The sequence below is a fragment of the Macaca fascicularis genome, chromosome 1 (genome assembly GCF_037993035.2).
Source record: "Macaca fascicularis isolate 582-1 chromosome 1, T2T-MFA8v1.1".
Lineage (NCBI taxonomy): Eukaryota > Metazoa > Chordata > Mammalia > Primates > Cercopithecidae > Macaca > Macaca fascicularis.
Window position 1 is genome coordinate 67,357,686 of NC_088375.1, and position 135,978 is coordinate 67,493,663.

Here is a 135,978-nt window from a genome sequence, read left to right on the forward strand (position 1 = left end):
CCTGACTCCTAGACAGTGTTTCTCCTACTGCGTCACATTGACTCTATAAAGAAGCAATGGTCCCTTAGGCCTGGGCCACAGGATCCCTCTGGAGATCAGGAGGAAACTGAGTGGCTCCCTTAGAGCCTTCGGCAAGTTTGATGATCCCTTACCTAGATTCCTCCCACATTCTCTTTACTGTATTCCTGCTCTCAGGCACTTCCAACTAGGTGAGCTTCCAGATCAGCTGCCTTTCTGTGACACCCTGCCCGGCTCTTTGCCAGTCCTCCTTTCCCTGGCCACTCTCCCAGCCTGGACCCACCTCATCAGTTCCTCTCTGATGTCCTTGTACCTTCTGACCACATTTCTTATCACCCCTCCATTACCCTGCACCTCAGTCTCAACTCCAAGTCCACTCCTGGGCCCAGCCTCCTGGGTCCAGTCACGGAGGAAAAGTGAACTGCTGTTCCCCTCAGGCCTCACATTCTCCCTTCCAAGGCCATGTTTACACTAGGTTCCTCCCATCCAGATCTGGTGAGCGCTCAGCCTGCCCCCAGGTGACAGCTCAGAATCTCTCTGCTTCAGCCCAAAGGCTCCTGACCCCCTTTGCTAGCCACAGGTAGCCCCCTGCCCCTCCCCCATCGTGGCAAGGCAGACCACAGCCAGCTCAATCTCCTCCCAAAGGAAGGGCCAGCACCATTGCCCCATGGGGCTCTAAGGTTCAGGGTCTGGGGGCTGGCTTGCTTGCTTGCTTGCTTTCCTCTTTTCCTTCCTTCCTTCCTTCCTTCTTTTGCTTCCTTCCTTCCTTCCTTTCCTTTCCTTCCTTTCCTTTCCCTTCCTTCCTTTCTCTTCCTTCTTTCCTTTCCCTTTCTTTCTTTCTCTTTATTTTCTTTCTTTTTCTCTTTTCATTCCTTCCTTCTTTCCTTCCTTTCCCTTCCTTCCTTCCCCTTCTTTTCTTTCTCTTTCTTTTCTTCTTTCTTTCCTTCCTTCCTCCTTTCTTTCTATTTCTTTCTCTCTCTCTTTCTCTTTCTTTCTTTTCTTTCTTTCCTTTCCCTCCCTTCCTCCTTCCCTCCCTCTCTCTCTGTTCCTTCCTTCCTTCCTTTCTTTCTTCCTTCCTTCCTTTCTCTTTCTTTCATCTTGCTCTGTCACCCAGGCTGGAAAACAGTGGTGCAACCTTGGCTCATGGCAGCCTCGACCTCCTGGGCTCAAGCAGTCCTCCCACCTCGGCCTCCTGAGTACCTGGAACTACAGGCACCCACCATCACACCTGGCTAATTGTGTGTGTGTGTGTGTGTGTGTGTGTGTGTGTGTGTGTGTGTGTGTGTGTGTTTGGTTTTGTTTTGTTTTTTGTAGAGACAAGGTTTCTCCCATGCTGGTCTCCAATTCCTGGGCTCAAGCAATCCACTCACCTCAGCCTCCCAAAGTGCTGGGATTAGAGGCGTGAGCCACTGTTCCCAGCCAAATGCTCACTTTTATCTGCCAGGAAATGAGCACTTAATTTCTCAGATGCTTACCAGGGCTCTTAGGAGATAATAAAGACTCTCTGTTGCCACTTACTCCAGCTCAATTTTAGCCTGTGGTGGCTACACCTGGGAGAAAAAAGGAGCAAAAAGTGGTCGAGAGAGAACTCAGGATCAGGACCAAAAGCAAAAGATAAGAGTTATATCAACAAGGACATTGGGTTTTCCAGCTAAGCGCCACAGAAACCAAGTTCCTTGGGGTCCTGGTGAGGTGGTGAGCGGGAGGCTGAGCTGGCAGGGCTGAAAGCCCTCCCCTCAGTTCACCTAAAGGAACTCCACACTTAGGTCACTTACATATTTTGAATACCTTCAGACTGTATTTGAAAAATGGACACCATTGTTAAAATCAAGGTTTAAAAAACACTAAACTAGGGTATCTCAAGGAAGATCCCATCTCAGGACTAAGACAGTCCAGTTTGCATGGTGGGAACATGTATTCATTCATCCACTAAACAAATACTGTGAGACACTACTACACCCCAGGCAGTGAGTCGAGGTCAGGCTAACCTGGCTCACTGCAGAGACAGAAATATCTGACACTTCAGGTTAGAACTGGTTCTGAGGACTGGGAGACTGCCTTGGCTTATGTTCCAGGTGTCTAACAAGCCATCCCAAATATAGGGCTGGAAATAACAAGCATTTATTTTGTTCACAAACGTGCAACATGGGCAGGGTTTGGTGGGGACAGCTCGTTTTGCTCCATGCGGAGAATCATCAGAAGGCTTGCTCATGTGTCTGGCAGTTGATGCTGGCTTCTGGCTGGGGCCTCAGCTGTCGCTGTCGCTGGAACATCTAACATGGCTGCCCATGTACTTGTCTGCCTCCCCACAGTGCAGTGGCTGGATTCCAACAGTGAGCATCCCAGAAGAAAGAAGTGGCAGCTGCCAGTTTCTTAAAGCCCAGGGCTGCACACTGGCACATGGCTACTTCCACTATATTCTAATAGTGAAGTAGTCACAGAGGGCAGATTCAAGGAAAGGGAGCAGAGACCCCACCTCTTGGTGAGAAAAGAGTCAAAAACCTTTGGGGTCCTGTCTTAAAATTACCACAGCCTCAGGTGTCTGTAATCCCAGCTACTTGGGAGGCCGAGGCAGAGAATAGCTTGAACCCGGGAGGCAGAGGTTGCAGCGAGCCAACATCACACCACTGCATTCCACCTGGGCAACAGAGCAAGGCTCCATCTGAAAAAAAATAAAATAAAATAAAATTGCCACAGCCTGCAAGTTGGGAAGAAATAGTCCAGCTATAGGGAGGGCTGTAAACCTGGCTAACCTGTATTCTTCATCCAGAGAGTACAATAATTAAAAGCATGGGTTATGGTAACACTCACCTCTGGACACTGGTACTGCCCTATGGAGCAACATGAAATTTGCTTATGCCCTCTGCTTATGGCAGCTTGTCATCAATTCCATGATGCCTACCTTACCCAGTTCCTGGTCCCAAGAAATACCTAAGCCCCAGACTCAGCACTCTCAATATCTTCCTCCATTCCTTAACTGATTTGATTTCCAGGTCCACTTGCCAAGCTGGTCAGCATCCCTGGGAAATGTCTGTGCTTGTATACATTTCTTGGAAAATGCCACCCTGAACTCAATGCTCGTGTCCCTGAATAGTGCCAGGTGCCAGTGGGCATCATCTCCCTTGTTGTGGCTACTCCATCAACTGATACAGGCTGATGTCTTCAGCAGTCTCTTGGTTCAGTTACGCATACTGAGCTTGCAGGAGCCTAAAGCTTTCTCCCCTGTGGTGCTATGAAACCCTAGCCCTTCATTCAAAACAAATTCACTTTCACCGTTATTAAGAGGATAGCCTGTGCTTAGGCAGTTGACAGTTTGGCACTGAAGAGTGGGACTCCAATTATCTACACAAGGGGATAGCTGCAGTGCATGTTCCAGTTTTCCTCTCTTAAGGGCCCTTTAGCTAAAGGATCTTGTTGCCAGAGGTGCAGCAGTGGCACAGGCAAGAAGTGAAATATTACCTGCACAGTAATTTCCATCGAGTGTAAAATACGCAACAGGACCATGAAATAATCTTGAGATATTCCAATATCAGATTTCACTTCTCCTCCCAAACCAGCCATCCTTCTCCCTCCTAAGAGAGGACACATCCAAGAAAAGATTTGGCTCCTAAACTGACAGGTGGTGGCACACGGCTAGATTTATTGAGAAACACCTAATTAAGCTCCAGAGTAAACTAGCCATCAAGGTGTTTAATTGGCAGCATGTGACTATTAGGGGCTGATTAAGTTGTTCCTTCGTACTTTAATTAATGTTTGTCATTTGGCCGCTGTAAAGCTGGTGCAAGGTTAAGGAAAACAGAAGAGACCTGCCAGCCAGCCCCTAGACCAAGTTACTAGCTGTCCCCGGCACCAAGGAGGGCTGAGCAGATGGGGCAGCATGTGGAACGTGCAGTTCATTCACTGTCCAAGCCTCAGAAGTTACTTTAAATGTACCTAATGAACAATTATTGAGCCTCAGCTCTGTGCCAGCCGGGCAGGGAGACAGAGAGGGTAGGAGAGAGAATCTGGTGAAGCCCTAGGTTCAAATCCCACCTCTGCCCCACCCTAGTTGTATAATCATGTGCCACCAGGCCTTTCTGAACTTCAATTTTCTTATCTGTAGGATGAAACCAAGCAACACCTACCTCATACAGCTATTGTTTTAAAATGGAAATCAGATATGCTCAATCCTGCATTCAAAACTCTTTCGTGATTTCCTACCTCAGGGTACAAGCTAAGCTCGTACAGTGATATGTGAGGCATATCACGTTTCATAAATTGTCTCCGTCCCTCCTCCCCTCCCTCCTTACCTCTCTACCTTCTTCTCCCATTGCCCTCCCTTCTCTCTCCTCACTCCAGCCACCCTGTACTTCTTGCTGTTCCTTGGACCCACAAAGTTCTGCCCCAGGGCCTTTGCACTTGCTCTTTCCCCTGCCTATAATGTCCTTCTCCCCAAATAGCTACATGGCTCACACCTTCAGTCTTTGCTCAAGTCACCTTGTCAGGGAGGTCTCTTCTGACCTCCCTATTTAAAATTCCAACACTGCCCTCCTCACCAACAAAAAAACCGGCAAATATTCTCTCACATCCTTGCTTTATTTTCTCCTTTGCATTTATTTAGTTCCATCTAATATACAATACTATTATAATTCTCCTTTGCATTTGTTTAATTCCATCTAATATAGAATACTATTACACTTAATATTAAAATATTTTAATATATTGTGCTTATTTATTGTTTTAGAATGCCTACTCCACCTCTAAATAGAAAGTAAACTCAATCATGGCAGAAAGATTTTTGTCTGTTTTGCTCACTGCTGCATTCCTAGTGCCTGGAACAGGGCCTGGTGCAGGGTAGGCACTTGATAAATATTTATTGAATACATGAATGCATAAATAATGAGGAAAAATATACAAAAGACACAGCACCGTGCCTGGTGCATATTGGTGCCTGTTAATATTCATTTCCTTCTCCTTTCCATCTCTTCTTAAGCACTGCAATAAGAACTGGTCTCTCTGCCTTTAAGGGTTTCAAATCCAACATGAACACAGCTCATCACAAACACCTGCCCTACAGACTTCCACCCACACCCTGAAACCAGGAGCAGAGGGAGCACAGACAAGAGACCCCTTGTCTGTCCTCTCTGGCAAGACTGAGTTGCTGTAATCAGCAAGGCATAAGCTTTATTGCTCCCCTGCAATATGCCTGCGCTTTCTGCCATGTGCTATGAAGGATTCAAGCAAGAATGGCACACATTGTCTGCTGGTGAGAAGCTTATGGTCTGGGGCTCAGCAAACTTACCTGCAAAGGACCAAACAGTAAATATTTTTTACTTGGAGTGTCATATGGTCTCTGTCCCAACTACTCAACTCTGCTGTTGTAGCACGCAAACGGCCACAGAGAACATGTAAATGAGTGGTTGTGGCTGCATTCCAATAAAACTTTATTTCTGCATACTGAAATTTGAATGTATGTAGTTTTCATGTGTCACAAAATATCCTTCTTTGGATTTTTTTTCTACCATTTAAAAAATGTAAAAACTATTCTTAGCCCGTAGGCTATATAAACGTAGTCAAGAGACCAGATTTTTGTCCGTGAGCTGTAGTTTGCTAACACTTGGTTTAGACAAGAGGAAGGAAAGGATAAAATACTGCTTGCAAGTGAGGTTTAAAACATGATGCTACAGATTAAATCTCATAAATGTTTATGGAAAATGGCAGGAACTAGATGGGACTGTGGCTGTCAAGGAAGGCTTTGGGGAAGAGGCGAGGCTTAGGCTAAGTGCTGAGACACAGGAAGCAGCAGGCTAAGTGGAGGATAGGAAAGCTTCCCAGGCATGGACAATAATAGTAGTAGTAATAATAACAACAGCCTACTAAGCGTATATGATATGGCAGGCTCGGTTCTTAGTGTTTTACAAGCATGGTTTAGCTTAATCCTCATAGCAACCCTACTAGGAAGTAAATTTTATCCCCCTCTTAAAAAAAAGACCAGGGCCAAGAGGGTTAATAATCTGCCCATATCTGCACAGTCAGCGGCAGAGTCAGAATCTCAGCCTAGGATGTCTGCCTCCAAAGCCCACCCTCCCTCCTGCTATTCTTCCTCCAGCAACCCCTTTGATCTTGGTCCCCTCCCATTTCCTATGATCAGACGCTGCCATGTCCCTGGTGTGCCTGTATTCATGTAAATAACCATTTCCTAAATACACTCAATGAAAAATCAATTACATAGCAAAGTGGCTGAGGTTTGGATAAACAACCTAATTGTTCCCTCTGGGGTTGCAGGCTGAGTAGTCCCTGCTGAGAGAAGAAAGACAGTTAACATTTATTAAGAGCTCCGCCTCAGGCACCGATGTGTTTCCTTCCTCCTTGACCACTAGGGGTCTGAGACCATTGGCCAAGCCCCCTACAGAATTCCAGGGAAGTTGCTGGTCTCATACCACGGGTGACAGGTGACAATTCTATGTTCAAAGTATACCTCTAACCCAAGTAAACTTGAGACTTTGACCCCCCAAGAGTGCCTTTCAGATGCCTTACTCAAAGATATACTCCTGGCTGCCTTCCTCTGATTGATTTGAGGACAGTCTCTCCAGGAAGCTCACCCTGTTTAAACCCTGATGTGCCCCTCACAGTTCTGTTCCCTTCTACATAAAATGTTGCAATTAGACGTCCCTTATTTTGAGTCAGGACACTGTCCCTGGTTGATAGGCAAAGATCCCAGGAAGATGTATTCCATAAAACCTTATCAATGATTAACACCTTGATGTGAATTAGTTTTCAGGACTTTTCAACCAGACAGGTAATTAAAATTGAGCAATTGGCTAGAGAAGATGGAAAATTCAAGTTTAGGTAGGGCACAGTAGGGAAAGGCTAAAGAATAGCAAAGTGACCTTTGGCAAGTGAAGTCCTAAAATGAAGGTATGGTACTTCAAAAGCCTGAGTCCGCATGGGGCTTATTTCCCCATCTTCCCTTCTAGCCACCCCTTCCCCACCTTAGTTACTAAAATCAGTCGTTGGTGGTGGGTCAGCTGGTGATGCTCAAAAAAATAAGATACAGTTCCAAACCTGTGAATCCCAAATAATTACAACAGCAGGCAATGTGGCCTGCAGGAAGACAAGAGCACATCTACCAGTTCTGGAGCAAAGTGTTCCAAGGTGTGACCATCCAACCATGGAAGTCACGGGATAACTGAAAGAACACCAAGCAAAGAGTCAAAAGACAGAGATTATAATGCTGGTTCTGTCACATGTGTATTTGCTGCATGACATTGCCTAAGTTCCTTCCCCTCTCTGGGCCTCGGTTTACTCATCCATTGACTCAGTTATTCATTCAACTTTGTGTCAGCCTTGTGCCACACCCTAGGGATGAATACAGTGATTAACAGATATCTTTCCTGTTCATATAAGGTTTTCAATCTAATATGGGAAATAAACATGCAAGCAATAATTTCACAGATAATTGCCCTATAAGATGATGAAGTTGGTCTAGATCAGGGGCTTTCAACCCTGGCTATAGATTAGGATCAACTAGGGGCTTTTAGAAAAAAAATTAAAAAAGATGACTATCTGGGCATTATCTCCAAACATGATTATTAAATTTGGTAGGGTTCAGGCATAGATATTTTTCTGATTTCCCCAGCGATTGTGGGGAACCAAGGCTGACAGCCACTGTGCAACCAGGGTTGAGAGCCACCAAGGTAGACAATATTTAACATTTCCTCCTGCTATAACTTTTTATTTGTCTTTTATATTCTATGAGTAACCTAAGATACATATGTGAACAGGTATGGGTATTTCTGTATATATGCATGTGAAAGAAAGACAAAAGTACACAGAAACACAGAAAGAGACCAACCAAGACCATTTAGCATGTGTGTAGAACAAAACACTGAAGACTAGTGGGAAAGTAACATATGAACATTTTCCAAACTTGGCCCTGAGGAATGTTCAGTGGATGGTTATGTAGAGACTATATGCCTACTCAACATTCTTTCTTCAATTCCTCTTTGCTCATAAAACTGATTTAATTCAGGGCAGCAATGTGCCCAGCTCTAGGTCTGTACTTCCCAGCCTCCACAGTAGCTAGAGGTGACCAATGAGAGATGCAAGTGGAAGTCATGGGATGGGGCTTCCAGGAAATCCCCTCAAGGAGATACTCTCCAAGGGGGAGTACACTAATACCCTGTACCACTTGCTCCAATTTTCTTCCTAGAACAAGGATGTGATGACCAGCACATCATTAGCCATCTGGGACAATGTAGTGACTTTGGAGATAGAAGTAATAAGGATATTAGAGCACAGATATAAAAGGACCCTGTGACTTAGATCATATCTGGGAGTCACAGTCATCTGGACTCCTTACTTCTGTAAGTAATACACATTTACAACTAACGTAAGTCTACTGTCAAATAACACTATTGGCTTCGCAGGGAGTATAGGTACCTCATAGGAAAGTATTCCCAATTTCCTCTCCCATCTCTTATATTATTGCTGCCATTCATTTCACTTATCCATACACTGAATTACCCAATACATGTTATTATTATTACTTTGAAAACTTATCTATTTGATCAATTAAGGATGAGAAAAATAAAAATTTTCATTTTACCGTCACTCATCCCTATTCTGGTACTTATTCTTTCTCACATAGACCTGAGTTTCTGAAGAACTTCCTCTAACATTTCTAAAGGAGCAAGTTCACTGTTCACTGGCAATGAAATCTCTCTCTCGCCCTCTTTTTTTTTTTTTTTTTTTTTTTTTTTTTTTTTTTTTGGTCTGAAGAAGTCTTGATCTGTCCTTCACTCCTCAAGAGAAATTTCACTGGATATAAACTTCAGGTTGGTGGGTTTTCTTAGATATTTTGCCCCTCTCTCTTTGCTTGCATAGTTTCTGACCAGTCCACTGTAAATGTTATCCTTGTTTCTCTATAAGCAAGGTATTTTCCTCTCTCTGACATCTTTCAAGATTTTTTTTCTTTGTTTTTGGTTCTCTGCGTTTGAATATGATACGCCTAGGTGTGAATTTTTTGGTATTTATCTTGCTTGTTGTTCTCTGAGCTTCCTGGATCTGTAGTTTGATATCTGTCACTAGTTTTAGAAAAATATTGGTCATTATTACTTCAAATATTTATTCTTTCTGTTTCTTTCTCTCTCTTCTCCTGCTGAACAATTAAGCATATGCTACACCTTTTGTCCCACCACATCAGTGGTTCTCAAAGTGTGGTCCCTGCACAGCAGCATCATCGCTCCAGAAGTTGTTAGACATGCAAATCATTAGGCCTCACTCTAGCCCAGACCTACTTACTCAAAAGTTTCTGGGTGGGACCCAGCAATGGGTGTTTAATGAAACCCTCTAGGTCAACAGTCCCCAACCTTTTTGTCACCAGGGACTGGTTTTGTGGAAGACAGTTTTTCCCATGGTGATTCTTTGGCATGTAAAGTTTGAGAACAACCATGCTAAAGCAAGAAAATGAGCACTAAGACATCTGAAAAGGGTGATACAGAGGAAAGGGAAGGACAGCTGCTGGAATGTGCATTTAATTTTTGTCTACATATCAGTGCTACTTCCTATTGGGAGTCTTTCATACCTTCAGTGAGAGCTAAAGGAAAACATGAGACTAACTCCAAATGAACCACCAGTCTCTTTGCCTCCTTTAACTTTGTTCCTAGCTAGTGGCCCCCGTAGTGGTATCGTGCAGCATGTCACCCTGAGAATTCATTGAAAATGACTCCAGACATACTGAACCAGAACCTCCAAATCTTGATGTCCATAAAACTGTGTTTTAAACATAATTCCCTGAGTATTCAGACTTAGCCCCAGTCTGCAACCTGGCAATTGGGTACCATGGCTAGAGGATTATAACTGGGCCTGTTGGTTGCTCTTCATGAAAGCATCACTGCTCCCATCCCCAAACCAATCCTGATATGTCTTGACCCATATGTAAATAGACTCTGCCTCACCCTTCCTCTTTTCATCTCTCCTTCCTTCAGACGGATCTGATGGATTTCATACCCTCAGAGATGGCCTCCACAGCCCCAGAGTTGAGTGCTTTGCCCCATGTGACTCCCCTACTCTTTTTTGATGCCATCAGACAAAAGACATAATGTTCCCGGTGACATTGGCTAAATGTCTACACTGATCCCCAGAACATAACTATATCTGTTCTTTCCACCTCATCTAGTCCACTGAGGCCTGCCCATGGAAACATGACTCCTCTCAGAAGTTCCAACTAATTACCCTGGTACCTCAGATCTCTGTAGGACCTGATCCTATCTCAGGCCCCAGTCAATAGCTAGGGGCCTCACTGATCTCTGTGCTTGTACTACTAGCTCTACATCCTAAGACTGTCCTCTGGCTTCATGTCCTGGCCCACAGGCTGGTAACTTGCTCCCTTAGAGAGACTGCATGTAAGGGCTACACTTCTGCCTGTCTCCAGAGTGTTCTAAATGTCAGTCATTCCCCAGGCCATCCCATCTGTGGGGCCACATCTCTGTGGCCACTTTCCTCATGCCAGTAGGCTCTGGATTCATGCTGGGACTTCTGGACCCCTTGGACATGGGTTGAGCTCACTTGTTCAGATAGCTCCATGTGTCAGAATGAGAGGAAGAACCAACAGCCTAGCCTGTCCCTATAGATGCCCTGTGGCAAGACTCATTTCAGATCCTAAGACTTCTCTCATCCCTCCCTCCCTCCTGCCAGGACTGGGATGAGGGGAAAACAAGAGGGGCACCTAGGAGGTGCCCACCCTCAGGGTCAGGAAAGCCTAGATCAGCACCAGAGAGGGGATGCCTTCTTATATTTTGCACCCTGGTCCCCTCACTCACCTCATCCTTGTTCCAGCACTGCCTCCTGCCCCAGGTTGCCATAAATATTCCAGGTCCCTATGAAAGACTAAAGTAGGACACTATAAACCCCAAGGGCTCCATGAAGTTATTCTGTCACTCAGCCAGTATTTATTGTGTATCTCTAGGTTATAAACACAAAGCAGACAGAGTTCCTGGCTGTCAGGAACTCACAGCATAATGGGGAAGGAAACCCTATAAGCAAGAAATAACACAAGACTGGCCAGACCAAGTGCTATAACAGAGTAGCACATGGAAGGCAGTGGAGGTTGGGATTCCTTACAAGGAGAGACGGTACAGAAGGCTTCAAGGAGAAGGTACAGGTTGAGTTTCCCTTATCCAAAATGCTCGGGACCAGAAGTATTTTGGATTTTGTATTTATTGAGATTTGGGAATATTTGCATATACATAATGAGATATCTTGGGGATAGGACCCAAGTCCAAACATGAAATTCATTTATATTTCACATATATCTTATACACATAGCCTGAAGGTAATTTTACACAGTATTCTTAAATAATTCTGTTCATGAAACAACGTTTTGATTGCGTTTTGACTGTGACCCATCACACCAGGTCAGGTGTGGAATTTTCCACGTGTGGGACCATATCGGTGCTCAAAACATTTCAGATTTTGAAATATTTTTTATTTTGAATTTTCAGATGAAGGATGCACAACCTGTAGTAGTTGTACCTGGGACTTGGAACTAGGGAGAGAAAACAGAAAGCTGATAGCAGGCAGAAAACAGTATGAGTCAAAGTGTGGTGTGTTCTGAGGCTAGCAGGCGGCTGGGCATCATTAGAGGGTTAGAGACTTCGAAAGAATGGTGGGACATGAGGTCACAGAGGAAGAAGACCAGATTTTAGAAAGCCATTATTACCCTGTGGAGGACTGCTGGGCTTTGGTCTATGGTACACGGGTACATCCTGGAAGATTTTGAGGCAGAGGAGGAAAGTAATCAGATTTAGCATCACAGATAAAGAATTAGATTTTGGGGGAAGTGGACAAGATCCGCAACGGGAAAAGCAATTGGGAGACAGTTTTAAGAACAGCTGGCAAGTAACGTCTGATTTTCTAAGTCAGGTGCATCAAATGCCGGAGGCTGTCACACTATGGGCTAGAAAAGCAGACAGCACCAGGAAGACAGCCCAGACAGGCACCCTACCATTCCGCAAGCATCTGCCAAAGCACTGGCTTCTGCAGAAAGAAAACCTAAAATCACTGGCTCAGATGTTCTCTGGGACGGCAGCCTGCAGAGACAATTGTTAGAAATGACATACAAAACAGGCTCCATGGACGTTGTGGCCCACATCCTGGGGTACCCTCAAGCTACTGCTGCTTTGACAAGCTTCTGTTGGGAAGAAAGTCTGTTCTCTTCATCCCAGGAAGAAAAGCACCTGCCTGTTAGGTAGTTCTTCAGGTTGGGGATTAAAGGGCCCTACTCTATCAGAGCCCCTAAAGAGGAATGTCCAAATCACTTTGAAAGCTCCCTTCCTGCCCTATTCATCTGTGGCTTGAGGATTCCAGGAGTATAATATGCAGACACTGGAAACTTTAACTCTTCTAGAGTTCCCTGCTGAAATAAATCCCAGGTGTCTGTAATGAATGTAGTCATTTTGATGGTTCACTTCTCTCGATCCACACTGAGAACACCAAGCCCTGGCCACGGTCACCTCTCACCAGGTCCCTGCCTGCTAGAGTCTCTGACTCGTCTTCCTTATTTTCAGATTTGCTCTCATTCCTCATCCCTTTTTCCATGAATAAAACCAGAATAGGATTTCTGAAGCACATCAGTCTGATCTGATCACATCCCTGCCTGAAATCCTTCCTGCTGCCTTCAGGATACAGTCAGGCTCCTTTGAAGGGCTCACTGGGGTGCTTCACGAGGCTGCCCCATGACCTCCCTAAACCCCAAGCTCAGCAATTAAAAATCCCTTCCAATTCCCCAAATCCATCGAACTCCCACCTGCCTCTAAGCTCTGTGCAGACCATTCTTGTTGCTTAGAGCAGTGCCAGCCAATAAAAATAGAATGGGAGCCACATAGGCAATCGTGAGTTTTCTAGTAGCCACAGTGAAAAAAAGTGAAAGAAAGGAGTGATGGTATCATGAATAACCATATTTTATCATTCAATCTATCCAGAATGTTATAACTTTAACATGGAATCAATATAAAAATGATTAATGAGATAGTTTACATTTTTTTCCATGCGAAGTGTTCCAAATCTGGTGTGTATTCCACACTTACAGCACATTTCAGTGTGGACTTGCCATGTTTTCAAGTGCTCGACAGTTGCATGTGGCTAGTGGCTACCATAGCGGAAGCACAGGCCTAGAGCCCCACTGCTTCTACCCCACCCAGCTCTCTACCCTGTGGTTTAGGTCTCAGCAGCAAGACCCGGCCTCTCGTCCTGTCTGTCCGGGTGCTCCTCCTCTGTGCTCCCGTAGCTTTCTGTCTGAGTCCATTCAAGCCACAATAACAACTCACCATAGGACTGGGCAGCCTGTAAGCAATAGAAATGTATTTCCCACTGTTCTGGAGGCAAGTTTGAGACTGGGGTGCCAGCATGTTCAGGTTCTGGTGAGGACCCTCTTTCAGCTGTGAACTGCAAACTTCTCAGTGTATCCTCACTTGGTGGAACCGGTGAGGGTCTCTCTTATGAGTGTCCTTCTAAGGCCCCACCCTTATGACCCGCTACTTTCCCAAAGGCCCTTTACCCTAATACCGTCACCTTGGGCTTCAGCATATGAATGTTGTGGGGACACAAACATTCAGACCATAGCACTCCCTACAGCTCCTCTTGCAACTCTCACACTGAATTGCAAAAGCCTGTGCTCTTATCTGAATCCAAGACTGTCCGCTCTATGAGGGCAAGGACTGTATTTGTCTTCTATATCATTTAACTTCAACACTGAGCCTAGCAGCAAACTATATATGTTGCATAGAACAAATCAGTATCTGTTGAAAGAAGAAAAGTAGTCTCCTGGGTCCTCACCTGTCACTGGGAGATATTAATATACTTTGGAAATTCCCTTAAAGATTCCCTTTTCTGCTTGACCCTCTCTTTCTCCACCATCTATGTGTATATGCACACCCATGCTCACACTCATTACACACTCTCACACTCACACACTTGCACAGTACCATCACGCACATATACCCTACACTCTCAAACCCTCTCACACTGCCTCACACTCACTGAAACATGCTCATGTGTACACATCTCTGCACACACATACTCACACGTATTTAAACGTATTTAGACACACACGCTCACACATCCATATATACACTCACACACATTGCAGAGGTTAGTGGGAGGCCAAGAGAGGTCTTTATTTGCTCCAGGCCACACAGCACAACTGGGGCAGGCCTGGCACTATATCCCAAGGTGACTGCTTAGGTGACCACACTGCCTCCCACTGGACTAACAGGACCACAAGGTGTACAAGTGTGTCTGGGCACATTAAGAATAATTTCTGTTTGCTACCAACCAGTGACTAATGCCATACCTGATCGTCAATGAAGTATATTTCTAGGTTTTTATGCTATCCAGACAAGTTGCCCTGGCTGGGGTGCCTCAGAGAAAAACCCTGCTGATGCCCAGGGCAGGCAGAGTTTTGCTGACACAGCGGAGGGCAGCCAGGGTTTCACACGGACCTGCCAGGACCTGGCACCTTCTCCTCCTTGACAAGGAAGGGGCTGAACCATCTCCATTTAAAAAAATCACATCTCTCGCAGTGTCCTAGAAAGAAAGCAAGACTTTTGGCCTAGGTGAGGGGAGCTCACATGATAAGCTAGAGCAGTAGTCTTAAAACTGGGGTACACAGTTGTGCTGTGTGACCTGGAGGAAATAAAAGACCTCTCTGAGCCTTCTACCAACTTCTGCAATGTGGGTAAGTGTAGGTGTGTGTGAGTGAAGAAAAGGTGAGTGTGCATACGTGTGCGTGGGTGTGTGTTTTGGTGTGTGAGTGTTGAAGGTGTGTATGAAAGAGTTTGTGAGTGTATATGGATGACGGTGTGTATGTAGGTGAGTCTATGAGCATACATCCGTGTGTACAACAGTGTTTGTAGGTATGAAGGTGTGTGTTTGGGAATGCTTGGTGAGTGCGAGCTTGTGAGTCTGAATGTGTGGACAGTGGAGAAAGAATTCCATCCATGAGGACCTTCTGAAGGGTATGCAGATATGGCTATTTTGATGCACTGCTGGGAGACACTAAGATACTCAAACCGCATTTACTATTTCCTAGTGTCCTATCGGTCCCCTTTGCTCTCCCCACCCCTACGCTTTATAATTGCCTTTCTCTCACTTTACAAAATAAAGGAGTTTCCCTCACCCATTTTCAACTTTACTGTGCTTTACTCTCCAGAATGTAAAAGTTTTCAGGGCACCAAACAAAAAGGACAATTAAAAACATTATTCAGGGGTGTGTTTCCTTATTGATAAATTAAGGCACAAAGCTCATCTTAGGGCCTTCTAGTCCTTCCTTGCTTTAATCAAGAGCAAGCCACAAGCTCAGTAACGGGCCCTTGTAGAAGTGGTCTTTAATCAGACATCCTATAGAGTAGGGGCAGTGGAATGTTGGCTGTTTGGGGTAAGGCCCTCTTCTCTGCATTCCTCAAGGCTTGTCCAAGAAAGCATTGCTTTTGACAGGGTCCCAGGAGAGCAAAGAAAAGACACCATAAAGAATAACGAAGGCTAAAAACTGTCCGTTTTTCCTCACATATTAAACATAAGCAATTCTTTTCAAATATTCTCAGTACCAACCCTGGGATGACCAAAAAGAAAAGAGGAAGGAAAGAAAGAAAGAAGGAAGGGAGGAAGGGAGGAAGGGAGGAAGGGAGGAAGGGAGGAAGGGAGGAAGGGAGGAAGGAAGGAAGGAAGGGAGGGAGGGAGGGAGGGAGGCAGGCAGGCAGGCAGGCAGGAAGGAAGGAAGGAAGAGGGAAGGAAAAGGGAAGGGAAGAAAGGCTCTTTGAACAGCCAAAGCAGCACAGGTTTGTAACGTTAATTCTTTTAAACACAAATAAAATATACTCAGGGCTACTAACACTTGCAAGTTAAGCCAGATAAAACCACAGAGAGATAGTTTATGTGCTTTCTTTTGAATGCAGTGTGCATTATTCAATAGGTAGTTAAAATCTATTTTATCAAATAACGTAATATGTATTCCAATTACAATCAAACCTGAGACTATTTCATCTTATAAAATGTTTAAAATTTATTTCTCCTACACCTTCTATTAATCAAAAAATAAAATTAAATGCTACCTGCTGGACCAATTCATCTTTAGTAACATACACCTTTCTCTTTTGTTAAAACAGTTGGAGAGTTTATCTCAATGTCTAATGAAATTAAAGGAGTTATTTCTGTTTTATATATAAGATTTTAATTTAATTATTCCCAAAAGCCAACTCTAAAGCTCAGCACACATATGCATGCATATTTGCCACATTTTTATTGTGTATTTTCTTTTGTTTCATGAATAACTTGCATTTTTGGCTGCACATAACATTTAATTGTGACTAAGTAATGAGAAACAACATATAGATTTATTCTTGCTTTTATAATTTACCATAAAATAGATTAATTATATTATATCCTTCATGATTTTAATCTTGACTGCTTTTTAGCAATCTTTTTACAAGTGAGTAATCCCTCTTATAGTGGTTTTTATAATATTCCTTCAAATATATGATGTTGATTTGAATTAAAAATTTAAGTCAGATGTTTTCTTACGGAAAGTGAGTCTGATTTGCAGACTGGTTTGACAAGAAAGACTGATTTTGCTAAACAGATTATGCACAAGGCAGTTTTCATAAATCGAATGAGCTAAATCTGAGTTATATAATTTTGACAAAAAGATACTTGAAGCATGCAATAAAACAAATACATCTGACTTTTTAAAATGCATTGAAAAAGATATATTGAAATTTACAACATTTTAATTTTTCAATCTTTTCTTTTTGTTTCTTTTTCTTTTTTTTTCTTTTTTCTTTTTTCTTTTTTTTTTTTTTTTTTTTTTTTTGAGACGGAGTCTTGCTCTGTTGCCAGGCTTGAGTGCAGTGAATCTCAGCTCACTGCAACTTCTGCCTTCTGGGTTCAAGTGATTCTCATGCCTCAGCCTCCTGAGTAACTGGGAGTACAGGCACGTGCCACCACACCCTACTAATTGTTTTGTATTTTTAGGTGAGACAGGGTTTCACCTAAAAATTTTGTATTTTTCACCTAAAAGTTTTGTATTTTTAGGTGAGACAGGGTTTCACCATGTTGGCCAGGATGGTTTCGGTCTCCTGACCTTGTGATCCGCCCACCTCGGCCTCCCAAAGTGCTGGGATTACAGGTGTGAGCCACCACGCCTGGCCTCAATCTTTTCTTAATAAGTTGAATGGGACAAGTTGCTGCTAAGTTAAAAAAAGAATAAAAGATGTACTTAATAGTTATTAAATAAATTTTGGAAAAGGCTTTTGGGATATTCCCAGAAATTGAGAAAGTGAATGGTTCTAATTATGGGCAACAAATACCTTAGGAAGTCTTCTTCTCTTTCAACAGAATTGAAAGTGAAAATAATTTTTGATGATATGTCACAGTGTGATTTGGAGCATTTGAACCCAAAATGATTTCAAATAATTGATGAAGTTACCATAATAAAACATCTGTTCCCATCAACTTACACATGTAAGCAAAATTAATCAATGTGCACATTTATAAAAGTGAAACAAGTTTTCAATAAAGAATAGAATTGATTTATATCCTTTCTCATTCTAGCAAAAAGGAATATTTATTATTTAATTGGAGGATCTCACTAATCTCATTAGGAGATGTAGTCCCAAAATTTATGTTATATATTTTTTTTGGTAATGTGTACACTGACTTATAATGATCACTCATTGAAGAAGTAATTTTAACATTTGGAAACAATATTAAAATTTCTGATTACAAACAATATGAATGAACTTAACATTACTGAAATGTACACTTAAAAAAGACTGTCAAGCATAGAAACGTATCACATTAGAATAAAATTCTGTGGGAGTTAGAACACAAAGGTGAATTTAAGAAGATTAGAGAATGAAATAAAATTTCTCAATGTTAAATAGCAGTTTGAGGCTGGGCATGGTAGCTCACAAATGTAATCCCAGCACTTTGGGAGGCCGAGGTGGGAGGATCTCTTGAAACCAGGAGTTCAAGACCAGCCTGAGCAACACTGGGAGACCCTGCCTGTACAAAACTTCAAAAAAAAAAAAAAAATTGAAATAATAAAGAACAGTTTGTTCACATAGTTTTTAAGGGATGATGATAGATAACTATAATATTCCAATTACATTGAATACATTGAACAAGTAGTAAAGGTTTCATTTTAAAGACTCAGTATTTATAATACCTTGACATTATACCTTTTGGAATGATTCCAAACTTATGGAGAAAATTGTAGATGTTAGCTTAAAGATGTTCAAGGAGCTACACAGACTTTCAGAGTACTTTCAGAGGCATGTGAGGAAAACTGAAAGGCACTGTCTTTGAGCGTGGGGAGAAGGGGGGGTCCTTGCAGCAGAGGCCAGCCCTGTGCTTCCGGTAGAGTTGTGATTTTTCTGTCCTTGTTCTTCCCACTTCATTCCTTATGGCCATTTCTTTTTTTTTCTTTTGCAGACGGAGTCTCACTCTGTCACCCAGGCTGGAGTGCAGTGGCGTGATCTTGGCTCACTGCAACCTGTGGCTCTCAGGTTCAGGCGGTTCTCCTGCCTCAGCCTCCTGAGGAGCTGGGACTACAGGCGCCCGCCACCACGCCCAGCTAATATTTGTATTTTTAGTAAAGATGGGGTTTCACCATGTTGGCCAGGATGGTCTCGGTCTCCTGACCTCGTGATCCACCCACCTCAGCCTCCCAAAGTGTTGGGATTACAGGTATGAGCCATGGCTCCCGGCCTCTTATGGCCATTTCTTTTCTCCTGGAGAAAGCAGTGACATTGTGGAGCAGTTTTTAAAGGTATGTGACCTTCTCAGGCTCTATCCATTCTATGCTGCAATAGCCTTTCTGTTCAAAAGAAAACTGAGTTGGGCCAGGTTTTTTAATTATACAGACTGGTTCATCTATTTAGGAAGGACAGAAGGTGGAGACCTTTATTTATTGAATATTTGCCATGTGCTAGATACTATGCAGGATGCTGTCTAGATAATCTCATTTATTAACAAGAAAAATTGAGATTATTGTCTGGGCTAGGTGACTCACGCCTGTAATCCAGCACTTCAGGAGGAAGAGGCAAGCAGATCATTGGAGCTCAAGAGTTCAAGACCCTCCTGGGCAATATGGGGAAACCCCATCTCTACAAAAAATACAAAAATTAGCTGGGTGTGGTGGCATGTGACTATAGTCCCAGCTACTCAGGAGGCTGAGGTGGGAAGATTGCTTGAACCCGGGAGGTTGAGGCTGCAGTGAGCTGTGATCCTGTCACTGCACTCCAGCCTGGGCAACAGAGCAAGACTCTGTCTCAATAAAGAAAAAAGAAAAAGAAAAGATTATTTTTATATGTGGTTATTGTTATACTAAGCATTTACTATGTACCAGACACAGAGCTGGAAACTTCACATAAATGATTTTAATCAATTTCAAGAATAATCCTATGGGGTGGGAATTATCTCATTTTTCAGATGAGAAAATAAATCTTGCAAGACTAAGCAGCTAGGAAGGGACAAAAACCTGATCATGATGCCAAAAGCCATACTTTGACCTCAAACATTGTCATTCCCACTTAAAAATGAGGGTCTGAGAGTTCCAACAAGTTGCCGGGATCACAATTGGTAAGACCCAAGTCAGTCTGAGTCATTCTTTCCTTATTTTATTCCAGATAGGAAGGAATTAAGGCACTGCCTGATAACAACATATAGTCATGTTTACCTAGAACTCTCCAAGCACATTATTCCCCTTGCTTCTCTGCCAATTTTATGAAGTGGGCAGAATTGATTTTACTATATTACTATCTCCCTCCTTAAAAAAAAAAAAAAAAAAATGAAGGAACTGAAATACCCAGAACCTTTTCTGAAACTTGCATGGCCATCTTAGCATCCTTTCAGCTCCTGATAGGAGCAGTCTGACAGCTGTGAAAACCAAGCCTAGGCAGCTGATGCCACGAACACTGGGGCCCCTGATCTCCCAGGGCTGGTACAGCTAAGCAAGGGAAAGGAGCCCCGACACACGGTCTTATGCTTTTGGCTATCACTGAAGGTGCGGGCTCCTAACTCACACTTCCCATCGTGTAGGGAAACTGTGTGTTCACAGCCTCACTCCTGGTTTTGAGCAGGAGCTTTTGAGCCCTGGCCCAGGAGTGTTTAGGAAAGGGGAAGGCCTTTAGGGGTCTTTGAGAAAATAATGTTAATGAGGAGGGGAGGTCGTGAGAAAAGAGAAGCCTGAGTCTCACTCCCCACTGCCACTCCCTGAGTTGAGGTGCTTGTTTTGTTGGTTCATAAAGTCAGAGTCTTCATTGCACTTTGCATAAGGGCCTGTTTTTACTAATTATGTCCCAGGCAATGGCAAGAGGCAGTCATTTAAACATAATGTAACATGTGCAAAAATCCTAAGAGTAATCTGATTGCAAGACAACCAGAGCTGTGGAGCAGCACGCTAACGTTGATAGAATGGGCAAGAGACAGACCAACTGGAGGCAGGCCCTCCCCAGGGAGGCTCTTTTGTGAACTGCCTGCAGGAGCTCCCCAAATTCACCTGCCTAACCTATCCCACTCTTCCTAGGAATGGTGCGTCCCAAGAAAAAATAAATGGTCTCTTATGTGTGTGTGTGTGTGTGTGTGTGTGTGGTTTTTTTTTTTTTTTGGATTGAAGAAGAAATAGTTTTTGTTTTGTTGTTGTTGTTATTTTTGTTTTTTTGTTTTTTCCTCCAGTTGGCTAAACATGACATCCAACCTACAGGCTTGGAAAACAACTTGACTAGCAGTCTGAGCGATTAGACAGGACAACAGCCTGGGGTATTCTCTCGTGGACTGGGGAAAACCCAGGCTGTCTTTTCTTGCGAAATTTGTGGCAATCATCAAAAAAGAGCAGCTGTCAAATTCGCCTCCTGCCCCAGTGGGGCCACCAGGCCGCTGCAGTCTTTCTTTAATTGGTTTATTAATCTTATAATACAATACCATCCTCTGTCTCATTGTTCCCCACTAGCTAACCAGGCCTGGACTTTGTAAACATGTTTAATTAAGCTCCCAAAGCCACAAGCCTTCTCTCTTCTTGGTTACACTCTCCCACCAGGCCAACACCAGCCAGAACTGATACAAACAACTGGCTCCATCCCCCTGTCCATCTGCTTCCACGTGGGGGTGGGGATGCAAGGGGAGGACATTCTGCAGGAAGAAAAGTCCCCCACCCCAGATGAGAGGTGCTGCCTTCCATGGCAGGAGGCCTGCTGTTCTGTGGGGAGACATCAACTAGGTGTTCTAGAGAGAGTGGAGAGACAAGGACACCATTCAAACTTGTGGGTATAAATCTCTCTTTCTTCCAGACACCCACGTGTGTTTGGGAAGGAAATCTCTCTGCTACAAAGGAGTAACCCTTCTCTAATATTTTTTGAGCTCCCACCCTGGAGACACAGCGGGTGCAGGGAAGTTGGTGGGAGCATAGGACATGAAGTCAGAGAAGGTGAAAATATCCAGAGATAGGCCTGGGGAAGAATTGCACTTGAACATGTTCTACAACTGCTGTGTGCACATCTGTCTTACCCAATAAACCCCGAGTCCTAGCAGACAAGGATCAGTATCTAGCACAGTGCAGGGTGTGTAGGGGACATGTGAGTTTGGAAGGAGGGAAGGAGGGAGAAAAGGAGCAAGGGAAAAAGGGAGGGAGGGAAGGAATAAAGCATGTGGGTAGGTGGGTGGATGGACAGATGGATGATGTGGTAGGGATTTGAACCAGGGACCACACTCACTGTTATACAGACCATGTGGCTTCAGAAACCAAACAATAGGGTTCTTTCATAGAAGAGTCTCTTCCTAGGAAGGTACTCAGAGCATTTGGTCAGAGATGGCTTATATGGAGTCTGCATTGCATACCACCAAACTAATGCCAGCAGGAAGGAAAAAAAACCCAATCTCTACAACTTGTTTTGAAGACAAGATGCTAAACAACTCACTGCTTGGGTTGTAGAGGTTTTTAAAATTTATTCATGTATTTGTTTTTACTGAATTGTGTCCACAGGGCACCCAGAATATACAAAACAGCAAACATTAAATCTACCATCTGGACATTTCTAAACATCTGGGCATTTGGCATCACACTCACCCCAACGTGTTATCATGTGACCATAGAGTTGGGGCCCCACGCAGACACAGGCAGAGGGGACAGCACATGGAGAGGGGTGTTAAGCTCACCCATTCCAGAATGCCTGTGGATGTCCACATTTCAAATACTCTGACATATTGTCAGGCTATGTCCCAATTTTTAATTTGGAAACTATAGTCACAACAGATACAGGGATAAAAGAAACAGTATGAGGGAGAAGGGAGAAGAAAGGAAGAAAAGACGGGAAAGGAAAGACAGCAAGTGAGAAAGGGAGCTGGCTGGGGCACTTCTCTGAGCAGTGAGGACGGAACAGTTAGAAAACGCACGTCACACCATATGGCATTCCCAAGGGGTGCTGTTTCCACAGCCACCGCCTAACACTGTCATGGGCTGTTCCCAAGACTCAGATGGAAATAGCCCGAGCACCAGGTTCCCCTGCAGCTTACCTTACACCAGGTTTAGTAATACTGTCATTTTCCTCACCTCAGTGGTGTGGGACAGAGAAGGAAGAGTGAGAATCTCCCCATTCTACAGACAGGGAAGCCAAGGCTTGGAAGGGAACCGAAGGTAGCCAGCGATGAGCTGAAAGGTGGAGGTAAATCTAAGCTCCTTGTTTCCAGGGTGACATCTGGATGTTTTTCCTTTTTTTTTTTTTTTTTTTTTTTGAGAGAGAGAGTCTCACTCTGTCACCGAGGCTGGAGTGCAGTAATGCAATCTCAGCTCACTGCAGCCCCCACCTCCCAGGTTCAAGCAATTCTCCTGCCTCAGCCTCCCAAGTAGCTGGGACTACAGGCATGCACCAGCATATCTGGCTAATTTTTATGTTTTTAGTAGAAATGGGGCTTCACCACGTTGGCCAGGCTGGTCTTGATCTCCTGGCCTTAAGTGATCCACCTGCCTCAGACTCCCAAAGTGCTGGGATTAGAGGTGTGAGCCACCGCACATGGCCATTTTTCCTTTTCTAGAGGTAAGAGCTCAGAGAAGCCTTAACTGAAATAATAGTTCCCTGCTACCCCCATATAGACCAAAAGAGAGGTAAGATGAGACGAGACTACTTGGAAGCCTGGAGAAGATTGGCACCACTTTAAACATGGCCCCCCACATACACACCTCCTCACACCAAAACGTACACATGCTCATGCCACATATCCTTAAGATTTATTTTGTTAAACCCATGAAGCCAAGAGCATCCTCTCTACAGAGTCCCCCTGCCTGCCTGCCTGCCTTGAATCTCCGTGTGTTTTTGTTTCCTGTACTGGGTGATTGATTACAGAAGAGCAAATTAGCTCCCACTGCTTTTAAGATGCATTTTCTTTCTTAAAGAGAAGATGATGTGAGCATTACTTCTCCCTTCCCCCTGCCTGCCTTGGCGGTGGGCCTGTAGTCACTGCAGCTTTGGAAGGGCCTTCCTGGAAGGCAGGAGTACAGCAGCATCTGCTAGACTGCAGCTAGGCCCACCCCGGGGGCCCAGTCGTGTACTCACTCTGCTTTCCCCAGACTTCTCCTCCTGTCCCAGGAGACTTTCTGGTTACTCCAGGCTATTTTCACCCTTCTCTATCTGTACCAATACATGCGAATTCAGCTGTCTAGCAGAGTAGATGCTGTTGAATGAATGATGAAGTAAATGATGAATGAATTATAAAGACTAAGATCTCAGCTTAATGAAATAAATGTGCTCTGGGCTCCAAAGCATGCTCCCTGGCCCCTATCTGTTTCTCTCTCCCCGTCTCTCTGATATGGGTCTTGCTATTCAAAGTAGTTCCTGGACCAGCAACATCAGCGGTCACCTGGGAGCAAGGTTCCAGCGTGACCTATATACATACACATTAAACCTCGAGAAGCACCACTGTGTGGTCCTGAGTGGAGGCAGGCTGGTAGACAAGATGATCTCTCAAGGCCCCTCATTGCCTTGAATGTCTCTCAATATGATCTCAGATAACGATGGTTATGAGAAGACATAGCCCAGGGTCACTGTACACCTACAGGGCCGGCCTGGAATGTGGAAGGTGGAATTTCAACTCTTTCCCTCCCAGTCTCGTCCTTCCTGCTGTAATGCTCCTTTGGAGGTCCCAGCTGACAGAGCCAGAGCACAGCATGGCTTTGCTCTAACTAATTGCCAACAGTTGGCTGAAGCTACATTTGTTATTCAAAAAGCCTCATTAATCTGCTAATGCCAGTGTAGCCATGGCTGCTAATGGTGCCTCTCATCTCCCCACACCCAGTTCCGGATGGGGCATCCTGGCTCCTGGCAGCAGAGCAGCAGGAAATGGCTTCCTTCTCAGAAGGGTAAGCTAGTATCTGGGGTCATGGAGCCAGGCTGATTTAGAACCTGGCTGAGTTCTGCCTCTGGATGGAGTGGTCCTAGGAGGCTGGACTCAAATCTGGGTCATCCTTGGGTCACAGAGTCTTGGAATGGTTCAGGTAGGTGGAAGAATGGATTATAGAATACCACAAGGAGGCTTATTTGAGACCTCTTGGATGAGCTGAGCTGAGCTTCCCCCACACAGCCACATCAAGAAATCCACCACTTGTCTCTTGGGTATAGGAATGGGCTTTATCTCAGGAAACCCTGCAGGGTGTTTGGACATGGAAGAGGTGCCTTCCAGAAAGTTCATGATGAGGAAGTCCTGAACAACTAGAGAGCCTTTGCCAAGGTTGAATCCGAGGTTGAAACTTGCTTGTATCCTATGGCCCAGAGAACATGGTTTCAGTGCTTTCCTACCTTCCTTCTCTAAGTTCTGCCTCTGTCAGTTTGTCTTCCCATAACTATAAACTCTGAAGGGACGGAATCTGCTGTCTTTCACACCTAACCCCTCATATCGCCAGTACTGGCCCTGCTGACTCATGAGCCATCCACCTGACTCACAGTTAGATATGGAGGTAGAGGAGAGAGCATGAGGGGGACGGGAAAAAGGAGAAATAGCAGAGGAGAAAAAGGAGCAAGCAAAGAAGAGAGCTGACAGAGGCATAACTCTGGGCAGGGAGAATACGAGGAATGTCAAGAATAAGACACTCCGTGAAGACCCATGCCACTGCCCCCAGTGGCTACGGGTCTGGACCCAGATGGGTGCACCACCCGCAGCAACAGGGCTGAGACAGGCACAACCTAGGGCTCCATCCTCTTTTTTCTTCCAAAAATTTATTACAACATTTTCCAGACGGAAACATTGAAAGAATTATGCAGAAAATCCCAGTATAGATAGTGGGTATATAGGTGCCCATCTTTTTCGCTGTTTTTGTTTTTCAAATGGACCAGACCCTCTGGCCTCGATCAATTCAATTACATGAGTATTGCCAAAGTTTAGGTGCGCGGGCAGCCTTCTCACTAGCCATTATTAAAGTATTTGTTAGAACAACACTGCCCCCTGCTGACTACAGGCTCTCACTTCTCTGGGACAGCTCTGCCTTGCAAAGGGCTCAGAGAGGGCTGGATCAGATTGTTCCTTCCCAGCCCTTTGTTTTGTCTCTCCCGCGTCTACCCTTAGCTTTGCCTCCACCCTCAACTTTAGTTCTGGGGGCACCCACCCAGGCACAGCAATGAGCACCCGACTGAGACTCAGCCAAGCTCAATTAAGCAATGTGTGAGGCCAGCAAATGTCTTTGTATCTTCATTTTTCTACAACCCTTCACGGAGTACTGCTTGTGTGAGGTGCAGCAGTAGGGCTGTATGCAGGGCAAAGCTATGTCTCCAGGCTGTGGGTAAATAACTTGACTGCGTGGGGGAGCCTCACTTTCCTCCTCTGTGAAACAGGGATCATCAGACTCTTTCTTCTCTGCTTCAGAGAGGGGATGTCAAGCAAAGAATGAGGAAGAACGCAATGAACCTGGTAGTTTCAGATATAACTGGGAATTCACCTTCTTAAAGCTACAGTTGAACCTATTTCCAGGTCATTTCTTAACTTCAGGTAATTAGCTTGGGCCATAGTATATGTATTAGTCTGTTTTCATGCTGCTGATAAAGACATGCTCGAGACTGGGGAATTTACAAAAGAAAGAGGTTTAATTGACTCACAGTTCAGCATGGCTGGGGAGGCCTCACAATCATGGTGGAAGATGAAGGAAGAGCAAAGGAACGTCTTACGTGGTGGCTGACAAAGAAAAAATGAGAGTCAAGCAAAAGGGGTTTCCCCTTATAAAACCATCAGATCTCGTGAGACTTATTCACTACCATGAGAACAGTATGGGGGACACTACCCGATGATTCCATTATCTCCCACCAGGTCCCTCCCACAACACATGGGAATCATGGGAGCTATAATTCAAAATGAGATTTGGGTGGGGACACAGCCAAACCACATCAGTATATTTGTAGTTAAATATGCTCAGGTGTTTAGTGCTTAACTATCTCTACCAAAGGAAAGAAGTAAAGTAGAATGGATCATCCCAAACACTGGTGGCCTCTGGGGCAAGCTCCCTGTGTAACTGGAAGCTGACAGAGTGGGATCTCACCTCAGGCTTCTGGCACCTGTTTCACTCAAAATCAGTTACAGCTGTGGTTCTCAAGCCTGAGCTAGATCAGAATTACCTGTGGGAGTTCTTAAAACCCAGACCCTGGCCCCATCCTCAGCCTCTGATTCAGCTTGCGTGGGGTGAAGCCTGAGGGTTTGCCTCTCTTAAACATCCCCTGATACTTACCTGGGACCAGACTGAGAACCACTGAGCTTGGCTCTGCTATGGTAACAACTCCTGAATCTCAGTGACTTTGCACCACGGAAGTTTATTTTTCACTTGTGCTACCCATGGATAAGAGTCACATAGGTCCCCCCACCCACCTTATAGCTGCAACTTCTGGAACATATGACCTTCTTGTTGCTGTGACACAGGAAAAAAACCTGAAGAATCATGTTTGGGCTTTTAACTGTCTCAGCCCAGAAGTGAAGACATAATGCACTCACATTTCATTGACCAGAGCTACTCACCTGGCCCTGCCCACATTCCAGGCAGGAGTCTTCCATGTCTCTAGAAGAAGTGGATTGGATGTTAGTGAACACTTGTACTTGTGGGGACAAGAATGACTTTATTTTAAATGGTAATTCATCATGTAGCTTCTGACTAACCCCGAGTTCAGGAATGCCTCCCAAATGTCTAGTTGATGTATTACTCTTTATGTAGGGACACCTATTCATTAAAAGTTTCCTCCAAAACAACTCTTGTAGTTACAGAAATCAAAGGCTATGACACCCATAGCCATCTACACATCTCTTCCAGAGCATGTATGCTTTTTCTTCAAGATATCAGCCCTGGGTCTGGGGGGTGTTGTGGTGCAGAGATCCACCTGTCTTGGGACCACCCAAGACCTTGCTTCTGCCTGTGAGTTCCACCTAATAAATCATTCAGAACTGACAAACTGGATTTGTCTGCCTCTTTCTTTGATTACTTGGCTCCTTCTGCATTGAGGGTCACTTTGTACATACAGCCCATTCATGGAACAGTACTGTCAACCATACCACCCAAGCATATCTCTTTTCACTCTCAAGAGCATGCATGATCACAGCAAAATGGGGTGGCGGTTAGCGGGGACAAATATTTGGCCTCATAAGTCTTGGTCATTTGATGATGATGATGATGATGATGATGATGATGATGATGATGATGACAGAAAATAAGTACTGAGGGCTCACTATGTTCCAGGAACTGTTTTAAGTAGTTTTTGTGTATCAACTCATTTAACCCTCACAATAACCTTACATGGTAAGTACCATTTATACCCATTTTATAAATGAGGAAACTGAGGCACAGTGTGATTACATAGCTCACCCAGGTCATAGAGCTATAAGAGACACAGCTGAGATTATAATCCAGCCAGTCTGACACCAGAATCCATGCCTTTAATCACTATTCTGCTCTATCACTATCCAGCTAACTTTATTTTTGAAGATAAAAGGAGACTATGGTAGAAGGCCTGGTTATTATTAATAGATAAGTGAGTAGTTCAAACCCAAATAACCCAAATACAAACAATTCTACAGAGAGGGAATCCCCACCCAAGCATCTCTACTGATATCCCAAATATGCCCTAAAATGTCAAAATGGGATCCAGTTCCAACAGAAGGGCTTTGAGGATCCACACGAGTGCCCCACAGTGTCTGGAAGGCCATTCAGGTAGTATATGTTCCCCCTAAAAAGCACACTCTTCCTAGTAAATTGATCGGGAAGATGGACAATTTTTTTTTTCATTTCTCAAAGAATTGCCTCCCAGGTCATACAGATGCCCCTTAAGAGGGGAGCCGGGAATATTCTTATGCCCGCTTTCCTCCCTCTTTCCCCCTACACTTCCCCTTGACCCTATTTCATCTGGAAAGACTACAAACTGTAGAGTCCCCACCCTGACCCAAGCATCTACTCTTTCTCTTCCCTGGTGGGCCAGTGGTAGGTTCTTATTTGACAATATCATCGTAAGCAGCTTTAAGTCTTAGCATCAGTAAGAAAAAGCAATTCTTCAGGTTGAAGCATCTACACAAAAAATAACCCTTTTCCCTACTGATTGTGATAGCCTCTTATAATTTCAATGAGTATGCTATTAAAAACTCTGTTTCTTTATTCTGTCTCACCAAATGCCCCTTCCCCACAATAAATTGGGAAATGAAATATATGTAAATACACGAGAGAGAAAAATCCCACCTGGACTCACTGGATTAGATGAATTTGTTTTTTCCTCATTGGTGGATGCATAGGATTTAGCTGCAAAGAGCCTCTGGCCAGCAGAGGGCGATAGTCTCATAGCTTCAAATGTAAGCTACAGGTCTGCCCTCAAAGGTATCTCGCGGGGAATGCTCCCTCATCAAGAAGAATCTGTTTAATCTGAAACACAGGTTGCTGGATGTTCTTGTTAGTGCCTCAAATGGAGTCAGTCAGTGGCCTTAAAATGTCAGATTTCCTCCCTGGGTTTTACGAGTCTCTCATTTCCTGTTTTTCTTAATAAAACTTCAAAATCTCCCTGGCAATGATTTTGAATCACTACAGTTTTCAAGAAATCTGAAAATCCTATTTCTTTTGGTTGGACAGCCATCAAAGATACATGTCAGTCATTCCAACTATCTCTCTCTCTCTCTCAATCTCACACACACACACACACACACACACACACACACACACACACACAGTCAACATTCACAATTCTTGCTGACAGCTCAAACCCGTGTCTGCAACCAGAGATAGCACAGAGAAGAAGGAATGGTTGGAAATTGACTAAGCGCTCCAACAAGTTATTTTGCATCCACGATCTGTATTATGAGAGGTCTCCAACCTGCTCAGAGGTGTGCTTAGCATTACTAAGGGCACATGGAGTAGTGGCTAAAGCAATTCTTTCTGGTCTGGTTTCTAGGTGGTTAAAGTGTCTGGAAGGCCATTCAGGTAGTATCTGTTCCCCCTAAAAAGCACACTCTTCCTAGTAAATTGATAGTAAAAGATATGAAACATACTTTTTACTGATAGTAAAAGATATGAAACATATCTTTCCTCTCTTGCAAGAGTACCTATCAGATGGACCAGCAGGGGGGATTGTGCTTTGGAAAAAGGCAACAGCAGCCCACTTCTTGGCTAATTCTGACATGGAAAGCATATTGCACCCACAGCTCCTGAAGGGCACCCCATGGGCTCTGACTCAGATTGAAAGAGAAAAAGTGGAGATCCAAGATTTCACGCTGTCAGCGAATCCGTGTCTGGAGAGGGCGGCAAAGGCAGACTTGGGATCCTTGGGAGCTCTCCCTCCAGCACTTGAGCTGGGAGGCACACTGAGCCCCATAATTCCTTACTGCAGCCCTGCCCAGCCGAGCAAGCTTCCTGCCCCAGAGTTCAGTCACCGAGGAGGTGCATTAGTTTGCTAGGACTGCCTAACAAAGGGTCACAAACTGGGTAGCTAAAATGATAGAAATTTGCTGTCTCACAATTCTGGAGGCAAGAAGTCTGAGATCAAGGAGTTGGCAGGGTTGGTTCCTTCTAAGGGCTGTGAGGGAGAATCTGTTCCATGTTTCTCTCCTAGATTTGGGTGATTTGCTTGAGATTTTTGGCATTCTTTGGCTCAGAGAAGCATCATCCCTATCTCTACCTTTATGTTCATGCGGCATTCTCCCTGTGTGTGTCTGTGTCCAAAGTTCCCCTTTTTATAAGGACATCAGTCTTACTGCATTAGGGGCCCACCCTCCTCCAGTATGACCTCATCTAAAATTAACTAATTAAATCTGCAATTACCCCACTTCCGAATGAGGTCACATTCTGGGGTACTGGGGGTTAGGACCTCAGCATATAAATTTTGGAGGGACACAATTTACCCCATAATGGGAGGGCATGCCTCCCCTAATGACCAACCCGTCTTCCAGGCTAGATGGGGATGCCAATGGCCAGGGAATAAAGCAAGCAAAAAAAGCCACATACATTAATTAGATGTTATTTATTTATTTATTTATTTTAAATTTATATTTTTAGACAGAATCTCACTCTGTCACCCAGGCTGGAGTGCAGTGGCACAATCTTGGCTCACTGCAGCATCTGCCTCTTGGGTTCAAGTGATTCTTCTGCCTCAGCCACTCAAGTGTCTGGGATTACAGGCATACACCACCACGCCCAGCTAATTTTTGTATGTTTAGTAGAGATGGGGTTTCACCGTGTTGGCCAGGCTGATCTCTGATTGGTAAAATTTTAAGAGTGATGTGTTCCATCAATACAGCAGGGCTAGGAGAGAATGGGAATGGGAGAAGGACAAAACGAGAGGAAATCAGACCAACTCAGAGGCTTCTACTAAAGTCCAGGCAAGAGATGATGAAGTCAACCCATGAAGAGATGGAGAAGAACATGCAAATATAAGAAATATTTAGGAGGCAAAATCAGCGAGGCTTGGAGGCTTGTTGGGTGTGGCAGAGTAAAGGAGGGTGGAGAGTGCAAGTGGCTCAGATTTCCAGGTTGGATGGTGGAGAAGACAACGGAGGACACAGGTGGAGGAACAGATGGGGAGGAAGATGTCAGGGTCATTGCATCGCTCCGCTTCACCCCAATCCTTCATGCTCCCGGCTTCACTTCAATATCTAATATCTAACGGTTTCTCACTCCCCATTTAGGTGCAGTTCTGGACATGCCGAACTTGAAGTGATTGTAGGACGGAGTGGTGTTCATCCCTGCCTTCAAAGAATTCATGTTCTAATAGAGAAGACAGACATGTATGATCCAAATATGCCTAGACTCAACTACTTACAATTCCACAGTCCATGCTCCACAATCCCCAAATTCAAAGTGCCCTGGAAATCTAAACAGAATTTTTTAAAATATAAATTTGAAGTAAGTTCATTTGGCAGCAAAACTGAACTGAATGGACTTGAGCTCACGACTTGACTCATCAACTGTGAACAGGGGTAGGTTCTACACAGAAGTCGTGCCGCCCATTAGAGTCACATAACGGGGAAATGAGCACTTTCCAGCAGAAAGGGGGTAGAAGTGTATGCGCAGAAAGGGGCAAAGGTGCTGTTTAGACCTTGCAAATGTTTTCCATGCTCATCAGATCTCACTGGCTGTCAATATTGCATTATTCTTCCTGTTCTATAGATAAAACTAAGGCTCAGATTCATCTGAAGTCACCTGACGGGGACTCAAATTTAGAATGAAAAGCTCTTCTATGAGATGAGAATTTGCAAAGAGGTGCTAGGACCTGAACTGTTTTTATTTGTTTGTTTGTTTTGTTTTGTTTTTTAGATGGAGTCTCACTCTGCCACACAGGCTGGAGTGAAGTGGTGCAATGTCAGCTCACAGCAACCTCTGCCTCCCACGTTCAAACAATTTTCGTGCCTCAGCCTCCTGAGTAGCTGGGACTACAGGTGCGTTCCACCAAGCCCAGCTAATTTTTTGTAGGCGCAGTGGCTCACACCTGTAATCCCAGGACTTTGGGAGGCCGAGGTGGGCAGATCACAAGGTCAGGAGATCGAGGTCATCCTGGCTAACATGGTGAAACCCCATCTCTACTAAAAAATACAAAAAACTTAGCCGGGCATGGTAGCGGGCACCTGTAGCGCCAGCTACTCGGAGGCTGAGGCAGGAGAATGCTGTGAACCCAGGAGTCGGAGCTTGCGATGAGCCCAGATCACATCACTGCACTCCAGCCTGGGTGACAGAGCAAGACTCTGTCTCAAAAACAAACAAACAAACAAAAAAACTAGAAGTAGGCTCTGTGAAACACAGAGGAAGCAGGTAGTACCTGCATGGATGGTTCATCAGTGTCTCTGCTGCAGGTTTCATATGCCAATTCTATGCACAAAATGTCTAATATTTAATGGTGGCAGGAGGCAGATTCCCTCGGGATTCCATCAGATGCTAATGTGCCTTGCTGTGTTTAGAAGGCTGGGATATCTGTGCCTGTGTTCCGTTTTTGGAGAAAAGAGGACAAAGCAATGGTCATGAGTTTGGCCTATTGACTTGTTGGCTCATTGTACCCTCAGCTCCTCAGCTGCAACTGAGAGCACTTCAAGGCTATGTCCCCAGCAGCAGACTCAGCATGGTCCCAAGCCTGGACACCAGGACCATCTTCCTTTAAGGAGCCTCAAAGCCCTTTTAGTTCAATATTCATAAGACTCAATCAGCATCCAGCCTTTCTCAGGCCCAATGCTCAATTGTGTATAAGCCTCTGCCTTGCTCCCACAACCAATTCTCCTCCCTGAACCCAAGATTCCCGTGTTGCCATCCCTGCATTGAAACTCTGCCAGGTATCCAATTCCACTAGGACAAAGACATGTCCTTGCCCTTTGTTTCCACCCTCACCTTGGGCTTGGAGTATTGCCTTGATGGCTCTTGCCCTGAATTCTCTCACCAAACCTCCTCATGCTACCTGCCAGCCTGCTTCCTGAGTTTTAATTTACAATTGTTGGATGAATTAGTAAATTACTAGCTGTTATACACTGGGTAGTTAAAGCCACAGAATCTACTCTAAGGGCTCAAAATTTAGTGAAATGGATTAATTTAATAATAGAAAATTTTGCATATAATGGAATTATGAATGAGGTATTGTCAAATGTTGTAGAGAGAGAGAATTATTTTGTTACGGGGGATTTCATAGAGGTGGCAAGATGTGAGCTGCTCTTGAAGCATCGTTAGGAATCCTCTAAACAAAAAAGGAGTGAACACTCCAGGCAAAGGAAATGGCCCATGCAATGGCACATGGTCTGAAAATCTCAGATACTGTCTTCTCTTAGACTCCCTATTCTATGGGAGCACTGCTCTATGCACATTTGTTGTGATGCCTCACCTAGCCTCCCATGGGAACTGTGGGATGTGATGATTTGTTGGACATAGCACCCATTCCCTATCACAACCCTCTCTAGATACAGAGCTCCTTCTAGTCTCTAAATCTTTCCATTTTCAACTGGGTTACAGGCTATGATAAGATCAACCTTACCTTACCAAGAAATGTCCAAAATGCCTAGCCTGGGCTTATTTCATCGGCTGACACTTCCAGAGCTCCCTAGCGCTACAAAAGGAACAGAGCCTGCCTTGATGCTGCCCTTTTCTTCTGCCTTTGAAATCTGCCTTCTCATGCCTGAGCCCAGGAAAGGACAGATGTCTCTCCTTCCCCTTTCCCTTCTCTCCCCTTCACACCATCTTGCTGCCAAACAAGGGGCTGATTTCAGTATCCCCATTTAGGGGCCTCTGGACCCCAAAATCAATCAATAATTTTCTGGCATCACCACATCATCTGGCCTTGCAACCTTCACAAGAATATAATTCTTTGTCTCTTTGCAATTCTTTAGGCTGGTTGTTTTTCCCAAGGTTTTGGAAAACCTGGGCAGACCGTTCTTTCTGCTTCCTCCACCTATTGTGGGAAGGTAGAAATGCTGAAAGCTGAGATCAAAACAATCCATAACAAGGACTGGCAATGCCAGCCTGCTTTCTGTCCTCATGCTGAGGACTCGTCTCCAACATGGAGTGGAAGGAAGCAGCCTTGGATCTGGAGTGGCTATTGTGCCTCGTTTCCAATTCGCTGCACAGAGAAGGAGCCAGACCATTGTTCTCAGCCTGCAGTCCTTGCTCTGGAAGCACTGTGCCTGCATTCCACCCCTATGCGAGGTTCTTTCAATCCATCTCTGAAGGTCAAATGTGGACCATGGCACTGAGAGCACTCAGACAAGAGATCTGGTGTTTAAATCAAGCAATTGTTTCCTTCCTCAGGAGTAGATTATTTCTGCTGATTTCTATTTATCATCAGTCCTATTATTTAAATATTCTATCTCAGGAACAACAGCAGAGGAGAACATGCAGCTGGTGATGCTGTTGCTCCTTCAGAAATTCTCCCCCTCTTGAAAACCTAGAAGAAGGGAAGAGAGAAGGAGGGTGGGAGTGAGAGGGGTTCACCTCCTTGCAGGGGATGCAAAGGGAGAGTACAACTGGAAGAAGGATTTTCTTGTTGCCACTCTCCCTAGGGCCAGCTGGGGCTGGATGTGTCTCCAGAAGGTTGTCTGGCTCCCAAGTCCTAGGCATTCTAGTTGTTCAAGAGTCCTGGATATCACCCTCCCAAAGCCATTATAAGGGGAAGGTTTTGTCCTTTGCCTCCCTCTTTCTGACTAAGTCCCCTAACTAGAGCATACATTGATTGGACTCCTTGGAGATGAGAGTGCTCGGGAGCTCAGGAGGGTTCCTCTAGACAGTTATCCCAAGAGGTAAAGGTGCCTGTAACCTCTAAATCACAAAATTTTTAGCTGAGATCTCACTATACATGGAAGTCCTCTGTCCCAAACCTCTGGCTTATGGGTGAGCATGTGTATGCACCTTCTCACCTTCTGTGCGAACACTGTCCCCTCCTTAACCCCATTTGCTCCCTTCACCCAGATCTCTGGAGCCACCTTACATACCACATTGGTCTCTGCCATGTCTCAGACTGATTCAAATCCCCAAAGCGTCCTCTTCCTGAGTGCTTGTCATTTTCTAAGCAATTCATATGCATTATCTTATTTAGCGCTTATGACCTTCTTACACCCAATTTATGCTTGAGAAACTGAGGCTCAGAAACGTTTTCAAAACTGTCTGACTCAGCCTCTGCACTAAAGTGAGTCTCAGAAAGGTGTGCACATATTACAGAATGTCAGGATCTATCCAAGGAAGGCATTCATAAAGGTCAACTATTCACTCAGTAGAACTTTCCAGAATGCCTGTGCCATGCCTGCTCTGTGATGGGCACTGTGGGGGACAGAGAAGACTCTCAGGCAACCCCTGTGATCCCACTGAGTCCTTTCCACAAGTGAGGAGGGGGCCCAGTAATTGTCCCTGGGAAGTCTCCAGAAGGCTGACTTGCTGAGGAAGGTTGCGCACAGCTCCCTCTTAAGGCAGAAGAGGGAGATGGGAGGTGGGGGAGCAGTGGCAGCTCACTGCCTGCGCATAGCCTTACCCACAAGAGACACCTGCAAATATGTGTTGGTTCTTAAAATATTAAAGAAAAGGAGCAGCAGTTACTGCCTGTATCAAAAATATGATCCTCCAGGTGTGCAATGGGTTACCGCGTGGAACTTATACAGAAGAAATGTGGAGAATTATGAGGCAAGGCAGAAGGAGGGGTTGGTCAGACACAGTGCTACCAAGAAAATGATCCGTTCTCCCCACCAGTCAGCCATTGGGAAGGACACAGGCACCTCTGGGTCTATTGCTAGACAGGACACTGTCACTAGAGGGCAGTGCAGCTCATTCTTGGGCGTGAGGGAGCCTGGCCATCCCATCTCCCAGAGAGCAATCCTGCTGGGAAATCACCGTGCCCCGGCGGGGCGGGGCAGCACCTGGAGGTAGGTAGACTCGAGATTCTAGGGGTAGAGGACAAAGGTGACATTACTTTTGATGTTTTTATACACATTCTTTCGTTTTATTTGACCCTGACAGTAGACTCCTGGGGTAGACTGAGATCTTTAGCCCAATTTGACAGATGAGAAGATAAATCATGAAGGTTAGACTCATCCCAGGTTACCCAGCTAATAAAGGTGCCATGGGACCGACGCCAGGTTCCCTAAACCCCAGTCACAAGTTGAATCTAGGGCTGTCTGTCAACATGGGCTAGATTCCTTAGCGAAATTCTCACCATTGTAATTTCTCCCTTTGTTATTTATGTATTCCCTAGAGGGTTGGGAGGAAACAGAAAAACAAGGTTAAAATGGAATCGCTCAATTAGATACTTTGTAAGCAGCTGTGATAAAAGTTTGGATGAAGCAAGGGATGCTTATGACTACCCACTTCCTTTGACTCCCCTCCTGCTGGCCTTTCCAGGCCACACCCTGGTGACCTTGGAGAGTCATTGCAAATGCCTCTAGCTCTGGATACAGAAATACATGTGGATAATAAAGGATGCAGAGGTGAAAGGTCCTCCAGTCTCTGCTGAGGACCAGAAGCAGGTTCCCACATAGGAAGTGACTAGGTCATAGCCAGAAATCAGAAGCGGTGGGTGATGAGATTTATCCTGCCCTCCGCCAACTCTTCCTGGAACATGACATAGACCCAGGCTGGGGTCATTTGGGAATATGATTTAAAGTAGTAGAGGTGATAGATTCTTTTAGCACATAGACACAAATCACACACATGAAGAAAGGGTCGGATGATCAGATGAAAATCTACACGCCTTGTAAATATTCCACGTGCAAGATCCCTTGCTACCCCCACATCACCCAAGGTACAGCTAGACATAACCACGTGCTTGATGAACCCTAGCAGAGGCTGAGGAGGAGGATTAAAGAATCCGGGAAAGAATACATAGGATGGAGAGGCCAAGGGAAATAGGAGAAAAGAAGAAAGTCCAGATGGGAAGAGCTGATACCTTCCTCTTAAGCAGAGTGGCCATGAGGACCCAGGCAGACATCCTGGATGAATGGCCCACCCCTGACACCCAACTCTCTGCAACATCTAAAGAAATTGGAAGATGCAACACAAACCAAACAATGGGCCATTTTGTACATTTTTCAGGATTCTGTGTGTCCTTGGGGGCAGCCCATGGTAAGCCTGATATGGTTTGGTTGTGTCCCCCACCTAAATCTCATTTTGAATTGCAGCTCCCATAATTCTCACATGTCGTGGGAGGGACCCAGTGGGAGGTAACTGAATCATGGGTCTGTGCCATGCTGTTCTCTTGACAGTGAATAAGTCTCACGAGATCTGAGGATTTTATAAAGAGGAGTTCCCCTGCCCAAGTTCTTTCTGTTTGCCTGCTGCCATCCATGTAAGACGTGACTTGTCCCCCACTTGCCTTCTGCCGTGATTGCAAGTCCTCCCCAGCCACATGGAACTGTCAGTCCATTAAACCTCTTTCCTTTATAAATTACCCAGTCTTCGGTACATCTTTATTAGCAGCGTGAGAACAGACTAATACAAAGCCCATGTATTTATCATCCATTGTACTCCTCCTCCCTTACACAGTGTCAAATGGCAAATGGTGTCAAACTCAGGACACACCAGAAAACTCTCATTTTTAGAATTTATTTAGCCCTTCAATTTTCATGACTTTGTGTAAGTGTAGAGGTCATTGACGCCCAGTTTCTACCCTCAGAGAGCTTATCACCTAAGGGGCAACGCTGACACGTATCATGCCAATTTTAACCCAAGCAGAGTAGGGCAGGTGCCATTGCAGAGATGCTTTGGATCTTGCCATTGCAAGAGCTTGGGAGAAAAGAGAAAGAGAGACATCATTTGCCTGTGGACCGAGGGAAGGATGCTCAGGAGAGGAGACTTTTTAAAGATCCAGCTCAAATAAAAGAGCATTTCGCAGGCCGCAGGAAAAATGTCGTCCAAGACACAGCAGTGTAAAATGTCTATTCCTGGAAATACTAGCAGTCTGGTGTCTTATTTTTAACATAAATAAATACTAAAGCAGCGAGTCTTGCATTGATTCACGCCTGTGAGCCAGCCCATCTATGGTCCTATAATTTCCATTCCCTCCCTCCAGCCCCCAATCCCTGATCAGGAGCACATTCTATTCTCTGTTATCCAACCTCCAACTGGAGATATGTTTTGAAATAAGTGATATTTGCTCTTTGGTGGCCCCTCTTCTCCCTCATTATCTGTCCTAGCATGCCTTCAAGGCCTTGCACAATCTGCTCCTTTTCCTACATCACCAGCTGCGTTTGGGTTACTCTCCCACTACTCTACCTGCCCAGTCACAATGCGCTACTCTGTCTTTCCCCGGCAGGTATGGCTCCTTTCCACCCCAGGGCCTTTACACATGCCATTTTTTGGTTTGTTTTTCTGACTTCTCATGTAGCAAATTCTTTCTCCTGATTCATTATCCCTTCCCTCTTCCACCCTGGCACATCGCCATGTCTTGTCATTTGGCTGTCCAGAAAGCTCAATCTGGAGATCTAATTAAATGTAAAAGACAATGCAGAAAGGAGGTGATGCAAGAATCTGCTCTTAAACAGAGGAAGGATTGCTCTGTCCTCATGAGCAAATCTCCCTTTTCTCCTCCTTATATGAAACCTTAAGAGGACCCCTTATTTTGTTTACTTGGAGGGGTAAGCGTGGTCCGATAGGAGGGATGGAGGTAATTATCAGGTTCCATATGGCCACTTTCCCCTTTGCCAATGTCACCTGTGACATTGCAAAGCTGTCTCATCATTTCCAGTATGGATTTTGTGTAGGTATTCAAACCCGTGTGTTTTCTTAATTCTACCACACCCACCACTGACGCCTCCCAAATCTGGTCCCACTTATCCTTAATATGCAGATTCTACTTTTTCTATAAAATCTTTCCTGATATCTTCATCCCGCAGAAATCTTTCCATGATCCTATCTCTGGGAACAACGTAAATTAATAGTACCTTATTTAGCTATTGAATGATCTCCAATTGTTATTCTGTAGCTTGTCTTGTCTCCTGTCCTGGGCACATAGTTGATGTTTAATAAATATTTGGTCAAATTGCCAATTGAGAAAAACATAGAGAAAAGGCCATTAAAAGAATATAAACTGGGCAAAACTGCAACCATGCATGTGCATGTGCGTGTCTTTGTGTAGTGCATGCTTGTACCTGTTCTGTAATGACAAAAGCTCTCTTCCACGTCCTTGGAGACATTACCAAATGCCCCCTCAGTTCTCTAGTCATCCGTTCTAATATTTGAGCAATGGGTGCTCTGCCTCCTCCCTACGCCTCCAATGATTGGCGTATGGCCTGGTCAGTGCTTGCAAGGAGAGCTGGCTTCTGACCTCATCGTTAAGAGGCAATGCTTTCTCCTCTGGCGCCAAACATCTGCTGAACCTATTTATGTTTCCACAGCAGAGAATTCATTCCTGGCCCTGTGGCTTTTCAAGACCAGCAGGGTGCAGGTGAATTGGAGAGAATGGGAAGAAAGAGAACTCTGGTGGTCTGATGACAACAGACAATTCCTTGCCCGATTCATCCTTTCATCAGAGTGACCTACAAGGTGCAGAGTTGACTGATGAATGTACTTGGACAGTGAAAATTGTATGAACATATGAACTAGGTCTGGTTTCAGATTCCCAATACTTAGTATACAGTCAGCACTTGATAAATATTTAAGGAATGAGTATATGTATGCGTGTGCTGGGAAAGTCTTCAGAGAAGCAGAATTCAGCTTCCTCTAGAGATGAACTTTGTCATGTGTGTCAATGCCCATGGGCATTACTGAGCTGTCTTAGGCTGTGATAAACTCCCCAGCTCCAGAGTGTGCAAACAGGAGGAGGACAGCAGCTTAGTCAGGGATGCTCTACCCAGAGAGTCTAGGCAATAAATGGGATGTTGTATCAATAACAATAATATGCTATTATTCCTACTTTCAATACCAATAATAGTTACCATTTATTAAGTACTTATATATCAATAGTTAGCAAATCATCTCTTACTTAATTATGATGACTATCAAAGGCCTTTCTACCCCTGAGGGTTGATAAATCTATCAGGTCCAATAAACATTTGCAGAGCCAGGCACAGGAGGAGGATGGAAGAAAGAAAAAAGAGGGGCAAGAAATACAGGCAGATTCACGGCCCTTAAATAACTCTCAATTCAAAAAAGGAGACAGGAAACAAACTAGAATTCAAGGCAGAAAAAGATTAAGAACTAGGAAGAGTTGTAGACAAAAGTTTTGGGAACAGTCCAAAGGGAGAGTGATCAGTTCTCAGTGGGGTGGGAAATCTTAGAAGGCTTCCTAGATGTGGAATTTTTGAATCTATAGCATTTTTATAGGCAGAGAATGAGGAAAGGGCATTTTCTTAACCAACAGATCAGGATAAATGAAGGTCAGGAGTTTTGGTGTGAGTGTTATCTTAGAAATAAGTGTTTCATATGGTGAGGCTGGAGTGTCACATGGGTAGAAAGAGAGATGCAGTGGAGGGAGAATAGCTCCGTGCCCGATCCTGGAATGCTTTCAATGATGGCCTGAAGTGTATGGATTTTATTCTGTAAACAATGAATGGTTTTGATGAGGAAGCAATATGTTTTATTGAGGTAATTCTAGAATGAAAGTTACATTGTATATTGTCTTAGTCTATTCAGGGTGCTGTAACAAAATACCATAAACTGGTGGCTTATAAACAGCAGAAACATATTTCTCACCATTCTGCAGGCTGCAAGTCCCAGCAAATACAATGCCTGATGAGGGCTCACTTCCTGATTCATAGAAGGCACCTTTTCTTTGTGTCCCCCTATAGTGGAAGGAGCAATGCAGCTCTTCGGGGTATCTTTTATAAGGGCACTGATTCCATTCACAAGGGCTCTACCCTCATGACGTAATCACCTCCCCCAAACCCCATGTTTTATTACCACCACACTAGTGATTAGGTGTCAGCATATAAATTTGGATGGGGACATAAATATTTAGACTATGACAGGTAAAGAATGATCACAGCTAAATTTTATTAAGTGCTCACCACGTACGAGCCACTGTTCTAAGCAGCTGCATTCTGTCTCGCTCCACCCTACTAGTGTGTGAAATAAGTTTAATAATTATGCCATTTTACAGATGGAAAAACTGAGGCACAGAGAGGTTAAGCTACTTTCCCAAAGCCACATATCTGTCATTGGAAGACCCAGGAATCCAACCTAGAAGTCTTCCCCAGAGCCACTTTTAAATATCCTACTGCACCACCTCATCCTATGCTATCACAATTCTACCTGGGTGGGAGGGTGAGGGCTTGAACTGAGATTGTAGAAGTGAGTATTTCCTTGCATTCACATAAAGAAATACCATAATAAAAGTGGTCACCTATAGAAGGCAATATCAGGGTCAAGGGACAGACAAGGAGTAGAAGGGGGTGACACATATCAATGTACACCTTTTAATATGGTCCTTTTCCTGCCCATATGAATGTGTTATTTGTTCAAAAAACAAGATGACACAAAAGAAAGGGTACAATTTAAAAGCTAATTTCAAGGAACAAATGAAAGTGCATAAGAGCTGGATGGGTTTGGAAGACAAATGAAACAGGCAACACAAACAAAACAAACCCTGGAGTTTCTCACTTGAGTGTTTGGAAGATGGTAGCCCACTAGCTTAGCTGGGGAAAACAGGAGAGTGGGTTTGAGGGTGGCCATAACGCATTCAGTCTTGTTCTTAGGTGACAGTGGACATCTGGATGTTGAGGTTGAGCATGGTAACCAAGGTGGGATGTTGACCGGGGAGGTTCTCATGAAGATGGTAATGGACCCCGTGAGTAGATGGTAACCTTAAGGAGAGAGTAGAGAAGGAGAAAACAAGAGAGCAGATGACAGAGGTTAAAGAAATCTGCACTAAAGGGACTGCCCCAGAGAAGCTAAGATGGAGACTGTGAAGCCTTGGTCAAGGGCCAGGATGGAGAGATGAGTACAGGAAACAGAGGGAGCAGAGAGTTTCCGGAGGAGGGGAATGATTTCCTGGGGTCTCATGGGTTAGGACTGAGACAGGTTCGGGGATCAGAATGCTGAGCTTCCGGAGGAAAGGAGACATATCAAAGATATTGAGTGCGACTGTCCAACTGAAGGGCCCCTTGTGGGACGTCTAAGGCCCTTTCTCCCAGTTCTGTAAGAGATAACAAGCAAGGTGGACACTGAGATGTCTTCAGTCCCTACATGTCAGCCAGTGTAGATGTTCTGTTTTTCAGGGAGAGGTTTTTAGGCAACATACGCCAGCACCTGAGTGGTTAAAAGGGAAACTGAGGCAGACAATCCTAGAAAGCTTATCTGATTTTTTCTGTCATCACCCATTCAGGATAATGGGAACCTATAATTCGATATGTTTGCTTTTCATTCTTCCTTTCTATCTTTTCATCACACACATCAATGCAAACACAATTGCACACACACACACACACCAGGCAAAAATGCACAAGCATTTTTCTGGATAAGACTCATTATTGCTCGGTGGGAGGGAGGGAGAGCAGAGCCGAGGAAAGGAAAGAGAGATGCAAGCCACCCTAGCTACTTTTACTCCCCTTTAAGGCTGCATGGTTACGGTCCTGGGAAAGAAAACTCCTGCATTCCTCCCCTTTAATTGGGTTTATTGTTAAAGCACTGGAGCAGCTAATCCTCACAGACCTGTAGGAGCTGGAGTGGGAGCCCAAGCAGGATTCTTGCCGAGTCCGTGGGTAAGATGACCCTGCTTCTTTTCTTGGCTTTAGGGGGTCTCCTTGCTTAGTGGGAAGCATGCAGCACCTAGCGAGTGGATTTGAAGAGCCACGTTGTAAGCAACTTGGGCATTTATTTCAGCCCCAGTTCCAGGCTTCCCTGACTCTTTTGGCATCAAGGGTAAGTTATAGGTGTCTTGGAAAATAAGTCTGAATGGGGGTCCGGGTGGAGCCATCTGTCCATCATTCCTGGGCTGGCTTGCATGGAAACCTTTTGCACTTCTGGGCAGGGAAAAGGGAGAAAAATATCTTTATGTGCCCCTCCTGCAATGTCTGCATTCTAGGGACAAGCCTCCAGGCTCTATGCCTGGAGGGACCCCATCCATCTGCTGGGGTGTCAGGACCTCCAGCTCTCTTGCACCCCTCCCTCCTATTCAACCTTCATCTCTTAACCTCTCTGACCCCATCCATCAAATAAGGTATGCCCTCTCTGCCTACCTCTTTGGGTTATTGGGAGGATTAGCAGAACCAATGACAAAATGATTTGTAAACAGCCTGTGGCTCTGCAAACCTAAGGAAGAAGAATCAGCCTCAGTCCCTCCTGGAGAGGTCTGTGGACAGGCTTCAGGCTCCCTATCCCCGGCCGCGTTAAGATGCAGAACACAGTCGAGCTATCGCTGTCAGTCACAAGACAGCTCCTTCACCTTCCCCAGGGGCGTGTCTACCTCCCTTCTGTTTTTGAACTTCCCTAGTTTACCTCTCAGGTGAAGATCTTGAAAGGAGGTCTGGATTCACCAACACCATCACCCCCATCCACACCGTGGCCCCTTCTCTCCACGTAACTTTGACGTACAAACATTAACCCTGAGGCTCCCGGAGGTGGCTGCCAGGGCTCACGCTGGTCTGGCTGCAGTGCTTGGCTGGCCAGCCTCTTGCTCTGGAGTGAGATAAATTGATCATGAGGAAAATCTCTGAGAAGGGTCAAGAGAGTCAAGCAGATTCCGCCTTAGGTAAGAAGATGATCTTTTCCAGATCATAAGCTGAAGACAGAACAAGGCCCCTGTCATTCCTGCTGACCCAAGCTTAACCAGAACCAAAGATGAGACCCACCTCTGAAACAGGCTGTAACACAGAGTGCTTAGTAATACCTGGTATGCGGACCACATTTTACAGTTTAGAATGTGTTTATAATTAATCTTCTTTAGGACGATCCCATCAGATGATGTGGCATGTATTATTTCCCCCTTAATATAGATGAGACCACAGAGGCTCAGAGGTTAAAGGGGTTGTAAAGCTGGTGATGGTGGTGGCATTTGAACCCAGATCTATTGATAAATTCAGTGACCTTTCCATGATGCTGCAGATTGCTCTGGTGTGTGCGTGTGCGTGTGTGTGTGGCTGCTTATTAAGAGTCCTCTTCAGAAAGTACTCTTTGGGAAAGAAGCTTGAGGTTAGAGTGAGAAATGGTTTGAGCTGGAGCCATGAGAGGCTTGGGGCAATAGATATGCTGCCCCCAGCCTCTGTGCTGAGAAATCTGAGTGCTTTAAGGATTCAGTCCTTTCCAGATTGTCCGAGCCATGTGTTCCCAGGGGAATCAGTCAGACGTTAGGATTGCATTACAGCATCATGAGGATGAAGGTGGAGATGAGTGACATCCCAGCAACCGCCACCAGGAAAGAGGCAACAGGTTATGTGGTACAGCGACGAGAAGACTAGCGTTGGAATCCAGTTCAGTTCTATCATTCACTATCAGTTTGATGTGGGGGATTTTTCTGAACATTTCTACTTATCAGTACCTGAGATGTAAAATGCGGTTACCTTGAAAGGGGGACATGAGTCATTAAACAAGATAATGCATGCAAAGTGCCTAGCGCGGTGCCCCACCCAGGTGCGTGGTCCAGGGCAGCGAATACTATAAAGCCTAGGAGAGATTCTACCTGGAAGTGAAAAAGCATCCCCCTCTAAGAGGAGAGCACCTCCCTCCCTCCCTCTCCCCGATACACACGCACACAGGGCCAGAAATAAATTGCCACACGAATGCGCGCGAGTGACGGCGCCTAGCCACAGCCTGCCAGCGCCAGCGAGTGAATGAGCTGCAGCATGAATGAGGGGAGCGGCTGAGTCTGCAAACAGGCTGCGTGCCTGGCGCTACAACTGCAGGCGCGCCGCCACGGTCAATGGCGAGGGGGTTGGGGCTGAGTGGGAGCGGCTGCCAGCAAGAAAGCAAGCTGAAGCAGGCAGGGGACTGCACGGACTATCCATGATTGTGGAGGAAAGGCTGGTAACTCAGAGCTTCCTGACACAGCCCTTCGTCCTGAATTCAGCCTGTCCTTTCTTTTGCACTCCATTCCTGGTGGGGGAAATATCCGTCCTCTCCCCTTCTGGAAGCCGCAGTAGAGTGCCTGGCTGTGACGGTTAATAGTAATGAGCGTTCAGCCTGTACAAAAGAGGCACCTCTTGCATGGGATTAGGCTTGAAGGCGGCGTGTGACACACAGTCAGTGTTAACCTTGAAAACTCCTTAGAAAAGTGCCCCAGTGGAGACCTGATATCGCCCATGAAAAAATCCCAACAAAAGTATTATTTCCTCTCTTGTTGCAACAGTTCCCTGCTTTCTTGGTTGGGTACCAGATGAAGTAGTTGGCTTGCATTCAGGGCTATGATGTATGAAAAATCATATATCTTTAAACACTTTAGAATCACAGTGAGATGAGATGCTCACACTGTGAAAGGCACGTGGGAGCTGGAACCAGCTGAAGGAACAGCAGATCCCTGTCTCCTGTCCTGTGCTCACCCCTGTTTAAGTCCTTATTGGTTTCCCTTTCTTTCTCCAGTGCTTAGTGTTTAATTCATGTGCCTATAATGTGGACCCACTGCATGGCACTTTAGAGGTTGCAAACTGCTTTTGTGCCCATTGAAGCATTAGCCCTCCAAAGAAATGCTGAGAAATAGAGCAGGGATCATTATTCACACTCAGCAGATGAGGAAACCGAGGCCCAATATGCTTAGCAGCACACTAAGAATAAGCAACATACCCTGCTCTTTGCAATGGTCCCTGCGTGTTGACCCCTCAGCTACCACATGAAGCCCTAGAGAATGGTCTTCACATCCTCTGTAAGAAGCACATAGTAAACCATAAGCAACACATAAATTATGGCTTGTCACTGCAGTCAGAGTGATTTTGTTAAACTTAGATGTAGGTTTGCGCCTTAAATAAACTGCAGGCAACAATGGAAAACCCTTCTCCCTGGGTCATTTTGTGAACAGAAATTGGCATGCAGAGTTGATCTTTGAAATGCAGAATGACAGTGGCAGAAGGGCTGGGAAATGGAGTGGGTGGTCCTTGGAGTTTCTCTCCAGTCAGAAGACTCCTGAAGCCTTTAGGTTCCAGAACCTGGGCTTTGGCAAGCTAATGAGCCACTTGGGTTGCAACCCATGAACTAGAAATAAGTTCTGACACAGGCCCAGCCGTTCACCTATGACACCACAAGGAGGGTAAAACTGTGACTGATGGCAGAGGGCTGCTAGAAATTTCATCTATCCTTTCAAAATATGAAGAATTACAAAGCATTAGAGATGGCCTATTCTACATTTTCCAAAGGATGCTCTGAGAAACCCTAGATCCCCTGCACACTAATATGAGTGTTACAGAAGGAAATAATTTCACTGTCTACTAAATTTGGGAAATGCCGGATTAAACAGCATTAAGCATGTGTCTTTAATGGTCCTCAGAGCCTTTAATAAGCTAATGTGGATTATGAATCTCCAAGAAGGGGGCCAGAGGAGGTAGCAAATCTACCCTGCTCACGGAGAGTCGCCCAGGACTAACATAATGAAAAGCAAACTTCGGGGAACTTTAATCTAGTCCAACCTCATCTGTTCACCAAAGAGGAGGATGGAAACTCAGGGATGTATAGTGATCTGCTTGGGGCTGCACAGCTACTGGATATCAAACCAAGACTGGAACAAGCCTCGGTTCTTTCCAGTATTCTTTTAACCCAGTGGATGATATAAAGTTCAATATGGGCCAGAGTGTAGAAAATTGTGGGACCCAGCAAGAAAACTTCCCAACTTTTGCCTTTTACCCTTTTGTCACGAAGTACTGACAGATTTCCATGATTCTGTGTGCCCCAGCCTGGAGGCAGAGAGCACATTCTTATTGAAGATGATCCAACTGATAACCTCCCTCCCAAGGCCCATAGGCTCTTCTGAGTCATGGTCCCAAAGAATGGAAAATCCTGGAAGCAGAGACTATAAAGCAGTCTTAGGGTAGACTGATTCCTCTAAAGTCAGTGAAAGAGCCAGGCATGATCCAGAAGGCCTGAGCCTGCTCACTATGCCCCAGAGTGATTCAAGCCTCCTTGCTCAGAAGCCCCTAGTGACAGCACTAGCAAAAGGAGGGTGGCTGTTTCCATGGGTAGAATTGAGAACCATTATCTGTGGGCTTAAGATTGCAGAGGTGCTACTCAAAGATGCTCTCCTTCCCTGTCCCCATCTACTCTGGTTAGTCCATGCCCAGTTTAGGAACACTATGATTGTTCCTACACTGTACCTATTGTAATGGTTTGGAGTGGATTGGATTGGAATGGAGTGGAGTAGGGTGGATTGGATTGGATTGGATGGAAAGCCTTTGAATTCTAACGTGATGCTCCTAAGACTCTGGATCACCTAATTAGGAGTGTAACACTTTTAAGCTATTAGCCCAGCTGATTAATTTAATAAGCACCTCAGGGCAGGTCCCTAAATGGCTGCAACTCAAATAGGAAACTTTGGATAGTGAGGCCATGTGGAGAGTGGGGCAGAAGTGAGAGTCCAGAGAAAGAATCTGGCCAGTGTGGGGTCATGAGGTGACCTGGCAGTTTTAGGGTACATGACCACAGTGAGGAGGCCACTGCAAACAAACCTCATCTGCCTGAGAGTTCTGTCTGGGGCTAGTGACGCTCCCTTTACTAAATGAAGCTGGAAAAGGAGGAAGGACAGAGAAGCTCCATGGAAGGAGCACCTGCCTGCTGGGCTCATGGCCCAAGCATCTCTCACCAGCATCTCATAAACAGGCATCACACAGCCTGCCACTAGGAGCATGGAAAGGGCTGCATCAGAGGCAGCGTCCACCCCAAGGCTGTACTGCCTGCCCTTTAGGAAGAACTTTCCCCTCTGTAACCTCCTCCACAGCTGCAGAATTTTCCCCCAAGAGGCCAGGAAGATCATCCAAAAAATACAGTTGAGCACTAACCAGGAGGCAGGTACTGCAGTAGCCCCAAGGGAGGCAGCGAGACAGCCAAGGTCTTTGTCTGTGTGGAGTTACTTTCTACAGAGGAGATCAACCTCTGACAAATAAACAGGGTGCTTTGAGATTGTCATATGTATTACAGAAGAAAGGACTGGCTCACCTAAGAGAGAGTAACTCTGGGTGTGGGTAGACAGACTCTAGGTAGAATGGTCAGAAAGAGCCTTGTCTAGTGTCCCAGGGAAGTTCTTCTGACCAAGAACTGGACACAGGTCCCATCCCAGGCACTACTGTCCCTGAAATGATGATGACAACAAAGAAGCCAAGCAGATTTGGCCTTCTATGGCCATTTCACCCTCTCCTGCTGCTGTGCCATGGGCAGAACCTCACAGTGAGGACTACAGAGAGGAAGGCCGTGCTGCAGTCCCTTCTCGGGGCTCAGGTCTTCTTGCTATAGGCTCCTCTCTAAAGCAATATAAAGAATACATCCACCCACCTTCCATACTCATCTTAAGTCTAACTCCTCCACAGTGTGCTCCACAATCAACCCACCCTCAAGCTTTTCTTTCTCATTCACTCATTTAGCAACCATGGGCTGGACCTTTAGCGAGTGCCAGGAACAGTAGTAGGTTCTAGGATTTCAAAGATGAGTAACACATGGTCCCAGTCCTTTAAACAGACTGGTCTGCATTCTTAGCTCCTTATTTATATATCTGCATTTGGTCTTCATAACCTGATTGTAAGCACTTTTAAGGCCAGACTCCTATCATAGAAATGTCTATTTATAGCCCAAAGGGTATACAGGAAGTACTTAATAAATGCATGTTGCGTGAAAGAGTATTACCTCCACAACTCAAAGATAGTTCCATGAATAAAGTCATTTCCTTTGCTAGGAGCCATTTTTGCAGAATATTCTTGAGAATCTTGCTGTGCTGAGGTGCAAGGCGCCTGAACCAGCCACGAAGCCAACATTCTCCAAGTCTCCTGAGCTATCGACGTGAAATCAGCCCTAAATCTCAGAGAAATCTGTGGCGGCTGCTCCTGAGCTTTGAAACCCAATGGAAATTGTTGCCAGAAATAGAGTGAGAGGCGGGGAGTACTTTGGAAACAAATGAGAGCAATACTGGAGCTTCAAGCTCCTTAGAATTTGTTTTCTTTTCCTCTGAAAAGGCCTAGATTACAGAAGTCAAGAGAGGAGGGGGAGGACTTCAGCAGAAAGAAGCAGGATGCAGCCATGGAAGAAACGTGGGCACCCCTTTCAAAGCCCGCTGTTCAGACCTCCACCACACAGGGCATGGGGGTCTTGAGGCGATCGCTCTGGTTACAGAGGGGCGGGAAGGAAAAGCCAAAGCTATGGGGGTTTCAGATCTGGGCCTTTGAGTTTTCCACATTGCACTGAAGACGGAACTAAATGGTTAGGATTCAGTGTATGGGAGGAGGAGTGGGCGGGAAAGATGTTTTCTTATAGCCTAGCTTCGGCTAAGAATACTATGTTTTTAAAGCTATTTAAGAGAGAAGAGAAAGAAGGAACAGTGAGTACAGATCTGCTAATGAGGTGGTACAGCCTCCTGGAGAACAGGCCGTCATTCCATGGGAGCTCCGGAAGGGGGAGTGATGGACGCCTGGCTCTTGGTCCCAGAGCTGGAAGGCAGCTCTTGATTGGCTGGAAAAGCAACATCCACAGCCCTGTTGTTCTGTGGAGAGGGGAGAGAGAGAGGGTGGGGGAGGCACACAGGCAGTTGATTTTGCTTTGTTAAATGTTCAAACCTTTGCCCTTATCCCCTACTTTTAAGACTTCCCAGCAGCAGTGTATCTACACAGCGAGAAGTGTTTGTGATGCCCCCTGGAGACTGGGTCAGCTAAATGAGATTCTTTAAACCTGATAAGATTAACATGCAATAATGGACAATCTCAAATTTAAAGTACCCCATTTTTCTTTTTGCAGCCTGGTAAAGCGAGTGAGAGTTCATGCATTCTAGATGCCAAGCACCCTGATAAGTGGAAGCTGCTAGATTTGGGGTTCAGGATCTACAGAAAGGCATCTGGCTAAAGACATTCCCCAACTCTTATATTCCATCTTCCTCAAAGAGATCTCCACCAGTCAGGGTCCATTTGTCTCCACCTTGCGTACTGTGCCCTCAAAGTCAAGTGTCAGCCCACCACTGCCAGTGAGACCTCCTCTGGCCAGTGCCTGCATCCTGAACTGCTGTGGTCCCTTTGGGCTGCCACCCTGCCAAGAGGAACAGATCATCTAATGGGCCAGAAGACCCAAACACAAGCTACCAGATGTATATACAACTAGGTCAATCATGAAGGAGTTTCTCACATGCATTTTTTAATAATAAATAGCCAGGTTGCAAGTTGACACACTATTAAAATGTACACCAAAAAATGCAGCTTCCTTATTTCTTATAAATCTTTCCCATGAACTCCCACCCCACCAGGCAACAAAAAAGGAAATGGGGAACTTTAAATTTCAATTTGTCCATTATAGCATATAAATCTCCCTTTGGGTTTCAAGAGTCTCCTTTAGCTGACCTTATGCCTTTCAGGAAAACACAGCCTTGAGATGGCCTTTCCTCTTCCTGCTCAACTTCAAGGTGGCATTTTATGTTGTAAGGTATTTACTTGACCTTGTTGTCGTATGGGAGAAGGGGGCCTCAGACTTCTCACACTTATCAGGGACCCTGGATTCCATAGTCCTCCGGATCCCATCAGAAACTGACTAGTGACCTCTGAAGTATGACTGGTCACACTGGTTCATGGGAATCATACTGACATACTCTACTAAAGGCCCTGATCCCAGCTGTTTGCTTACCTGAAAAGTCCTGGTCATCACCATCTCTTCTCACCAACCCCAGCCAGCTGGCCCTGACCTGCTCTACGTCCCCTCATAGGGCCATGAGCCATGATGACCTGGTAAATGTTTAATGACATGTCTTGGGGCAGGGGTCAGTGGAGTCAGGGAGAAGCCCTGATTATAGCTGTTGCCACTGTCCATGGTGTAAATACTCCTATTAGGCTGGGATTGGTGGCTCACACCTGTAATCCCAGCACTTTGGGAGGCCAAGATGGGAGGGTCACTTGAGCCCAGGAGTTCGAGGCCAGCCTGGGCAACAGAGTAAGACCCTGTCTGGAAAACAAATTAAAATTAGTCAGGCGTGGCGATGCATGTCAACTACTAGGGTGACTGAGGTCCCAACTACTAGGGTGGCTGAGATGAGATCACTTCAGCCCAGGAGATGGAGGCTACAGTGAGGAATGATCACACCACTGTACTCCAGCCTGGGCAATAGAGCAAGACTCTGTCTCAAAAAAAATACTCCAGTACTCCTACTGTGGTCACTTTCTAGCTGCCAACATTAACACCAGAGATGTGCACAGCTGGCTCTCATGAGCTGGCATGAGCTGGCCCTGGGGAGGTTTTGGAGTCTCTGCCCATCATGAGGCACTGTCTCAACTCACCTCCTCCCTCGAGGCCTCCCCATGATTCCTCACTGCCCTGTTAGATGCAGTTGCAGGTGGACCTCCTCCTAGGCTTAAAGCCTCCCACCAGCAGGGTCCTGGTAAGCCACCCCATCCATGTCACCAGTCTCCCCATTCCTGAACAGATGCTCTAAAGCAAAGATCTGTGCTTTGGAAAACTATACCATCTGTCTCCCGATCCCCTTTCCAGGGTCCACTTGAACCAAAAGTAGCCATCTTTCCACCTCCTCTTCCTCTCTGCCAAGAGCCTCGCTTGTATCATATTCTTCTTATCCCAGGGCTCTAAGTCTCATATCGTGTTTTAATGGTGGAAGAGGTTTCCCTCTATTCCATGAAACCTGTTTTACCATGAGTCCTCCAGATGTGGATTACCAGGAATGAAATACATCAATAACTGTCTCCAGAATATTATCTCCATTACAACTGTTTATCATTGTAGCAGAACAGAAAAAAATAAAAATAAAAATAAAAAAAGAAACCACTGTTTATCACGTGTATCAACGTCTCTATATGCACTATTTCATTTAACCTTTACCATATCATAAAGGTTTTTGCCCCCACTTTACAGATGAGGAAATAGATTCAAAGAGGTTAGTAACTTGCCTTAGGCAAGGCCATTTACCTGGTAACTAGCAAAGGTAGGATTTGAACTCAGGTTGGCCTCCAAAACTATGCTCTTCACTAAATGCTGAATTGTAGACAAACAAACTTTCTTTTTGTTCAAAGGCTATTATTAATAGGAGACCCCATAGAGTCTACAGGTGGTTTTTCTCAAGTGGGGAAGGAAGGTCATTGCCCAAGAGGGGCAGTCATTAGACATATTTTCCTATTTCTCCATCAGGTTCAAAGAGTGTGAGGGAGAGGGTGCTGGCAGAAATGGTGTCTCACTCATCACTCCTGGACACCCAGTACCCTGCCATCAGCTGTTGGAGGAGGTAGACAGAGTGGAATATCCAGAGGAACAGAAATTCCCTCCAACCATTTAACCCCATCCCAAAAATGTGTTTCTCTCTAGTATTCATGAGCTCAGTCAGGGCACCCCCAACCAATCCCAGATGCTCCTGCCAGAAACATGGGAGTCCTCCTGGACTCTGTCTGCCCCACCATATGACACATCGCCTAATACTGTAGATAACTGGACTCCCAGAATACATCCCAGGTTCATCATTCTCTCCTTCACTCCCATCTGGCCCGAGCCACCATCATCTCTCTCCTAGACTTCTGTCCCCTACCCGTTTTCCATGCAGCAACTCTTGCCCCTTCCACTCCCTTCACAGATCAGCCAGAGAGAACTCTTTAAAACATCAATGGTGTAATTAACTCCCCTGCTAAAAATACTTCATGTCTTCCCATCTCACTTAGAAGAAAATCCAAGGTCTTTAACAGAGTCTACAAGGCCCTTTATGGTCTGCCCCTGCCTGCCTCTCCCTGCCCATTCTCCACCCCCGACCATACGGCGCTTACTCTGCACCAGCCACGCCATCCCTTCAGGCTCTGGAGCACACCATGCTCTTTCCTCCCTTCGCGATTTGCTGTTATATTTCCTTTGCAGAGAAGCTCTTTCACATGCTTTTTGCTTGGTTGGCTCCTTCCCAAATTTTGCGTCTCAGCTTAAATATGGCCTGCTCAAGAGGCCTTCCCTAGCCTTTATCTAAAGAAGACTCTCCCTGTTTATCTCTATGACAAACCCAGGTTTTTGTCTTTCATGATTTTCCCCACACTTTGTAACTGTACACGTGTGACTTTACTTGCCCATTGCCCATCTCCTTCAGACTGGCAGCCTCATGAAGGCAGGGCCAGCATCTGTGTTGTTATCAGTACACATCGGCACCTTGTATATGGTAGGTGCTAAATAAATATTAGTTGACTGTTGAATACGTATGGTAACTCCAGAACTCTGATATAAATTTAGGAAATGATTCAATTTAGATTTTCATGAATAACTATTTGCCCAGCACTGTGCTAAATGTTGTAGGAGTTACAAAAACAGCACAATACTCATTCATTTAACCCATAACAGGTGGGAGAGAGGTACTAGTGAGAAAAATTGAGGGAGGTGGCAGAGTTGTGACATGAGAGAGGAAGCCTGGCTGACTCTGTAGTCTGAGTAAACATTATGACTATCATTTGGAAAACATAGGACATGCCTCAGCTCAGCTCAGATCCCCTCAAGGTGGATATTCCCAGGTTATCTACACACGTACTCACTACTGCCCTGATGTGAGCATGCAGCAAGCATAGTACCCATGTAGTAGGCATTCCATAACTTTGTCCTTGTACTTTTTATAAGCAAGTGTGGAGATAGTTTTATTTTTGCCAGTTATCCAGGTTTGCTCCTAATCCTTCCTTCTGATAATTACAGAAAGATGTGAGTATTGCAGCCTATTTTTAATCTTGTTTGACAAAGCAACTGACCAGACTTTTTTTCTCCTCTTTTTCCCCCCGTTCCAATAAAGCATCCTCAGAAGCTTCAACTCTGGAGGCGATGGGTCGAAAGGAAGAAGATGACTGCAGTTCCTGGAAGAAACAGACCACCAACATCCGGAAAACCTTCATTTTTATGGAAGTGCTGGGATCGTAAGTCCTGAGGCTATAAGGCCGGGTGGGCTGGGCTGCCTGCAGTGGGAGGTTGGAAGAGTTGTTCTCTGCTGGCTGCAATTGATGAACTGGACTGAGGCTGCTGTGACTTCATTTTGATTTCTTTAAGGGACTTAGGGAGAGTTTTGTGGCCTAGAGGATGGTGGGTGGAGTGGGTGGCAGGTGCTTTGGATAATACCAAAGATGATTTAATACATTGGATATAGTCCCAGCTACTCAGGAGGCTGAGGCAGGAGAATTGCTTGAACCTGGGAGGCGGAGATTGCAGTGAAAGGAGATTGTGCCACCACTCTCTAGCCTGATGACAGAGCAAGACTCTGTCTCAAAACAAAACAAAACAAAATTGGAGCCCTCAGGGAATACCAGTCCCTTTCCCCCAGGGCTTACCTCCTTCCGACCCACCTGCAGTGACCTATCCTCCTTCCAGATCTGTGACAGCTTGTGGGTTCTTGCCTCTGTCACAGGAGAGGGGAGTTGGAGAGCACTTCTGGAGGGCCAGTGACCCTAGAACTTTCCCAGCCTCCTCCCCCAGCATCTTCATTTCTCCATCAGTGAACAACCTCATCTTCTGCTCTCACTGGAACATAAGGGGCTTTTCAGGTCCAGGGAGCTCATGGGTCACACACACCTGAATCAGCCCCCTGCACCACCATCCTCCCTCCTCCATATCTAAGTGTTTCAGCTGTGCTGTAGTCCATACCTCTGCCAGCCTGCAGGGTGTCTGAGCCTGCCCCTTGAAGATGATTACACGACTGGCAGACCAGAGACAGTTTGTCTGGAGCTGACTCTCCACTTAGTCCTGCCTCTCCCCTGGGAGGCTGCAGACTCTGACGCAGGCTGGCAGCAGCTCCAGGCCACTGGCCCCCAATCCCCTCAGAACCCCAGCTGGTCAGCTAATTAGTCTAGGCTAATTGGGCCTGGGCAGTGAGGAGCAGCCAGCGGGCTGTCCATCCGGGTAAGCTTTCTCTGTAGCCGATGCCACTTCACTTTGCCCTGACTAGGAGGCAATGACCTCAGGCAATGACGGCTGCCCACACTCGTGCTGTAGACAGAGAAGTGACTTCTGAGCCCTCCTGGCACAGGCAGGTTGTCAGGCTGTGAAAGTGCAGGAGGATCCCAGCGGGATGCTGGTCATGAGAGCATGGGCCTTCCATCAAAGGCCTTTACCAAGACGGGAGTGATGAGAGAGGGGGTTTTGGCAGGAGAAAGAGACAAGGCTCACGAGTAAGTCAGAAATGATTTGCTAAGTGTTCCAAAAATCCAGAGGAGAGGAGAGAAGGGAGCCCAGGTTGACAAGAATTTACCATCTGCTAGACTTGTGCTGTAGGACTCCAAAGATGGACAGACCTTCCCTCTGAGAGCTCAGTGAAGTTTACCATAGCAGCACCTAAATCTGGGAGAACATCAGAGTCATCTGGAGAGTTTATGCCTCCAACTTTTAACTGTGAAAATGTTTAAACATATGGAAAAGGTGAAACAATGGTAAAATGAACATCAGTATACCCACCATCTAAATTCAACATTGTTAGCATTTCACTATACAGTATGTATTTTACATCATACACACACACACACACACACACATACATACATGTACTGAACACTGAACTATTTGTAAATAAGTTGCTAACATGATGACATGTCACCTCCGAATCTTCTGTTTGTATCTCCTAAAATAAAGGTATTTTCACATATATCTACAATATCATTGTCACACTCAAGAAAATGAATAACAATTCCTTTTAGCCTGGGTGACTTTTGAAAAATAAACCCCGGTCTCAGACCCACTAAATTGGAATTTTGGAAGATAGGATGCAGCAGCCAGGAATCTATATTTTAAGTGCTTCTGGTGTTCTAATGTATCTAGCTCAGCAGTGATTTGAAGGGAGCAGAAGGACAAGACAGGAGGCACGTCACAGCTGTTGCAGAAGTTAGAGCTGAGCGAAAGAGAAGACACGTCAGTGGTGCTCGGGATGAAGACCAGTGTCCCCAGGCTGCAGACCCCACAGACTTACCACAGTGGGGTGTGGTGGAGAGTGGACAAGTGTACAAATTATGAAAAAGGTGCTCTTTTATCTAGCCTGCTGTCTGCTGGGGCAGGAAATATAATAATTATCATATGAACATGTAGGATGGCTTCAAGGTGAATGGCACCTGCTGGAACTGTTGCACCGCACAACCTGCCCAACCATAGCAGGGGCCCTGTCTTAAGTGTCCATTTTCTGTGGCCTCTTAATATGTCATTCTTATGTGTTGTGTATGTATCTGTCTTTCACACTGAATCCCAAGCTGGACCAATACTAATCTCAGTACCTGACACAGAGAAGTTCCATCAGTTCAATAAGCATTCATTGAATACCTGAGAGCATTTTTCAAATCAAATGCTAATTGCTTATTTGTCCCTGTTCCTCACTATTCTACAGGCTCCCTAAGAATGGAAACACTCACCTTTTACTTTCCAGTGTCTAAGACTCAGTAGGTGCTCAATAAATCTTGGTTGAAGGGATGAGTAAGTGAATGGATTAACAGAGCAAGCTCAGGAGGCTTTGATTAACTCAGTTCCAAGTGCAGCTGGGAAAACAGGAAACTCAGACACAGGAAACACCAAGTAATTTCTAATGCAGATTTTTAAAGTCCTTGTAGAAGCTTGACTCCCATTGGGCTTTCATTCTAGCATATCCAGATGGCAGGGTCAAGGATGGCTCAGCTGTTTCCTTACTTAGATTCTCTCTCCTCTTGTACTACTGGGTGTTCTTCATAATGGTATTCAAATAGTAGTGATGATAATAATAGTATCTAACACATATAGTCTTAATAGATGTCAGAAACACTTTTAAGCAATTTACATATATCAAGTCATTTAATCTTCTAAACAACCTTGTGAATCAGATACTATTGATACTCCAACTTTTCAGATGAGGAAACTGGGAATATGGGAGTTAAGTGACTTTTTACTCCAAAAGCTGAGATTCTAACATGAACAATCAGGCTTCAGCATCCACACCAAGCTTAACTGCTGGTCTGATGGTCTGGTCTCCAGAGGACCCCTTCAAACCAAGAGGCCTGTAATTTGGACTCCTACCCTGTATTCCCATTGGTTCCACCTTCCCTGTCTTCAGAGCCTGCCTCAGAGACTGCTAGGTTCTGTCTTTTGTCTTTGAAGATCCTACTGAATGAATGAGAGGATGATCAGCACCCTGGCCTCTGATAAGGGTGATCATCACCATCTAAAATTGAGAGAGAAGTCTTTTTGTTCTCACTGTATTTCCACTGTGTCCCCTGTGCTACCTCCAGCTGCCACTCCAGTGTGCCACACTGAGTCACATTGAAAGTGACATGAATTGACTCTGTAGTGGCTTCTTTTTAGTGGGCTTGCCAAGTGGAGAAATCTTTCCACAGCTGCAGGGGACTCTCTGTCTCTAGGGATCATTCCCAAACTATAGAACCAGGAAATAACACATGCCTAGTCCCTGAATCTGTGGTGGGATCTTTTTCTTCCAATATGATCTTTAAATTAGAAAGCACATTAGCATGTCAGATACACCTGCCATCAACATAACTCAGCAGCGCCCAAATGACAGTGAAGAGTAATTATCAGCCTTTCCCTCATCTACTCTTTCACTTTGCCTCTAAGTTTAATTGTTTAACTTTTTAGTTGGAAATAATTTCAAACTTAGAAAAACATTTAAAAAATAAGAATAACACCAGGCGTGGTGGCTCATACCTGTAATCTCAACACTTTGGAATGCCAAAGCAGGAGAATTGCCTGAACCCAGGAGTTCAAGACCAGTTTGGGCAACTGTATTAGTCTATTTTTATACTGCTATAAAGAAGAGCTTGAGACTGGATAATTTATAAAGGAAAGAGACTTAATTGACTCACAGTTCAGCATGGCTGAGGTGGCCTCAGGAAACTGACAATCATGGCAGAAGGTGAAGGGGAAGTAAGGCTCCTTCTTCACAAGGCAGCAGGAAGGAGAAGTGCCAAGCAAAGGGGGAAGAGCCCCTTATAAAACCGTCAGATCCCATGAGAATTCACTCACTATCATGCGAATATCATAAGGGAAACTGCCCCCATGAGCCAATCACCTCTACCTGGTCTCTCCCTTGACACGTGGGGATTATGAGGATTATAGGGAGTACAATTCAAGATGAGATTTGAGTGGGGACACAAAGTCTAACCAGATCAGCAACATAGTGAAGCCCTGTCTCTAAAAAAATAATAAAATAAAATAAGAATAAGAATGGTAGAAAGAATTTCCAAATGCCCACTACCCAGATTCACCTCTTGTTCACAATTTCCCCCATCTGCCTTCTCATTGCAATGTTCTCTGTAGATTTGTAGAGATAGATGTAGAAAGATGATTCTTTCCTAATCTCCGAAGAGTTAGTTGTGGACACCATCACCCTTTACCCATCAAGGACATTCGTGTATATTTCTAGGGATGGAGTATTCCCTTACGTGACCATAGTACAGTTCTCAACTTCAGTCAATTGAATATTGACTCATTAAGTGTACCTAGTCTGTCATCCATACTCCGGTTTTATTGATTGACCCTATTATGTGTCTTATAGCATTTTCCCTCCAGTACAGGCTGCAGTCTAGGGTCTGGTATTGCACTTCGGTGTTATCTCTCTCTAGCTTTTTATGACATTGGCATTTTGGAAGAATAGAGGTTCCCCTCTGCCCTTTTTTAAATTTTGTATTTTCCTGATGTTTCTTCCAGATTTAAATTCAGGATATGCCTTTGTGGTCAGAGGACTACATAGACTCTGTTGCGTCCTTTCTCAGGTCTCACATCTGGAAGTGTAAGATGTCTGCCCCCTACTAAGTTTTATCTTTTGGTATCTTCTCCTCAGAGGAGCTTTCTCAGAAGTGTTCCTGGTGAAGCAAAGACTGACTGGGAAGCTCTTTGCCCTGAAGTGCATCAAGAAGTCACCTGCTTTCCGTGACAGCAGTCTGGAGAATGAGATTGCTGTGTTGAAAAAGTGAGTGGGTCTTAGGGTTGATTGGATGTCACTATGGGATCATAACATTTTCTTCATAAATTTCCTTCAAGAAGGACTAGGACTGGATTTCTGCACCCAAAGGCATTGCTCCCTTTGATTGAGTTGATGGGTCAGTTCAATTAGCTAAGTTTAGTTGGACAGCTGTCCTAGCTGATTTTTTTTTTTTTTTTTTTGGCAGCAAATTGATGCGCAAACCCACTGGTGGCAGAACTGGTTTGTGCACATAGGCTGGAGAGTAATTAGCTCAAAGGAACAAAAATCAATTGACGGCCAGCATCAGGAAGAATTAATAATTAAGGAAGCAGCATAAGATTTCAAAATTAGCTTCAATTTATACCAAAGAAAACAGAGGTTCAGCACCCCAACCATCATAATGAAGGCGACACTACAAATCATCAAATATTTACAGCAAGACTCTTACAACAGGCCCTTGTGAAACCCTTATGGTGTACCAAAAGTGTATTAGGCACATGAACACAGGATCAGGACCACAAGGATGAGGCAGACAAAATTCTGTACCCTCAGGAGCCTACGTTGGATACAGAGGTGCCCATAAGAAAATCCAACAAAATCAGATGTAAGTCACACTAGCAGAAGGCAGACTTTGGAGGAGATAAAGATTCATTTTGCCTATATGTGTGTTTTTATGAGTATGAGTTATTGGACCACTTTCAAAGAAGATGGACCTTGATGGATGAGTCAAACTTTGTGGGGGCAAGAAGGGCAGTGCAGAAAGGGAATTCAGGCCAAGAGTAGCATAAACTTTAATGTAGAATGATGTAAGTGCAAGGGATTTTAGGGAAGAGTGAGTATTTGAAATCCTTGAATTTAGAGTGCATAGTATTAAGAGACAAGTGATGAAACTAAAATCGTGAAATAAGACTTAATTACAAAGGATCTTAGATGGCATGATAAGGAATGTTGGCTTTATTCTGTGGGCAAAAAGAAGTCATCAAAGGATTTTAAGTGAGGAGTCACATTGTTTGATTAACATGTTGGAGCTATCTCTCTCAAGCATGGTGGAGGATGGATTGGAGGGTGCCAGCCTAGAGGACAGGAGGCCAATTATAAGACTTTCACAATAATTTAGGCATGGGTTGAGAATACAAGAGAAGGTGGTGGCAGAATCATGTGTGCCTAAAAGGACTAGATTACAAAAGATGTTTCAAAGGGAGAAGTGACTGGGTTTGGGGTTGACTGCTAAAAGTGTACAAGACAAAAGCATCAAAAGAGACCCTGAGATTGAGCAATTAAGTGGACAACTATGTCATTGCTTGGGATAGAGAACAAAGAGGATGTGTACGCATGGATGAAATAGAAAGAAATTGGTTGGAATATACTGAATGTAAGTATCCACCTATCTCAACATGAAGGCATTTTGTAACATGCTAGAGACATAGGTCTGGGATCCAGGGAGATTAGGGCAAAGAAAGATTGCCAACTAATTGAGAGCAAGGACCATGTCATCTTTCTTATTATTGCCTTGTATCAACAGTATTTATGCTCAATAAATGTTTGTTCAGTGAGTGAATAATTGATAAACTAATGTCAGCATTGCCAGCTTATGAGTATAGTTGAATTCATCAAGTGACAACTGCCACAGGTCTATATTTTCTAAAATATCGTAAAGAAGATAGCTACTATTGATTATGTGTTTACCCTTCCCCAGGCACTGTATTAAGCATTATGCATTATCTCCTTTTATCCTGATACAATTCTATAAGAGACACATACTTTTCAGACAAGGAAATTAAGGGTTTGAAAACTGGAATAAGCCAGCTGAAGTTACCTAATTGCCTGAACTAGATGTGAACGCAGGCCTGACTGAGTATGAGTCTGAGTTTAAGTCCTTAACCCCTGTGCTGCACAGCCAGGAGTAAAATTCCTAGAGAATTTTCTCCTTTACAGGCATGCATAGCATTGCTGCCTGGCAAGCCAAGCCCCTCTGCTAATACGATTATTCTGCATGATGCAGTCTTTGAGTAACCCCGAACAAGGGTAATAGAGGGCCAGACTTCTCCACCATGATGCTGTCGACATTTTGAACCAGATAATTCTTTGTGGTGTTGGAGGCTGTCCTGTGCATTGTTGGATGTTTAGCAGCATTTCTGCCTCTACCCACTAGATGCCAGTAGCACCTCCCCCTGCCCTAGTCGTGACAATCAAACATGTCTCAAGATATTGCCAAATGTTCCCTGAGAGGCAAAAGAGTCCTTGGTTGAGAATCACCTATCTAAGTCATCCCACAGAACTTACCCTAAAAATAAGCATCTACCTTGCTTCTCACGATATCCTGGAACACTAATTTTTTAACACTTCCTCTGTCGTTATCCAAGAGGAGGCTCAGCTCACCTGAATCCTTCCCATTGTATACAGGTTGAGCATTCCTACTCTAAAATCCAAAATTCTCCGAAGTCAGAAACATTTTTACCATTGACAGGATGCCACAAATAGAAAATTCCACACCTGACCTCATGTGACAGGTCACAGTCAAAATGCATTCAAAGTTTTGTTTCATGCACAAAATTATTTTTTAAATATTGTGTAAAATTACCTACCAGCTATGTGTATAAGGTACACATGAGACAAAAACGAACTTCATGTTTAGACTTGGGTCCTATCTCCAAGGTATATCATTATGTACATGCAAATATTCCAAAAACTCTTCTAGTCTCAAACATTTTAGATATGGGATACTCAACCTGTACTTTTTAAATGCAATATTTCTAACATCTGAATACCCACTTTGTAGAATAACCTAGAGTCACGTATTCCCTTAGCCTTCCTCCATTCTTCTAACTGTCTCTTTTAGTAAAGTTTAAAGAGATTCCCGGCATAACAAGGAAGTGTTTGTTCCCTGAAGGAAGGATGATCAATTGTTCATTCAGTAAACACAGACCGAGCACCACCATAGGAATCTTTTCTCTGGGATTAATTTGTGACTGTCAACTTATTATGAAGACTTCACAAAGACCTAGTCTTCCTAAACATTGCCATCAAAAGCCTCCAACAGAAGCTTTTGGGCTAGGTCTGCATTCTTTGTCTGGACAACCTGAATCACATACCGTTCATCATGCACTTTATTTTTCCCAGGATCAAGCATGAAAACATTGTGACCTTGGAGGACATCTACGAGAGCACCACCCACTACTACCTGGTCATGCAGCTGTAAGTGATAGGCGACTTGCTTCCTCCACAGAGGCCTGGTGGTGTGGGGGAGGCCTAGAGGAGGTTGGTCGCTGGTGAGGGATGGACAGCGATTCAAAGACAAAAATGAAGACTTCATTCAGGAGGCTCAGAAATGCCAAGGGTCCTTTTAGACTGAGTGTGCCTTTGGTCATGGGCAGGTTCTATGTGGGCCACAGGGTAAACCTGGGTTGATTATTGAGCTCCTTTGCACCAGGACAACCCTATCGGTTGTTAGAACATTTCTTACTAGTCAGCAAATAGCTGCGACCCCAACCCATCCATGTCCTTCTGCTGCCCAACCCCTCCTCGCCCCTTGCAGCCAAACAACTGAAGGGGTAATGCCAGACTAACAAGGAGTTGCCAGAACCCTTTCCTGGCACCATGGCTTCAGTCCATTTGGACCAATACATGTTAATCAAATTGGATAGTAAATGTTTTAACATCACTCCAGCATAAAATTACTGTAGGAGCAGAAGCCACAGGTAGATATATTTCAATATAAAGAAAGATTTTCTCAAAAGAGAGCCACCCAAAGTTAAAGACGGGCTGTGATTGTGCGTGTCCACCTGTAGGACAGAAGTGGTGCTTCATTAGCAAGGTCTCTGTGTCATTGCCACATCCAAACAACAGTTCTGCCTGACAGCGACTGCTGTAGAGGTTGGTCGGTGTTCATGAGGACTCAGCATTGGGCTCAAAGACACTTCTGTTTATAAAGTACACACACACACAAATACACACACTTGCACATGCACACACACACGCACTCACACACCACTCTGCAATCTCAGCGTGGCTGGACACAACATGATTTTTGGCTGATGGGCTGATTCCTAAGAAACTTTAATGAGCTAACTCAGGCCTAAGCAGCTGATTAACTGGGGGGTCATCTGAGGGCCTCTAAAGAGAGGTAGCAGGCAGTCAAGGGAGTGAGATGGGAAGGGCCCCTAGTGGCACTAACAGGTGATCAGGGACCATCAGGTACTTCAATGAGGCCAAGCCAACAGTATTAGCACACAGTAATTCAGAAGGCAGGGAGGCAAGGAGATGGGCAGGGTTGGACGTCCCTGAGGAGACACCAAGCCTCCTCAGAGCATAGCTCCAGGACTCAGGCCCCTCAGGGTTAAGAATTCATACCTCTGTACAAACAGCACATTTCCTACAGGCCTTCAGCTACTATAGGAAAGCCCAAAGTCTAAAGACCGGAAGCCAAAGAGCAGGATAAGGTGAATTTTAATTGGAGAAATTGTGTTCCTTCATCACTAGTTGGGCATGAATGACCACATCTAATGTCATGGGACAGTGGTAAGGGGGACTAGGAGGGTGAAAGGACTAGAATCCCTGGTTCATGGTTGAAATAGTCTGGGAATGCTTATCTCAGAGAAGACAAGGCCTCCAGAGAGCATTTCACTATCTTTGAATACTTGAAAGGTACACAGGAAAGGCTGTTATTCTTGTTCTGTGCATTCTCAATGGGTGAAATTGGTAGCACTGGTATGACAGGACATCAGCTTTCAACATAATGTACAGAAACATTAGGAAGATGCCAAAAAACACTCTGTCTTAGGAGGTAGAGTGTTCTCTGACACTTAAGTGTTCTAGTACTCACTAGAAAACTTCTAGGCAAAAATAGTGTAGACAGTATTCACGAGATAGAAGTCGGACTTGATCTTTAAGCTCCTCTGAGTCCTAAGATACTCTACCATTTGAGTCTCAAAGCACCCGTACAGCCCTACCTGTAATTCCAGCTTTACGAAGTCCAATTTCCCAAAATGAGGAAAGAAATCTTAATATAAGCACAGTTAGTTTCACTTTCATGCCTTCCCTTTCCTATTTTGCTTAATTTCTGTGTCAGCCCTCTCTTTCATCATGGCTTCCTGTGTCATAGGCCAGGAAGGAAGGTGGCTAAGAAGTGTGTCCACACTAAGGAATTATTGGCTTCTTGTGCAACCCCAACCGGAAGCATTTGCATTTTAAAGGAAATTGTCAGAGAGAGAGGTCAATGCTTGGCCCAAAGAAATGACTGCCTGGTGATATCACTCCAGGTGCCCAGAGTGGGTGTTCTGAGACTGGAGTAGTCCTTCCAGCATCCCTTCAATCGCAGTTCATGGGTGCCTGCCTGTTCCACCACAGCTGTGTCCCCCATGGCTTCAAAGCAAACACTTTCGCATTACTTTGACCTGAAATGAGAACATAATTCCTGTCTTGATCCTATGCCCACAGTGTTTCTGGTGGGGAGCTCTTTGACCGGATCCTGGAGCGGGGTGTCTACACAGAGAAGGATGCCAGTCTGGTGATCCAGCAGGTCTTGTCGGCAGTGAAATACCTCCATGAGAATGGCATCGTCCACAGAGACTTAAAGGTGTCAAGCCGGGAGTCCTGGGTGGGAAACAGATAATGACTCTTAAGGAAGCTGCATGGGTCATGGGACATCTAAGCTCTATAAAGTAAGAGGGTTGGACTAGTGACTCCCAAGGCCCCTTCTGCCCTTAGATTCCTTAAACAGACCTTGGATGAGTGAACAATGGTTACTAATTTGCACCTCAATCTTTTCTTGAACCTTTCACTATGCCTTACCCTATTTGGATACCAAAATAATACACACATTTCTTAAATCCAGCCACAGTCAAAACCCAATGCAACAAAATACTTACTGAGGGCCTACATTGTACTAGGCATTGCACTGGGCTTTGGAGAGATCAGACACCATTAACCAAAGATAGGTTCCCTCAAAACACAAACAGTCCTGGGGTAGTTGGAAGTGAGGGAAGGAAAGGGTGAGTATATTAATGGTTATAAGACTGAGCAAAGTCAGAGCCATAAGCAAGAGGCAGAGTGCTGGGGTGCAGGGGTGAGGGTGCAGGTAGGAGGAAGGAGGGAAGAATGGAGGAGGATGGGCTGGCCTTGAAGTCAGGAGCCCAGGGCTCAGCTTCCTATGAAATTATGTATCAAGGGGAAGGAAAATACTTGCTTCAGGTGGTTATATCCTACACTACATATTTTTTCTCCTACAGCCTGAAAACCTTTTGTACCTTACCCCTGAAGAGAACTCTAAGATCATGATCACTGACTTTGGTCTGTCCAAGATGGAACAGAATGGCGTCATGTCCACTGCCTGTGGGACCCCAGGTTATGTGGGTAAGTCTGGGAGCAGAAGGAAGGTTGACCAGTTGGCTACATTCAACCACATGCCTATCATTCACAGAAAGGGGTAATTCTGAGAACGTAGGGTTCAACTTCAGGGGCTATCTAGGTAGGACATCCACTTACAAGGTTTAGGGCCAGCCAATTCATCCATCTCAGGATCTGTCCTTACTGCTCTCAAATTCTACATTTTTAAAGACCGCCTACCCCTGAGCCCTCCACAGTTCCTGCCTATGCTTTGGCTCTCATTTCTGCAGATAGACTTTGAGCCTTTGTCTTTCCAGCTGGATCAGGGGCAGACAAGATCACAAACCCAGAGATCAGCAGAGAGCTGAGGGGTTGAGCACTGGCCCCACTCCTTTCTCCCACTCTGCAGGAGACATTAGCCCCCAGTTGTTGGGAGCCAGGAAGCACAGGATATTGAAATTGGGCCTGAGGAACCCAGAAATGGGCTCCTAAATGTCCACCCAAGGAAGCACTCTGGGAAATTGGCAGAGCTGGAGCCTCCTGCTTGAACATTCCTGTAGGTTTCCAGGGCACCCAAAAAGAGTGAGAGCAGGCAGGGCACCTGGGAGAGTATTATTGGGATCTACAGGAGAGAAAGTTGGAACTCTGAACATCTGCTCCTGTCCCTTCCTCCTTCACCAGTAATCACCTGTTTGCAGTTGGGTAATGGGAAGCAGAGCTCTGACTCAAGAGAGGGAATCTACCCTCCCAGAAAGTCAAGTCATTCACTCATCAGTAGGTATTGAGTCCCACCAGGTACAAAGTTCTGGTAGCTGCGATAAATATAGAAGGCAACCCTCTACACTCCACAGAGGAGTGTAGAGACTTCCTAATCAGAGGAAGTCATGGCTCATGCCCTCTGAAAGCTCTCAATCTGATGGGGGAGACTAAATGCCTCCCCTCAGAAGGTACCCACGGTCTGATGGGAGAGATACTGCCTTTGCTCCAGGATCTCCTAAGCTAATGGGGGAGACTCAACATCTGCCTCCCAGAGGCTCCTAGTCTAGTGGAAGAGAGACAGTCCTACACTGATGATCTCCAAGTCTGAAGGGAGAGAGATCACCCTTGCCCTGGGAATCCCCTATCTGAGTGGGGAAACAGGCCCTGCCTTCAGAGAATACTCACTGTGATCGGGGAGACATAGCCCTGGAGATCTCCAGTCCAGCAGGGGAATCATCGACCCTGTCATGGGGAAACTCACAAACTAATGGAGAAGTCACAGTCTCTCTTTGCGGGAAGACTTAGTCTTCCCAGAAGAGACACAGCCCCTAGCCTTAGGGAGTTTTCAGTCTCCTAGAAACACCACCATCCCATGGTCTTCCCTAGTCTGCTTCTCTAAGCCTGACTTTCAGCCCCCACCCCAAATCCCTCTCCTCTTGCCACCAGCCCTGACTCTGCCCTTGGTCTGCTGCAGCTCCAGAAGTGCTGGCCCAGAAACCCTACAGCAAGGCTGTGGATTGCTGGTCCATCGGTGTCATCACCTACATATTGTGAGTAGACGCTGGCCTGGGCTCAGCTGCTGAGAAATCTCGGAGCCTGCTTACCCCTTCTCATTCCCTCCCCTGTCTCAGCTCCTCTTCCAAGCACGTGCATGTGCACAAACAGACACAGGCACACGGGTGCATGCACACACACACACACACACACACACAAACACACACACACACATATGCATGTACACAAAGCTTAAAAGCTTCCTCTCTCTTGACCTCCACTGAATTTTAAAACAGCTCAGCATGAATCCACTGCACAGCCACCTGTCACTCCCTCCTCTTGCACCCCTGCCCCATTTACTGCCTAATGTGTTGGATCCCACTCTATGGAATGAACAGTGAAAAAGAGAGAGGCCAAGCCAGTCTTGGAAGTCAGGCGGACCCACTGTTCCTGCATCTCAGCTTTCTTTGCCAAGGCAAAACCATTGCCTGGATGAAGCTGGTCAGGGCCTCACCTTTTCGCTCCTCTCCACACATTCCCAAGCTCTCCCTTTCCTAACCTGCCCATCACCTCTTCCCCACCATCCCTCCTCACCTACAGTAAACTTTGCTCTTAGGAAAATAACCTGGTTTCAATTATCTCCTCCATTTATGTTGAATAAGTACTCTCATTTATTTGCTCAACCAATAGTCGCTGCCTATCTACTCTGCATCTATCCCTGTGCTAGGTTCTAAAGAATCCAGCAGCGAACAACGCAGCCTAAATAAATCCTTCATCAAACTTACAATCAAGTAGACAGTCTACCCCATCTTTCTTAAAGATATTTTATATAGCATTCATGAGTCAGGGAAAGTACAAGGAGAGGTGGCAAGGGTTTGAGGGCATAATGTATGCAGAGACCGTCTAGGGATGCCTGTGCCAAGGCTTGGCACTTGCATAAACACTTCATGGGACCTGTACCATTCTTGAATTTGAGGCAGATCCGTGTCCTGGTCATACTGCTGTTCTGAGATCTTCATTGCCCACCTGTGTATACAGTGGGAGCCTGGGGGAGCAGAGAGGCTGGCTCAGGGAGGACAGGTTTTTCAGTAGTGTACCTCCTTCCTGTCCTGCTGCAGGCTCTGTGGATACCCCCCGTTCTACGAAGAAACGGAGTCTAAGCTTTTCGAGAAGATCAAGGAGGGCTACTATGAGTTTGAGTCTCCATTCTGGGATGACATTTCTGAGTCAGGTAAGGCCAGTAGGCGTGAAGGAGAGATAATAGGCTCAAGGTAGAGGCTGCCAGGCAGGAGAAATGAGCTTAACAAAGGGTGACAGTCCTGGCTCTTCAAAGTCCTGGGGATCTTACAGAACAGGCTGCCAAGGAAAGTGGAGAAATCTTCATCTGCTTCAAAGACCCAATAAATTATTTACTTCTAAGGGCTATGCTTTTGTTTTTCTGGGGGCAGAACCACAGTATGCCTGATAAGGAGATGGCGGGGGGGAGCGGGGGCAGTTCAGATGCGGGGCCAGGAGGGCAGAGCCAGGTGGTGAGGGGAGAGTTCCAGGCAAGAGCAGCAAAACCAAGGGGTTAGATACCAAGAAAGACCATGCAATGTCTGTGTGTGAGAGAAGATGATCATTACGTGATTGTTGGACCTGTTAAGTGGAAATTGGAGCTGGAACAATCCAGCACTCACATGTGTGCCCATGTGCCAGTGCTGTTTCCTGTTTCCATGCAAACACATGCACATGTGGTGTGCAGGCACATGGGGGCCTCGTGACCAGTGATGCTTCTGCAGTGCTGTGTGGGTGAGGCGGCTTGTAGCTTCCCTTCTTTGGTGGTTTATAGTGGGTTGTTGTTAGGTGGTTTGGATTTTTTTTTTCCTCTTCTAAGACTCTTAAAATTGCCTCTTTGGAAGATCAGCTAAAGATGCATTCACTGCCACCCACCAGCCCGGAAGTGAATTTCCATCAGTCATGAAATCTGGTCCTTAGTCGTCGTGTCTTTGATTGCTCCCCTTAGCCAAGGACTTTATTTGCCACTTGCTCGAGAAGGATCCGAATGAGCGGTACACCTGTGAGAAGGCCTTGAGTCACCCCTGGTGAGTGAGACATGGAGTGGACTCTAGACCCCAGCCCTGTGGTTCCCAAAACCAGGCTGACTCATTCACATTGTGTTCCTCTGGAATCTGCTTGCCTTGGTCCATTTAATGTTGCGACGAGCAAGGACCATGCCATTGTTCATCAGGCCCAGGTGGAGATTCAAACAGCATTCAGTGGAGCAGGTTCTGATGCAAGGGTAGCAGCTAGGTTGTCTGGTCAAGTGCAGGAGGCAGGTGCAGCCGAGCGCTGTCATTCAGCCCTGGGACAGGGTGCAATGCTCAATACCAGTTATTCAAGAGGTGCCAGGAATGGGCAACTCTGTTCTGTCCTTAAGAGGTTTGTTTTACTCAGGGATCAATAACTGTTCCAGGTGAAGTGATTTAGGAATAATTGCAAAGCAACCGACTGGCAAAATAGGAAAATCTCAAAATACTTCTTCATGTTACTCCCTAACTCAATTTACAATAGTTCCCCACTTCGCACCCTAGCAAGCCTGGATTCCTTTGTCTGTCCAGTTTCCCTAATATGGCCTGACCCTTTATCTCCAGCCTCTTTTCCCAGGATCGCCAGCATACCTCCTCTGTCCAGATAGGCCTGGGAGCTATCTCTGTCTTCCTGCCATCCCTCACCCCACATACGAAGCTCCTTCTTAACTACACCTTGGATCAGATCATTCCCACTACCTACAATGTCTTGCTTCTTGCCCTGTATGTGGCATCCTTCAGGATCCAGATCAGTCTCTGCCCTTCCCTGAAGCCCCTGATCCCTGCAGTCCATCCCAATCTCCCCTGTTCTCTTTATTAATCACACAGCTTACCATGCATTACTGCAGTCCATAGCATGAGCAACACCCCACACCTAGACTGTAGGCTCCTAGGTGTTAGGGCCCATGTCTCTTACTTCTCGAGGTCTGTTAGTAGTTGGCACAGTACTATGCACACATCAGGTGTCTGAGAAACACTTAGAGACCAGTGAATAAGGGGCTAAGGGGATAGAAAAGGGGTAGCCTGTACCAGATGGCCTTATTGAGGAAGTCTTCCAGGAGGAGGTGGGTTCTAGGCAAGGTTTTGAGCTAAAGGATGGTGACTATGCTAGTGCCCTCTGATGCTAGGTCCAATAAACTTTTTCTATAAAGCAGCAGATAGTTAATACTTCCGGCTTTCCTGGCCATACTGTATTTATGGCAACTACTCGACCCTGCTGTCACAGTGCAAAAGGAGCCACAGACAATACCTGAATTAGTGGGCACCGCTGTGTCCCCTTAAAACCTTATTTACAAAAACAGGCAACGGGCCGATTTGGCCTATAGGCCATAGCTTGTTGACCCTGCTCTAAAAGTTTTTTATTTTGCCAAAGCTAAAGCCCACTCTTACCTGCCCAGGGGGACAGAGAACCCCTGCTTGTAGCCCTTTCCTGCTGTGGGCTGCCTTTCCTCTGCACACTCTACCCAGCTCTCACATGGACCTGCAGGCACCCTGCCCACCCCCTGGCTGAGTGTCCATAGCCACCCAGTAGCCAGGTGTCCCCTCTTACATCCACAGGATTGACGGGAACACAGCCCTCCACCGGGACATCTACCCATCAGTCAGCCTCCAGATCCAGAAGAACTTTGCTAAGAGCAAGTGGAGGGTAAGCTGTCCTCTCCGAGGGGTGGGAAAGCTGTTCTGGGCCCCTGGAGGCTGGGCTGGCAGGAGCTGACATAAGGGCTTTCCTTGGGATGTCCCAGAAGGCACTGGAACTCCCTGTACCCTCTCTGAATGAGAGGTGGGCACCCAGGTTTCAAGAGGCCACAAGGCAAAGGGAAAGTTTAAACCCCGAGGCCCTCTGAGGTTGCAGAAGGCCAGAGGCTGCTCTTGTGTCTCCTTAGCAAGCGTTCAACGCAGCAGCTGTGGTGCACCACATGAGGAAGCTACACATGAACCTGCACAGCCCGGGCATCCGCCCAGAGGTGGAGAACAGGCCGCCTGAAACTCAAGCCTCAGAAACCTCTAGACCCAGCTCCCCTGAGATCACCATCACTGAGGCACCAGTCCTGGACCAGAGCGTAGCACTCCCTGCTCTGACCCAATTACCCTGCCAGCATGGCCGCCGGCCCACTGCCCCTGGTGGCAGGTCCCTCAACTGCCTGGTCAACGGCTCCCTCCGCATCAGCAGCAGCCTGGTGCCCATGCATCAGGGATCCCTGGCCGCCGGGCCCTGTGGCTGCTGCTCCAGCTGCCTGAACATTGGGAGCAAAGGAAAATCCTCCTACTGCTCTGAGCCCACACTCATCAAAAAGGCCAACAAAAAACAGTATGTATTTTTAGCCAAAGATGGAGCCCCAGCTTGGGTCTGAAAGAAATCGGCCAACAGGACTGAAAGAAATGGACACAAAGGCCTCTCCCACTCGCAGGCAGCTCTACAGGGAGGGATGAGTTCTGGATCAGGGGGCGGGGAAAACGCTTCTAGCCCTGTCCCCATCACTTACTAGCTATGAGGCCACTGACGAGTCAGTGAATGTCTCTGCTTCTAGTTTGCTCATCTGTAAAATGGGTTGACGTCTATTTATCTACTCAGCCTGCCTCACAGAGGTGCTATTAAAGGTTAGTGAAGCAATAGAGATGATAAAAGCCTACAGAAAACTGGGTATGTGCAAGTGGTGAGCATCAGATTCCCTGAGTTTCTAGGGCCTCTGTGCTTTGGAGGAGAAAGGTTAGGGGGGCTTGGTTATCTTTATCTTTTCTGCAGGGTCTTGAACTTTCTGAACCTCATGAGGGGAGAGCTGAGTGGATGCCACAGGCACAGAGAACTACCACCTCTGCCCTGCCCCATCAACTCTTCTTCTCCCCTCAAATACTTCAAAGGTTGTTGCTTCATTTCCTTTCTAGGAACTTCAAATCGGAGGTCATGGTACCAGTTAAAGCCAGCGGCAGCTCCCACTGCCGGGCAGGGCAGACTGGAGTCTGTCTCATTATGTGATTCCTGGAGTCTGTGCCTGTGTCATTGCAATTTTCAGGTGAGGAGGGTCACAGTGTGAGGCTTGGGGAGAGTTTCTGTCCCAGAGGAGAGCCCCATACCAGAGTGTGAGTGATGGGGTCTGAAGTGGCAGCCCCGCCCTCACTCTGAGCCCCTTTCTCTTGCAGGAGACATGTTCAACTCCTCTGCTCTTCCAAACCTGGTGTCTATCCAGCAGAGGGAGGAAGGCAGAGCAAGTAGAGCAGGGCTTAGCAGGAGCGGTTTCTGGCCGGAAGCACCAGCCTGCTGCCAGCAGGGCAGCCCCTCACAGGAGGCCCGTGAGGGAGCCCCAAGGCATGAAGCCTTGTTGAAGCTGTGAGCAGGAGGAGCAGCGCCTGCGGGCTTCCAGGTCTCCCTGACCTGCCTGCTCTATGCCCCCACACCCTACGTGCCATGGTTCTGTGCAGTGTACGTAGATAGCTCTCGCCTGGGTCTGTACTGTTTGTCGTGAAAAGCTTAATGGGCTGGCCAGGCTGTGTCACCTCCAAGCAAAGCCATATGGAGCATCTACCCAGATACCCACTCTGCACACACTCACTCCCACCTCTCAAGCCTTCAACCTCTTGGCCAGATTGGGCTCATTAATGCTGTTGCCTGCCCATCCGCATGAATGACAGGCAGCTGTCCATGGTGGTCTGCCTGTGAGCTCTTCAAGTTCTAATCCTTAACTCTAGGATTAGCTCCCAAGCGCGCTGAGACCCAGCCAGCCTGCTCCTGGCACAATTCTGGCCCCTCTCCCTGCCTCAATCTAAAAGCAGTGCCACACCCTCCAAAGTGGAATGGAAAGAAATTCATGAGTAAGGGCTGCAAGGAATTCTTATCCCGGCCACATGCCCTCCGCGCACACACCCAATTGAGTTAACCTTGGAAGTTGACTATTTTAATGTCTGCCAGGAGTTCTAATCCTGTTTCTGTTCCCTTTTCTCTCCTTGAAAGTCCAGCATACCGTTCTTGTCCTTCCCCAGTCTTCTCACCCTCCGCCCCTCCAGCTTCATGCTCAGTGTTGTGCTCAATAAAATGGACATATTTTTCTCTATGATGCTTCATTTGGTTCTTTCAAAGTCAGGAGCAGTTCAGGGACTTCTGAGCATGTCTGGAGTAGAGAGTGCATGGATGGCTGGGGTCAGTAAGGAACCAGCAGTTGTAGCTGATGTGCATACAGATGTGCATACAGCAGAGTATACAGTGCTCCAGGCACCTAGGGACATGAGTTACACCATTAACTCATTACTCATCACAACAACCCCTTGGGGCAAGTTCTGTTGGAACCCAGGCAGTCTGGCTTTAGTGGCCATTCTCTGAATGGCCGTATCAGATGAGCATGAGTTCGAGCCCCAGCTCTGTCCCGAACTGCCATATATGTGACCTTGGGGAAGTTACTTAGCCTTTTGTGCCTTCGTTTCCTCACTTATCCAATGGGAATAGTAGCACCGCCTGCATCATGAAATGATGCAGATGATGTGCCCAGCCTCGTGACCAATAAATAATTAAAATGATTAACAATGATCAAGAAATTAATGTAGATAAAATGTCTAGCACAGTGTCTGCTTGGGCCATGGTTAACACACAAATGTCCATGCCATTCCATATCATCCTCCACCCCACCCCCCACACATATCCATTTACTTCTCTTTAAGACCGCAAGAGACACAGATTCTAGTCTTAGTCTTTCCTCTGGAAGCTGCATGAATTTGAACAGAACCTTCCCTTCCCTGGATTTCTATTTCCCCATCTGTAAACAAGAAGTTGAATCGCTGCTTAGAGATGAAAACTGCTTGTCTGGTTTCTCAAGGGTAGAATCCATCAGGTTCTGGGGCACAGGGGCCCAGACTCCCTAAATCTGGGTACCCAGCAAGCCAGGTGGAACAGAGGAGAGCAAACCATGGGCTTGAACAGAGGAGTCCCCCACAAACCCCAAATAGGAGACAGAAACAGTGGCAAGAGTTTACCCAGTGAGGGGACAGACCATTTTTCCTTGTTGAACCTCTAGGCTCTTTTCCAAAGATTTTTATTTGGCTTTTCATTTTTATATCACTTTTGTTAAGTTTTTGTGTTTGGTCCAGGATTCTTCCCCAGTGGAGAACTAAAGGCGGGGGATACTGCCCAGCCCAGCTTCCTTGACTTGAGAGCTCCTAGTTTCAATGGCATGCCAATCTCCACCATCTCTGTCTGTCAAGTGTAACTGTCCCATTGACTCAGGCTCAGCTGCAGCTCAGGGTAATCTTACTAGCTGCACACCAGGGATGGTCCAGGCTGTGCTTTGGCTGCATGAAAGACTCCTGGAGATGGAAAGCACTCCAACCCAATCTGCCCCCAACTAAAAGCAAAGGGGGCAGATGAGTAGGGAAAGGGGCTGGAAGCTGTAGCATCACTTGCAGGTGGCATAGTAGAGCACGCGCTCATTGATGTGGTCACGAATCTGCTCCACACGCTTCTCCAGTCCTGTCAGGTCCGTCGAGCGCAGCATGATGGCCTGGCTGCCCCGCAGCAGCTCCAACTCCATGTCTGAGGCAAATGGAACAGCAGCAGGAGGAGGAGTTGATGGTGAGACTCCCAAAGACTCCCAACCCTTCCTTCCCCTCCTGCTAACTGGAAGTAGCATGTGCAGAGGAAGCCCCGCCAAAAAAATCTGGCCTCTAAGGCAGTGGTGCCCCCCCATCTTCATGCCTCCCTAGCCCCTATTCCATGCTTAGAAACCCGGCAGGGGCCAAACCCAGCAGGGGCCAAACCCACTCCTAACTATTACTGGGCCCCTGACCCTCTGGGCTCTCACAGTTGTCCCAGGCTAATGAAGGAGGTCACAGACACCAAGATTAGCAACCCAGTGCTGTTGGGCTCAGACAGCTGCCATCCAACTAATGATCCTCAAGTAGGCACCTTGACAAAAGAGCTGGATGAGTGACCAGAATTCCTCCTCAATTTCCCTCCCCAAATGCCACTCCAGATAAATCTAGCCCTCCTCTTCCAATTCATTCTGCATACAACCACCAGATGATGCATAGAGGTTTGAAGAACTCTGGAAGTGACTCAGTCCAGCCTGCCCCCTGTCCCTCTAGGCAGGAGTCCCTCTATCACATCCATGAGAGCTGGTACCCAGGCTCAGCCTGAACTTTTCCAGGAATAGGAAGAAAGCAGGCACTGCCTCACAAGGCTCCAATCTTAGGCAGCTCTGGTTATGAAAAAAGTCATCTTCATGAGAAGATGACTGCCTCTTACTTCCACCTGTTGTCCCAGGTCTGTGTCCTGGGGGTATAAGAATATACCTTCTCTGTTCTCACATGTCAATCCTTCACATATCTGAGGCTTTATTGTCTCCAGGTTAAATATCTCCAGTTTCTTCACCTATTCCTCATCTGATATAATTGCTGTGTCCCACCCTGGTCACTCTCTCCTTGATGTATGCTGGTTTGTCAATATCCCTTCTGAAGATGTAGCAGCCATCACTTGAACACCATCCCCCAGGTGAGATCCCATCAGCAGAGTATAACAGTGTTATTATTGGATTGACATTCAGCCAGTAGATACCCATATGGATTCACAGGTTGATAAAATATTTAAATATGTCCATAGCAGTTGTTAAATAGCTGCCATTCTGTTCCTTGGTACTCACCCCCAAGACCCACCTCCCACCCCTGGTCAATGCATGATCTTCCCCCATTATCCTGCAACTAAAGGTAAATTCCTGCAAGCAGGTACCTTCCGGTTCCAATACTGTAGCCTAAGCCTTTTCTGGTTAGTGGGTACACACCACTCCAGTTGCTAAATAGTCTTACCATTACCTCAAGCTATTACTCTCTTCACTTTGGTTGCATTGTGTTTGTTAGCTCTTTGGGCTGCAGTAAGCATTGCTGGCTTATAACAAGCTTGCGGTAACTCAAAACTCTTGGGTCTTTTTCAGATGAGTAACAACTCATATTTGCTTATCACTTACTAGTTATAAAGTGGTTGCAGTGGCATTAGCTACTGAAAAGCCAGGCTTCACCTGAGCTGTACTTGTGGTTTAAGCCCAAACAAGGCCAGAGCAGGAGGTTAGTTTTCTCTTTATTTAATTTCATTTGTTAGTTTCAGCCCATCTTTCTGAACTTTTGCTATTGCCTTAGAATACTGGTTCTGTTACCTGGTGTCTCTGTTGTCCAGAGACTTGATAAATTATTTATCTTCATACAAAGTATTGGATGAACAGGACAAGGAAAAGCACTGACTTAGCCGCTGGCCCCTTCCCCTAGGTCAGCTCCTCTCACTTCATCCTTTGGGTGCAGCTGCCCATGGCCCCAGGTTTATTCATCGTCTACCCACCAGCCCAACCTTTTATGTGGTGCCCACCTGGCTATCCAACGAGACTTCTGCCCAACACTTCTGCTGAAATTCGAAGGAACTCTTTCTGTGGCTTTCACTGGATACAACACTCCAGTGATCCCATCATCATGTCAGCCATGACTCTAGTTCCCAGGAGCCCCTGTTCTCCTTTCTGAGAAATCTTCGGAACCCTTCCGAAAGCTACTTTCATTATGTTTCCATCATATTCAAAACCCTTGGATGTGCCCTACTGCCTCCTGAGCTATCTACCCTCCTCATCCTCACACTAGAAGCCAGGCACAGGGACAAGTCATGTTAACCCCATGCCACTTCTTTCCCACCAGCTCCTCAGCAACCTTCTTCTGTCCCTACGTCAGAACATACCTTGTTGCTTCCCAACACCCTTATCCTAATGTCCCTCCTCTTCCTCACAGCTTCTCCCAGGCCTATACATTCTTCCAGGCCCATCACAAATCTTCTTTTCTTACCTTCACTGAACATGTCTCTCTCAAATTATTTATGCTCTGAGCCCCAGAACTCTTATTATTCAACCCCTATCAGAGACCACCTCATCCTGTTAAATACAGTTCTATGCATCTTAAACATAAAGCAACAGGAAGAGAAAATATGACCCCACTGTTTGCAAAAATAGAAAAAATGGTCCCATTAATTGCGAGCTTTTTGAGGCCAGGTCAAGTCATGGGACCATCTCTGCATTCCCCAGCCTCATACATACTAGACGCCCAGAAAAAATCTCATTTGATCTCACTCCCATAGCATGGCTAGCTCCAATAAGAATGGGCTTCAGAAGCCTTGGGTTGGGTGGGACCAGCCTTCATGAATGCCCAGTAGTCCGTGCCCCTGAACCATTCCCTCACCTTTCATCCTGTCCATCATCTCCATGGTCTCCCCAAATAGCTCCTCTGCCTCTGTCTTCACACTCTGGATCCGGGCACCCTGTTCACCCAGCGTGGGACTCTGACCCAACCGGTCCTTCAACTCAGCATACTTTTGTTTTATTCTCTCAAATCCCTGAAAAAGGTAGAATAGTCTCAGTGTCATTGTCATCATGCAAGGTCCTAAAGACCTGTGGCCAAAGCACTTGATGTCACCCAAATCAACACACAGTGGGAAAGCGCCTCCTATTAACCCCCAATAGAATTGGTTTTGCCTATTAAAACGCCTGAGTCACAGACTATGACTTAAACTTCTGTGTTTCCCTCTTCCCATGTCCAGCTCTTGACATGTCGCACCTCACTCCCAGGACAATGTTAGTCACATCACAGGATATTGATATTAAGCTGTCACATAGTATACTTAGCAACTTGGTCACTGTGCCAGGATTGAAAGTGCCAGTGTTCCTAGCCATAGGGGGAGCAGGTAGTGTGTGTGAGACACTGAGAATGGGCTCTTTGATCTTCTCTCTCATCTAATTCTGACAATCGTGGAGCCCAGGTTAGGATAAGCAAAGAGCATCTGTCCAGGCTGGGGATCCAAGAGACAAGCTCTGGATCCAGTGTCAGGGGACCTGCTTTATAGATGAGTCTTAGGCCTGTGAACAAGTCACCACCTCATCTGTAAAAGGAAAGGGATTGGACTGGTCATCTCCAATGTCCCTGAGCCAACTATACCAAAGGCAGTGGAGGGAGAAATCAGATGCCTGGCCAGGTTTGGGTTGATTCTCAAGCCTCTTCTTGTTCTGTTATTCTAAGCACATTTGAGTTTGTGGTCTTATAAAGTGTGCAAAGTCCTCTCCTGCTCAGGACCCCCTCACTGGCCATACATCGTTGAGCTAACTCTGCCTTCTCTGTACCTCTTGGGCACTCAGTGCCTGCTCGCTGGCACCTTCTGCAAGCTGCTGGGCCTGGACTGCCTGTGCCCGCTGCTGCCGGGCTTGGCGGCGGAGCTCCTCCATCCGTGTCCAGAAGTCACCCAGCTGCTTGGTCATGCTTGTCACCAGCTTTTCTGCTGGCTGCAGTACCTGCTGAACCTTTGTGGAAAGAGGGAGATCTGGCATTTGTGGTGGGTCTCATAGGTGGGGGGTTCATCCCCATTTTTTCTCCAACTCATCAGGCAGCAAAAACCCTCTCCAATCAGAACAATCAAAATTGCCCACCTCTCACTCCTGCCTTCTGCATCCCAGCCACAAGATCAGAAAATCCAAGGCCCAAAGCCAGCCCAAAACTTGTCACCCTCCTGTAGAACTCCACCTCAGCTTTCATCTAGTCACTTTTCATCTAGTCACTTTCTGGCATTTTCTATGCCTGGTGCCCAAATTTTCCTGTTTATGCCCAAATATGTGTGGAGGAAGCCATGATGCCTCACCTCAGCAACCCTATCCTGGATAAGCCTAAGGGAGCGGCTGGTGCCTTGCATGGTGTCCTGAGCTTCCTGCAGTGCCACTGTGCCCTGCCGCAGGTTCCCAACCACATCCTCCACCTGGCCCTCCACTGCATGGGCTCGGCTCCTGGGTGAGAGAAGCATGAGGGAGAGGAGAGAGAGAATGAGTGAATAGTGAATCAATGTGTGGTTCGACTCACACACCAGTCCAAAAGAACACCCTTCCCAGCCAAGACAAAGAGCAAGGAAAGTATTAGCTTTGACGTCCCAGGACCCCACCAAGCAGACATGATGAATGTTTGTGTTATGCCTGAGACACTCTCTTGGCAGTTTCCAATACGGAAGACACAGTCACGCAAATTGTTTAACCTGCACTCTGGACTCTGTGTACCACTCCCCACCATCGTAAGCATCCCCTCCTGTCTCCCAGCCCTCTGCACCCCTCTCCCAGCCATGGGGTTGAGAAGCAAAACTTCTCTCTTCTGGGCAGAGAGAAGTTCAGGGCCCAAGGCCGTACCTGGCTTCCTCAGCCTCAGCCTGCAGCCTGCGGGCCCGCGCAATGTCCTGTTTGGTCTGGGACAGCACCAGGTCCACGTTGGGGAGCCTGGCTGCAATGGCCTGGATCTCATTCATCTTCTGCAGAACAGTAGCTGAGTCTGTGGGCAGCCACAGGGCCAGCACAGCCTCGCTGACCTCCTGGATAGTGGCTGCATCCGTTTCGGGGTCTGGAAGGCAACCATGCATTAGACTGTGGGAGCCCACTAACCTCCCCAGAGATCCGAGGCCTCTCCTGGCTAAGCAGCACCCGTGGAAGGCACTCATGGTGGCCCCTCTATCATGGTGTCCCAAGGAGCTGCTGCCCCCTCTCAACCAGACTCAGGTGTCTGTTCTCTGGAAATTTCTGGGAATGCTGTAGGAGGATGACTATCCTGTGCTCCATGCTGCAGCAGGGAAGAGGAGTGGGGGAGTGTCATCACAGCTGTGGCAACTAAGCGTCTGGTGTCACAGGAAGCTGCGGGCTAGGGAGAAGGAGGTGGTGCCAGACAGCTGGTACTGAACAATGCCTGCAGCACATGCACAATCAGCCCTAAATTGGGAAGAGTGACCAGAAACTGGAGCTGCTTCCTTGGCAAAAAGACCCCTTCCCTGCACTCCCCCTCAGGCAAGACTGCTCATTTTTGCAAAGGCAAATAAGAATGATCAAGTCTTTGCTGGAATATCACCTTCTCAGGGAGGCCAACCCCAGCCATCCAATCTAGAATTGCAACCTCCACCCTAGACTGTAGCACACTTTATCGTCCCTCCCCGCCTCATCTTTCTGTCTAGCACTTGCACCACCCAGGTACCAAAAACTGTACTCATCTAACTGGTTTTTTTTTTTTTTTTGTCTCTTTTCCTCTAGAATGTAAGCTCTACAAGGGCAGGGGCTGGGTTTTGTCCACAGCTATATCCCTAGACCCCAGCATAGTGCCTGGCACTTGGAGGTCCTCATGTGTGTAGAGTGAATGAATGATTGACAGGGCTTCAGGTTCAGATCGCTGCTTTACTATTCAAGCCACCTGGGCAAGTCAAGTGGTTCCCTAAGCACAGTTTCCTGATCTGTGAAAAAGGAATATCAATCCCCAATATCAATCCTCAACCTGAAGGTACAACATAAAACAACCCATTTGCAAGAGTTGTTACAAACCAACTCTGGGTCAGAGAGTAAGGTCAGAAGTACAGAGATGACATCTCCTCCCCATCTATTCCAATTTGCTTTTACAGATTTCGCTGGTATTGAGGTATTAAGGAGGGGGGCACCCACTCACCCAGATGATTTGTCCTGGGACCTGAACTCCTCCGGGGTCCCAGGCCCAGCCTTACTCTACACCTAAAGGGTACTAGGTGACCACACAGGTCTCATTCCCTGCCCCATCCCATGCCAGGCAGAAGGACACTCCTGGAGGGTGGAAGCCATGCTTGTTCATTGCTGTGTCCCTTGGGGGTTTGCATGCAGCATAACTGTGGTTGAGTTTCATTAAGTGGGTTTATCCCAGCAGCAAGCTTTCACAAGGACCTTCCTCATGGAGATTGTCGACCTCTCATCTAACCCAGAGTCCCACTCTCAAAGCAAGGCTTCACATGCAACTTCCCCAGAAAGCCTTCCAGGATGAGCACATCCCCACCTAGATCTGGCCCTTCCTTTACTCTGCACCACTTCAGCTGCACCCTTAGGCTCAATCTACATGACATTCAGTCACAGAGCCTTCTGGGTCTCAGGATGGGCTCAGTAAATATTTACTGCATTGAGCAAAAGCATGGGAGGAGTTGAGACTGCAAATCAAATTAAACTCAATACCTGCCTTTATGGAGCTGAAAATCTAATGGGAGACAGGCACATGAACAAAGAAGTACAGCTTTGAGTGAGTGGTGTAAACACAGGTGCTACAGTAGCCATGGGAGGGGCCCCCAGAGCCACCTGATAGGTCAAGGGAGGCTGCTGGGAGAGTGGGATGCCTAGGAGGATTCCTAGAGGATGAACAGGAACTAGCCGGGTCAGCAGAGGTGGGAGAGGGGAGACAATCCAGAGAGAGGAAAAACATTTGCAAAGGCAAGTGGCAAGAAAGTGTGTATTTGTGTGTGCATGCACACTCACAGGTGTGTATGTATATGTGTGTCCATGCCATAACGCAATAGGGTGTGGATGACAGAATCAGACCATTAGTGTTGAAGCCTACCTGCACCACTGCTGAGCTGGATGCCTTTAGCCAAGTTGCTTAACCTCTCTGTGCCCAGATTACTTGTGTGCAAAGTGGAAGTAATAAGAGTACTTAGTTCATGTAGTCAGGAGTAAATGATGTAATACATGCAAAGCACTTGGAACAGTGCCTGGACTCAGAACTTAATAAGCCTTAACTATTCATTTTGTCAATTCCATTTGAAGAACTGGGAAAGGCGATGTTTCCTCCTCCCTCCACAGACTTTCCACTCTCCCTCCCACACCATGACCCTACATCTGACAGCAGCCAGCGCTCAGAGGCGTCCGCACCAGGACTCTGGAGACCAGAGTCCGAGCCTACAGCTACACAAAATTTTCCTGGGTTTCTCCCTGGAGCCAGGCCTCTCTCAGGCCCTGCTTTTTCTCTCTGACCCTGGACTCATCATAAGACTTGACCTGAGATACAAGCATAAGAAAGACAACAAAAGGGGCCTGGCAGCTCCCTGTCTGTACACGTGAGCCTGTTCACGGTACTCACCCAGCAGGAGAGAATTCCAACCCACCTCCCAACCCCTGAGGTCAGAGCCCTGGCTGAGATTAATGCAGGATGAGTAGCCATTCAGCGTCACTGGACTTGACTCAGGGTCAAGACTCCCTTATCCATGAGCCTAAGCCCCACACCTTGACCTCCCCCATCATCCACATTTGTGGGGCACAATCTCCCTAGATTCCCAGGTATCATTTTCCCCAGGTGTGGGCCTCATGGCCTTATGCAAGTCATGAGACCTCAGAAGAAGTCTCCTGCCCCTCTCTGACCTGCCATCTGCACTCAGGAGGGGACTTTGGCCTATCTGGGGCAAAAACACAGTAATAGCAGCAAGAAGAGCCACTGTCATTACACCAAGCCCTAGGCTCATATTAACTGGGCTCCCAGCCAAGCAAATTCCCTGGCAGGAACCATAAATCTAACAATATCAACTCCTGTTCCTGAGGCACCTTTCCTTTTTCAAAACACGTTTTACATCAGTTATTTGATCCTCAGAATAAACTTGTGAAATACTACCGTCTCCCCATTTATAGAAGCAAAAGATGAGGCAAAGAGAGAAGCAGCCTGCCCAATGTCACATGAGTCTCCCGGGTCCTGTTTAGGAATCTTTCCATTGTACAGCCCTTCCTCACTCCCCAGGGCAGTGAGGAAGGGCATCTGGTTCATTTATTCATGCCACCTATGTCAGATGCCTTTCTGTGTCTGGCCTTATGTTAGGTGCTGGTGACACAGTGGTCAAAAAGACAGACAACCATCCTTACCCTCCTGGAGTCCCCATTCTAGTGGAGTGACAATCCACTTGTCGACAACTGAATGACGGTGAGTAGTGCGAGGAAGGTAAGACACCGAAGGGGAATGGGAGATGACAGGGGACAACCAGATCAGATGGTCAGGAAACACCTCTCTGGGGAGACGACCCAGAGGACAAGAAACAGCCCTGGAAAGAGGATTCCAGGCACAAAAAGAGCAAATAAACATTCCTGAAGCAGGCAAGAGCCTGATATGTTCAAGGACAGCCAGTGAACAAAGCAGAGAAGAGCCCAAGGTCACTCCCAAGAGATGGACAGAGGCCAGGCTCTGTAGCCATGATAGGAGTTGAGAGCTCATTCCAAGAACAAGGTGAAGCCACTGAAGGATTTTAAGCAGGAGTGAGATGTGATCTGACTTATACATTTTAAAAGAGATATTTCAGTTATTGTGTTGAGAATGAGAATGGGTCACGAGGGAGTGGAGTGGGTGGGAAGGGCAGATGGGAGAACGACAAGGTCGCGGCCATGGTGCCAAGGAGAGGTGGAGGCCTGGAGCAGGATGTTGCAGGCCTGGGAGGAGGGAGGGAGGGCTGGCTGATGCACTGAACATGGGAATGAGGGACAGGCAGGACTGGAACAGCAGCCAAGGTGGGAGTGGAGACCAGGCTCACCTGTTAGGAAATCCCGGACCTGCTGGATGAGGAGCCGCGTGCGTCTGACATCTTCCTCCATCTGGGAGCGGCTGGTGCTCACCTGGGTCTCCAGGCGCTGGGCATTGGATTGAATCTGCGAGGCTGATTCCTCGGCTGCCCTAATCTGTTGACACACACTCTAGGTCAGAAGGGATAAGGCCCCAAGTGAAATCTCTCAGCAGTCCCAGAATTCTGTGGATCATCCTCTATGCCAAGACCTACCTAGGAAGCATTTGTAACCAGTGCAGTTTCTATGTGGATGTCCAGTAAAAGAGAAAAAAACTATCTTGCACTTGCTGTGGCACCTTAAGCAGGTCACTAAAATCTCTGGGCTTTAGTGTAAAATGGGAACTCTGACTTGCCCGGGGGATCTATTCTGTTTGCCTCCTCCTACCTGTGCCCATCCCACCTTGGCCACACTTACCATCTGCCTGGTCTGCTGGAGCTGGGCATTGAAGCCCCGCAGCTGCTCAGCCACCTGCCCTGCCGTCCAGAAGGCCCCACCAGCCCTGGGAAGGACACCCCTGCAGTGGGAGCCACAGGCTGTGCCATTGTCATGGGGACACAGCTCACCAGGGCATGATCCTGGGGTGCAAGCCATCTGCCTGGAGCTGCCACAGAGCTGTAGAGAGATGGGGCTGTCAAAGAGGCTACCCAAAGCCCCTCAATAACCAATCCCACCTCACACCTGGGAAACCAACAGCCAGACATCTCCATGACAACCAAGCACAAGAAACTGGTTTCCTTGGCAACTACTGAGCTCACAATGAGCACAATGGTCGGGATGGCTGGGGGAGTGGGGTTCTCACAGCGGCAGGTCTGCCCTAATGGGAAACAGGTGGCAGCAGTTGGTGTGTGACAAGCTGGGGTGTGGGCTCCAGGAAGTGGGACTCCATGCCCCAAGTCACCTTGTTGAAGGTGGGTGTCAGGTCAGGCAACGAAGACATCTCCAGCCTCAAGGCCACAAGCTGGGGGCTGCCGGTGCCTCCTCCTCCTCCCGCCTGCTGCGCCAGCCTCTCTGCCTCTCTCCGGCTGTCCCTGAGCTGGTCCAAAAGGTGTGAGCTGTCGGAGACCTGCTGAGCAGCCTGGGCTGACTGCTCGTAGGCTGTGGTTAGCATCCGGAAGGCTCCTGTGGCAAGAAGCATGGGGAATGGAGATGGAGGAGGAGCAGGAGGGAGGGGGGCGGCATGCCCACCACAGCAGTGCCCATGCCCGGGGTTATCTGGGTGGCCCTCTCCTCACCTGAAGGATCAGCACTGCTTAGTTTTTCAAACTGCTCCCTCTTCCTCTGATACATAGTGAGAAGACCATTGAAGCTTCTGTCCAGACTCTCCAGGTCTCTCAGAAGGGACAACGTCTCTTCCTCTAGGGGCAGATCCGGCTGCAGGCCCTGGAGAGCTCGCCTGAGAAGGGAGAGGAGCTTACACTAAAATATAGGAGGGAGTTGTGCCTCCCCAGAGCAGCCATTCCCTTAGAGCAACTGCTACTGAGTCAGAACAAACAGAGGCCTTGGGCAAAGGCACCAGAACAGAGAATCCACAGGCTAAGGGGGTTCCGCTGGACAGAGGCTGAGCGGCCAGTACAACGTTTCTCTGTCCATGCATGGGCAGAGCCACAAAACTCTCTTCCCTTGACTTCCATGACCCAACATTCCCAATTCTCCTCCCCCTCTTCCAGCTCCTGGCTTCCATGAGGAGCACTGCCCTGATGCCCTCCTCCTTCGCTCTCTACAGGCTGGCTTCAGCCACTACCTTTACAGCTGCAGCTCTGAAATCTCTTCCACAGTCCACACATCCCACTCAGTTCCAGATCCCACCACTGCTGCCAGCTGGTCATCCCCTCTGAAGGAGGCTCGGGGTCCACCTCCCAGGCCCTTGGCCACTGAGCTCTTGGAGAGTCCTCTCTCCCTGTGCCCTTTGCAGCTCCGCCAACCCAACTACCAGCTCCCTCCTCCAAGCCTCACATTCTCCACCTCTAGGCTTTGATCAGGCACAGAACGCCCTTCCATGGAATGCCCCTCCATGCCTGTGTTTCCAACCTACTGAACCTGGTGGACTGACTGCCCGAATCTGAGACTTAGTTCAGAAGGCACCTCTGTGAAGCCTGCCATGATACGTTATAACATGTGTCACATTATAGTTTACCATTTACACATCATCCTCCCCAGTGCAAGCTTCTCGAGGGCAAAGACTATGTCATATTAATTTCAATATCCCCGATGCCTTGTGCAATGCTTGGTTCATAATAGATGCTCTAAAATTATGTAAAGAGAAAGAAAGAGAGAAAGAGAGGAAGGAAGGAAGGAAGGAAGGAAGGAAGGAAGGAAGGAAGGAAGGAAGGAAGGAAGGAAGGAAGGAAAGGGGGGAGGGAGGGAGGCGGGGAGGGAGAGAGGGAGGGGGGAGGGAGGATGGGAGGAGAGGGGAGGGGAGGGGAGGGGAGGGAGGAAAGAAAAAAGGAAGGAAGGAAAAAAGGAAGGAAGAAAGGAAGGAAGGAAGGGAGGAAGGAAGGAAGGGAGGAAGGAAGGGAGGAAGGAAGGGAGGGAGGGGGAGGGAGGGGGGAGGGGAGGGGAGGGAGGGAAGAAAAAAGGAAGGAAGGAAGGAAGGGAGGGAGGGAGGGAAGGGGAAGGGAGGGGAGGGGAGGGAGGGAGGGAGGGAAGGAAGGAAAGAAAAAAGGAAGGAAGGAAGGAAGGGAGAGAGGGAGGGAGGGGGAGGGGAGGGGAGGGACGGGGAGGGGAGGGGAGGAGACGGGGGAGGGGAGGGGAGGGATGGGAAGGGGAGGGGAGGAGACAGAGGGAAGGGAGGGAAGGAAGGAAGGGAGGGAGGGAAAGAAGGAAGGAAAAAAGGAAAGAAGGAAGGAAAAAAGGAAGGAAGGAAGGGAGGAAGGAAGGGAGGAAGGAAGGAAGGAAGGAAGGAAGGAAGGAAGGAAGGAAGGAAGGAAGGAAAAAAGGAAGGAAGGAAGGGAAAAAGGAAGGAAGGAAGGAAAGGAGGAAGGAAGGAAGGGAGGAAGGAAGGAAGGTTCCCAATATTTGCTTGACTTCCTCTGCTGGAGCCCCCAGCCAGAGGCTCTAGCACATCGTGAGTTACGAAGCCTCCATTTTCATTCTTCTTAGGCTGCCTTTTCCCTCCCTGCCACTCACACACCTGGATGGCTCTGTGCACCATCAGAAAGCCAGTGCTCAGGGAATGCCAACTAACTATAGAAGCTTCCAGAACTGAATCTCACTAAGAAGGCACCTCTGCTGGTGGGATGGGGGTGTGGGCGGGACCACTTCCATTCCAAAGCCACACGCGGGTTATTTTTGGAGCCCCTGCCTCTCGGATGCCCTCTGCCAGGGTGACTAATCCAGAGCTGACTCCCTCCCACAGGCAGCACTGGGCACTTAAAAGAACGCTGGGCTTGGGCTCCTGGGCTGTGTTCTGAGTCCCAGCTCTGCCCTTCGGGGGCCATGTGGCTCTGTCACATCACCTATCTGTGCCTGTTTTCTCATCTGCAAAACCACACCAACCTCACAGGACTGTTGTAATGGTTGAAAGAGAGAGCACTGTGAAAATGCCTTTAAACTGTAATGCGCTGTACAAATGTAAGGAAGGACCAGTGTGCCCCGTACAGGAACCCCAGAGCATAATTCTTCCAAATGCTTGGCAGGGAAAGGGAATTACCTGAGGGAGAGGATGGCACTGGCCACCTGAGCCACCTCCTGCTCTGTGACTGCGGCGCTGCTGAGAACTGCTCGGATCTGCTCAATCTTACTCTTTGCATCTAGGATCCAGGAGGCCAGGCCACGGTCCTCCAGCCCTGGCCCTGACCACAGGCTGGCGGTAGCATTGCGGAGGCTACCAAGGCGCAGGGCCTGCTCCCGGAGGTCCGCATCATAGGTCTGGAAGCAAGGGTGGCAGGCCACACACACCGGGTAGCGGTTGCAGTAGCCTCGCTGGCACTGGTCACAGCGGGGCCCAGTCAAGCCAGCGCGGCAGAGGCAGCGGCCCGATGCCTTGTCACAGCCTGGGCCCTCTGTTCCCCGGAAATCACAGTCACAGGCTAGGGCCAAGAAAAATGACAGTCAGAGACGGGGGTCAGGGAGACAGAAGCAGCTGTCAGGGAGAGCCCTGAAGAGCAGGTCTGACCTGAGGCTCTTTCTACATGACTTAGAATAACAGAAGTCACAGCTAGAATAAAAACCATGGTAACAGCTGCAGTGAAAGCAAATGCTTACTTAGCACCTACCATGTGCCAGGCACCATTTAAAGTCACACACACACATTAACTCATTTGATCTTCACACCACTCTCAGGATTAGCACTCTTGTTTCCCCACTTTTTCTAGATGTCCCTCTCTGAGGGACAGAGAGGTTAAGTACAGCACGCCTCTTTCTCAAAGGAGGAAACCGAGTCTAAAGAGGGGAAGCAGCTCCCTCAAAGTCACTCAGTGAGGCAGGGGCAGAGCTGGGACCAGAATCTTGTCTGCACACTCCAAGGCCTGTGCTCCTATGGTGACATCAAACTGACTCCCTGGGAAATGACACCCTTCGGCCCTCAGGACTCACTTCCTCCATCTATGAAGAATGAAGAGACAGTCTACCATCCTTGCTGCTGCCTTGGAGATGGCTTCTGGGAAATGCTCTCTCTCAGGGAAGTGGGGAGCAAAGCAACTGGCATGTCACCGGGACTCAGGGACAGCAGGGCATAGGCCTGCCTCAGGGGCTTAGAGGCCACACCAATGGGCCAGAGTGTATGCACTCACAGGGCTGCCCAGGCCCACACCACGTGCATCAATACGGGACGTTCTGCCCTGCTGCAGACCTACACGCCCCCACCACGTGCCCAACCGCGTGCTTGGCCCCCACAGCCTCAGCGTCCCCCAGGCCTTGAGCACGCACCTCGGCATCCTGTAGCTGCGTCTCCATAGGTCCGGTCTGGACACTGGCGGATGGCTGCAGCGCTGCACGTCAGGCCACCAAAGCCTTCCCGACAGGGGCACTGCCCTGTGAACTGTGTGGAGAGAGCAGCGTCAGTGGACCCTGCCTCATAGCCTCTGCCTTACCCTGGTGTCAGGGACCGTGTCCTAGATTCCTGGTCCACAGGTAGAATCCAGGGCTCGTGGCCACCTCCAGAGCTGCTGTGCCCACAAAGCAAGGGCTCCCACTCAAAGATGAGCCTTGAAGTCAAGGCCCAGCGTGGGCCCTTCAGAAGGTGTGCTGCATATGGTATCACTGACGGCCAAGAGCCACAGAGGGAGGGACATCTGGTGACTTCCCCAAAGGAGAATGGGGACAGAAGATGCCCGGTCTGACAGGGGAGAGGCCCAGAAAGGCAGCATGGAAGGGCAGCAGAAAGGCTGGTGCTCAGGACCCCTCTCCCACTGAGGGGCCCCCAGGCCACCCTCACTTCGTACCTGGTTGCACTGGGGGCTGAGGGAGTTGTGTGGGTCGCAGGCACACGGTTCACAGCCCTGGCCACTGGCCAGCTTCCAGTGGTAGGGAGCGCACTGGTCACACTTGGGGCCCACCACGTTGGGCAGACACAGGCAGCGCCCACTCTCCTCGTCACACGGCACGTCCCTCCGGGATCCCAGGATGTTGCAGTCACAGCCTGCAGGAGGAGAGCTGCTGAGCTCAGGCAGACGCTCCATGAAAAACTCACCCCCAGAGGACACACATCCAGGGAGGGGCCCCACCTGGGAAAAGAACTAGGCAAGGCCATTCCCTGCAGATGACATGGCTGACTCACAGTACCCCTGCACTGTCCCACCAGTTCCAGCAACCTGGCAGCTCAGCCGCCTGCCTGCCCACCCTCCGTCTGGCTCTCAGTCCCACCTTCCAACTCGGACCTCTGCTGCCACCTGCTGGAAGCCAGTAGCACAGCAGCTGGTGCTGGGTAAGAGGTCAAGAAGTCCGGACTCCTGGCAAAGGCCTGGGCACACCCCCTCTGTCTACCCTGCAGTGGGATTTTCTCTGAAGAGAGCACAGTGAGCAGGGCAAGCCATGGGTCTGGTGGCCCCATGCAGCCTGCCCCATGTCGTGCTGGGCCGCGTCCCCTACTCACGGTGGCAGCCCTGCGGGTTGGCGTAGGTGAGTCCAGTGAAGCCTGGCTTGCATAGGTCACAGCGCTCTCCCTGCACATGCTCCTTGCACACACACTGCCCGGTCACTGGGTCACAGGGAGCCCCTGGCACTGCCCCATCCGGATCACACTCGCAGGCTGAGAGACAACAGCAGTGACCGCAGTAGGAACAAAGAAAAGTAGAGTTCAGAGCAGATTCCAGGAGCCAGGCTGCCTGGTTCAAATCCTTGTTCCACCACTGGCTATCAATTTCATAGCCTTAGTCAAGTTACTTAATCCCTCCATGCCTCAATTTCCTCGTCTGTAAAATAAAAATAATGATACAGCCTTCATAGGCTTCTTGTGAGAAATAAATGAGTGAATGGCCGGGCGCAGTGGCTCATGCTTGTAATCCCAGCACTTTGGGAGGCCGAGGCGGGTGGATCACCTGAGGTCAGGAGTTCAAGACCAACCTGACCAACATGGTGAAACCCTGTCTCTACTAAAAATACAAAATTAGCCAGGCACAGGGGCGCATGCCTGTAATCCCAGCTACCAGGAGGCTGAGGCAGAAGAATCACTTGAACCTGGGAGGTGGAGGTTGCAGTGAACTGAGATTGTGCCATTGCACTCCAGCCTGGGAAACAAGAGCGAAACTCCATCTCCAAAAAAAAAAAAAAAAAAAAAAAGAGAGAGAGAGAGAGAAAGAAATGGGTAAACATAAAGCAAGGGGAGCATATTGGCATATGCTAAGTACTATAGAAGGCGTTTTGTTGTCATTACTTACTGAGCAACTACTCTTGCCAACCACTGAACTGGGCACTCTCACATGTTGCCTCATGGAATCTTCATGGTAATCCTGGAGATTATTATTCTCATTGTACAGAGGAGGAAACTGAGGCTCAGATATGTCAAATAACTGATTCAAGTTCTCATTAAAAGTTCACGCAAGAACCAGGGATCAAACTCAGTTCTGTCTCACTCTTCCCAGCAACAAACATCAACAGAAAGTGACTCGGCTTTCCCCAAACCCCATTCCCTGACTTCTTTCAGACCTTTCAAAATGTAAGACCCCTTCATCCAGAAAGTCTTTTCTGACTAAACCTGCCCGAATCAGATTGTTTCAGTCCAGGCCCTCTCCTATATGAAGTCGCTGGCTCTTGTGGACATATTAAGCTGCCTCTGCCTGTTGTCTCCCATTACATTCACAAACGCTCCCTGAGCATCAGTGATTTTCCAGTCAGTGTGCTAGGGCCAGAGGATGTGAGAAATAATCCTTGCCATGGAGGAGTTCTCAATGTTAGGAGAAACAGGAAATTAAATCACAAACCTCATTACAACATGGTAAAGGCGATAATATACATATGGAAAAGGTGCTTTCATCCTTCTTCTTCACAAGTGTATAGTTTATATCACCAAACAGTGTGTGTGTTCCCTGATGGCAGAAACTGTATCTTATGTTTACTTTTTTCTTTTCTATGCCCCAAATAAAGCCCATCTATTGATGGATTGTCTGCTTGATGGTCCAGAGAGGTTAAGTGACTTGCTCAGTAATACTCAGCTAAATTAAAATAATCTCCCACAAATCCTGACTCACAGTCAAGTTTTCATGCTCCATGAGGGCCTTGGTGTACCCAGAAACATGTGATCTATTGCACCCAGAGCAGATGGGGAGTAACAGACAAATGACATTCTGGGTCTCCAGAGCCTCTACTCACGGATACACGTCTCCTGAATGGAAGCTCCCGGGCGCCGGTTCCGGAAATAGTGCAGCTGACACCGCTCACAGTTCTTGCCTTCGGTGTGGTCCCGGCAATTGTCACACACACCTCCATATGCCCCCTGGCTGGCGGCAAACACAGCGGGGTCAAAGTGACATGTCTCTGAGTGCCCATTGCAGTCGCACCCTGGAAAAAGAGAGTCCCAGGGCTGACAGCTGACCCCCGCCTTTGCTGTCTACAGAGCGTGCTCCACAAAAGCTCATTGGCATCTGTAACAACTCTGCAAGATGATCAAGGCAGGGAAGTGGGGAAACTGAGCCCAAGGGAGGTTTGTATAATTTATTTAAGGTTACATGACCAATAAGAAAGCAGAGGAGAATAAGAACTGATTCTCCTGATTCCTACTGTTGGGATAAACCCAAGAACAGTGGCCATGTTGGCCCAAAGCAAGAGACCTTTGAATGCTCTATCCCCAACCCTGCAACTGCCAACATTGGTCTCCTCTTGGGTCACTGCCTGTCTCTGGGATAAGAATCTCTGCTTTCCTCATTTATGTAAACAAAGTCCCTGATTCTAGGGAGCCATTTGAATTAGGAAAAATGACAACAGAAAACCAGATATGTCCTAAACAGGGTAAAGCAACTGGAGAGGCCAGAAGAAGCAGGCTCTGGAGATACCATGAAAGTCACATGGAATCAGAAGCATCAGCCAAGTCATGGTCCCTCCAGGTCTGGCTGAGGAGAAGGCAGGGGGTGGTGGGAGGATGTCACCCAAATACTCTCTCCATCCTCACAGAGCCAGGAGAGCTTGAATTGTAACAGTGCAATTCAGTTTAGATTTACATAAGAAAGACTGGATCCCCCTGTGTCCCAGGTGAGGTCACTGAGGCCTAGAGGGGCCAGCACTTGACCCAGACCCTACAGGGAAGGGGTGATCCAAAGCTCCTACTTTGGCATTCATGGGTGTCCCGGCCCTCTGCAGGTCTCCAGGGCCGGTTGTTGTAGAAGGGCGCACAGCGTTCACAATTTGGACCGGCAGTGTTGTGCTGGCAGACGCAGACATCGTGGACCTGGGAGGGGGACCATCAGCCATCAGGAGTAATCAACAAAGAAGGGCCCCAGGGATGGACCTGCCCTCTGTGTACCACTCAGGTCTGGCTCAGACACCAACCCTTCCAGGATGCTTCCTCTGAATGCCGCAGACTTCACCCAGCTCCTGTGAAACTGTCTGCCATTGTTCCGCACATATGAGCACACGTGTGTGTGTGCACGTGCTTGTGCCCGCACTGCTCCCCTAGTGAGGTTTTTGCAAGCTCACTCGTTGCACTTGGACACCCCCGTGACACCCAATCAGAGGCAGCGCTTGGAAGGTGCTCAGAAACCCTTGGCAAACTGTGGGATCCAGAAGCTGGTGGGGCCCTCTGGAGATTTATATTCCAACAATCTATGACTACAGTTGTTTGGCTAATGGAACTGTTGTGATGTACTGTCACTAGACTCATTAAGGTATAAAAATAGAACAGCTATTGTGTGCTAATTGCCTTCCAAATTAAGCCCAACACCTTCAGCCTGGCATTCAAGGACCTGTATCATGTTAGTTGCATTCTCAGCTCCCATGCCCTGCTGACAGCACAGCAAGCTGAACTTCTAGCTGCTCCCTCTGCAAGCCCTACTTTCTCTACCTGTTGACCTTAACAATGGTTTTGCTTCTACCTAGAATTCTCTTCTCTCTGTATTCATTCGCAAAATCCTGCCAGCTAGGCTTCAGCTAGAATGGCACCTCTCTCATAAGGCTTCCCTGGTCCCTCTAATTCCATAGATCTCAACCCTGGCTGCGCCTCAGTGTCACCTGGGGAGCATTTATTAAAATGCCAAGGTCCAGACCCAATTCAGTCTGAATCTCAAGGAGGAGGCCCAGGCAGTGGCACCTTTTAAAAGTGGTGATTCCACTGCACAGCCAGATTTGAGGACCACCAGGGCTAGGTGGCTCCCTCCCTCCCTGTCATCTCATAGCATATTGTATTCCCTCTGTGTCACTCAGCCTTGGGTTCTAGGAGTATGTCTCATGGGCCCTGACAGATGACACACGCCCTGAACTGGGCTCCCTCTGCACACCTCTGCAGCCTGGGGCAGAAGTTGGCCCAGAAGTGGAAGAAGAATCCCAGCTGAGGCTTGTGCCACCTCTATTTCCCTCCCAGGCCATCTTACATGATTTCCTCCTGTCCCCCTATCACTAGGACAGCTGTCACACTCCCATGTTGGGTCTCTCTGCTTCTTTGCTCAAGGTTCTCTCTTCTATACCTGTGGTTCTCAAGTTTGGTTTCACAGCAAAATTCCCTGGGAGGGGAGGGCTTGTTAAACTGGAACTTCTCAACCCCCATCCCTGCTGAAGCCAATCCGCCTGGTCTAGGGTAGACTTAGCATCTGTACTAAACATTGGTCTCTCACCCTGCCCCCATATCTCACCACTAGATGAGACTTTAAAATCCCTAAACCAGTGGCTGTCAGACCTGGCAGTACCTTCGAGTCACCTGGGAGCTTTAAAAACCAATCATAAAATTAGAATATCGTAGGGTAGAGGGCTGGGCAACATTTTTAGCTCCCAGTGAAGTTATAATACATAACAAGGGTTGAGAATCATTGCCTTAAACTTCCTCCCAATTTCCACACTTATGTAAATGAAATGAAAATCATCTCAAATTAGGAAGCAGGTCTAAAGAAGTACTAAACGATTCTGATTTTTGGAACGAAAACCACTTAGATTTTTTGTTGTTGCTGCTGAAGTATTAAGTACCCAAGTTTTAGATTTAGTGCCCTTCCTGCTTTATGGGAGCCCCAAGAATGTCCGTAGTCTGCCCTGGTCCTGCCCCCTTCCTCTCCCCTTCCCACCCTAGGCTGTCACCTGCATGGTGGTGGAGGGGCCAGCAGAGGCCCCAGGCTTGGGGGCGCAGCGGTCAGCATGGCCGTGACAGAAGCAGCTCCCCTGCAGACGGAGCTGGGACACGGCATAGTAGGCGCTGGGAGGGTGGTAGCCCCTTTGGGGCACAGGGGCCAGCCTGGTGAAGTTGACTCTCAAGTTTGTGATCTCCCCCAGCTCTGAGAGGACCAAACAGCAAGGAGGGAGGGGTTGGAGAATGGAAAATAAAGAAAGGAAGTTAGAGGCACATAGAGTCTCCTTCATATGTGATACCATGGGCCATCCTCTCCAGACCTCAACCATCCCACAGCATCCCACAGACAATGTCCCTATGGGGCAAACAGGGCAAGTATTAAATCCCCAACCACGTTGACAAAAACATGAAAAACCAGGAAATTCCCATGACCTGGGTTCCAACTCTGTTTCCTTTCCCACTCATAGTTCCATGGACAAGAGGAGGGGCCACACTGACCTTGAATTTTTTTACTTTGAGTTGCTGGAATCCCAGATGCTAAATCCATAAGGTTAAGTTGGACCTACAGAGAGAAGGGAAAGAGAAGCACTTAAGAAGAGACAAATAGTGTGCCTCAAGCTCAGAAGAAACCTTCCTTTCCATTATATGCCTCACATTTGAAGTCCTTGTTACCTGGAACCTGAGACAGACCATGGTTATGAGGCTTGTCAGCTGCTTTGGGGGAACAAGATGATCACTGGGCCATAAATGTGTGTGTGTGTGTGTGTGTGTGTGTGTGTACACCCTGCCCCCCAGTTGAAAATATAAGTATCCTAAGAATTTCCTGAGTTCCCTGGGTCAAAAAGTATGGTAAGATGTATCACCTATATATGAGGGTTTAGGAGATACTAATTTTCTCATGACTCAGGATGAGTGAGAAATCTAAAATCCAAGGATGCATGAATGTGGGTGACCACAGCACTCTGGACAATCCCAATTTCAACTATGCTTTTGATTTACTTTTTTTAAAAAAACGATTCATCATCTACATATCCCAGGAAGAGTTTTCACATCCGCCCTCCACAAGTTAGGAAACAGTCCTGCGTTCTGATCTGCTGTGTGAAGAATGTGGTTAACATAGATTTGGGTAAGGGTATAACCAAGGAGGAACTGCTAAACCCAAAGGAAGAGATGCATGGTCCGCAGAGAGGGCCCCACTCTGAGCGTTGGTCCACATGAGAGCAGCTCTGAGGGCTCACTTGTGTCTCGGCCAGGGAAAGGAGAAGAGAAACTATAGCCTCCTCTGCCAGGGGATGGGGAAAAGCAGTTATGAAAGAATTTGATCATGTCAGGAGGACTTAGGGAGAAACATTCTGAATGTTTTTTCAGGCAGGTTCTTACTTCTAGCTCAGGGTTTAAGCTCAGGAGAATTCGGGCTCTGGGTTATACCAGAATTCCCTCCAAGGGCTAAGACTGGGTTAGATGGAGGGATTAAACTGAAAATGTTTATTTTTGTGTTAAACCCTACCAAGGTGAAATGAAATTTGTGTAATTTGCTCTTGCATCTAACTAGCCATCCCAAAATCCTCACACCAAAGTAGGGTCGATTTCATCTTCCCACTAGAGGGATGAGACAATGAGTCACGGGGGAGGGGGCTGTGGAAGAGGGCAGGGGTGAGTAAGAGAGCAGGGGTGAGTAATGCGGTGGCCCCAAGGTCTTTCTGAAATATCCCTCCTCAGAAAGAGGATAAGCAGCAAATGTTTTGAGGGTGGCCACAGGGGTCATTACTGGGGGGAATTCAAGAAAGTCAGCAAGGGGAGCTGGCAAGGATGTTTCCATTCCTTCTCAAGAGTCCATGTGGCTGTGTGAACAGTGGGACATCAGGGACTTCTCCCCAGGCCTAGTTTTCAGGATTCCCTCTACCTACCTTCCCCCCATTTAGGCGCACATTAGGCCTCTGGGGCAGGGACTGGCACCGAACATCCTGCCAGCTCTGAGGCCGGCCCTGGCGGACCCGAGGGAAGGTGGAGGTGCAGTCAGCAGCCAGGTACTGGTACACTCGCCAGGTCTTACCGAAGTCTGAGGAGCGCTCAATCAGCATGCCGGCGGGCATGGGCCCCTGCGGAGACAGGGGCAGTGTGCAGAGGGGAGGCGCTGGGGCTGTGACCCATGGAGACACAAGCAGAGAGACAGGCTCCTCCAGTGAACTGGGAAGAAAGGGAGCCCAGCGGGAGCAAGTGGGCTCAGGAGCGTCCAGGTCCAAACCTCCTGGCATACCACAGGCCACAGAAGTTTCTCCCCAGGATCTGCCTTCCAGAAGGAGTGATCCCTAGCTCAGCTTACCAGGCTTCCAGGCTTCCAGGCTAGACATTTCCCTGCTCCTACACTTCCCACAGCTCACCATTGTCTCTCTCTCTCTCTCTCTCTCTCTCTCTCTCTCTGTCTCCCCTCCTGGAACTCGTGTCCAGCCTCCTCTGTCCTGGCCCTCCAAACCACGTTCCCCACTTACCAGAGAGCTCTTCCCGGGTGATTATCTGATCTTTGAGAGCTTCAATCAGTCTGCACTGATCTCATGATATAATCTGAGCACCTTAGCATGACATATTGAGTCCCTGCTCCTTCCTACAAAATGATTTCATCCATTTTGGGTGGCTTTAAATGTGGTCTTTATGCTGACAGCTCCAAGCTTGAACAACTTCCTGGAACTGCAGGTCTATAAACTCAGCTTCCAAAGCAAACACTGAACCAGGCCCAGGCCTGTCTCTCCAGCTTCAGGGTTCCCTCCTGCCTGATCTCCCTAGTAAGCTTCATCTGATTTCCCCTTTCCCCACGTTCACTCTTACTCAGTCATTTCTTTTTTTCTTTTTTTTTTTTTTCTGAGACAGAGTCTCACTCCATCACTCAGGCTGGAGTGCAGTGCTGTGATCTCGGCTCACTGCAACCTCCACCTCCAAGGTTCCAGCGATTCTCATGTCTCAGCCTCCTGAGTAGCTGGAATTACAGGTGTACACCTCCATGCTCTGCTAATTTTTGTATTTTTAGTAGAGACAGGGTTTCGCCATGTTGGCCAGGCTGGTCTCGAACTCCTGACCTCAAGTGATCCACCCGCCTCGGCCTCCCAAAGTGCTGAGATTACAGGTGTCAGCCACCGGGCTGAGCTAATCTTCATATTTTTAGCAGAGACAGGGTTTTGCCATGTTGGCCAGGCTGGTCATCTTCTTAAAACATAAAATGGGCCTTGTCAATCCTCTGCTAAAAATCCTCCAATACTATTCTGGAACGAAATCTGAACTTCTGACCATGAGTGAATAGGCCCCAGGCTCCCTGGGCCCTGCCTCCTCTCAGGCCACCTCCTCTCTTCAAGCCCTAAACCAAGCTCAGTCCCTCCTCAGAGCCTTTGTCCAGTCTTCCTACTTGGGATGCTCCTCCCGCTGGTAGGTTCCCTCTCATCTTTTGTTCTCAGCTTAAATGTCATTTCCTGGTACAGATCTTTTGATACCTGACTGAAGTGTGTTCTCCTGCTCATGGCTGGCCCACCCCACCCTGCCCCATTATTTTCTATTTCAGCATCTTGTTTCCTTCAGAAACGTCACCACGATTTCCAATTATTTACTTGTTGGTTTCTTGCTTTTTATTCTTTTCCCATGAGACCAGGATTTCTCAACCATTCTCACTGTTATAGTATTGAGTTGGGGAAATCTTAGTCCTAGGAGCTGTCCTGTGCACTGCAGCCTGGTGAACAGCATCCTTGACTTCTACCCACCAGATATCATTACATACCCATAGTTATGACAACCAAAAGTGTCTCCAGAAATTGTCAGCTACCCCCTGCGGGAGAGGGGAGGGCAAAATAGTGCCCCTGGTTGAGACTCAGTATACCAGGCTGTAGCCCCTATTGTCTGTGGTTCACAGGTGGACCCCCAACACCTAGCACATCGGTGTTTAGCACACATTTGTTGAATGAATGGTGAATCTTCAGTCTGCTCCCCTCCCTCTGTGTGTACCTGGAAACTCATCTCGCAGCAGTCTTCAGCCCTCCACATCCCCATCTCTTGCCACCAAGCACATTTTACCCTCCAGGCCCTGTGTGCATTCCCTTGCCCCCAGCCCCAATCATATACCTCACCTTCTTGCCGCCTGCATCCTGGTCTTTGTGTTTATGGTTCTGTTTGCTTGGAATAAACATTGCCCTTCACCTGGCCATTACTGGTCTACGAAAGTTCATCTTCCCCTGGGTGTACTCCCTGACAGGCCCTCCCAAGACAGACCATGTGAGAGCCCCGTCATGGGCTCCCAGTACCTCTTCCTACCAATATTGTGCACACATTGCACTCTCTCACTACTGACTTCCCCACATATGGTGAAAGCTGCTTGAAGATTGTGATTTGGTTTTATTCATCTTTATATCCCTAACATCTGACACCAAGCCTGCCATGTAATCAGTGTTTAGTAAGTGCTCACAAATAATTGACAAATAAATGAACAGGTGAGTGATGATAAAGTAAGGAGACTATTTAACACTGTCCATCCAAATGAATATGCTGCCCTTCAAAGTTGCCACCTTTAGAGACTGGGCATTTATTCAAACGATACTTGCATTTCTCAAAATACCTTTGACCTTTAGATGGGGCGAGGCTCTTAGAGCCAACTTCTTCAGTCATGTAAGAAATTAGGTCCTATTACTTTTTATTCCAAGCTCATTTTAACTCCTGAAAGTTATATCTCCCTTCCTAATCATTTAATCTTATTAACCAAATTTGATCATTGAATATCTGACTATTTCTGTAGAAAGAATAAAACCAAATCATCTCTGAAAAGAAAAAATTGACCTATGGCAATTAAATGAAAATGTTTCCTCCAAAAGAAGTATCTAGAAGGCTGTTCTAAAGGCAGAATCTGAAAGTGCTTTGAGAAGTAATGGCACTGAATGAGTAGATTGCCCACCAAGAGAGCTGTTCCAAAGGAACATCCATCAGTTAGTTGGATAGGCAAGTTCTTGGCTGCTTGTTAAACTCAATCTAATATGCAAAGTTATTAAAACAGAGTATACCAAGAATACACAAATGTACAACAAGCAACTGGGCCCAGTAGAATTGGTACTTGGCAGACCTGAATTAATTAGATGGGTTGAGGGTGGAGAATGAGAGAGGAAGAAGATATGCAACCACTGCACGACCAAGATAGGGAGCCTGGAGGTGCCACTGTTCACCCAGGACCAAGTCCTTTGCTGTCACCATTATATAGGCTCATGGTGAGTGTTGCCCCAGCCTAGAGAGACAAGGACACTGTGCTCCCCCATGGCTCCATGCCCATATGGCCCAGGAGCCACTCTCCTATCCGCTGCCACCCCCAGGAGGCACACCTGGAACTCCATCATGACTTCCTGAAGCTGGAATCTCCTGTCCAGGTCCAGCTGCAGAGAGACAGGGTTCACATCTGGAAGGACAAAAAGTAGAAACTGTCAGCCAGAGACTTTCCACTTCCCCAGCCCTGAAGGAAGCCCTGGACTAGACTAGCTCGAGGAAGTCAGAAACTCTCTAACCTTGATTTTCCAGACTCCCTCTTGGAGAGGAGTGGGAAGTGGTATGTTTCTGCTTATGTTATCTATTCAAGATCCTATCTGTTTTTGGCTAAGTTTCCTTCCCACCATCACCTGATGTCTTCAATACTTTGGAGGGCTTCAACTCGTCTGTTCCACACAGACTTGTTCCCAAAGCTTAATTCTGCAAGCCCACCCACTGAGACCGAGTGGAGGGAAATAAAGACATTCCTCTCTCCTCATACCCTTTCCTTCACCTCCAATAAATTCTTCTACCATAACACCCAACGGACCTCAAATATGAGGCAGAAAGTTTCTTCTTGTCAATCACCCACGTCACGTCACCAAAAGAAATGCCTGGGAAACCCAAAGGGTTACAGGGCACCTTCCATCCACCTCATCCTGTGGAGGCTGCACAGTTTGAGTCCCTGTAGATGGCAAATGCTCACCATTCTGTGACTGCCACCAGCGCATGGGGCCGGAGGATGAAGCCACATTCTCTACTCGGTGACTGTAGTAGTTGTGAGGCTGCCTGGAGTCACACTTGCAGCATTTCATCTGCCACTGTGGGAGAGGAAGACAGCAGACACTCAGAGGTGGGGTCCTAATAGAATTCCCCCTTGCGTCCTGAGATCCCAGCATATCCCCTCTGTGGAAATCCTGCCCTTAGGAATCACTAGTTTTATTAATACACTTTGAAGGATTAATCTCTTAAAACAGGGCTATTGGTCATCTTTTAATCAGTCATCTCTGAATTCCTTCGTGTCCCTCCTAACACACAGCAAGTGAATGGTGAACAGATGTGTGAATGGAGAAGAGGTACAAGGTGGGAAAAAATACTTGAGTACATGACATTGCCTTGCAGAGAAACTTGAGGAAAGTGCCACGGGCAGGAAAAAAAGGGGGGGTGTAGGGGAGAAATTCATACTAATTGAGCACCTACTACATACTAGGCACAGGCTGGAAAGTTTAATAGCTCACTTCATTTAATCCTGGCAGCCTGGGAAATTCTGGGGTTTTGAGGATTGGAGAGAGAGGACTCCAAAAGAAGACAAGGAAATGTAGATCTACAGTCCTAGCTCTGTCACCTCTGTTTCCTAGGCTTAACTTTCTCCTCTGTAAATTAAGTGGGGATTGAGCTAGAGCTTTTTATCTACCCAACAAATGCTTATTTAGCATATACTATGTGCCAGACTCTACTCTGGGCTCAGGAGTTATAATAGGGAACAAAACAAAGGCCCTGCCCTCAGGGAGCCAAAATACTAGCGACATTCAAATGATCTCTAAGGCCTTCCAGCAGTGACATCTGGGGCTTGAGGATCTTTCTCAGGTTTGGTATTCCCTACCTACAGGAGACCAACCAGCCTCACTGGGGAGGTCCCCAATAACCTGGCCTATGCTTATCTCTTGGAATGAGACAGGAGCCAGAACTGAAACCCATGGGTTTCATGGCAAAGCAAGGATCACCAAGAAAAACAGCATGGCCATAGAGGTGACATATCCCTTGTTCTTTTAGCTTGTGCCTATGTGCATACATATACACATACACACACACACGTGCACATGCGCACGCACACACACACACACAGATAACGTGACCTTTTCTCAGCTCCCCCATAAAACACACATAAAATCTGTTTCCTTTGAGTAACCATGATCCCAAACCCTGTGCGTAGCTTAAACAATACTGTCCACAGGGCTCCAAATTTGCCAACAAATAGATGCAAGGCTTGGACAAGAACCTCCTGGACCTGCGGGTCCTTCTGGGTAGGGAAAACTGTCCCTCCACACACCCTGTACCTCTGCTTTCCTCTAAGCCTCCACTCACCAGAACAAACGACTGACCCAAAGAGTCTGAGTGGATATGTGGGGCCTATGCCTTGAGTGATAGAACCTCCCTGCCCAACACCCATCTTCCCTCTCCAAAGCTGGCACTGCCTGCAACAGGAGAGAGCAAAGAGGGGAGCCAGGTGTCTTGGTTCCCTGGGCCTCTGCTTACCACTCCACTTTCCAGCTCTCACCCGCTCTGCAAATGAAGAGAACTATCACCCTTCCTAGTGCTTGGAGGTGCCCTTGGCATGTCCAAAAATGCTTTATTAAACATTCATTGTTTGGGTGTTTAAGGCTCAAATAACAGCTGGCACATAAGCCCTTTAAAAAGTAGCACCCATTGGCAGGGCGCTGTAGCTCACGCCTGTAATCCCAGCACTTTGGGAGGCCAAGGCAGGCAGATCACAATGTCAGGAGTTCGAGACCAGACTGGCCAACGTGGTGAAACCCCATCTCTACTAAAAATACAAAAATTAGCCAGGTGTTGTGGCAGGTGCCTATAGTCCCAGCTACTCGGGAGGCTGAGGCAAGAGAATCGCTTGAATCCAGGAGGCAGAGGTTGCAGTGAGCCAAGATTCTGCCACTGCACCTCAGCCTAGGCGACAGAGCGAGACTCTGTCTCAAAAAAAAAATAATAAAATAAAATCTAGTAGCGCCCATTGCCCCACCTCCCACCACTCACTATGCATTCCCTTGCCCTGCTATATTTTTTTCATACTACATATCTACACTTGATACATTGTATACTTACTGTCAATTTATTTATTTGTATATTGTCTGCCTCCCCCTTCTAGAATGTATACTCCATGAGGGCAGGAATTTGCAGTCCTTCACTGCTGTATTCCCAGTGCTTAGAAAAATACCCAGCACATAACAGACCCTCACTAAATTCCTCTTGAATAAATGAATAGCAAATTTTCAGTAAAGGCCAACTATTTGCATTAGCATTATTACTAGGCACTTCCTTCCTGCAATTAGGGAGTTTGAAGGGAGGGGTGGAAGAGTGAGTAGGTAATAAAGCATCAATAGTAAGTGGAGTACAACCATGTGCAGAGGAGTCCTTGGTAGTTTCAATGCAATAGCCTACTTAAATCTCACAATAACCCTATGTGATAAGTAGTATTAGCCCCATTTACAGAGGAGAATGCTGAGGCACAAAGAGGCAACATGGCTTTGCTATTGACTGATTCCCACCATCAGCATCAGAAAGGGTCCCTCCTCTCCTTTCTCTCTTTCTCCCTTCTTTCATCCTCTCACTTCCACTCGAAACTAGTTGAGTGGCAAAGATGTGGGGAAGTATGCTAAAGGGTAGCAGTCTCTGTCTCATGCAGCGAGCCCCAAGAAGGGCTTGGTCTGACCTTGAAGCTTATCATGGGGAAGGCTAAGGCAGAGAGAGAGCACTTTGGGAAGAAATGGGGCTTCTCCAGCTGACTCAGCTCAGTTACCACAGAAACTGGAGACCTGTCGCTGGCTGAAATACCTGAGCACTTAAAATAATCCTTTCTGGGCAAGAGAAGGCCCTTGCTAGAGCCTGACTCCCCTCCAGACCCCTATTTTGGTCCCTGGCAGGGAGCATGCCCTTCTTTATACTCTTCCCAGCCTCTCAGGGACAAACTTTTCCACTCCTGTCCTCTGCCTGCACTCAGCACATGTCCTGAGAAGAGACAAGGGCCAGCTGCCTTCCGGCCGCCTGTCACCAGAGCTTTCTCCCCAGCTCTGCTGGGAGCTGGTCCAGCCCTTCCCTGGTCAAGAGAGTGCCAGAAACAAGTCTCTTTCTTTCCCTGGGCCATGGGACAAGTAGCTGGAGACGGCGGAAATGTCCTTGATACTCCCAAACGACAGGACATTATGTAACTATTAAAAACACTGTTTAGAGAAAAAAAATTAATTGCATGGAGAAATGATTATATTACGTTTTATGAAAAAAAACTGCATATATACTTGCATATACATTATAATCTCAAATATATACGTGTGTGTGAATATATATGTATATATTTCCATTTAAAGGAATGTAAAGTATTTGGAAGGAAATATATCAATATATTAAGTGAAAACATGAAATTGCTGATATTCACCCATTTTGACCTATAAAAATGGCAACTGCATACAGTTCAACCTGATATCTCTGGGTAGTGGAATCATAGATAACTTGTTTTTTCCTTCTCTGTTATTTTTTATTATGTTTAAACTTTTTGTTTGTTTGTTTGTTTGTTTGTTTGAGACAGGTTCTCACTCTCTCGCCCAGACTCTGGGGTGCAGTGCCACAATCTCTGCTCACTGCAACCCTCTGCCTCCCAGGCTCAAACGATTCTCCCACCTCAGCCTCCCGAGTAGCTAGGATTACAGGCACAAGCCACTATGCCCAGCTAATTTTTGTATTTTTAGTAGAGGCGGGATTTCACCATGTTGGCCAGGCTGGTCTCAAACTCCTGACCTCAAATGATCCACCCACCCCGGCCTCCCAAAGTGCTGAGATTACAAGCATGAACCACTTGCACCAAGTCTGTTTAAACTTTTATACCTTGGATACATATTACTTTTTATATTCAGGAGAGCAGATAGTATTATAAAACAAAACCAACTAAAAATGCCCAGGGTTTGTTGCCCTGCTCCTCCCTCAGTCTTCATGGGGATAATCTGGGGCACCCATGCCTTCTTCTCCTTCCTTCCACGTGTGCAGGCACTGATGGCGGGATCAGATGGCATCATAGGCTTATAAACTACGTGCTGCTTACCACAGTAACATAGCTAAAGGAGGAATTTATCTCAATCCTTGGAGACAGGCTAAGCCAACAGGCGAGACAGGTATTTTAAGTAGCTCTGCCTGTCAACGAGCTAGCAGGACAGAAGCCTGAAATAGAGCAATTTATGGCAGAAGCCCACATGAAGACAAGCTGCTAATTTATCCTTTCCCTATGGGCCTCAGTTTCCCTTTCTGATTTATTCTTGTATGCTTATATGTAGGGTGCACATATTTGTAAGCATCGTGTGCGTGTGTGATTCTCAGTGTGAAGCTCTTCTTCTCTCATGTGTGATGTGCCCCCGTCTCTTCCAGCGATGGCAGCTCTCTGCTGCAGCTGCCTCCCTCTCTGGGGTCATTTGGCCGGCATTCTTCTGGCTGTGTTACCTCAGAGACACAGTACTATTATCAATTCAGCCTGTCAGGCCTCCAGCCAGTTTGGCTCCTGCTTGCTCTCCAGCTGGAAAGGCTAGGCCTTCTCCCTTATCCTAGAGCTTTCTAGAAGCTCAGCAGTCTGGCTGGAAGATGAACTCTCCCAGAGAGCCAGGGGAGGGCAAAGGAGCAAGAGGGCAAGAGCCAGCAGGGGCCTGAATCACGGTGGAGATGGGAGGAAAAGGAGGGCACACCCAAGTAAAAACTCTGAGCCTTTGCAAAACACAGAGCTAATTCTGGGGGAAAACAGGAAAACAGGCTCTGATTATGTATGGCCCAGCTCCCTCCCATGAGGAAGCCAGAGGGCTGTCTGGGTTCATCTAAGAAGCTAAGGTCGGGTTATGGCCACCAGCCAGGGCCAAAAGAAAAAAAAAAATCTAGCTGCCTTCAAGAAAATACATTTCCTCCACTTCCACTTTCTTATTGGTGAAATGGAAGGGTTGAATGAAATAATAAAGTTCCGTCTTGTTCTAACATGCTAATAGAATTCTTCCCTACTCCAGCACAACAGCCCAGAAGTTAAAGCCACTCTCAGCAAGTAGACAAAGAAAGCAAGAGAAAAATAAGACATTCACCAGATACTGTCCTGGAGAAACACTTTTTCCAGCAATATGGACAGGGAGAAGGGGATCAAGGCCTATGGTCAGCCAGGCCTCCATTAGAACCGACTGCAGTTCAAAAGCCTCTGCATTTCTATGTCAATGCATATTGGCAATGAAGATCAAAAGTCAGCACCTACTGCAGGCACTGCGTGGGAGGATAGCCATATGTGAGGTACTTTCAGCTTCGTCTTTTTCCTTATCACGAAGTGAAATTTTGACCAAAGCCTTAACTCAGTACAGCTGTTATTTCCATCCTAACTAAATTCAGAAATCACTCTCTGAAGCTGATTATAAAGATGATATATGCTACACACTCAAAAATTACACTGCACCAGCCTCAGTCCTGAGCAATGTGCATATATTATCTTAGTCCCTCCTTCCAAAATCTCAGAGGTACCTATACTACATTTACAAATGGTAGGTATCCCCATTTTGCAGATTAGGAAAGTGATAAGAAATGTGTCCAAGCCCATAAAGTTAGCAAGGCATGAAGCACAGACTCTTGTCCCACCTTGTCTGACTCCAAAACTACCTGTGCTGTTCTTCTTCTTTTCTTTTTTACCTCCCTAGCATACTGGTGCTGTTCTGATTGAAGGAACATAGCAATCACTCGGCAACCACTGAAAATTTCAGAGTTGGTTTCAAGAAACTCCCTTCTTCTGCTTACTCCACCCCATTGGAAAGGCAACCTCAACTCCAGTATGGATATCTCCAGAAAGAGGGATGTCCCCTGGACCTGAGTGCAGAAAGTTGGTTAGTATGCCAGGGACCTCTACAGGTCCTGCCAGTGGCAATGACTACAGCCCCTCATATGGCCGCACAGGCAGTGGGTGGATGTCCAGGAAAAGCAGCAAAGTAGGTCTACAAGACAGTTCCCAGAGGCTTCCAGGGGCCTGGGCCCCAGAAGCAACGGGGTGAGAAGCCAGGCTAGCAAAGTTGTGAGGCCATCCAGGTTTGCCTTTGGGAACTTCCCATCTCACATTTCTCTTCTCTGCTTTTAACCCCACAAGCCCTACTCCTTAGCCCATAACAATTACGACCCAAGAATCTCACATTCCGCCAACCCAAGTTTTGCTTCTCTCTGATAGCAATTTTTCCCTACAATGTCCCTTTCCATTTTCTTCTATCCCCTCAAAACGTGACTCATTCTGGGTCTCGTGGGTCCCTCTGCAAAAGTCACATCTAAGTTTCTGATTAACATACTCAGCAAACTTAGGTTTAGGTCATAGATTGATATGGTGCTTTTCTCAAGGTTGTCTGTGTTTTAAACAAGGAACTCAGTAATGCTTCATCCAAAAGAGTAAACCCCCAATGGTAGAGCTCTGGAAGCTTTAGAGATGCTTAGAGCTTCTAGGAAACAAAGAAAGCAGATATTTTGGGCCGGGGGGCAATGGCTCACGCCTGTAATCCTAACACTTTGGGAGGCCAAGGCGGGTGGATCACTTGAGGTCAGGAGTTTGAGACCAGCCTGGCCAACATGGTGAAACCCCCGTCTCTACTAAAAATAGAAAAATTAACCAGGTATGGTGGCACATGCCTGTAATCCCAGCTGCTCGAGAAGCTGAGACAGGAGAATCACTTGAATCTGGGAAGCAGGGGTTGCAGTGAGCCGAGATTATGCCACTGCACTCTAGCCTGGGAGGCAGAGCAAGACTCCGTCTCCAAAAAAAAAAAAAGAGGATATTTTGGGTCAGAGGCAGGCTCAAAATCCCTTGTGGGTCGAGGATAGGGATCACAGTACATATATGAACACATTCTCTGCCAACACATTAGCCTTCCTGAAAATCAAGAAAACAGACAATTGTCAAACGAAGAAAGGCAGTGGTCGTTGGAGTGTGTGTGTCAGCAAGCAGGGGGATAAGAGTGCATTTACACGCATATACGCCTGCGCGTATTAGAGAGGAGGGACTTCCAACTGGCTACTGTTCCTCAGCTTGTTTCCAAGAGATAAAAATGACAGCTGTTTGGCTTATACAGTTAATTAACCTGAGGAATGCGCTGTGTAAGACTGTTACTAAGGCAGCTGGGTAATTAAGTTTTTCCCCAGAAAGGGAGGGAATGGGGGATAAATAAAGCATTTAGGAGAGCAGACACAACACTGGAGGAGACATTGTCGGGAGCAGAAATCAGGGATAGAAAGCTTTTCAGCTAATCCGCTGGTTCTTGAGAACTGTGTGCCATCCCAGAAATGACTGAAGGGCATGGCGCAACCCCTGCCTTCACACGCCCTGAGAGAGGACAGTGGACTCTCGGGGTCACACACAGCCCAGCTGTCTCTGAGAAGCAAGCTGAGTGGCCAGAGCTGAATAAACTGCAAAGTTTGACTAACTCCTTCACTTCACACACGGAAAAATGGCAGTTTGTAGAAGAGCCCTGACTTTCACAAGGTCACATCCCTGTTATTAGTGTCAGACCCAAAACCAGAAAGAGGGAGCCTTCACCCCCAGTCTGGGATGACTTCACTAACCATGACTGCCTGTGGATTCTTCAACAGCTCACTCTAAGTCAGATTGGCATCAATCACCTTGAGAGGCACAGAGGAGGGCAGCCCAGGGATGGGTGGATTTTAGTGAGGTACGTGAACACATGTCCTGATCAGGGAAGAAATGCTCAGCAGTGTGCTTTGCAGATGGGGCAGCCTCTGCATGCGGATGCAGCCACCAGGAGGGGGGCAGGAGAGAAGGGTTGGATAGAATAGTTTGCATCTGCCAGGCACCAGGTTTGTGGTCACTTTACACATTCTTTTGTGCAGTCCTCATGACAACCACTGAAGCCCATTTTTCAGATGAGGCCCAGGGATAGCACAGAAGTAAATGAGGGCAGGGAAGCATCACAGAATCACAGACGTTTTCATCCATGCCTTGAGATTGAGGGAATAATGGTGCAGTGAGTTTTCCTAGAATCCATCTAGGAGCTGGAAGAAAGAAAACAAGAGGCCAGGGTGATGGGACTACAACTTCAGGCCGTTTTGGTAAAGAACAGCCTTGTCCCAACCATAGACAGTTAATGGGCCATCAAAGCAGATCAGCCCAGAAGGGCAAAGTTAGGGAGGCAGAGAAAATGCCATAAGGCAAAGCTGGCCAAGACCTATGTCCATTGCAGGGTTGCAACATGGACCCGGAATTTACAGAAGCAAGCCCTTGAGACCGATGGGATTTAGCAACTGAGACAGAATTGGGTAGAGGAGGTAACATGAAAACAGGCTAAGACTGGTCCACAAATAAAAAAAAAAAAAGCCACACTTGGAGGTAGGGAACTAGGAGAGACAATTTTGGAACTAAAAGGAGTCTCCACTGCTCCTGTAACTCCATTCTGCTGAGTCGCCCTGTGTTAGTTGACTGAAACTGGGGGTAGGGAGTGGAGGGAGTAAGGCGGAAATGTCCAGGGGTCATAAATGCCCACCCCATTGCCCTTGCATTCATGGCACATCAGTAGGATGTGGCACAGAAGAACGATCTGGTCCTGGGGCTCAGGGCTCGCTATGTCATCCCTGCATGAAGATAGAACAGAGGCACTAACCAGAGGCCTTGGCTTCAGGGAGGTGTATCTGTGGGAGTGGGAACTGGTAGACAGGGGTGAGAGGGGTAATAGGGAAGGGTGAAGGGAGAGGCAGTAGGAATGCAGCATTGCATTCGGCCAGCCTCATTTCCGGCTGTGGCTGTCCAGTACACCCCCTACCTCTAACTACTCAGAAAACTCAATACACAATGTGTTTCTCTCGGAAGTCTGAGGTCCCAGCACACACCCAAACCCTCCCAATAGTTCACAGGGAAAACAAGAGCCACTTCATGGGGTGTTATAAGAATTATTCGAGATAATTTATATAAAACTCTTAGCATGATGCTAAGGACATACATGATATGCTTAACGAATTATAGTTGCCGTTGGTATCATTTAATAACAAAACAAACTTAAAAACTGACATTAGAACTCAACAGAATTAAAACCTGAATTTCTATTCTTATCACGCAGCCACCAATGCATCCAGAGAGGATTCAGGGTACATCTGTCCAGAGAATGAAAAGGGAGTCTCTATGCCTTTAGTATCTATCTTCATTGCTGGAACTCATGGCCTTTGGGAAGGGTAGGCATGTAGTAGTGAGGGAAAGAGAAATGAAACAAGACAGAGAGGTGGAAAATGGGGGAGAGATGCTGATTGTCAGCAGTCGGCTCATTGCCAAAGAATGCTGAGGAAAAGAAGGGACCCTAAAGACCATCTCATCTAATACATACAGAAAAGGACAGCAAGGCTTAGACAGGGGTAATCTCTTGCCCAAGGTCACACCTCAAGTGGTGTGACCTGAAACTATACACTACACTCAAGACGATACTCCCTGCCATCCTCTATTCTTTCCAAAAGGCTAGATAAATTTATTCCCCCTTAGAAAAAAAAGAAGAAAGAGCCAGTGCTTCTCAGCTTTCACAGCAGAAAAATAGCGGAGATTTATCCATCCCCAGGGTTGCAAAAGTCTAGACTCCTGTTTTATAAGCACCCTGTTTTGCTCTCAAGGGGATGCTTAGGAGCAGCGAAGACAGTTGGTTTCCCAGGGCATCAGAGAGGCAGAGGGCAGGTCAGTGTGAAGCCAAAAGCCCTAGGCCTGGAGGAGGAGAGACTTTTCGGATGGGGCTGGGATTGAGGGTACATCCCAACAGAGGGGCCTCTGACCTCTCCTTGCCTCCCCTCCCAAAATGCAAGTCAGCCTGAGAAAGGAAATCGGCAGAGGTCTCCCTGAAATTTTTAGACATGGGCTTGTAATTTGGAGGAAACAGCCAAAATCACTCTGTTGCCTAAAAAGCTCAATACTGCCAGGTCCCCTGATGCTCATGGAGTAATCTAGACCCACAGGGAGTGCTGGCTAGGAATGGCCATCTTACCCAACGCTGTCAAATGGGCTTCCCCACATCCAAGTGGGTGAGATGCAGAAACCACAGCCATCTCTGCTCAGCACCTCCAGTCATTTCCCTATACCATGTGTAACTAAAATAGCCAAGATAATGCAGCGACTAGAAGGGCAGTGAGGCCCAGAGGCCGTATCACATACCACCTTCCACAGCCCAGAAGACAAGGGCAGCCTGGAAAGGGGAAACCACAGATAACCCAGGTCTCTTTCCCCAAAGCCTGCAGCAACTCGGGACAAATCACTCCCTTATCCATTCCCTTGTTCAAGCAAAATGGCCGAATGAGGCAGCTGGTAGACAAGAAAACAGTGAGCGATTTCAACTTTGGTAAAGAAAGATTCCACCCTGCTGAGGGCAGACAAAAAGAAAACCAAAGTTCCTACAAAAAAAGACCCAGAGACAATGTAGAAGAAAAATACAACAGCTGTTTATAAAAGCCATGCCTAACAGGTGATGTTAGTCGTAGTTCAAAGCGTTGTGTTTCTGGATTTGATCCAACTTACACCTGAGCCTCTGACCCTGCTGGAGAAGTTCAAGTCACTTCCTCATCTATCTCACTGACTGTGGCACAGCTCAGTTCCTGACATGGCAAGAACACAGTTCGGCCCACACATCCCAGCACCAAATAACACATGAGGCTCTATACACCTAAATGGCCAGTGTTTGGCCTATTTGCCTGTTCCCAAGACTTGAAAGACTATCCTGCCCATGCCCAAGGACTGAGAAAAGACTCCATGTCATCTCAGAGAGATAAGAGAGAAATGAGCTATTTAGTTAATTCTGAGTACATTTCCTCTTGCCCAACTAACAAGTAACTTTCTTAGAGGCAAGGATCTGGCCTTATACTTTTACTGCACTCCCCAGTCCGCGTAGTGCACGGGGCTTGGCCTACACCAAGTACATTCTAAGTATTCAGTGGACAAATGGCAGCTCACACATCCCTCCCATCCCGCTTTCCTCCAGTCCTGGGATGTAGGGCCTACCTCACCATGCTGGGTGCAGTAGGTCTCAGGCTTGGTCAGTCCACAGGTAGATGAAGCTCGGAGAAACCGGGTCCTCCCAACAAGCAGGTCCCCGACAGGTGGATAGCAGGCCCCACGGGAGCAGGCTTGCTGGGCATGCAGGAGGCCAGGTAAGGCTGAAATCATACGGATGTGTGATGGTACAGTCCAGAAAGAGAGGGACCTCGCTGGCCACCCCCAGTGTCCTTCAGGGAAGCTGACATTAGCAAGATTATATCCTCTCCCTCACTCAAGCTTCCACTCGCTGCTGGTGGTAATAATTGCAGTATTGATACTGTTAGATTTTAAAAGTTGATTTCATATTCTATATAACTCAAAACTTGAAAAGGAGAGAGGAGAAACACTGGCAACCAAAAACCATAGATGACCCTAAAATATGGCTTTTAGAACCAGACTGGAGATATTGACTCGGCCATCACGACAAGGTCCGCGGCTCTTTCTACCTGCATCGTGGCCTCTGTGAGCAGCCCAGCGGAGGGCTGACTGCTGAGCCCTTGGCGGAGCATTCAGAAAGGCCTGCGTTCATTCTGCTCCTTTATCTTCAAAGCTGCCCCAGCCACACTTTGGGAGTGCCCAGCTACAATTCACTGGAAAATAGGAACTTAAGCCACAAAGGCTTTGGAACGAGCTTGAGAAAGGATGGGAAACTGTGGAGAACACTTGGGAAACCACAAACCACCCTCGGGTAAGAATAAGAAGACATTTGGAAGCCTTTCCAGAGTGGCAGAAAATCTTCTCCCCCAAAGGCCCAAAGGAATGGGGAAATCTCACAGGTGTCCCCAGTAGACAAGTATTCCCAACTGAAGGGACTACAGGTGACAGGTGATGCCCACACTTTGGTAAACTCTCCTCCTCCCATGGCTGTCGCCTCCCTGCCATATAACAGGCCTGGAAGGATGGGAAGGGGTACTTACCAAAACACAGGAGGAAGAGTGGTCTCATCTTCAGCCAATGGGGTGATCCCCAGAGAGGACCTTACCTAGGACAGAGCAAAGCAACCTGAGTACAACACTGCAAACACCTAGAGCACACTAGCCCCTTTTCTTTTCTATTTCTAGACTCAAGTTTTTTTTTCAGAAGTCTTTACGTAGGGTCCTGATCTAGAACCCTTGGTGCAGCAGAAACATTTGTAGCCAAAAGCTTGGAAAATGCTGGAGCTCTAGACCCTCTCAAGTGGCATGTGACTCACAGGGTGCCCTGCGAAAATCCCATCCCCTCCCATACTCCAGCTTCCTCCTCTAAAATGGATGGGAAGGAGTGTGGACCCTGCCCTACCCCACACAGCCATAAGGACAATGTGGGGAGCAGGAAAAGGCTGGACCCCTTGCAGGAGAAAAGCTGTAGGAAGGTCCAAGGCCTAGTTCCTGCCCCGAGAGGGCTGGCTTTTCTCAGGGCCTAGACCAGCAGCCTCAACCCAGCCCAGCCCAAAGTGAATGAGTCAGAGTGGCTGACAGCCTGGAGGCAAGCCTTCTCCTGCCATGGGCATGGCCTCCAATACCATCCAGGGCCACTTAGAGTTTGAGGCTGTGTGCCCACAATTCTGGGCTAAGCAGGCAGCTGGGATGCAACAGGGAGAGATGTATGGCTGTCTTTAACAAGTGAGTGAGGATTTCATCTGAAAGGGAAGCAACCCAAAATGTCTTCAATGATGGGCTGGGGCTTGACAAGAGGGGTGGGGCTGGGAGGCCACAAAGCAAGGATTCTGAAGGAGGCTGGGGAAGGATGCTCGAAAGCCACTGTGGGGTCCCAGAGGCAGGCTTGCCTTGTGGAAGCATGTCCCACCCTTGCTCATGCAGTGACCCCCTCTGCCTTGAATTGGATGTTCACTCTGTTCCAATGACAGCCACAAACTCTTTTGGCTGGGGTGGAGGGCTGGGGGCTTGGCAAGGCAGGGGCAGAGGGGGAATTGAGGACATTCCTGCCATCTTTAAATTATAGATCCTAATGCTTCAAAATCATTCCTTCTAATCCCTCTCCTAAAAGAGTCATGGGCCCAGGGAGGGAACATGTGGTCTGAGGTCCCACAGCTAATTGGCTTAAGAGAGACCCATCTTCTGACTTTCATCCAGTGCTTTCTCAGCTTTCCCACCCCTGACTGGAAATCCCCCTGGAAGTAGACATTCTGAGCCAGGCCAGCCCACCCTTTTCACTTCTCTTTTGTGCTCAACCCCGGATCTGAACCTGCCTTCCTCTAAGCCACTGAGATGCTTATCAAATGTGAAAAAGCAATCAAAACTGTAGCAGACATTTTAACCTAGCTCACCTGAGTGAGCTCCCAGGAAGAGGAATAAATCAGGTCCTGCAACCAGGCCCCAGGCACCCAGAGATACAGTTCTCCTCCCCCATCCGGCCCCCACCAGGCAGGTAAAGACAGGTAACCTACCTCACTGTGTGTTCTGCCGTTCTTCCTCCAGATCGCCTGAAAGCTCCTCTTGAATGTGGGGGTCTCCCCTCCTGGCTCCAGGTTTTTAAACAACAGCCTCACCTCTGGAGACTCCCTGGCTGGGTGTAGCCCCACCGCAGGGCGGGCCTCAGGAATCTGGCAGCCGTCACACCCATCTGTCGTCACTGCACCCCCACCTCCCAGGACAGGACTGGGCAAGTGGGTCGGTCGGTTGGTCCTAGAGGCCTTGCAGTAAGCTCCACAATGCCCGCCTCCCTGTGGGGGCTGCAAGGGGCACCACAAACGGCACCAGGCACATGTAAGTGATCATCAGAGACCAGGATTCATAGGGTGGGGAAGGGCCCTTGCATCTGTGCCAGGCAATGAACTCCTCATTTTCCCAAGGCCAGCAGGGGTCAGCTTCTTCTTGTGACCTGGACCACCCCAGACAGAAGATCCAGCAGAGAACACAAAGATTAGGGCTTATATAGAGAGTTAAAGCCCCAGACATGTCACTGGGCTGGAAGGTGAGAAGACCCAAACATCCAGGTCCCTGGAAAGTACCATTCCCCTCCCCAGTGGGAAAAAAAAAATGAAAAATCCCAGCTTCTTGGGGAATTTGGAGGATCCTCAAAAGGCAAGGTTCATCAGGAAGGATTCAAAGCTCAACTCATCCAAGGAAAGCTTAAGAGAAATGAGCAGAGTAACTCTAAATGCCTCCCCTCCAGCTCCTTCCACAGAGCTGGCAGGGAGCCCTGGGACAGGTAACTGCCTGTGAGTCACTCCTCCCACCTGTGGGGAGGGTTAGTCTCCTAGCCCCTCCCTCCCTGGGCAGGAATGCCTGCCTGGAGGGCCAGAAAACAGACCTGACCACAAGTGGTGGAAGGAAAGGCTGAAGCATAGCTAGACTGACAAAGTCAAAACAGACTTTCCCTGGCCTCCTGCCAGGCCTGAGAACACAGCTTCCTTTGTGGGCTCCTTGCTCAGGGCTCCTGGGCTTCCAGCCACTGTAAATGGACGTGGCAGGTCCAAATTGAGAGGCTGGTCTCACAGGACACTCTTTCCCCCAGGTTAGAGTTGGAGAACTTTTAGGGAAACCTGGAGGGCCACCCAGTCCATATCTTGGCCCTGGAGAGCCTGTACTGGCACCGTTTTGGAATGCTAGGACCTCAAAGTTGCTATTTAAAGGAACTTCTTAACTACCTATTCCACTTCGTCAGTGTCTCCTAAACAGAAAGTTCTCTACCATTGGAGGGTTATGTCCAAGAAATCGGCTTGAAGACCCTTAAGGGGGAAATGTAGAATTTTGTGGATTAAATTGGGCATTTCTAACCCTCAGATTCTAATTTAGCATAAGTTCAGGTAGGCAGAAGAAACTATGTAATTAGCAAAGTGGGCAGTAAGTTGTTGATGCAAGTTGATGCATAATTGATATTCCAATAAATGTTAGAGTCTTGCCCCCTGTAAGCATTCCAGTGAAATCTAGCTCAAGTCAGCAAGTAAGGGTCAGTAGAAGCAGTGTCTCTTCAACACAAAGAGACCTTCCTCAAGTCCCCCACAGAGAAAGGTCACCTCGGACACTGACACGCCTGTGTTTTCAGTTCTCCCACCTGGTGGTCTCTTTCTCTCCACTTCCCCAACTCCCTGAACTCAGTCAGAGCTCTCAGGAAACTTTCGCCCTCTGCCCATCACCAGAGAATGTGACAAAGAACTCATTAATAATTAACTCAGCAGAAGAGAGCAAGGTGTTGCAATCCCAGATCCTCAGAGGAGACAAGGCAGGGCAGGTGTGCGGTGGGCCTCACCATGAGTAGCTAGGGCTCCTTAAATCCACCCCCCTCCCTTTATCTGAGGCCATGAGCCCAGGTAAATACACATTCGGTGTCTCAGACTTCACAGGCTTGGGCAGGTCCTGGAGTGGTTTGGCTTCGCAGGAGGGACATGCCAATTGCTGTGCTTGGCTGTCCCCCACACTCCTGGCAAAGTCCAGGAAGCTGTTTATGCAGACCCCCAAGAGCGGCCCAGCCAGCCTCACTCCTGAGGGACACTGATCATTTCCAAGTGGGGATCCAGTCCCCTGAGAACTCTAGGGCTCTAGGCACAAACTTTGGAACTTCAGAACCCAATTTGTTCAGTCAGGTAGCCTAAAATAGAGCCTGAGGCCAGATCAGGGTCCAGCTAAGATTAAAAGGGTATGGTACTGTGGCTTGAGCCCCTCAGCCTCCCCTGTGTGCACACCTTTCCTCTCTCCCTGCGCCCATCCTCCTACATCAGAGCACTCATCTGCCCTAGAGCCTTGGCTTATTAGAATGTGTGCTCAGGAAGGTGGCTAGTGAAGTCATCTCAGACTTCAGTGTCTCAAACCTCATCACTCCATCAGCAAATTCGGTCAGCTCCCCCTTCCAATAATAATCAGAATCTACTTCTGCCCTCCTGGCCTAAGCCTTGCTCCCTGGGACATCTGCAACAGCCTCCTCACTGATATATGGTCAAGTCCCAACACAGCAGGTTACGTACCCCCAGCTCAGAATCCTCACATGCCCCTCTCCCATGGAAGTCCAAGGCCGGAGCTTTTTCAGAGTCTAGGGGCCCTATACCACCTTCCTCCCATTACTCTTCCCCTCTACTACAATGGCCTCTATCCCTATCTTAGCTCAGGCTTAGGGCTTTGGCTCCAGCTGCTTCTGCTGCCTGGAATGCTATTGCCTCTGGATATCTACAAAACTAACTCTCCGACCTCTTTCAAAGTCTTTGTTCAGATCCTAACTTCTCAATGAGGCCTACCCTAAACACACTATTAAAATTACAGCCAACTTCCCTGCCCCATCCCTGTCCCCCATCCTAGCACTCCTAACCCCACCTACCCTATATTTTGGTGAGTTATTTATTTACTTATTTGATAGGGGGGCATCACTTACCAGCTTCTAACCAACTATATAATTTATCTACTTATCATGTTTATTTTCTGTCTCTTCCTAACTAGAATGTGATATCCAAGAAGGCAGAGATTTATATCTTATTCCTCAATACTTGTGGAATGAATGGATCCACACTAAAGTACAAGCAATTAATATAGTTCAATGCATCCCCTGTGCCTTTTGTATAGTTGCATTCTCAGCGGGGACAACCCAGGCTTTGGGCACTGGGATGGATTACTAATAGTGGAAATCCATGTATCAGCCAGAGTGCGGAGGTCTTTTTTGAGGCACCTATCTCCAATTACAGAAATGTCACCATATTGACAGAGGCAGTCTCCTTCTTTTCCTGCTTCTCAGTCTTTGCTGGCAATGTCTCTGACAGGGTGTGGGGGTGGCATTAGAAGTTACTGTCTCTATTATCCATCTGTCGGTTCAAACTGTCCAAGTTTTTAGGGAGATCAGCCAAGATCTGATCAATCAGAGATCAAGGGATAGGGAACAAAGGAAAGAGGAAAGGAGGAAGAAAAGGAGAGAGAAGAGGTTCAGGGGGCATAAGAGAACCTGCTCCAGGCTGTGACTCTCAGGTGTTGGAGGAAGGGGCACCAGGTGACTCAAATGCAGGCCACACCTGAATACAGTGAATCATGGCTGAGTCCTTGTCTATGGGATAGGGTGGACTCCAGGAATGGCCCTGGGGATTTGCCATGTGACTAAAGCTGGCGTTGCCCTGCACTACAACACAACTGCTCAGCTGTCCAGACAACTAGTCACACTCTTCTCTGTGCTTCCCCAGGAACCAGGGAGAGAAAGTGGGCCTGGTGTGTTACAGAGGCACAGATAGCAGCCCAGCCTTAGGAGTGAGGAGGCTAAGCAGGACAGAAGCCGCCTGTCATGAGTGACTCTTTCATAGCCCTTCTCCTCTTCCCAGTCTCACCTATCCAACCTGAATGTTCACCCAGTGGAAAACTGTGCATACAGCTTGAGCCCAAGGGCTGGGAGCAATCAGGCAACTGGCCTAAAATCACTACAGCTGATGTCTGCTGAGTGCTCACAGTGCCCAGGCACTGTTCTGAGCCCTTTGCATGTATCCACTCACTTAATACCCACCACAGCTCTGTGGGGATAGAAAATTGTCTTTCTCTTGCAGACAAAGAAAATGAGGCACATTTTTGATAACTTGGTCTCGGCTAGTAACCCGGGATTTGAGCCCAGGCCATTTTGCTCCAGCATGCATATTCTTAACCATTACACAGGGCCAAAGATGAGCCATATCGCCTGAACTCCCAGAGTCCACCCTGGCTAATCCTTGGCCAGAGTCCACCAGACTCTGGACCTCATGTCTCCCAATGTCTAAAAACTCCTCTTTGTTGGCCGGGCACAGTAGCTCACACCTGTATTCCAGCACTTTGGGAGGCCAAGGCGGTTGGATAACTTGAGGTCAGGAGTTTGAAACCAGCCTGGCCAACATGATGTAACCCCATCTCTACTAAAAATACAAAAATTAGCTGGGCATGGTGGTGGGTGCCTATAATCTCAGCTACTCGAAAGGCTGAGGCAGGAGAATCGCTTGAACCCAGGAGGTGGAGGTTGCAGCGAGCCGAGATTGGGCCACTGCACTCCTGCCTGGGTGACGGAGTGAGATCCTGTCTTAAAACAACAACAACAACAAAAAACCCTCCTCTTTGTGCCCTTGTTCCAACCCTTGGAGCACTGATACTGTCTAGGGACTCCACGAGTGACACTGATGCTGTAGAGACATCTAGAACAAACCCCACCAGGTGCTGCCTCCTTATTTGTTTTCCATATTGACAATCTCTCTTGTATGGGCACAGATGGAGAAGGTGCTGGCCTCCATTTCTTGCATCTCAGGGCCTCCAGCACATACCAGCAGGGTTTCCTCCCTCATACCAACAGGGGTGGGTCTGACTAAGGACAGGAGCATGCCAGGAGGCGTGGGAAGACAGAAAGTGACGGCAACATTGCAGTGAGCTGACAAGGTGAAGCAGAGGGCGTGACGAGAGGATGACACAACTTCCCCTTTGCCAAAGGAAGGAGATCCCCTGCCCTGAGGTCAAGAGCCTGGGCCACCTCACGGGCTGCAGCTCCTTCTGCTCTGTCTCCCAGTGTGCCCTCCAAATGGCCCAGCCCTCCTGAGGGGTACAGCCCAGTACAGCCTGCAGCCTGGTGGAGTCATATGCTAGCTCATGGCTGACTGACTCCCAGAGAACAGAGAAGAATCTTTTCATTCTTACCACCTCCATCCCCTCCCATATTTCCCAACATTACTCTGGCAGACAGGCTGGCCCATCACCACGCCCCCTCCTCTAACCCCAATCACCTCTGTCTCTATTCTGTGATTCTATTTGGTCATTGACCTCTGGGGATTAGGTTATTGGGCTCTAAGTCCAACCTCTGTGACCTTTGGGTAGATTTGCCATGTGTAGTTGCCCATGTGGCCATGGCCCAGCCTCCGTGAGAGGAGATATACACCTGTCTGAAGGAGCACCTAGCCACGTGGTATGGTGGGTCTGACAGGTTGGGAGCTTCTTGGGAAGGAGGGAAAGCAATGGCTGAGAGTGAGCTGGGGATTTTGTGTCCTGAAATCTGCTCTCGAAGCTCTCACAGGGCTGCCCCACATAACTTTCAAATTCTAAATATGATCCCTGGAAAGGCTACTAGACAAACTAGGCATCCTAATGTTTAAATTGGCATTTGAGGGCTGAGTATGGAGAAATAAACACCTTGTGGTTTGATGGGGAAGAGAGAATGGGTATGTCTGGCTTCTTGTCTGGAATCAACACCGCCTAAGGGCTTTTAATCAGCACCTGCCCGCAGCGCCTGTGGCTACACCGGGGTATGTGTATGGACTTGACGTAGCTCTGCTCCGCTACTCAGTAGAATTATAAACTTGGGCAAGATCCTCTCTAAGCCTCAGTTTCATTATTTATAATTAAAGGTATTGGATTTGAATGGTTCTTACTCAGGCTGCCACTCAGAATTACCTGAAGAACATAACATATCATATACCAAGACCAGGCCTCACCCAGAGAATTATTCACTGGCAGACAGGCAGAGACATATGTTTTTCAAGCCCCATAGGTGATTCTAATGGGCAGCCAGGGTTGGGAAACACTGAAGCCCCCTCCAGCTCTAGGATGCTGTGCCCTCAGGATGGGGTGGTGCAGACAGTTGTTAAAAGCCTAGACTTGAGAGAGAGTTGAAGGCTCAAGTCCTGGTTCTGGACTCACTATCTGTGTGACTTTGGAGAGCTCGTATAATCTCCAATAGTCCCATTCCTGCAATGGGAATAATGACAAATCTACCTCGTGGATCCTGTGAAGATTAAAGGAAACATGCATTATTGTCAGCAAACTTCCTGGCTAGGGCCATGCTCTACATGGTGTGTGCCTCACACACAGGTATTGGGGGCTATGATCAGCAGTCTTTGCAGCTGCTAACACAGAGCAACTAACACTCCCATCCAGATGGCTCATAAGTCATTCACTGGGCAATGAGCAGGCTTGGGCCATTCCTCTCCTCCTCCTCCGGGGAAGCCCCAGGCCCCAAACTGAGCATCTGTGCTTTGCACATTCCACCCTATTCCTTAGGAGCTGTAAACTCCCCAGTAGCCATGACCTGGACCAGAAAGAAAGAAAAGACCCCCAGGGGGACCAGTCAGAGCTAAGCTCCTGGGAGTAGGAGGATGCTTCCAGCCTTGCTGGATAGGGAAAGACAAAGGGTGTGAGGGCAGGGAGTGTTTACAAACACAGAGGACAGAGGACAGAGGGGCAAGTATCAGCTAATGGACTTATTGTTTTATGGCCTTCAAGAGTTAGTAAAACCAGAGTCCAACATCTGATTAAAAAAAAGAAAGAAAAAAAAAAAAGGTGTCAAAGCTAGTCTGGACAGCAGGTTTGCAACTGAACTCAGAATAATCTCCAGGAAGTCTGATGGCAATAGAGAAAAGGCACTTCTTCTCCCTGGGCCCCTGCCTTCACCTATCAGACAAGTTAAATGACTCTTTACTCAATTTAACTCTTTCCCTTTCAAACAGAATTCAAAACTGCCCCCTTCCGATCTAAATATCGATAAAAAGATTTTTATAACTTTGGAAAATGTTTAGGAGGTACTACTAGCTGGCAGAAAAAAAGGAAAACAAATGTACCCCAAATCTACTTCACTCTAAAGAAAAAAGTACTCAGAAAATAAAATGTTACCATTTCTCCTCCCTTTCTGTTTCTCTGTGTACTCTCTTCTTCCACAATGAGCATATTTTACCAGAATAATCAGTGACAGTAAGGTAAAAAGATTTAGCGTGAGAAGAGTAAATCTTGTTCACTACAAGTGATCTTTGATTAGTCGTTCCTCTCTCTGCTCCCTCCTTGACCTGAATGCCCTTTCACTAAACCCACTGACTTCCCGAGAGTAGACTGTGTATGTTTTCTGAATCATTGCAGATTTTGTAAGATAGGGTTTTCCGTGTTTAAGAAGTATTGCTTCTTGAGGCAGGATTTGTTACGCCAAGAGAGCACTTAGCACATTTCCTCAATAAATGCTGTGGGAGGAAGGAAAGAAGACAGGAAGGGAGGGAGGACTGAACACACGAGTAACTACCAGCACCTTATTTTCCTGCTTCCTAACTGCTTGTATGTATTAAGACAAACCAAAAAGAAAGAACCAGAGTTAATTCTCATTTATCTATATTTTGGGAGAAAGAAGTAAGGATAACTAAAACTATTACTCTCGTCCAAATTTGCTTCTCCCATGGATATCTCCCAGGATAATGCTGATTTTGATTTTTCCCATTGCTCACTTAGGACTCTGTACACCCAGCAGCTCATATTGTTCAAGTATAAATGTGTATATATGCCCAAGATTGTGACGTTATGTCTCTATGTCATATTTGTGCACTGTCTCCAACAAAAGACCATGACTCATTGTAGCTAGGATTGCCAAATAAAAGAATCCCAGTTAAAACTGGATCTCGAAATACTTTGCTGGTGGAAGTAGGTTCCAAATATTGCATAGGGAATACTTATACTAAAATATGTATTGTTTACCAGAAATTTTACTGGGATTTCTGTCTTTTTATTTGCCAGATCTGGCAACCTCACTCATAGTAAGGGAGGAGACCACCCCTCATATTGTCTTATGTCCAATTTCTGCCTCCAAAGAAAGAAAAAGTAAAAACTAAAAGGCAGAAAAGAAATACACAAGCAGACAGTCTGGCACCACACCCTGGGCCTGGTAGTTAAAGATCGACCCCTGACCTAACCGGTTATGTTATCTAGAGATTCCAGACATTGTATGCAAAAGCATTGTAAAAATCCCTGTCCTGTTCTGTTTTGTTCTGATTACCAGTGCATGCAGACCCCAGTCATGTACCCCCTGCTTGCTCAATTCATCACGACCCTCTCATGTGGACCCCCTTAGAGTTGTGAGCCCTTAAAAGGGACAGGAATTGCCCACTTGGGGAGCTCGGCTCTTGAGACAAGAGTCTTGCCGATGCTCCCGGCCGAATAAAGTCCTTCCTTTTTTAACTCGGTGTCTGAATAGTTTTGTCTGCAGCTCGTCCTGCTACATTTCTTGGTTCCCTGACCAGGAAGCGAGGTGATTGGCGGATGGTTGAGGCAGCTCCTTAGGCGGCTTAAGCCTGCCTTGTGGCACATCCCTGCGGTGGACTCCGACCAGCCCAAGCGACGCAGATCCTGAAAGCACATCCGGGTAGGCATTTGCCCCGGTGGGACACCTCGCCAGAGCAGTGTGTGGCAGGCCCCTGTGGAGGATCAATGCAATGACTGATCACCAAGAAGGAACTGGTACTTGGAGTCTGGGCATCTGAAACTTGGTAAGACTAGTCTTTGGAACTTGCCTACTCCGTTTGAATGTAAGCGTGGCCTGATCACCCACAGCATGCCTTTATCAGCACTTTGGTTTGGTTTTCAGTTTGGTTTTGACTTGGTTTGAATTGCTTGACAGGACCAGTCTTGGGAACTTGCCCACTCCATTTGAGTGGAAGCTTGGCCCGATCACCCACGGCATGCCTTTATTGGCACTTTGGTTTTGGTTTTGACCTGGTTTGAATTGCCTGACAGGACTGGTCTTGGGAACTTGCCTACTCCATTTGAGTGGAAGCATGGCCTGATCACCCATGGAATGCCTGTACCAGCACTTTGGTTTTTGTTTTTGACTTGACTTGGATTGCTTGATACTTTGGTTTTGTTTTTGACCTGACTTGGATTTCTGGATACTCTGATTTTGGTTTTGATTTTGGTTTGGTGTAAACTGCCAAAGTGTGCGTGTGCCCTTTTTACCCATTCTTTGTTTTGTGGTATGCGTGTGGTGTGAGTGTGGTGTTTTGTCTCAAAGAAGCATGAGTCAGGAACAAATAAGCCCACTCTACTAGGAACTATGTTGAAAAATTTCAAAAAAGCATTTAAAGGAGACTATGGAGTACTGTGACACCAGGAAAACGTAAAACTTTGTGTAAAATAGACTGGTCAGCATTAGAGGTAGGTTGGCCATCAGAAGGAAGCCTGGACAGGTTCCTTGTTTCAAAGGTATGGCACAAGGTAACCTGTAAAGCCAGGGCACCCAGACCAGTTCCCGTAGGTAGATGCTTGGTTACAGCTGGTTTTAGAGCTCTCCACAGTGGTTGAGAGAACTGCAGCATAAGTGAGGCAGAGAAAGAGAGAGAGACAGAGAGGAGAGAGAGAGAGGCAGAGAGGAGAAAGAGAGAAGCAGAGAAAGAGAGGAAGAGACAGAGGCAAAAGGAAAGTCAAAGAGAGAAATAAAGAGAGAAAGAGAGATATATACAAGTAGTTAAGAAAAAAAAAGTGTGCCCGATTCCTTTAAAAGCCACAGTAAATTTAAAACCTGTAATTGATAATTGAAGGTATTCTCCATAACCCTATAACACTCCAATACCACTTTGTTGTCAGTGTAAACAAGGGCATATCCTGAAAGCACTGAGGCCTTCCTATTAAAAATCCTTAACCCAGTAACCCGAAGATGGCCCAAGTACATTCAATCTGTAGTGGCAACTGCTTTGCTAACAGAAAAAAAAAGTAAAAGAATAACTTTCAGAGGAAACCTCATTGTGAGCACACTTCACTAGTTCAGTTCAGAACTATTCTAAATCAAAAAAGCAAAAAAGTAGCTTACTAACTCAAAAATCTTAAATATGCGGCTATTCTGTTAGAAAAAAAAAATCTATACCAATTCTAAGTTAATTTGGACAAAACAAGGTCTTATTAATAGCAAAGGATAGGCTGGGCATAGTGGCTCACGCCTGTAATCCCAACACTTTGGCAGGCTGAGGCAGGCAGATCACGAGGTCAGGAGATTGAGACCATCCTGGTTAACATGGTGAAACCCTGTCTCTACTAAAAATACAAAAAAAAATTTGCCGTGCACGATGGTGGGTGCCTGTAGTCACAGCTGCTGGAAGGTTGAGGCAGGAGAATGGCGTGAACCCGGGAGGCAGAGCTTGCAGTGAGCCGAGATCGTGCCACTGCACTCCAGCCTGGGAAACAGAGCAAGATTCCATCTCAAAAAAAAAATGAAGAAAAAAAAAATACAAAGTATAATTAAAATCCCAAACTTACAAGGTTTTCAACAAAAGTAAAGTTTGCTAAAAGTTAACAGTGTAACATGTATTATACTAACGTCTATTCTTGTGGCCTTAGTCTAGTCCACAGACATAAAAGAAATTTGCTTTGAAAAAGAATGGTTATCATCTTCAAAAAAAAAAAAAAGGAAAAAAGGGGGGACAGAATTTATGTAAAAAGAGTATTATATGGTAAATTCTTGTCCTGAAATAAATTAACTGGTTGTTTAAAGAAAGAAATAGTTGTAATAAATCAGAAAGTTGAAGCATGCCGAAGAATTGCCTGTGAAAGTTGTGAAAGAGAAAAATGTTATTAAAAAAAATGTATGCAAGAAATGTTGTATAATTTAAAAGTAACTAGGCCTCCTGAATGTAAAACTAAAAACAAGCAAAACAAACAAACAAACAAACAACAACAAAAAAAAAACCAATAGTTTATGTGCAAGGTGTATAAGGAAAGTAAAATACACTTTTGGTAAAAAAATTATAAGGAGGCATGAGAATATAAATTTTTGCCTACATTAAAAGGTTAAAAATATGTATATTTTGTTTTAAAGGTTTAATCAAGTTTTAAAATGTTAATTGGAAAGAAAATTCTGGGGATAAACATTGGCTAAAGTTAAAGAAATAGCATCCAGTTTTTCTATAAACTGGACATTAAAATAAAAGCATAGCAGGTTTTTCTTAAAACGCCAACCTGCTCTTTAGCAAAAATTATAAAAGGTTAAAGAGTCTATAAAATCTTACCTTATGGTCAAACATTACAAATTGGATAAATATGTCTACAAGGTTTTATTAAAATTAGGTTTAACATTAATAACACACTAATATAAAGGTAAAATTTAGCTTATCTGGTATAAAAATAATACAAAAAGCATTGTTAAATGTAAAATGGTATTTGGCTTTCTTTGGTTTAAAAACTAATAAAAATAGGTGCTAAAGGAAATTTCTCAGTAAAAAGGCACTAAGGACTATAAAGTCCACTGCCAAGGTCCCTACATTTAAAACAAAAGTTCAATTTCTTAAAAATTATATACTTGGTTTATCTTCCACTTTCCTTTCCCTCAAAAACTAAAAGTCTTTTAGCACATGAACCACCCCTAGAAATTCCAGTAAACCAGCACTAGCCTGAAGATCACGTTCTCATCAAAGGGTGGAAAGAAGAAAAACTCAAGCCAGCCTGGGAAGGACCCTACCTTGTGCTGCTAACCACCAAGACTGCTGTTCGTACAGCAAAAAAAGGGATGGACTCATCACACCTGAGTCAAGAAAGCACCACCCCCTCCAGAGTCGTGGGCCATAGTCCCAGGGGAAAACCCTACCAAACTAAAGCTAGGAAAAATTTAACTCTTTTCATCTATTCTATTACTCTTTCTTCTTTCCTTGTTCTATTGCTGACCATCTAGTTATTAACATAACCAAGTCAATTTCGCCTCAAATTATGCTTGCCTTGTTGTACCCTGTGGAGACTTGCCAAGTCAAAAACAGCTTTCTACTTCAGAAAAGTACTCTGTCCCTCCTGACTCTCCTCAGACTGGGCATTAGTAAAGTAGGACCATTTAATGCGGGGAGATTTCGATAAAGACCCCAGTGCCAGTCTGGAGTTTTGCCCCCAATGTAGAGCTTTTATACAGTAGTTGGTCCAACATTCTGTGGACCACTAAAGAGCAAGGATGAACGGCACCAACTGGTTTTTGTAATTTCCTAAAATCATACATTCATTTTACTAGAGGATCATAGAAGTTAAAGACTTAAAACAAACTTTAGCAATTAAGACAGGATACCAAGATGCAAATGCCTGGTTAAAATGGATCAAATATTCCATCTGCATGTTAAACAAAAGCAATTGTTATGCTTGTGCACGTGGCAGGCCAGAGACCCAGATTGTCCCCCTTCCACTAAGATGGTGTTCCAGTTGACCAGGCATAGGCTGTACGGTAGCTCTTTTCCAGGATTCTACAGCCTGGAGTAATAAGTCATACCAAGCTCTGTCTGCTATATCCCAAAGTCTGGCACTCTGGGAGTTAGCCCCTGAGGGCCATCCAGCTTCCATCTTCTGACACTAAGTTCACTTTGTGTCTCTCACAACAGGGAGGAAACTTAGCATTCCTGGGAAACCTGAAAGGATACAGTGAGCTTAAGAATTTTCAAGAGCTTATCAATCAGTCAGCCCTTGTTCATCCCTGAGTGGATGTGTGGTGGTATTGTGGTGGACCTTTACTGGGCACCCTGCCGAATAACTAGAGTGGCACTTGTGCTTTAGCCCATTTGGCTATCCCTTTCACCCTGGCTTTTCGTCAACCAGAGGGAGAAAGAGACATTGTAAAGCGAGAGAGGCCCCTTATGGGTCTTTCAACTCTCACATCTATTTAGATGCAATTGGAGCCCTGCAAGGAATACCAGATCAATTTAAAGCTTGAAACCAAATAGCAACAAGATTTAAGTCAATATTTTAGTGGGTGACAGTTAATAAAAATATAGATTAGATAAACTACATCTATTACAACCAACAGCAACAAGCTTTTCATAAGAAAAGAAAAAAGAAAAAAACTCATGTTGGCCTCAGTCCTGGGGCTACCTGACCTGACAAAACCCTTTACACCCTATGTGTCAGGAAAAAAAATGGCAGTTGGAGTTTTAACCCAGACTGTAGGGCCCTGACCAAGGCAACTCGAACTCTTGGGCAAAACCTAAAGTCCCTCCATGCTGTGGTGGCTTTAATAAATACCAAAGGACATCATTAGCTAACGAATGCTAGACTAACTGGATACCAAAGCTTACTCTGTGAAAATCCTCGCGTAACCATTGAAGTTTACAATACCCTAAACCCCACCACCTTGCTCCTGGTATCAGAGAGCCCCGTTGAACATAACTGTGTAGAGGTGTTGGACTCAGTTTATTCTAGTAGGTCCAACCTCCAAGACCATCATTAAACATCAGTAGACTGTGAGCGGTATGTGGACGGGAGCAGCTTTGCCAACCCCTGCAAAGCAACTCTGAAGAAGACGACAAGCCCCGCTCCAGTCACACCCAGAAGCTGACTGGTCCACACACGGCCGAAGCATGAGGAAACTCATTAGGGGACTCATTTTCCTTAAAATTTGGACTTGTGCAGTAAGGACTTCAACTGACCTTCCTTAGACTGAGGGCTGTTCCCAGTGTATACATCAAGTCACTGAGGTAGGACAAAAGGTTGCTACGGTCCTATTATTTTACTGTTATTATAAGTGTACTGGAACTCTAAAAAGAACTTGTTTGTATAATGTTATTCTATACAAGGTATGTAGCCCAGGAAATGACCAACCTGATGTGTGTTATGACCCATCTGAGCCTCCCATGACTACAGTTTTTAAAATAAGATTAAGAACTGAAGACTGGTGGGGACTCATAAACGATATGAGTGAAGTGTTAGCCAAAAAAAAAGAAAGAGGTGCCCAAACAAGTCACCTTGAAATTTGATGCCTGTGCTGTCACTAACAGCAATAAGTTAAAAATAGGGTGTGGTTCTCTTAATTAAGAAAGAGTCTATATGGCAGAAAATAAGTACATTTATCATAAATTAAGACTGTACAAAAATAAATGTGGATACTGGTCTTGCATCATTTAGGCTACTTGGATAATAAATGAAAAAATCCCGTCCACCTTCAGCAAGAGAAAGGTGCCCCTTCCTGTACCAGTGGTCAGTGAAACCCCTTAGAACTAGTAATAATCAACCCCCTTAATCCTCGCTAGAAAAACGGGAAATGTGTAACCCTAAAAATTGATGGAGCTGGACTGGATCTTCAAGTAAATATCGTGGTTTGAGGAAAAGTTTATAAATGCTCTCCTGAGCCAGTATTTCAAAGCTTCTATGATGAATTGAAAGTGCCAGTACCAGAAATTCCAGGAAAAAGAAGAAATTTGTTTTTGCAATTAGCCGAGCATATAGCCCAGTCTCTCAACGTCACTTCATGTTATGTATGTGGAGGAACTGTAATAGGATATCAATGGCCATAGAAAGGTCGAGAATTAGTACCTACAGACCCAGTTCCTGATGAATTCCCGGCTCAAAAAAAAAAAAAAAAAAATTCACCCTGATAACTTTTGGGTCTTAAAAGTCTCAATCATTAGACAATACTGTATAGCAAGAGTGGGGAAGGACTTCACCCTTCCTGTAGGAAGACTCAGCTGCATTAGGCAAAAACTGTGTAATAGTACTACAAAAACAGCCACCTAGTGGAGTTCAAACCATACTAAGAAAAATCCATTTAGTAAATTCCCGAAGTTGCAAACCGTGTGGACCCACCCAGAGTCCCACTGGGACGGGACAGCTCCCACTGGATTATACTGGACATGTAGGTGTAGACCTTACACCTTATTACCCAACCAGTAGGCAGATAGTTGTGTTATTGGCATTATTAAACCATCTTTCTTCCTACTGCCCGTAAAGACAGGTGAAATTCCCTGTCTATGCTCCCTGTGAAAAGAGAAGCATAGCTATTAAAAAAAAGTAAAAAGATAATAAATAGCCCCCTGAGAGAATCATACAATATTATGGGCCTGCTACTTAGGCAGAAGATGGCTCGTAAGGATATCGGACTCCCATTTACATGCTCAACCGAATCATACAGTTACAAGCTGTCTTAGGAATAATCACTAATAAGACCAGCAAAGCCTTGACTATTCTGGCCTGGCAAGAAACTCAGATGAAAAATGCTATCTATCAAAATAGATTGACTCTTGGCTACTTGTTAGTAGCTAAAAGAGAAGTCTGTAGAAAATTTAACCTTACCAATTGCTGCCTGCACATAGATGATCAAAAAGTAGTCGAAAATATAGTTAAAGATATGATGAAACTGACACATGTGACTGTAGAAGTGTGGCATGAAGATGTACAATGATCTGAGAAAGTAAAGGTTGCTCCAAGTCCAGGAAAAACCTGGATGGAAACAGTGCATGGGAATAGCAGTTCCCTTCAGGGACCTGGGGAAGAAAATAGTATTGCCAATATGGCTTTTGTGCAGGAGACTCTACTCCACTGCTGCGGCCTGATGTGCAGGAAGCTTTTCCCAGCCAAATCACACCACAGACCCATATTGAGTTTGTAGAAACTTTAACAACTCTGTCTTTCTTGAGTCAAATACTGTTAAAACAGGTTGTTCACTCTTGAATGTGGTGCCATTCTTAAGATACATGTGAACATACACACACAGGCACACACATACCTTTGCACTTTTTCCTGCTACATTTTATCTTGTTAGTTTTGGCTTGTTCTCCATTTGCAAGGCATTGGATTTGGTATGGACTTTATCCTGCATACTCTCCATCATCTCCAGGTTAAAGTTCAAAGTCTTCAGCTGGGCACTCAGGGTCCAGCTGATAAAGTTGCATTTTAGGCCCTAACTCACACAACCCCCTTCACAGACATGCTTTGATTTAGTCATTTGCTCTCTCAACCACACTTAGGCTGGATTCATCCAACTCTGCCTGTCTGCACTGCCCTCTCCTCCTGTATACTTGGCAAGATCCTAAATCCAAGACTCAGACCAGATTCCTGGATCAGTGGTGGCTTCTCTGGCATTCTCTGTAAATTCTTCCCAAACTCTGGCAAGTGGACCTGACCTATACAACTCCATCAGCAAACAGTTCCATTCTGTTTTGTCAGTCTCTTTTCTAAATATCTCAAAGTTGCATACTTATGCTTGTTCAATGTTAATTATTTTGTGATTTATCCCCAAACATGGATCATAAAATCCTTGAAGTTAAGGAGATTTCTTGAGTTCATAGCCCAGTGTTTGCACATAATAGAGGCTCAATAAGCAGATACTGACTTCTTAGTAGGAACTCTTAAGGCAAGAGACAACCATAAAAAGTGCTTGAAGAATATGATTCCATGAATATCACCCCGTAACTCCCTCTTGGGACAACTTAGCAAGAAAATCACCCAGAAAAAAAAAATAATTTTCCCCTCAAAATTGGAACCTGAGAAAATTCATGATAAACTGATCCACTCATCAGCAGAATTTCAACCCTATGCAGCTGTGAGTTACACACCAACTTCCTACTCTATCCACCCTAGCTGGTACTTACACATGGGAACAACCAAATTAGCAGTACTTTTGGTATTTGAAACTGAAATAGTTCTGGGATCAGGCCATAGATTCTAGTCACTCCAGCCTTTAAGATCCAGCTTTTAGAACCTTGAGAATGAAAGAGGTAAATGTGGGTTTAGGGGAGAGGAGGGCACAGACGGACAGATGGTCTTAAGAATCAAGTACCCCTAAACATGTTTTAAGAATTCTGTGTCACTCCCAAAGAATTAGGCAACATGTGTATCAAAAAGGTCTAACATTTGCTGTCTATCCCTGTGCTGACAATGATAATGTGTCCCACTGTCAGTTTCTGGCCCATTGCAGCCCTTGGCCAATGAGCACCAAAGCCAATATGCTGAGAAGCCCCTCCCCACAACCAAATGGGGTCTAGGAATGTTTGTTTCTCTAAGTCCATTGCCTGGGGATCAAGAGTATCCCAGGAATTGACATAAGCATTGAGGGGCAGCTTCTCTCACCAACAGACCCTCTGTGTATTCAAACTGCTGCTTTCCTGGCCTTTCTGTCTAGATCTTTGACAGTGCCTGTTATTCTTTTAGTTGTTCTGGGGGTCTGAATCTCTTGTCTGAATCCTCCTCAGCAAATCAGTCTGCATATTGCATACTGATACTCTTCCACCCCCAGCTTCTGTCTGGTACTCACTCTCAGGGCCTGGACTTCTCTTCTAGTTTTCCTCATCACATTTCAGCAGACCCTTCTGACTTATAACCTAGAAACAAAAAAACACCCAGAACCATTCATTCATTCAACAAATATTTATTGAGTGCCCACCCAATGCCAGGAACCCAGCAACATAGTAGTAAACAACTCAGACACAATCATTATCCAGAGGAAGTCTACTGTGTCGTGGGACACAGACATTAAACACATAATTACCAAATAATTTATTAATTTTGCAACCGGAATAACCTGGACTTCTTTAGCCATCCAAGAGTCACTCTTTCCCTCTACTATCCAAATAACAATAATTCTGGGAATTCTAAGGTTAGATGCTAACATACAAATCCATTCTAGTTGTTGCTGCCCCCAAACACTTCTAGCTTTCTTATCACCATTTCTCTATGCTGTCCCCAATCTCTCTTGCCTATCTTGGCCCCCAAAGGAAAGCATGAACACATGGTCTTTCCTCCATTTTCCAAATAACAAAACACATAGCTGTTGAGTTTAAGAAACTTTACTGAAAGTTTGGAGAAGACATAGGGAAATGACTACCCCAAAATAAATATCAGCTCTCACCACACCCAGAATTCGTGCAACATCATAGCATGTTCTGCCATCTCCTGAGCTCTGAAACTTCACCAGGTTGCAGAGGCTATGGCCCTCCCTCTTTCAACAAGAGTATTCTCTTTCTATGAATTCACTTCTCTCTTCTCAACCCAAGAAGAAAGCGTCTTACAAGGTAACAACCCAAACAAGTCTATCTGCCGTGGGATTATAATCCACTCTGTGCTGTTTGCCATCCATGAGCCTACATTCATTCATTGATTCATTCATTCAGGAACTATACCTTGATCACTTACTTTGTATCAGGCATCGCACTAGGTGAGGAGGTTATAGCAACAAATAAGACAGACAGGACCGTCCTTCATAAAGAAGACCAACAATAAGCTAGTAAACTAAAAACTATACCTGAGAATTACAAATTTTGATGCTTTCTGTGAAATATGAGAAAACCAGAATGATGTAATAGATGGGTCTCAGGAAGGGGGGATTGCCACTTTAGAAAGGACAGATAAGAGAAGTCCCCCTGAGAAGGTGACATGTGGGATGAGTCCAAAAGATTTAGGTCTGGATTTCCCAAAACAAGCTAAGCATATATTTAAGGTACCGGTAAGGTAGAAGCACCAAAATTTCCTTTGAAAATTTTTATTTTTTAATACATCAAAAAAGACATGGAAGTAGACCCCTTAGGAAAATGAGAATGCTGTAGGCGCTTCCTTATACATATTTTAAAATGTAATATTGTGTTTATTTTTATTTAGATGGGCAGTGTAGAGGACCCTTAATCTTTCCAGGGTTTAGGATCTCTAAAGTCATACTCAATCCTCAGAATATGCCAGAAAGGGGTGTTCTAGGCAGAGAAGGAACAAGCAAAAAAGTCCAGTGGCAGCAAAGAGTTTGGCCTTTTCTAGGAGCAGGAAGAAGGGGTGAAAAGAGCATGAGCAAGGTCAGGGGTTAAAGCCAGGGTTGGGGAAGGAGACAGGGGCCAGTTCACATAGAGGAAATGGTTCTCAACTCTGGTTATGTATGAAAAGTCCTTGGAATATTCTAAAACTTTCTGATGCCTGGGCCCTACTTCGGAGATTTAACTGACCTGGAATGGGGTTGAGGAATTGGTATTTTTTTTAAGTTTCTCAAGTGATTCTAACATGTAACCAGAGTAAAAAAAAAACATTGACATGGGGCCTTGGAACCAGCCGGAGGGACAGAATGTTGAATGATGAAGAACATGGACCTTGGAACCACATTACCTGGTTTTGAGTCCCATCCCCACCACTGACTAGCCGTTTGATTCCCAGACACTTTGCAAAAGCTTTCTGTTCTTCAGTTTCCTCATCTATAAACACAGGTATAATAGTTTACCTACCTCATAGAGCTGTTTGTAGGCCTAGTAGGTTAATACATACAAAGGTCTCAGAAGGCACACCCTGAAGATGCAGTAACTTTTACTAAAATAGCTGTGACTATCCTATGCTTTCCTAGAGATGGAAAGGGGTGGATGCAGACAAAGTGTCAGTTTGATAGAACTAACAGCACTTGCTGAAAAACTGGAAGAGGGAGATGGGGGGGGAAAGGAATAAAAGATAGCTTCCATGTTTGGGGTTTTAGCAATTAGGTGGAAAGTGAGGCTGTGTCCCAAGATGGGGAAGACTAGGAGATAAATAAGTTTTGAAGAAAAAAAATCAAGAATTTCATTTGGCATGCATTAACTTAAAGACACACTATTAGACATCCAAGAAGAGACGCCAATCAGGCAATATGTAAGCCTGGAGCTCAGGAGAGACAAACCAATTTCAGAGCCATTAACATATAGAGCTGTCCTGTTTAATACAGTAGCCACCAACCACACATAGGGGGTTATTTAATTTAAATATAGATTAAACAAAATTAAACATTCAGGTCACCAGTTTTCACCACATTTTAACTGCTTAGGAGCCTCATGTAGCTAGTGGCTACTATACTGAACAGCACAGAGATGCAACATTTCCATTGCTGCAGAAAGTTCTGTAGGGAGCACTGAAGGAGTCTCAAACCATGGAACTGTAGGAAGTCATCTAGGAAGTGGTCCATGATTCTGGCTACACACTAAAATCATCTCCAGGAATTCAAATTGATTTGTCTTGGGGAAGTCTCAGGCATTGGTAATTCTTAATAACTCAGGATGACTGTAAAGTGGAGCCAGGGCTGAGAGCAACTGACCCAGGGAAATAATGCAGGAGAAGAAAGGAAACATGGGAGGGCCTGGATTGCTCCAACAGTAGGGGCAGTGACTCCAGAACCAATCTTTCTCTAGAGCTCCTGATTCATGATTCACATACAACTATCTGATGAACATCGTTGCCTGCATGTCCCATAAACAGCCCAAACTCAATAAATCCAAAATGGAGCTCATTTTTCTCACCAGAGGTGTTCTTCCCCTTCTCATTCCCACACTTGGGAGTCACCCCAAGTCCCAAGTGATTCCTCTTCCACAGCACAAGTCTGCCAGGTTTTCTGATTTATCGCTCAGTCTGTCTCTTTCTCTCCCCATTATCTCTGTCTTGGCCCAGTTCTTCAGGGTCTCCTGCCTGAATTACTGTAACAACATCTCACTAGCTGCCTCTAGTTTTGCCCCTCCCTTATCTATCCTGCACTCTGCCACAGCGATCTACTTAAAATGCCAGTCTTGTAGTGTTTTGCTGTGTAAAATGTATCAGTGTCTCTCCTTGCCTATAGGATACAGTTCAATTGAAGACAGATTTGTCACTATGTATCAAACATCTCAAAGGAACTATGCACTGCCCTAGTTCTGAGAACACTGCACTGAGCAAGACAAAGAGCTCCTGAATAGAACTGCAGCCCTGCAATGGGGACAGACAAGAGGGTTATGAAAGGGAAAGTGAGGTGGCCATGGGAGCATGCAGCAAGGGGAGCTGGCCTTATCTAGGTGAGAGGAAAGGTCTTCCCTGGAAATGAGAGAACAGTGACACTTGGAGGATGAGTAAGAGTTCAACAGACCACAGGGGATGAAGAACATGTTCTCTACACATGGAAAGAACTACCTGGGTAAGGACCTGAGCCTGCAAAGGAACAGAACAGTGTGACTGGCACCGAGAGTGAGGGTTGAGGGATATGGGATGAAGCTGGAAAAACAGACAAGGACAGGATGGTGGGTGGCTTATATGCCATGTGAAGAATCTGGGGCATTCCAAAGGGCAAAGTGGGGATCCATTGAATGATTTTAATTTTTATTCCACTAAGTTTTTGCTAAGCACTGAAGGATTTGAAAGAGAAGAGTGACATGGCGAAGTCTGCACTTTTTAAAAAGACTACACTGGCTTGAAGTGGAGTAGAGTGGCCAAAACCTGAGGCAGAGAGACCAGCTGTGAGGCCATACTAAATGGTCTGGGGGAGGCAATGAGAGCTTAGACTAGAAGGGTAGCAGAGGAGATAGAAAGCAGATTGAATTAACAGATGTTTAAGAGGTAGAATAAGTCTTGGTGATTATTATTATTATTATTATTACTATTTTGAGATGGAGTCTCGCTCTTTCCCCCAGGCTGGAGTGCAGTGGTGCAATCTCAGGTCACTGCAATCTCTGCCTCCCGGATTCACGCCATTCTCCCGCCTCAGCCTCCTTAGTAGCTGGGACTACAGGCACCCGCCACCACGCCCAGCTAATTTTTTGTATTTTTAGTAGAGACAGGGTTTCACCATGTTAACCAGGATGGTATCAATCTCCTGACCTCGTGATCCCCCCGCCTCGGCCTCCCAAAGTGCTGGGATTACAGACGTGAGTCACAAGTCTTAGTGATTTTTCACATTGGAGAGGTAATGGAGAGCAAGGAGGAAAATATGGCGCCTTGACTTCAAACCTGAGCTGCTAAGTGAATGGTGCAGCTTAGGTTAAGAAAGGTGATTATAAGTTATGGGGTAGAAATATTGAATTTGGCTTCAGACACAGTAATTCTGATACCTGCAAGACATCCAAATCAAAAATGTAGAATAGGCAGAGGGATACACAGCTCTAGAGCTCAGATTTGTAAGTCGTCTGTGTAGAAGCAGCAATGGAAGCCCTGGCAGTAAATTAAATCACTGAAGAGAGCATGTGGAATAAGAAAAGGGGCTCCAGGACTAAGTCCTGAGAAATGCTGACATTTGTAGGTTAGATAAAAAGGACAACTGAGATAAAGATCCTGAGTTTTGTCCAGAACAGGGTAAGAGGAAAACCAGCAGAATATGGTATCATGGAAGCCAAAGAGAAATGTGTTTCTAGAAGAAGGGAGTGGTCACTAGTTCCTAGGCATGACATGAGTAAGTGATTATTTATACAACTGCTCGTTATCTGACCCCTACTTACTGCTTCCTGCTCATTTTCTGCCATTTCCCAAAATCCATCCTTTATGATTTAACACCAATCTTGTCTAACTTCTCTTGGACCATGTGATGCTTTATCTTGCATCCTCCCTTTTCATATGCAGTCCCATCTCATTCAAGGCCTCCCCATGCCCTGAACAACACCCTATCCCAGAACCGCCTGGTGAACACCATCCATCCTTTAACATCCTAAGCCTCTCAGGAATCATTTACCCGTAGGCCTTCTTTGACCACCTCCTCCCCAGATAGAATCATACCTGTCTCATTCTGTTCTCTTTGTTCATCTGGTATAAATTTCTATTACAGTGCCTATCCCAATATACGATAATACCTCGTTTATAGTCTGTGTCCTCTACTTCACTATAAGCTTCTTGAGGGCAAATGCAGTTTGTATTCTGCTTTTTTTCTTTTTTCTTTTTTTTTTGAAAAGGAGTCTTGCTCTGTCACCAGTCTGGAGTACATAGGCATGATCTCGGCTCAGTGCAACCTCCGCCTCCTGGGTTCAGGCGATTCTCCTGCTTCAGCCTCCCGAGTAGCTGGGATTACAGGCATGTGCCACCACACCCGGCTAATTTTTATATTTTTAGTAGAGACGGGGTTTCCTCAT

General features: G+C 46.5%; 2 protein-coding genes across 5 annotated transcripts; one reads left to right on the top strand and one right to left on the bottom strand.

The window, feature by feature from the left end:
- The first annotated feature begins 42,574 nt into the window (after positions 1-42,574).
- CAMK1G (calcium/calmodulin dependent protein kinase IG) lies at positions 42,575-72,813 on the top strand. 3 transcript variants are annotated; one of them, XM_045396377.2, is made up of 13 exons: positions 42,575-42,790; positions 53,778-53,898; positions 58,779-58,907; positions 62,022-62,096; positions 64,338-64,476; positions 65,129-65,252; positions 66,679-66,754; positions 67,817-67,929; positions 68,704-68,782; positions 70,325-70,412; positions 70,651-71,075; positions 71,651-71,778; positions 71,906-72,813. In XM_045396377.2, the coding sequence occupies exons 2-12, from the start codon at positions 53,807-53,809 to the stop codon at positions 71,739-71,741; spliced, it is 1,431 nt and encodes a 476-aa protein (XP_045252312.1). In that variant the 5' UTR covers positions 42,575-42,790; positions 53,778-53,806; the 3' UTR covers positions 71,742-71,778; positions 71,906-72,813. The 3 variants fall into 3 exon arrangements, with proteins under 3 accessions (XP_045252312.1, XP_005540762.1, XP_065397216.1); XM_005540705.4 differs by having other exon boundaries at positions 42,575-42,630; XM_065541144.1 differs by lacking the exon at positions 42,575-42,790 and adding an exon at positions 43,476-43,619.
- A 932-nt stretch (positions 72,814-73,745) lies between these two features.
- Positions 73,746-113,235, bottom strand: LAMB3 (laminin subunit beta 3). Of its 2 annotated transcripts, none has more exons than XM_065541133.2 (23): positions 113,179-113,235; positions 111,710-111,774; positions 110,762-110,911; positions 99,717-99,831; positions 99,091-99,164; positions 95,656-95,847; positions 94,247-94,310; positions 93,760-93,953; positions 91,807-91,927; positions 90,856-91,044; positions 89,141-89,296; positions 88,491-88,687; positions 87,976-88,087; positions 86,759-87,137; positions 84,342-84,502; positions 84,008-84,228; positions 83,524-83,721; positions 83,079-83,223; positions 78,931-79,138; positions 78,399-78,540; positions 77,887-78,063; positions 76,952-77,105; positions 73,746-74,282 (listed from the first exon to the last, which is right to left on the bottom strand). In XM_065541133.2, exons 3-23 carry the CDS (start codon positions 110,762-110,764, stop codon positions 74,146-74,148), a joined length of 3,339 nt encoding a protein of 1,112 aa, XP_065397205.1. In that variant the 5' UTR covers positions 110,765-110,911; positions 111,710-111,774; positions 113,179-113,235; the 3' UTR covers positions 73,746-74,145. The 2 variants fall into 2 exon arrangements, with proteins under 2 accessions (XP_065397205.1, XP_045252303.2); XM_045396368.3 differs by having other exon boundaries at positions 110,757-110,911.
- Positions 113,236-135,978: the final 22,743 nt, after the last annotated feature.

Bases quoted from the DNA above. Each gene is read 5' to 3' on its own strand.
- CAMK1G (XM_065541144.1), top strand. From the start codon at position 43,568: ATGAGGAAAATCTCTGAGAAGGGTCAAGAGAGTCAAGCAGATTCCGCC. The intron at 68,783-70,324 runs GTGAGTGAGACA...TTACATCCACAG, and splicing joins AAGGCCTTGAGTCACCCCTG to GATTGACGGGAACACAGCCC. The intron at 71,076-71,650 runs GTATGTATTTTT...TTTCCTTTCTAG, and splicing joins AAAAAGGCCAACAAAAAACA to GAACTTCAAATCGGAGGTCA.
- LAMB3 (XM_045396368.3), bottom strand. From the start codon at position 111,737: ATGAGACCACTCTTCCTCCTGTGTTTTG. The intron at 84,229-84,341 runs GTGAGGAGAGGG...TTCTTGCCACAG, and splicing joins AAGCAGTGCTGATCCTTCAG to GAGCCTTCCGGATGCTAACC. The intron at 78,064-78,398 runs GTGAGGCATCAT...CTTTCCACAAAG, and splicing joins TCCAGGATAGGGTTGCTGAG to GTTCAGCAGGTACTGCAGCC.